Raw genomic sequence first — 116,428 nt, forward strand, 5'->3', positions numbered from 1 at the left:
TGAATCCTATGAGCCCACACACCTTATTCACCGCGGTGACTTACACTGCTAGATACACTACTTACAACGGGTCACTCATCCATACATCAATGGAACACACACACACACTATGGGGGAACCTGAACAGCATGTTTTTGGACTATGGGAGGAAACCAGAGCACCTGGAGGAAACCCACACAAACATGGGGAGAACATGCAAACTCCACATAGACTGAACAAGGATCGAACCCATAGCCTCTCGTACCACCCAGGCACTGTGAGACAACAAGACTACTCGCTGTGCCACCCGTTTCTTACCCTTCTGTTGTAATTAACATTTGGCAAATCACTTGGATGGCATATTTCAGTTGTAAATTTGGTGCTTATTAAGAAATATTCTGAAACAAAGTGGATTGCAACCATCCCTCCCAAGACCGTAGTTATTGACTCCTGGCTTGAACCTACTCCAAAACCAGCAAGTGTGCCTGTGTACTGCTAATGGGTGGTTTTCTGATTTGAGACTGTCAAGGGATGTCTTGAGTGATATGTCTCCATCGTCCTTAATTGCAGCAGAACTTTGCAGCATGTTGCCTATGCATGTCGTGGGAGAAACAGGTGCCTCTCACATGATATGAAGTTGGAAATAGCTGCATGTTCCAGATCACAGGTGACGCTCTTGCTTTCGGCATAACGTTTGTTTTCCGTTGTCTTCATGACTTTTTTTTCGGTAACAGATGTAGGTCACAACAATATAGAGACTACAGAGATAGCACACACACACACACACACACACACACACACACTTTCAGAACCGCTTGTCCCAGACAGGGTCACGGGGAACCGGAGCCTACCCGGTAACACAGGGCGTAAGGCCAGAAGGGGAGGGGACACACCCAGGACGGGACGCCAGTCCGTCACAAGGCACCCCAAGCAGGACTCGAACCCCAGACCCACCGGAGAGCAGGACTGTGGTCCAACCCACTGCGCCACCGCACCCCCTACAGAGATAACATTTTAGGAAAATGCAAATACATAGAAGATACAGCTCAAAGGAAAATGTCACAGTACTTACAGCAGAGGGACAAATGAAGCTTTACATTGAAGGTCTTTTTGGTGATTAAATGACAGTCACCCTTGTAAACTTGTATCCTGTCCCATTCAAAACCTGTCAAAGATACATATCACTAATGATTATTTGAAAGAATGGATTGAAAGGACATTTCAAATTAAAACTAAAATACTTTTCAATGTTAAAACAGATTCAAAACGTCAAACTAAATGTGATACACAATAAACTTGTGTACTCTTCCACTTTATCTTTAACCGCTTAGAAAATTTTTCACATTCATTTACCTACTTTTCTGGAAAGCAGCATAAAAAGTTTGATTTGTGCACTAAGCTTCTTACTGTTGTTTTCTCATATGCACAACTGAGCATTTTACTGTCCGGGAATTTTGCCCAATTCGGGGAAAGTATCTTGCTCAAGAATATGACAGCAGGAGCAGAGACTCAAACCCGGGTCCTCAATGAAACATAATGAGTCTAACAACTATGCCACCAGTTGTCTTTCAAGAGTTCAGTACTTTGAAATGAGCACAAATAACAGTATTATTGGTCACATATCAATTTTAGACTAATTTACTCCCAAGGTGAAAAACACACCTTACTGGTTATACAAAAATTTTATTTTGTGAAAAATGTTCTTATCTTTGTTTAAACACTTTCACAATAATCACAAATTCTTGACCAGTTTTGAAACTTGCTCACACAATAGTTCCATAGAAATTTTCAAATGTACCATGAGTCAAATACATTTATTTATATATGAATCAGTTTAATAATGAATAAAAGCAATTTGGGTATTTCAGACGAATTCAATGTTAGTATTAAAAAAAAACATAATTCTTATACACTTCTAAAAATTTCAGAAATTTTAAGAAAACAAACCATAGGAAACTATTCAGAGTATATTCTTCCTGACACACATTAGTCATTGCTCCCTGCTGTGTTTATTTGCCTTTCCTCTTTATCAGTGTCTGTATTGTTTTGTGTTGGTGTTATTATCCATTTTTTAAACTATTTTTTTCAGGTGTGAGTTGCAGTAACAATGAGAAGATTGCACTTCCCTCTCCTGCTCTTCATCGAGGATTAACTAGTGTGCCATTTATTTTATTTACGTTACATTTAATCAGTTAGCTGACACTTTTCACCCATCAACCCAGCAACTTACAGCTATTTACCTGTTTATAGAGCTGGGTAATTTTTACTGGATCTATTTAGGCTAAGTACCTTGCTCGGGGTACAACAGCTAGAGGTAGGATTTCAATGTGCAACATTTGGGTCCAAAGCAGCAGCCCTAACCATTACACCACCAGTTGCCCTACATCTCAGAGAACAATACAAAGAGCTCATTATGCCAGCAGAGAGAGAGATTTGGATACAGACAAATGATTCCTGAGTGCAGTCAATTTCTCACATACCACCCTATAAATGAGTATACATTACACCAGTAGGCTTTTCATTATGAAACAAATTGTTTTTAAAAATTATTAAACATTTACATGGACAAGCTAATTGAGTTCTTACGAGGTCATGGGAGATATGAGTCCGAAAGAGCTGTATTTTGAAACCCTTCTTGAATATATGGAGAGATTCAGCAGTTCTGAATGAGAGGGGGAGGTCATTCCACCACATTAGAAGGAGAACCAAAAACCTTTCCAAAAACCTTCGTACATTTGATTTTGGAGTTTTTAATATAGATAATTCGTTTTTAGATATACATTTTCAGTTTTATGCACTTTATTTTTGTACATGAATGTAATATTTCCATGAGTCCCCTCTAGGGTTGACATGTGGGTTTTACCGTGTAAATATCGCCACCTTTTGGTAGATCCTATGAATTACAACAGAGACGAAATGAACAGTACAGCGCTGGCCATCCTCTCCCCATATGGTGTTTAGATTAATTCCCAAAAATATGTACACATCTTTCCTTCTCATCTGGAGTCTGCTAATGTATTAACCCATCCTTTAAGATTGTAAATATAAGTGTTCACCTAGGACTATTTAATTTAGAAACTGATTCAAATAAAATTATATTTTCTGAACCGCCTGTCCCAAAATCATATTCGGAACAAAAATCTTGCTCATTTACAACTACAGATTAACTCATTGTTTTATAAATTATAGTAATTTTTTTTCTATTTCACACTTTCAAAAACGTTTTTATGATTTAGTTGGATTCTTTGTCTTTTGCAAAAATTGTGAAATTTCCTGACTACCGTCTTTGCTGGATGTCAAATTTTATAGTGCAAGAACAGGTTTTTTATTGGAGAAAGAACTTCTCTGTTTTGTGAAATGTGGTTTAGGCATCATGGAAAATTGCTGTATTTCACCTTGTGCTATTTGTTGGATCTTGGTAGGCTGTAGCTCATGAACTGATTGTTCATGTTCATCCACATGCGTGTAGTATTTTTTATTGTTTTGTTACTTGGCTGGAATTTTGACACAAAATTACGGAATTTCTAATCATTTTGTATAACTGGAAATGTTATAAATGCCTTTCTACAACAGGGAGCTTTCCTGGAAGTTGTAGGGAGTTTGTCTGAAAAATATTGCATAATGCACTTCCCTTTGATTCCTATGAAGTTCATGTGAAAGCTAAATATGAACAAGTATGCTTATTTTCAACCAACATTTGTAAATATTGACCTACATCTTGGGTCATAGGTACACACCTTCTGTACGCACTGTAATCATTTGTGAAAAGGTGTTCTCTTAACTACATTCTGCATTTATCTCCCTATAATTCAGATTTAAGTTGTGATTTTTAAAACAGTTCCTAAGCACTGTCACAATTGTAATGATCACAGGCGTCACTAAGATGAAAAATGCTTTAAACCCAAGAAACTGGATCCCTGCCAATAATACACCCTATTGTCAATTATAATAATAATCTATTACCCATAGCCTTAGAGAGAAATAAAAACAGCAAAACTTTCTAGGTTCTACATATTAAAACACATGCAAATATATTTTATACCTACATTATTCTTCATGAACAGCACGCAAAAATATTCTCTATTTTTTAAAACGTGTAACCAGAAAATAATACATTTTTTCTCACCTCTTGTGCAAGGCCTGTAGTGTCATTATTGAGTTTCCTCGGAGAATTGCTGTCTTCCACTATGGACATGAGCACTTGAAATGGACTGGGTTTCAGACTAACGTGTCAGCATAATACAGCTCGCTCGAGCAGTACAGGGTGGCAGCAGCGATTTGCGTCAGTTAAACAATGTGGAAAAACTTCATCAGCTCCAGTCCTCCACACCCAGGACACATGTTGCTTTACACTCTTCTTCGCAAGTACTCATGTGTACAGTGACAGTTCTCATAGTTACTCTCAGAGTAAATCAGGCACTTGTTTACAGTAGATGTACAATGACAGCTTAATAACAGGTCTGCCTGCCTGTGGTGGCTGAATTATATTTAAATTTCACACCACTTGAGCTCCTACGGTTGAGCTGGAACGAAAGGCGGTATATGCTGGGAAAAGTAAAATGACCTTCCCCTCTCACTCAGAACTGCTGAATCCCCCTCTACATTTAAGAAGGCTGTAACAGCGGTGCTTGAAAGTTTGCAAACCCTTTAGAATTTTCTCTATTTCTGCATAAATATGACCTAGAACATGATCAGTGCTATAGCTGGATGAAGAGAACCCAGTTAAACAAATGTGACTGAAACATTATAGTTGCTCATTTATTTATTGAGGAAAATGATCCGGTGTTACATATCTGCGTGCGGCGAATGTATGTGAACCTTTAGGATTCTCATTCATTTGAAGGGGAAATAAGAGTCAAGTGTAGGGCCTATCAATCAATGGGATGACAATCAGGTGTGAGTGGGGGAGATAATAATAATAATAATAATAATAATAATAATAATAATAATAATAATAATAATAATAATTGGGGGTACAGCGGGTTTGTCCAGGACCTGCTCTCCGGTGGGTCTGGGGTTCGAGTCTTGCTTGGGATGTGTCCCCTCCCCCTCCAGCCTTGCGCCCTGTGTTGCCGGGTTAGGCTCCGGCTGGCCGCGACGCTTGGGGCAAGCGGTTTGTGTGTGTGTGATAATAATAATAATAATAATAATAATAATAATAATAATAATAATAATAAAGTGATATATGATGGTATTTTATCTTTGTAATTTATTGTGATTCTGTTTTGTGGTGCATGTCGTTCTTCTTGCTGTTCTGGTCATCTGCGCTCCCGTGTCGCATCGCACGCAGCGTCACACTCAGCACGGCTCTGTCACTTTAGATCAGATGGCGTGAGATTCGCGATTTGCGCAATCGGGGAAACTGAGAGCGAGCGGGACGATTTCGTCTCCACGTGAACGCGCTGCGGGTTCCCGCAAAGAAGGCAGACTCGGACTCGGAGCTGCGGCGTCAGTCCTGCGCTGTACACCGCTGTCACCGTGTCCCCTCTATGCGCCGGTCCCCCACTGTGCCCTCACACTGTCACAGTCCTTCACGCGGAGCAGCGCGCGCGGCGAAGATGCACTGCACGCTCCTGTTGCTCGTGCTCACCTGCGGCAGCGGACGGCATCTCCGAGGTAAGGCATGATGTTCCCACCCGGTGGGCCACCGTTCCGCGGGGACACGTTTCCTCCGCATGCATGGACATACTGTACTACTACCCGTTCAGGTTATGAAGCGCGGTCAAAATGAATGTTTTAAGCCGGGTCCCGAGAGCAAACAGCGAAAAGTCAAGTGGGATTCGAACCAAACGCGTGCCACGCACGACGTGTAAAACGACGCTCCACGCTGTGTGTGTGTGTGTTGAACCCGATCCCTGGCTGGGACTCCACAGGTGCCTCCGGCTCCGAGCTCCCGCCTCGCATCGTCCAACTGGAGCCCGGACCTCAGCAGGAGCTGCTGGTGAAGTGGCACGCGGGCGGCCGCGGGTCGGCGAGCGCGAGCAGCAGCTCCTCCTCGAGCCCGCTCGCGTTCCGCGTCCAGGTCGCGCGCGGGACAAAGTCCAACGTTGTCAATGAGGTGTGTGTCCAGATCCAGATGTTCACGTCGGGGGAGGGGGGGTTCACAGATTTCGAGCTCTGAGACAGTCTCTGTCGGTCCTTACTGGGCCTTACGTGCGTTTTTAATTTTTTTTTTAATGGAATTTATTCAGAGCGATGTCACTGTGATACATGACGGCGGACCGTGGAGCTGGACGTGGCGCTCCGAGTGGCCCCTCCAGTGCACGGACCACTGGGTGAGGGTCGCGTGGGTCCCTCGCCATCCCGCCCAACCCATGATCTGGAGCGAATGGAAGGAGAACCAGGGTAATAGATTTCTGCAATCACTGTACTCCTTTTACATCCCTGCCACAGTATAGGGGCACCCGGAGCATCGGAACCCCTGGGGGCTCCAGGGCTGTAGGTTCAAATCTGGATTCAAATCGGGCTCAGTCTGTGCCAAGTTAGGATGTGGGTCTTGTATCCGCATGCATTTCCTCCCACAGCTGGTGACTCCTTTTTGAGGTGTGTGTGTGTGTGTGTGTGTGTGTGTGTGTGTGTGTGTGTGTGTGTGTGTGTGTGTGTGTGTGTGTGTGGAAACAGCTGATACTGTAGTGGTTTCAACTGCTGTCTTTGGACCCAAGGCTTTCAGGTTCAAATTTTACCTCTGGCTGAGTACCCTTAAGCAAGGTACTTACACTAAACTGCTCCAGTAAAAATTACCCAGCTGTACAAAAGGGTAAAAGTTGCTTTGGAGAAAAGTGTCAACGAAATGAGTAAGTGTGTGCGTAGAGTGGCTTACAATACCCTGGGTCTTATCCAGGTTGTACCACACCTGCTTGGCTTACATCTACCACAACCATGCACTGACAACTACATCTGTCCATCATCACTTGTTCAGTGTAGGAACGTGGGGGCCTGGACCCTATCCCAGAAGCATAGGGCACGAGGCAGCGTCCACCCTGAACTGGATATCGGTACTGGGTGAATATGATTTCTGCACATGGGTGACTAGATGGACCATGCAGTGATCTTTCCTCCAGAACATGTTCTCACCCATAGAGGAAGCCCAGATGCCTAGAAGAGTTGCTGGACCTTCATGGGAAACATTCCTCTGAAGGAGATGCCCAGCATCCATGTAAACTGCAGAATGCTAAACTAGACTGTCTGGTGTAGAACTTAGTGTAAATTCCTGCTGTTATGGGTGATTTTTCCAGAAGCTACATGACGAAGTTCAGACTTGATCTGTGGTCTGCTGTTAATCAAGCACCAACTTCACCACCCCCTGCACTTCTTTCCCACACGTAAAAATAAAACTCCAGTGTGAGAAGAAGATGATGCAGGCTTGTCAGTTCTCAGTGATGTTCTTCTTTTGCTCTTCTTGAGCTCCTTGCTAGCAACAGATATCAGGTTTCAAACGGGCAAATAAGGTCATACCATAATTTACAGTATGTATCCATAAAAGCATTTTGAGTTGAGCTTTCGGGTTCTTTCTGTACAAATGGGCTCTCAAACCGGTGACCTTCGGCCACTACGCCACCTGTTGACCCAGTAGCGGTCGACTGTTATTACTTCTCGGCTCTCCTTCTCCTTTTACCCCTTGTGAAATTGGTATAAATATAGATAACTTATTTGTTTTGGTGAAATTAATTAATGTTTTAAGATATTTCTAAAAAAGGGTTTGTTGATCACAGAAGAGTATGGAGCACCTCCAGATCATGATCTTCCACACGTCTGTTAAATTCACCCGGTTTTATCAGTTTATCTCACCCTCAGCTGTTACAACACTCGTCGGTGAGCAGTAATAACATGTTAAACTGTGACCACCCTTACCTCTGTGCACCTGCTCCAGCTTTTAGAAGTTATTTTGAAATTAAACATAAATTATACCCATGAGGACTGAGTGCAGACTGTTCCATCAGTCTCTAGTGTGTGTGTGTGGACACCTTGAGCCCTTATTCAGCTAAAGTGGCTCTGGCTGCTTGCTTGTTGTAGATGCAAAGTGTCTAAAATGTGAAGGTCACCATTCTCAGCAATGGTACGGATGTACTAAATCAAGCTCCCTCTGCCCCTCAAAGCTGCTGAATCTTTCACAGCATTTAAGAAGGGTCACAAAGCTCATCTCTTTGGGACCTGTTTCCTTCTCAAGGTCCTGTCAACTTCATAAATTAGTCCTTCACCATCTGCTTGTTTTCATCTACATAATTTCAGTTGGTCTGTCACTTCTGCAGATTGCTTCTTAAATGTGTTTACTTTGAAATCGAGTGTGTCAAAGAGACCAACTATACTATAAAACTCAGCGTTTGGATCTAAGCTCTCTGTTGCAGACTGAACTTTCATTTACTCTCAGCTGTATGTTCCTTTGGAGAAAAGCATCTGCCAAGGGCATAAAAGTAAATGTTAATGTTTAGATCAAGCAGGTTTTTCAGTCCAGCTGCCCATGATCTCTTCGGAGGTGATCGCTACGTTCTGGGTGGACGGAGGAAGATGGACTTCCTCCCAGTCTCCTACCAGTACTGAGTACAGAATGACTCAGTGTGAAAAAGGAAGCCAGATGGGAAAGGGTGTGAAACCGAGACACTTGACAGCTGCCTTCCACATACTCTGTCGTCTGTATCAGAGCATATTATTTTCGTGCAATATTTACATTCGGCTGATACTTTTCTCCAAAGCAACATGCAGCATTAAGATACTTATCATGATTTACCCATTTGTACTGCTGAGTAATTTTAAGCAATTTCGAGTAAGTACCTCACTCAAGGGTACTACAGAAGGTGATGGTATTCAGACAGGGGACCTTTGCATGGAAGGCAGCAGCTCTACATGATCTGATAGCGGTGAATTGTTATTTAGTCATTTATTGGTAATATATCTGACCTTGCAGTATAGGGTCAGGGATTAATCGAGGCAAACGGACATGCAGAGATGATACATCTGAGGACTGGTTTTCTTTTGGTCTATTTCCTGACTCAGCAGGACACCTGGTGCTCTGCAAGTGTCCTTAAACCTTCGAGAGATTTCTGAAGGTTCATGCTTGATTGTCTAAGTGTGACACAAATCACCGTCCATGTAGGTTCCAAGCAAGTCTTGTCTTCTCTCTTTTTCCCACTGTAGGAGAAAAGGAACCAGAAAAGGAGGGAAAGTCCTGGCAGGAAATCATGATGTTCCCAGCAAACACGGTATTATTAGTATTATTAGTAGTAGAAGCAGTAGCACCATTTGTTTGCTTTGTACATGTGTTTAATTCATTTTAGTGAATTTTTAGTTGTTTCCATCCAGGGTGTGAACGTATTCCTCTTCTGGGGACAATCTCAGTTCTTCGGTTGCTGATTTGCTCCCCTTGACCAGGTTATGAAGGAAGGCTCAAGCCAAGGCTTCTGCTGTATCCCCCCAAGAGGGAGGAACATCATCAACATTAGTTTCGACAACATCCATTATCCACTTATTGAGATTGGTGATGGTGTCCAAGGGACCATGGTGCAAAACCTCAATGCCACCTCAGAAGTCGGGGTTGTTTTTTGCTGTGAAGACTCCGCCAGCAAGAGGTTTCAAATCAACTATGTCTCCTGTGAGTTCTGCAGATGGTTGAAATCAACCATTCATGGTGCAAAACCAGACGTTTCCCAGTGCTTTACCGGTTTCTGTTTACATTTGTGGTTTCTATTAACAACTTTCGCAGAATGTTTATTTGCATTTCTTTTAAGGTGTGAAAGGAAAGAGCAATGTGTAATGAAAAAAAAATTGAGATCAACATCTGATATGCAGGGGGTGCGGTGGTGCGGCGGGTTTGGCCGGGTCCTGCTCTTTCGTGGGTCTGGGGTTTGAGTCCTGCTTGCGGTGCCTTGTGACGGACTGGCGTTCCGTCCGGGGTGTGTCCCCTCCCCCTCCAGTCTTACGCCCTGTGTTGCTGGGTTAGGCTCTGGCTCACCGTGACCCTGCTTGGGACAAGCGGTTTCAGTCAATGTGTGTGTGAGATTTGATATTCAGCTCTGAAGAAAAACAGGTATAAGAATAATAAGACTGAATGAAGCCTTCTGTGAATGTAGTTCCCCCACAGAAACCAAGGAACTTCTCATGTAAGACAGAAAACTTGAGGAAAGTGAACTGCACCTGGGATCCAGGGAGACGCCCCAACTTGGCCTCTCACTACAAGCGCAGCTACAGTCTACAAATACAGTGAGTACAGCATGGCCAGGCGAGCAAACACAGCTGAGTCGTATTGCTGGTCAACACACTCCATCAAAAATGTCCCAATCTAAAACAGGTCCTCAGTCAGGGTAAACAATGTAGTCTAGGTGGAATGCTGCTGTTAAAATTACATTTACATTTTTCCATTAGTGGACACTTTCCTCAGCTGCAACTCATAGTAAACAAAAGTGCATTTCACCAAGAGGCAAAGAATTTTACATACAAACATGATGATTGATTATTGATTACTGATACCACCATTCTTGCCAATATGCAAATGATGCTCATGGGGCAGCTGGTAGTGGAGTGGTTATACTGTAGCTGCTGCCTTTGGACCCAAAGGTTGCACGTTCAAATCCTAGGTGCAATACCCTTCAGCAAGGTACTCAACCTTAGATTGTGGCAGTAAAATTACCCAGCTGTATAAATGGGAAAACAATTGCAAGTTGCTTTGAGAAAAGTGTCAGCTACATGAAAGGTGTGGTGGAAACTTTTCAGATCTTAGGTAGGGGCTGTTTTCAGTTAACGTTGAAGAGATTTAAAATTAGTTTAAATATGTTGCTATCTGTAGAAAGTCAACTGATGACAGCTGTATTGTTAGACTGGTCTAGCTCTTTTACCTGATTCCTACCTGCATGGATCGGTTAGGAACTCATCGATGGAGAAGATCACCTGCCACTACACGTACTGCGAATTTGATACCATTCCGGGCTGGAAAGAGTACACAATCACAGTGACCGTGACGAACAGCCTAGGGAAGGAAAGTGAGAACTACATCTTCAACATCACAGATATTGGTGAGATCCAGTCCATTATGACCTTAGTCATGATAAAGGAGTTTACAGGATAGGGGTTAAAGGGTAGGGTTTTTGACTGAAAGCTTCAATTCATTGAATCATAAATGCGTTGTGTAGATGTTGGCATTGGGACCGGATTTGAGGAAATGGTGGCAGGTTCAAGTCTCTTGAGGTCACCATTTCCTCAAGTCTGGTCCCCTTACCGTCTTCTTTGTTCTGTATGAGATGTTCTGTCCATCTAACATCCTTATTTTTCCTCCAGTGTTCCCAACTCCCATGCACCTGTCTGTGGTCCCAGGGGTACGCTCTGCGAATGTGTCCTGGATGCTCGAGGGGGACTTCTCTGGGATGGACCTTGTTTGTCAAATCAAAACCAGTCTGGAGGACAGCACCCCAGTGGTAATCGATCCATTGAGAAGCATCTTCCATCATTAAGACATACAGTAGATGATAGACTATCTTATCAAATGACATGTGTGAAAATGTTTCCATTTTGTTTGTGTCCAAAAGCCAGTCAGTGTTTTCTGGTTCATGCACATCCCTACAAACATCCACAATAGTCCCGTCCCACAATCCCGTTGTGGTGCTGACCCCATAAGTCTGTTCCCTCATCCAAATTAATCTATTGCTGTAATTGCAAGGTTCCTAAAGGACACATACTGGGAAATCTCTTCAGAATATACAATGATTCCCACTTAGCATTTGTCTGTGCTTGGGATTCAAGTGTCCAATGGTCCAGCAGCCTGGCTGTGCTTCACCTTCCGTAAACTCCAGGTTGGGTGAGAGACATTACTGATGGATGGGGAAATGTACCCACAGGAGTACCCATTCCAAGGGTTGGTTGATGAAAGGTACAAGAGCAGGGTGGATGGACTGCAGCCCTACACGCAGTACAATGTCTCTGTGAGCTGTTCTCAGCGAGGGACCACCAGGGATTGGAGAACATGGGTGTCCTCAGGACCATTCATGACCGAGATGGAAGGTAAGGCACAGTGCTCCCTCTGTTTTCAGTATGTGTATTGTGATGTGCGTCATGTGATGAGTGTAAATATCTCTGCTTCTGCCCTCTTCCCCGAGTGTACGGTTTCATCGTACCTCATTGCAATGACGCTTCTAAATGCCTATTGTGTACTTGGGTGCTTTCTCTCTTTCCAAGTGTGCAGTTCTGCTCTCTTTTCCTCTTTAAGAGTACACTCATTTCCATGTGAGTGAGTAAACTTCCTCCGTCTTTCACTATGAGGGCATGGCACACTTCTTCACCGCATCCCTTTCTGAGTTCACTGAACTGGCTCAGTTAAGTGCACCCTTCAACACATCCTTCCTAGTGAGGGTGCACTTTTCTTCTTGAGTTCCACGTTGAGTTCGCTGCTCGGCTTGTCCTTCGCTCTTATGTGCGCTGTCCTTGTGTGTGTCACAGCTCCCTGGGTGACACTGGACTTGTGGATGACGATTGACCCATTCGACTACAATCGCAATGTGACCTTGCTGTGGAGGATGGTAGGCGCTCGCATACAACATTGTTTGTCCCATGGTAAAATGTGTATGGACATTAGAGTAACTTTTCAATGTTATTAAGTGCAACTCAAAACCTACTTGCATTTACAGAATAATTTTACAGACATTGTAGAGCATAACATAGGAGAAAAAATGTACTTGCTTCCGTTGGGTTTTCTTTTTGGGGATTACTGTCCAGGCTGTAATTCAAGCAAGGGAAGCTGGTAGTGTAGTGGTTTGAGGTGCTGTCTTTAGACCCAGAGATTGTAGGTTTGACTCACAACTTTAGCTGTTGTACCCTTGAGCACTTACCTTAAATTGCTCCCATAAAAATTACCTTGCTGTATAAATGAGTAAATAAATGTAGGCAGTTTAATGTTATAAATTGCTTAGGAGAAAAGCATCAGCTGAATGAATGCAAGATGACCTAAAGGATCTTGGCTCAAGTGTTTTTTTTTGAGTGAAAGGGACTGGTATGAGTTTACAAACCAGCATTTATGAGGAAGGTCACACTGCTGTGGGGTGAAGTGGAACGGATCAGGATCCAGTCTGATTTCCCTGCCTACCATCTTTTTAGAACCAAAACAGTTCAGAGGCCAACATCATAATCCAGAGCTATCAGGTCACGTGGGAGGACCTGAACCAGCAAAAGAACTTATCTGTCAGCGCAGACAAGAATCAAGCAAAGATCACTGTCGGTCTGGGAAAATGCAGTATTTCTGTCAAAGCTGTCAATAAGGCTGGCTCCTCCATGCCAGCTTACATCATTGTTCCATCCAAGGAGCTTCTGAACAGTGAGTGAAGCACAGTGTGATGTTCAAATGTACAGTGTTTACTGCTAGGACCTTTTCCTCAAAAGAGGACTCCATTATATGCAAAAGTCAACTTGTATAGCCAACTGTGGTCACTGTAGTTTGACAGATTAACATTTATACTTGACTGTTTTTCACATAATGAGATCTGTACCCTCCTTTAATTCCCCACGTGTGCAATACTGTCTATTTTAATATGAACAGGAACCCAAATCGAGACCAAAAGGGTGAAGAACAGTACTTTACAGGGATTCTTACTGTCATGGGCAGCAGATGCCAGTGCTACCTGTGGGTACACAGTTGAGTGGGACACAGTCAGGTCTTACAATGTGAGCAACAAGCCTGAAATCCAGTGGAAAAGAGTGCCAGTCGAGTGTACCTCCCTCATCCTTCCTGCAGGTAACTCTCTGCCAGACTGTGACCACAGTCCTAATTTACCTTGTGTTACCTGACCAGAGTGTTAGATTGCATGTGCAGTGTGTGTCATACCACACCTGTTTCCACAGACATCTTCACATTCCATGGAGGGTGCAGGTACACCTTCCGCATCTTCGGCTGCACACGCAATGGACACCTGCTGTTGGAGAAGCAGGAAGGCTATACAGAGGAGGACAGTGAGTGTGTCGCTGGGGGGGCATGGTGGGACTTCGCTTGTCTTTCACACCCAGGGTTGGTTAATTAAAAATAGAGTTCCAGATGTTGGGGGATGGACACATTGCTCAACTCGGTGGCTCATCACTTCCAGTCAGAAACAAAATGAGATGTTCTTTTTTAAAGCCAGTAATCTAGGTTCCAGAAGTTATTGAGCCACAGGAACACTTTATGGCTGAAGAGATGTACGTTGTATAACAGAATATTCTTTTGTACTCAAGTTCAGAGTTTAAATGCCTATGTAATCATTATGGTTAAGGTTAGGGTTTTAAAACTTAAAAACCACCAAAAGGAAAATTAAAAACATTTTTTTTTAATTAAATGAAATTAAAAATGTTAATTTTTTTGAGATGTCATTTGAAAAGTTTTAAACAGAGAACAACTGCAAACGTGTGTCTCGATATTTCAATAAAAGCCACATTATGTCAACAAACCATGAGAGTTAAGATAATCAGGATAAACTCCTTGTTGTAAAGCATGAAGAACATGTATTTTTATTTCCTGATGGTTTTTTTTTACTCCATACTCGGAACACAATCAAGTCACAGTGTTGCCCCTTTATAGCATCAAGTGTGCTTTGCTATTTATTATCATTTTTCTGACAATAATCTCCTGTAGATGCGGATGGTCCTGAACACCATTACTGCTGGGGTGTTGTCACCATTTCTGAAAACTAAGGAATTTCGAAAAATACAATACAAATTAAAAAAGGAGCATCACTGTGGTACCATGACATTTTTGTCATTTATTTATGCTGCACATACTACTTGATACCTGACACCACTTAGCACCAAAGTCTGGAGCAAGTGCCTGGGCTACGGCGTTCTTCCAAACAGCATTCAAATGAGCGTCATTGAGCTGAGAATCATATTTTGATTTATTCCCATTCATAACAGAAAACAGTTGTTCAAAGACCTTAGTTGCTTCCAAAATTGACATATTTCTTTTAGCAAAACAGGCATCAGCCTTTGCTGTTTTGAACCTGTGTTGCAATAAAATGTTCAACTGCAATGGATTTATTCTTAGGTATAGAATCACACTTCAGATTAGTTATCTCAAACTAGAGTTCCTCTGCTATTTCATGCGCCTTCGTAGAAAATGGATTTTGAAATATTGCAGTCTTTCTCAAAATCCTTAAAGTCAGCGAAGCTTCCACTAAACTGCTGCCGTAGTGTGGAGATTTTGTCACCTAACTGTTCTGCCTGAACATCCACAAGCGACTCCACGTTACCTAGGTGAGACTTCAGAGCTGGAGGATGGAACAGACTCTTTTCTCTCTTCTGTTTTCCTGTAGTTCAAGGTTAATCAGGAGAGCACGAAGGCTGTCGTATAGCGCTGTCACCACTTTATTTCGTCCCTGTGTCTTTGTCCGAAGTCCGTTCAGCCGCTCCGTTATATCAACCATAAAAGTGAGGTTCTTGAGCCATCCGTCGTCCTGTAGCTCTCGAAATAGGCTTTTCCTTCACATCCGTAAACACCTGTATCATTGACAAAAGCACGGTCCCTTGATTTAGCCAGTGAACGTCGGTGTGATATGGGAGTCCATGAGAACTTCAGGTGTCTTCCAGAAGGCGGCTGGATCACTTGCCGTTAAGAGGTTTTGCTGCTATAACTCTGTCTTTATTGCCACATCCATAACGTTATCCACCTTCAGCGTTGGGCAAGGACCTTTGGTGTAAAATGCAGTGCGAATGGTGAAATTCGTGCTGTGCCTCGAACTTTGGTGCTGCCCCATCTTCGCTCCCCGTCATTTGTGGTGCTCCTTCTGTAGCCAGACACAGAGCCTGTTGGCACTCTACGGTCAGTGCGTGTCCAGAGCTTCCATTAAACTCTAACACGTCTTCACCTCTGCTGGTGTCTTTTATCGGAACCAATTCAACACACTCTTCCACTTCATACGTATCTTTATGAGTAGAGTACCACGAATGCAAACTTCGAGCTGAGCTGTGTCGGTTATATTCGCGGCAACCAAAAAGCTGCTCGCTAACGCGGTGCCTTAAATCAGAAATTCTCTCTGCGGCCGTGTTTCTTCAATAAGGCTTGCACTAGCAAATCCTTGCAGTTTATCTGGGCACGTCGGTTCTGCACTCATTAACATGTGCTTCTTTATCAGTTCTCCGTCAGGAAATGATTTTGAAGCCAATGCTAGCCGCGGCGCTATCGCGTAGCTTGCCTTAGCTGTCGCCTCACCGGCACGGCAGACCCTTGTAAGCAGCAGCCGCTGCTTTTTCGACGCGTTCTCCGCCTCAAAAATGTTTTACTCGCGTGACTTCCCGGCCATCGCAGATCTCGCACTGATTAGTTTCGTTTCACGTCTGTGAACGTTGCGCTCTTTAGCAACACGCCGGCTTCCTGTCGCCTTAGCTAACCGTTTTTCCACTTTTCCTAAAGCGCAGGAGAGCATTTATCTGCTTTTCTTTCCTTCGCTAACATCTTCTTTCAGCCCTAATGTATGTAATGTTTTTTTCATACATTCTCAAATAACTAACTTTTGCTAACTAACAAACTCAGTGTTTTTCACCCTTAAGTGATGTCATTTGGCAATTTGGAAATTGAGAAAAATCTGTAAAGTACTGGCCCTGTGGGTTTGGTGTCCTCGGGCATTTGATGGTGTGGCTGTATAATAAATTGATTTACTTACTACATAACTTCACATGGGCAGATTAATTTATTGATTTAGTGATTTTAGCCGCTAGTGTATTACTGATGACAGTTCTTAAAGCGCATAAATGTACAATATTTAGTCAATATTTTATCATGTGGCTGGATAAATGGGGGGGGGGGGGGGGGGGAGTGGTTTGGACCGGGTCTTGCTCTCTGGTGGGTCTAGGGTTCGTGTCCCGCTTGGGGTGCCTTGTGATGGACTGGCGTCCCGTCCTGGGTGTGTCCCCTCCCGCTCCGGCCTTGCGCTCTGTGTTGCCGGGTTAGGCTCCGGCTCACCACGACTCTGTATGGGGCAAGCGGCTTCAGATGGTGTGTGTGTGGATAAATAGGTTCCAGAGGCCATATGTCTCACATCCCTGCCTTATTGTCTGTTCTCTTTCTCAGAGCCCACTAGTAAACCTTATGACCTGAATGTGGCCCACAAGTCCACAAGTCCACCCTCTGCCGTACTGAAGTGGACCTTCCCAGAGGATGACCCCACGCACCCTGGCTTTATTACGGGGTACCTTGTCACAGTGCAGCATGGGGACGGCTCACGGACGGGTGGGTGGAAGATCTCCTCTTAGGGTGGGTGGTCTGGGATTGTGCCCCGTGAGCACTGAGAGATGCAAGTCTACAGCTCTTGGCTATTGAAAACATGATAGACGTTCACGGTAAAGTACATATTACTTCATGCTGTAAAGTATTTTAAAGCAACAGATGTTGTGTTTTTTCCTAGGGTCCAATTAGTAGAGGAGTAAGTAGTGTATTGGTTGAAGAACTTCTGTAAAAAAAAAAAGGTCAAACTCCAAGAGAGGACTTGGATTATACCCTGGATCCATAACCTGTATGTTCACATACATATGTATAGACATACAAACAAATTTATATATATATATATATATATATATATATATATATATATATATGAAAGACAGAGGGTTTAAAGACGAATGGTTTAAGGCAGTGAAAAGAGAAGTTCCTGAACCTCATCTCGAGTGGAATTATCATGCAATGTGAATGTAAACCAGTGGATGATGGTGTTTACCAGTGACTTGTACCGCAATCTCTGACTGCTCGCTAAACTTTTCCATACAGTGGGCAGCTGTTGCTTCCATTGATTTAAAGCAGTGGTTTCATAGTGTATCTGCCTCAGGGTTCGGTCAATTCCGTTACTACTTTACTCCAACACCATAAAGGCAGGCAAATCCAGCACAGGTTAGGGTGGTTTTAGCACTGGAAGCAAAATCAATTAACAGTAAACTTGTGCTCTCAGGTCCACGCAACATCACAGTGGACGACCCACACAAAAAGAGCTGCGACATCCCTGACCTGCAGGAGGACATGGAGTACACCATTACGGTGCAGGCACGCACTTCCGCAGGCTTGGGGCCACACAGCGAACTGATGAAAAAACACCCAAATCGTAAGAATACAGTTTCTCTTGTGGGGAGGTGCATGGGTGCAAAGTCTCCAGGATCTATACTTCAACTTTGGACAAAGCAATCTGCTACATACATTTCCGTTTATTCATTTAACAGATTTTCTACACGACAAGCAACTCAGAGTAAACAAAAGTGTATTTAACAACAGACACGTAGTTATGTAGTATGTCTGATGCCTCTGTTTTTTGGGTACACATTACGGGGTAGCTGCCAAAAGACCTGAGAGGCATATAGGAACTGTGTGTGATGAATGCGTGATGTTGTGTTGTAAAATCATGCAGCTGTCACGAGAGCAGTGGCTCTGAAACAGATGACTTTTGAAACCTTTCTTAAATGCTGGAGGGGATTCAGCAGTTCTGAGGGAAAGAGGGAGCTCATTCCACCATATCAGAACCTAAACCACAAACCTATGGAGTTTTGGATGTCTTGTGCCAACAAAACTGTGAGATGGTTGCAAACAATGTCATCTATGCTCCTTCTCCATGTAGATTCTTCGCTCATTGTGAAGATTCTCACAGCATTCCTGGTGCTCCTGGGTATTGGACTGCTCATGTGCATCTTACATAGATTGTGAGTCCCTGTCGATCGGTGTCCTCTGTCCTTTAAGGGCAACACTATCCAACAATGACACTTCTTGTAGATCTGTTGCTTTCAATCCTCAATTCCGATAAACGGTCTCTGTCACAGGTTCCTGTCACTGGATTGTGACACTGAGCTACTTCCTTTTCCCTTTGAATACGCTTTAGGTTGCAGAAATATGATTGGTCCGTCATAGCGCAACACAGAAAGCCACACAGAGAATTAGATGCTTATTTTCGTAATCAATTGTGTCACTATGTTTTGGTATGCCTATTTATGTCCCTCATCCCGTCCAGGGCGTACCCGTCTCAGCCTTGCGCCAAATGCTTCCAGGATAAGCTCTGGATCACCGCTACCTAGATCCTAGATCAGGACAAGCGGTTATTGAAATTGGATGGGTGACTGGATTTATGTTCCTTTGTACCAGTTAATTTGGTGCAAATACAGCGTAACAAGTTGAATCTCGCTGACAGGATTTAACTTGATACCCATCAGTGCTCTTGCTCACGCTGATATTCAGTTTTGACCTTTGCCATAGTCGATTTCTCACTAAACCACAAGCGGATCGATGCCTGTAAGTTTCCCTTCAGCATTAGACATTGCCATTTTGAATGCTGACCCCTGTCTCTGGTTCTCCGCAGGACGAAGGGCTACATTTTGAGGGTCTTCTGTGAGCCGGTGAAGATCACAGTTAAGATACTGGAGCTGGACAAGTCTCTGTATGAGGTGAGATCTTCAGACCCCCCACCCCACCCTACCCTGTTTCCCCTCACTGTGTCCGTTTCAGACCTTTTCTCCTGATTTAATCGCTTTAGTTCCGATGGGCTTTAAACAGCTGAGGGACAAAGAAGCTTTTCAACTCAGGGGAACATTTTGTGTAGCTCCTTTTAAGGCAGAACCTGAATTGCTTGAGGGAAAGGTGGTACAGTGGTGCAGCGGGGGTGGGGGGGGGGGAGCGCTAGTGCCTCATGGGTCTCGGGCTTTGTGTTTGGATGTGGGTTGGAATCTGGTTCAGTCCATGTGGACTTTGAATGTTTCCCTTGTATTTGGATTGGTTTTCTCCCATAGTCCAGAGATTTGTGTTACAGCTGAACTGGTGACTGGTAAATTGTCCTTTGTGTGTGCGTGTGTGAGAGATAGCCCTGCGATGGACCTGGTCTTGTCCAGAATGTACAGTGCCTCACACGCTATGCTTCTGAGATATGGACTATGCACTGGGAAAACGGTTATTGAGAGTGGATGGATGGATGGATGAATGGATGGATGATTCAATAAGAGTATTCACACTGTTAGGAGTATGAATAAGAAATTGTATTAACAAAATGATATAAAGTATACTTATATGTGTTGTTCACGTATTATTATAAGTCTCCCACTGCCCCTTCTCAGGCCAGCGAGAAGATCGGGGCAGTGCAAGCCGAGGACTGTCCCTGCTGTGACATCAACGTGCTGGAAACCCCTGAGAAACCTGTAACCAAGGGCAACGGTACCCAGCTGCTGTACTGCCCTCAGGCCCCCATGAGCAGTCCCAGCGCTCAGACTCACTTGGTCTCCTTAAGCATCACCAACATGACGTACTTCTCCTGTTCTCCAGAGCAGGACCCCTACATTCCTATTCGATGCGATTCCATGACGCCCCTTGGAGAGTCCTGTAGCAGCACTGGAGGATACATCAGCACCTAACCCAGCAAGTTTATTACACAGAACATGTTCGTCGCCACTTTAACGAGATGCCACGAAACTTCCACACTTAACTCTGCAGCTACATTTGCATCTATTCATTTTCACTATCCATCTCCTGTGCTTTGCCATAATGGGATTCCTGAGAAAAAGAGTCGGCAATAGTCAACATCGAGACGCATTTCGCCACTCTGCCCACTTCCCGTCACGTTGCACAATATAAACTCTGCAGAGCAACAAACTGGTACCATTTTATAATAGTGGTGTTGTAAGAAGACGGCACGTCAGCACTGTCGCAGCACCATCGAGTCCAGGAAACAAGAGTTTGTAGCGTAGCTCATGGCAAATGCTGCTAGCTTGTCTGTCTTTGTGGCGCCACCTACTGGACAGAGACAGTGGGGACGACACGATTTACAGTTTACAGTTATTCACTTAGCAGACGCTTTTCTCCAAAGCAACTTACAATGCATACTATGTAGTGTTACTAGCCCACACACATATTTCCAGATCAGAGTGCTCAACAGGCTGGAAACATCAATAGTCTTGAGCAGTGTCCTTCAAGATTATGACAGCATTTATCCATCTATCTAGCTTTGGTGTCCGAGCTCCTGAGCTATGCATTAAAATCCAGATCGGTCTCTTTGGAGTTTGTATGTTCTCTTTGTGTTCACATGGGTTTCCTCCCATGGGCCAAAGCCATGTGTTTTAGGTAAATAACTTTAAAATTGCACCATGTCAGCATTTGCCCTGTGATAGAACAGCATCTCATCCAGGGGTGTACCCTGCATCCTGACCTGTGCTTCCGGGATAGGCTCCTGACTGCCGTGACCCTGCACTGGACAAGCAGTTATTCATGATAAATAAATGGTGAATTAAACAGCTATGTTCTGACTCACAATAAAAGTGAAATGTTTTCTTTCTCCAATGTAGAATGATTAGGTATAATCAGTACTCATTACATGTGTAACATTTTGAGACCAAACCAGTAAAACAAGATTAAGATGTTCACTTACATCAAAATCAGCATGAGTCTCAAGGTATGGAAACCACTTTAGTCACATTTAACAGACAAACTCATGGCTTGACTTTGTGAAGGAGCTGAACAAGCAAACAGGACAAGACAGACAAGAGGCCAACATTAGCCTTCATGTGCGCCAGAGACATGCAAAACAGGCTGCACAAAGGATTCTGGGAAGTTGATGTATATTTTATTAACATTGTAATCCCTTTGATAAGATTGTATGCTTCTTGAGGTTTGTAATGCCCCAAAATGTACTGTACACATTTTTACATGGGAAACCACAATCTGGGCAAAAGAAGAAGGAAAAAAAAAAAAAAAAAACAAACAAACAAAAATTATCTTAAATTATACACAGCTTCATGAAATATTTAAGGAAAAAATATAAATAGTTTATTCTTCTTTAATCTTTCTCTCTCACTCAGCTATGGTACAGATATATAATATAGATCAGGTCTGACGCCCCTTCAGAGATCTAGAAGTACTCACTACAAACTCACATGTGTAGCAGCATATTAAGAAAACAAAAAAAAAAAAAAAAAAACAAAAAAGAAATGAAACAAAGGGACCACCCCTCCCCAGTACTGAACTGATTAAACTGCCCTCCCCAGGCCTCAACTACAGAGACTCAAAATTAATTCTGAATATTACATTTCCATATCATGTTGCTCATTCCCCCGTTCAGAGGCCGTCTCTTCATTCCGTTCCCCACGATGATCTTTATCATTCAGGGGAGCAGACAATGAAATTATAGACTTCAGATGGAATAAATTAGCTGGGGCCAGTTTTTAAGAGTGAAGCAACTCTAAGGTGTGACACTGTTGTTGACACCGCTCATGCAAGTGACACATGCTGTTGTGTAGCTCGAGCTTGGATGGCAGGAGAAGGAAGAGGAGTGCAACGCGTCAGTAACAGCCGACCCAGAAGCACCTTTCTTCACAAGTCTCTCTGTAGTTACACCAGCGAGGTCCTCTGAAAGTCCTCCAGAAGTCCGTTTGGAGGTTCCTCACAAGCTCCTCAGGAGAAACGTTGCAGACTTGGGTATTCCTTGGGATTTACTCTGGAATTACTCACACGGTAAGCCTCTGCTCAACTATACAGTGCTTCACCCCGTGTTTCAGGTGGTTTTATTCTCCCAGTCCCAAACTGGGGTCTCATCGTTGGCTCATCACCAGCAGAGCGAGTTTGCCCCTTCATAAATGTAAAGCAAACCCCTGGCCGGACTCCACACTACAGCACAGTCCGACGATGCCATACTCTTAATCTGCTAAAGTAACATGATCTCCCAGGCTCCCCTTTACACCGGACGCATCGCTATGGCAACAACGCACCCGGTCTTGGAGACGCCTTCGGCCACAGGGCCCCGGACACACTGCGACATTAATGCTGCAAGCAAAGCAACAGCAAGTCTTTCTTTTTTGGAAAAGGGACATCCAACGGCAATCCCGCAGGACGCGGGACGAGCGCACTCCGCCGCAGCAAGATTCCCTGGGAAGTTCCGGGATCAAAGTCATGCATCGCATACGAGGCCAAACCACTTGACGGAAGTACCGGCGACTTGAATTCATTAGAAACTAAAATAAATTAAAATTTTTTAAACAGCTCCATGTTCCATCCACTGCATTATAACTAAAAAGTTACCTTAAAAAAAAAAAAAAAAAAAAGCTGAAAGACTAAAGCATGATGGTCCAGCCACTTTGTTGTAAACCCCTTGTCCTTCCATCTCCTCAAAACAACTCCCTCTGGTTTCTTTTATTTAGGAGATCATTGCATAGAAGATACGTCAATAATGTTGCCGTGTCACCTTAACCACGCAGAGGGGAAGGAATAACGCTGAACTTCTAATGAAACCCGGAGACCCAGGCACACCATCGCTGTGGCTCTCCAGCTGAAAGGTGATCATCGGTGTCCTCTCCAGAGGCTGGTGCTCATGGACGGTACCAGGATACGGAACTACGCACCACCCAAGGACACACGGCAGAAGCAAGGAGACATAGAAATTTAAACTAGCTCAAATTATTCTGTTCCCATGGCTTGAAAACTATCCGCTGCCTACAGGAATCAACATCTCTAAGGAAATTTGGCTTACAAATTTGGCTTTTTTGTCTCTCCTTCCTGCTATGGAAAATTCCAGAGAAATCAACAACAAGACAAGAGATGCAGTAGGAAGCAGGCACGTGGTCATCAGCACTGCGCCTCGCGTGGAGACGGGGGCCGGCGCCACAGCGGCCAAAGTCATGGGCCGTTGATTGTCGGATAGACGCGAGGACAGAACACAAACGGAAAGGAGAAGAAACATACAAGGGTTCTTTGATCTAAAGGCTGGAAGTGACATTAGCCTTCCCCCCCCCACCCGCTGGAGCTTCAGTGGGCTGTGGAACCTGCTGTAGTGTTTCAAACTCAAAGGGAAGAAAATCCCTCAGGAGGAAAGGGGGGGAAAAAAGAAAAAAAGAAAAGAAACTTTCCAGAGGGGTAACAGTACATCCATCTCTCCAAAATGGGATAACACCACAAGATGACACAACCAGAGGATGTCTGGTCCTTTTGCCTGGTCTGTGTGCCATCTGTCACGTTCTTCTGCTTCCATTCCACTTGAGTTTCTTAGCATGTACACCGATCATTCAGAGTTTCTACGCCGCTCGTTGGTCAGAAAGCAAGATTTGGTGAAAAGACTGTGGCCCCAACCCTAAAAGTCTTTGAGGACCATAACAAGTGTACATGTGTGGAGGGTCGTGGTTGGGTGTAGCTCACAAAAGTCCATAAATCCCCATCTCTCTAGGCTGCAGGAGTCCAACCATGATCCCTCCCACCTTACAACTCCTGTCCTCCATTAAGCCATCCATCTGAGCAGGGTCTTTGGATGGATGGTTCGTAGATGGTGGGTTCAATGTTGGTGACACAGAAAAGGTCACAGATCCTGTGCAGAGAGGGTGGTTCCACCCCGGCCCCCCTTCAAGAAGATCTGGGTTTTGAAAGAGGGGTTTGAGGATGTGGTGAGACCGAGAGGTTGGCAGGTGGTGGCAAAGTCAGCATTCAGAGCAGGAGGAATCCACAGCAGCCTGCTTTGGGGCAATGAGGATAGCCTCAGCTTCTTCGTACAGCTATGGAGAGAACATCACATACACACCTCATTAGCTAGTCCAGCTACTGTCAATATGCATTTCCGAGCTCCACCCCATCCCTCACTCCATCTCATTCTCACTGTAGTTGACGTGCATTGTGACTGGCATCAACTGACATGGACAAAGTGTCTCAATGTATACGGAGGCCTGTCAACGGCTTCTCAACGAGGGGACGTACCGGCGTGAACTGGACATCCTGGAAGAGTTCCTGGATGAAGCGGCGTGAGGGCAGGCGGAACATGCAGTGGGCAAGCAGGTGGGAAACCTCAGAGTACAAGCAGATGTCATCAAACGCATAGGGGAACTTCTCCTTGATCCTGCACCGATGTGAAGAAAAAGGCAGCGAGAAGGAGCACATTAGTTTCTATACGTGCTCACAGAGAGACAGAATACAAGAGCATGCAGGGTGTCTTACGTGAGCAGGCCTGTCTCGTGGCCCTTGGTTCCTACGGAGGAGCTGAGGTTCACCACGAGCCGTAGCACCTCCTTCCTCAGCAGAGCCCTGCAGGCTGGGGCATCCTCAGTGATGGGTCTTCCCCCTGCAGAGAGAGGGCATTAGAGGTCATCACAGAGGTAACTGACAATCATAACCACGTCCGTTTCTATAGACACTGAGAAGTATGAATGTGTGTCTCACATCTCCTTGCGTTCTGAGTTGTGCTGAGGCTGAGCTCTCAGTTCACCTGCCGTGATTTGGCAGCTGTCCGACTGACTCTCACAGTTCAAACCATGTTTAATCCAACTCATCTGCAGAGGATTCAACGTACTTTTCGATTCAACTTGTTTTGAATAAACTGACAGGGTACATTTGTGGGGGGTGCGGTGGCGCAGTGGGTTGGACTGCAGTCCTGCTCTCCGGTGGGTCTGGGGTTCAAGTCCCGCTTGGGGTGCCTTGTGACAGACTGGCGTCCCGTCCTGGGTGTGTCCCCTTCCCCCTCCGGCCTTACGCCCTGTGTTGCCGGGTAGGCTCTGGTTCCCCGTGACCCCGTAAGGGACAAGCGGTTCTGAAAATGTGTGTGTGTGTGTGTGTGTGTGGGTACATTTGTGCTCATAAAATGCGTTGAGCTGATCTGACTCTTTCTGAAACCAAGGCAACCATGAAGAAATGAACACTGAAACTCATTCATGTTGGTCAATCCGCTAATCACCTAACTGCTGAGAATGAGGCGAAGGGCGGCCGGTTCTTACCCAGGACGAGCTGTGCGTTAGGCGTGCCGCAGGCAGAGCCCTGGGACATATCGCTGCAGCCCGAGATTCCGGAGAACTTGGACTGGGGCGTGACCTCCAGGTGGCTGTGGACTGGCTGGCTGCACCAGTCTGAGTACGAAACATCACCAAAGTCTGGAGGGGTGTTCACACGGCATGGTCAGTCACTGAGCTTTGGATCCAGTTACACGACACACACCCACTTCCTGTGGGACCACCCTTTCCAGCCTGACTCCCCCAGTAAAGAATCAGCCTGAGGATCACCATCTAGTTAAAAGCATGTGCACCAGAACCTCCTTCTGGACTGTAAATAATGCTCCTTTAAAATGTTCTCAGAACCCTTAGAGAAATAATTATTAAGGGATGTTGTAGATTTTATTAATTACTTTTTTTAATAGATCTAGATTAGTTAATAGTTTAGATTAGTTCTACTTGCACATGCTGAAGAGGTATACTAAAAAGTTATTAGAATGCTCAAGAGGGCTGGACAGCCACTGGCACTTGGACCCCCCTGAGGGATCCAAGGGGTTGAGTTGGGAAGTTTTTTTTAAGTTTCCTCTCCTCCCTGGTCAGATGTCTTAGTCTACTGCTATCCATGTTTGTTTTAGTGTATTATCAAATTGTACTGCAATCCTGTACTACGCTGGAAGCTGTTACTTTTGGACCCAAAGGCTGCAGGTTTGATTCCCACCTCCAGCTGTAATACCCTTGAGCAAGGTATGTACCCTAAAAAATTGCTCCAGTAAAAAAAATTACCCAGCTATATAAATGGGTAAATAACTGAGTATCTTAACACTGTAAGTCGCTTTGGAGAAAAGTGTCAGCTAAATGAATACATGTAAATGCACAGCACTTGGAGTTACTCTGGTGAGAAGACTGTGCTATAAAAAATAAACTGAACTGCATTATTTATTTACAGGTGACACTGATGAAAGGTGACAGAGCACTGCCTCACCTGTGCGGCTGTGTGTGGGGTCTGCCTGGCTCTGGGAATTGCTGCCCAGCAACTGTAGACCCACGCAGTAGAGGCAGTTGTCATCACGGTGCTCCTGCAGCCCCGTCTCCTCCGTCGCCGGCAATGATGACTGTGGGTCGCCCCGCCCACCCGTCACCAGTTCCGTGATGCTGATTTGTTGCCGAAGCGGAGGAGGTGCAGAGCGCGGACCTGGGTGCAGAACGGACCTTCTGTAAACATATGTCCATCTAAAGAGAAACACTTACCATTTCTCTATATTGCCACCTGTCTTTTTCACTCTCTCACCCACACACACACCTGTGCAAATCCCAATACGTAGATGTGCAGTATAGGAATGTTGGGCAATAACATTCAACTTTTCATCTTAATTATTCACTGGTTTACATGTATATTCAAGAGTGTATCAAATGTATATCTTGATATAGCACGTGGGGCAGAAGTCGGCAAAGTTATTAGAGGACTCAGATGTCAGGTTGGAATCCCACTTCCTGCTGTAGTACCCTTGAGCAAGGTACTTTGAATTGCTCCAGTAAAAATTACCCAGCTGTAAATGTGTACAAAAATTGTAGATCAGCTGCGTTGGAAGAATCATGAGCTGAACAAATTAATGTAAATATAAGAGAATTGTGGCAAAACTGAATGTAAAGACACGATATACCAAATGAAGTGTAGTTTGCCAACTTCACTTCCATGAAAAAACAGACACAATGACACAGAAAAACACTGGAAGAGGACTGATGTGATAACACACAGTGACATGAGTACGGGACTGTGCGGTATACTGTTTACCGTCTGATTCGCCAATACAGAAACGGGACGATTTGTCCTCGGCAGCCGGGCTCGTGGTCTGCTGGAAGTATGGCGTTTCCTTCACCTGGGGAAACGAGTCAGAACACATGAACGCTGAAGCACGCTTACGCCTCACGCCTCCTTCCTGATCATCACTTGGGAGCTTGGAGACTGCTTCACTGCACCTGGAACATGTCACTGACGTCCATGGGCAGCGCCAGACCAATGTAGTCGTCGGAGCACCCGTAGGTGGCGCTGGAGACCATGGAGCGCACGGAGGAGGAGCGATGCAGCGTGGTCTGGCTGATGGGGCTCAGCAGCTCCTCCTTGTCCAGGGAAGCGAAGCTCAGCGCCTTCAGGAACCTGGGAGACGAGAGAAGGGCAGCGGGGTCGCTCGACGTAAACAGGAACAGGTGACTGTCAAATCTTGACGAGAAGGCGAGGGAGAGAGAGAGAGAGAGAGAGAGAGAGAGAAAGTGGACAGAAAGGAAGAGAGCGAGATGCAAATGGAAAGACAGCAGAGACAGAAACGCCAGACAGAAGGCAACACCAGGATTAGCTAATTCTAGGGTCCACGCTAATTCTAGCGACTGATTCCACAAGCCAGGTTGACTACAGACTGTACTGAAACACTACAGAGGGGGGAGTGAAGCCAGGAAGCGTGTTGCCACCAATGGCCAAAACTGGACAATGGTGCCACAGAGCCAGGCAGGTGGGGAAGAAAAGAGTACGGAGGGCCAGGTCTCCCTTCAAGTGCACAGGAGGCTTCTCTGGATGACAAAATGACGAGTGCTTCCATCAACAAACCCATTCAATTTGATCTCGTTTACCCTATCAGCCTCCTCCCTGTGAGAACGTTACCGTTCCTGGGCTCTACAATCAGATACCTGCTTTGGCACTGCAGTTCCTCCCCATGTTCTCCTGGTGTTGCTGACATGGGGCACCAAACAATTTCCACTCCTGTGGTTTAGCAACCTAGCAGCGAGTGGCCCTGCTCCACAGAAAGGAAAACAGTACTGTGTCATGATGTTTGGGATCACACTGGTACCATGGAAACGCTACATGTTTTGAGCTGCTTGAGGCCTGATGATTTCAGCCTTCATCCTGCAAATGAGCTGATGATGGGTTCAGTGTTCACCCTGATCTCATTTGGATGACAGATTCAGTATGTCAGCATTTACCTTCTTTTGCTGGATTCAGTTTTTCACCCTGCTTGGCACTCAGTGATGGGTTTACACTTGTAGGCTGAGGCTGGATGTTGCCTTTTTCCTCACTTGTTTCCAACTGAGCAGCAATTCAGCCCAAGTTAGTTCACCCAGGAGATGAGCTAAGGACCCTGCCTCCCCTACAGGTTAGAAAGGTCTCAGGATCCAGGATTGTGTGAAGAACCTCACATAGCTTCGGGAGGGGAGAGGCCTGTACAGATGCAGCCCAGAAGCACAGAAGATATCTGCAGGGTGCTAAGTGTGGGGACTGAAAGCATCTGGGGAGAGGGAGGGGAGCTTGGGTGGACACTGGAGTATGGCCCGCGGGGCAAGGTAGGGCAGCCCACCCCAAACTCCCTGGAGAAGAACACGCACCGTGGGAGCAGCAACCTGGACCTGACACGGGACCTCAGTGGGCTGTAGCCTGAGCAGCCGAATCTCTTTAGAAAGAACCTGGGGAGGGGTGGGGGTGGGGGACCACCAGAAACAGGAGCTGTAATGACATCCAGGGCATAGCTGTTGGCCAAAGGTGGGACCAGCAGCACAGGAAACATGGGAACAAAGGAGATTCTGTCCAGGGAGCTGGCTGCACACAAAGACAAATCTGCAGATGAAAAGTCCCTCCTTCCTGCTCCGCCCAGGAGAGCGGAACACCACTCGCCGTTTCAGAGACGAGTTATTTTTAGTGTTGCTCTCCTCACGCAGGGACGGTACCCAGGAAGGACTGGGAATGAGATATGCGTGGGGGGGGGGGTGTCTTAATCCTCCTAAGCCAACACGGGAAGCTGGCTGCCTGGACGGGGCCCTTCCGCTATTTTCCATGCTGCCCTATACAGGTCACACTCATTTAAGAGTTTAGGGATGTCATCTGCAACAGCACAGCCTTATTATTACGGACACGATCGGCATTTATGATGATGATGATTTGTAACCTGAGAATGGCACAGCAGCCTCTCCCTTTCCCATTCGCCCACTCTGTCCTGCTCTAACTTATGACTCAGACTCTAACGTGGCGTCGGGTTTGGCTGCCTACATTTCTAAAGGTCCCCTGTGCTGTGAGCATGGTCCAAGACACTTATACAACGCTCCTTCCCCAGAGGATGGTAAAAAGGCACACATTACACCTACAGCTACACCCTTCCTACGAAAGCTTGTCGCAAGAACCTGCTTGGTATTTCATCAAGCCACTGTGTCCAGTTTATTTGCTTGTTTACTGTTTGTCTTGAGATCTTTTTGCTGAGCGACATGTCATTAATGAAACTGACATTTACAGAAATAAGTGGTACTTATTGATTTAACTGACACCTACAACCCAAGATGACTTACAATGCCTTACAATTTTTACAGTTGGGTCATTTTTACTGTATCAGTTCAGGTTAAGTACCTTACCCAAGTGTAGAACACTAGGAGCTGGGATTTGAACCCGGCTCATCTAACTCCAAGGCAACGGCTGAAACCACTATACCACCTGCTGCCCCTAGAAATTCCAAGTTTAACTGACTTGCAGAAAAGTATATCTGCAGTCCACCTCTTGGGTTTTGAACTTGCAACAATTATACTGTCAACCAGGTCTCCTTATATAAATCAGGTTTGTGTCTATTACCCAAAATCGTACTGCTGCAAATAATACAAGATACGATCTGATGTAACTGTAGACAAGGACGTCTGCAAGAAGAGAGGAAGAGAGACTGAGACGTGACTCAGACAAAAAAAAAAAAAAGCGAATACTATATGAACACAACCCGGCAAACAGAGTGTAGGACGGGGAGCTGATGGCACCGTAGAGAGTGCGTTTGCTTCAATGGAGGTCAGAGACAAGTTCTCCTCAAAGGCTGCTCTGCAATTCCGCAGGTTAACTTGTCAACACAGAGTTTTATCTAGCAGATGTGACTTGAGCAGGACTAATTAAAATGCAGACAGATGGAGGCGGACGGTGCTCACCTGCGAGGTGTGAGTCTTGAGTCCAGGCTACCAGCCTTCATGGTGATTGTATCGGTGAAGAGCACATCCTTGGCGGGAGAGGCCAGTGCCTCGCTGTGCGACAGGGAAGGGTGGATGCGCTGCTGCTGCAGGCGTTTGAGCGTCGCATAGCCCAGCGCGTCACGAGGGCTCGTGTACACAAAGCTGCAGTCCGCCAGGCTCCGGATGGCCGCCACTGAGGGGGACTTGAGCGACTGGGCACGGCGCGGCAGAGTGTGTGAGGAACCGGGTGGCACCAGTGACGCCGAGCTCGACTTGGACAGCGGAAGGTGGCTGGACTGCGGTGTGAGCGAGTAGAGAGTGCGCACAGTGCGTGCGCTCACCACCGTGTCCAGGCTCACACAGTCTGTGTCGCCGGCGGATGAGTCCACTCCACTGACAGTCTCACGGGATGGGCTCGAGCTCATCGAGCTGATGCCGCTCGTCGTCGTGTCCGTGTTGAAGCTCTGGCTCCGGCTCTTGAACTGGGCCCCGCCCCCACCGGAAGACGAGGACGAAGACCCGTCGCCAGCCAATCGCTCACGGCTGCCACGCTCCCGGTGGCTCTCGCCCACGTGGCCTGGTCCACCCCTGGGCAGCCGGAGCTCCCCCTCCGCGATAACTGTGCTGCCTCCCCGTTCCTCAGTAACTCGGCAGCCAAGGAAAGAGGTCTCCACAACCGAGGGGCTCACGGGCAGACGGCCACCGTTGAAAACGGGGGTGTAGGTGTCACCCTGCCCCAGAGAGAGCTCAGCAGGCTCAGTGACCGTACGGGTGCGCCGTGAGCTCCCCGGCTTCACCTCCCCGGGCCCCTTGCTGCCTGCAGTGCTCTTCGGGTCACTGGCACTGCGCAGCTTCTTGGTGGGAAGTGTGAGCGAGCTAAGCAGACGCCGACGGACGAAGCCGCTGGAGGCCAGGAGGGTAAAGGGGCCACGATCCTTCTGGGGTTTCGGCCGCACATACAGGGGCAGCTCCTCTGCGAGCTCCAGCACCTCACACTTCTCGTCATCCAGGATGTACATGCCTGAAAACGCAGGGAAACGCACTGTCACTTGGTTCAGGGCCCCACTGTGACCTCCAACAATCACACTGCCTGGTGCTGAGGTTACTCACTGGGCTGTGTGGACTCACTCTCGCTGTTGTGCCGCGAGCTTGTGGACTCGGAGTTGAGGCTGAGGGTGCTCGGCACCGAAGACAGCTCGCTGGGTAGCTGCCGCTCCAGCTCGTCTGGCACGACGGGCCACAGTTGGCGCCGGCTGTGGCGGACCGCATCCCATCCGTGCTGCTTCAGCACTTCACAGCCCTGCTTGGTCTTGGAGATGAGGCCCAGCACATAAAGGCAGGTACTGTGGGGGAAGACAAGGGGATGTTAACTGCAATCCTGCTGTGAAGAACATGGTAAAATGGTGAAAAACACAATGCAGCTGAAAACAGACAACAGCTTAAGGCCTCTGGAATGTGGAAGCGAGATATGGGAGGGGTCAGTGGTGGGTGGGGAAGTAGAAGTTGCAGGAGAGGAATACTGAGGAGGAGAAGAGTCTTACCCACGGATGGAGAGAACCTCACAGTGCTGAGCCAGAGCCACAATATCTGGGACAACATTCTCCTCCTGGAGGAGGTTCAGACCCCAGTTGGAGGAGCCAATGTTACCCTGGAAACAGATTTTATAGAGGGCATCAAGGGTATTTCACTAAAAACCTAGTATTTCATACACAGTCATATCCTGTTTCAGGCAAATGTAACGGAATACATTACATCTCTCTCTCTCTCTCACACACACACACACACACACACACACACACACACACACACACACACACACAGAGAGAGAACACTCACCAAGGCCCACAATGCAGCTTTCAGCTGCTTGATGCCCTCCCAGTTGTGCAGCATTGGGGAGCGCACCGTGTAGCTCAGGTCAGGAACTACACTCTGGGAGGAGGAAGAGAAGAACCAGAGGACAGATCAGGTCTCAAAACACACATAACATCTGTCACCACACACTTTTTTGTTTTTCTTGGCAGACAGCTCAGCTTATCAGGAGATAAGGGATTTAAAAAAAAAAAAAAACCACCACCACCCTGTCCGCAAGTGTGTGTGGCTACCTGAGCCTCCAGCAGGTGACATCCAGTCTTGTCATGGACCAGCTGCCCATACAGGTGCACAGGAAGGTAAACATTTGGTCTTTGTAACCTGAAGTGCACACAAGAAAAGAGGAATACAGCAACATTTACACTTTTCGTCTGCGAAAACAAGCCCAAAGATGAAGGTCCTCTGATGCAGAGGCTGGGCCTTCTTGGGCAGGCCTCACCTTTGGTTGCTTCGCCGTACGTAGTTGTCTCCATCGACAGGCTTGCGGTACGTGGTGAGAGCCTCATTCAGCTGCTCCTCGATCAGGTCCACGTACTTCAGGTTGTATTCCTACAGGGAACGAGAAACTGGAGTGAAGCACAGCAACCTGGGCCTGAAAACAGGTATTAGTGAGGCAGCTCATGATTATAAAAAATATTACCATCATCTTCTTTATTTCTCTAACATTCCAAGTACAGTAATAATGATTGCAAAAAAAGCAGCACTGTCAAGCAGCACATAGATTTCTGCTCGCAGTTTCTGGGCTGTGGGATGGGGTCTGGGATTGAATCAAGATCAGTCTGTGGGGGAGATTGCGTATTTTCCGTATGTTCACAAGGTTATCCAGGTTCTTCTCGCAGTCCAAAGATGTATTTTAGCTCAATTTGTGACTACATGTCCAACGGGTGTATACGTCAGTTAATGAGTGTGTGATTGCCTTGCAATGGACTGGCGCCCTGTCCAGGGTGTACCAAGCAATGGTATAAATTCAGACAAGTGCTACCCTGCTCTGGATGAGCAGTGATTGAAAATGTGTTCATGAATTAAAATTAATTATTAGCAGCACCTCAATAAAGAAAAAAAAAAAAAATGCCGCAGAAAATGGGGGGGATAGTTCTGTCATCATCTCTTGTACTGAGAGTGCTGAAAGTCAATCCTTGCATGGAAAGATGAGGAAATATGAATTCCTTGCTCAAATTAACAAGCTGTTCCACCTAGTTCCTGTCCCACTCAATCTCAGCACAACTACATCATTAGCAGACGTTAACACTTGTTCACCCGTGATGCACACAATTTAAATTTTGCACTATTTTTTGCAGCTCTGTGCTGTGCTGTGCTTTATGACATGAAAGACGGGTGAGAGCTCCACCCAAGGCAACGGGACTAAAATCAACAGTCGGCAGGACTAAGATCCACAGCCCCAGGACTCCTTCAGTTCACCTTCTGCCACTTCTCCAGCTGCCTGTTGACATAGCCTCTCTCATTGAGGTAGGAGAAGCCCTTTGGAATGGACAGGAACCTGCGGGGGAGGGAGATGATGGCTGAGTTCTCGAGTGCACGCTGAACCGATGAGTCACACACTCAGACAAGAGCTCCACTGAGAACATCAAGTACCAGCGCCGAGACAGCCCTGCAGAGATGATGACGTCGCATACTAAACCAGGACAAAAAAACAACCTCAGATTTTATTTATACTACCAACAGTGTGACTTGAGATTATTAAACCAACAGTGCAGGCATCAACGGCTCAAAGCACGCAGGTTAGTTCCGACAGCCTGCGAAACACAGAATGCCGGCCAGGTTTTGTAGGAATGTAGCACGTACAGTATGTTAAAAAAAAAAAAAAAAAAAAAAAAAAAAAAAAAAGACGACGACTATTTAAAATAATTCAGCAAGCACCCGTCTTCCAACATAAAACTCCACATCCCAGAATGCATCTCACCGTAGGAGTAGCAGGACCCCTTTGTCACCGAGATGAGAGAGCGCAGGTTTCATCTGGATCAGTGCGTGAAGGTTGGCCTGGGGGGGACAACATGAAAAGACCACGTGTCAAACACTAGGACAAAAGCTTCGGTGAAGAAGGACCAGAGTCAAGGATAATGTAGAAGTGGCGGTGTAAACAATGAGCAGACCTGGAGATTCTCATGAACCTCCATCTTATTATTACAGTTATAATGAGTTGTAACAGGTCTGTAAACAATGTGTACAAGCGAAAGCATGAAAACAGTCCCAAACACCCATGTATAATGGAGACAGATTTCAGAGCAGTCGCTATGCGTTCAGCTTAAATAATTAGTGGCTGCAGAAAGCTTGTCATCCCTGCCCTGTGTGTGTGTCTCCCCCGGTGCGGAGCTCCACAGTTGTTTTACTGTTTTTGTTAGTTTGCCCTGTCTTTAGTTATACTCCGACAATCAGCTTTACCAGGGAAGAACTGCTGAACATTCGGCAGTACACACCACCCGACATTTTACCGGTTTTCGACTATTCTGACGTTTTGCTGGACATTGTAGTCGGAGGTGCAGCGGCGCTGCTCAAGCGCTCCAAGCGCTCCAAGACGCGCAAGCGCGGAAAGCGAGCCGGCGCGCTTGTCAAGCTCCGAAAGCGCGGCTTTAGAACAGCGCTGCCTAGTATCCATCTGGCGAACCTCCGCTCCTTACCCAACAAAATGGACGAACTTTTCCTCCTGTCCCAAAGAAACAAGGACTTCTTAAACTCTGCTGCTCTGTGTTTCACGGAAACCTGGCTGAATGAAGCCATCCCGGACAGCGCGCTACATCTGCCGGGCTTCCAGCTGTTCAGAGCGGATCGCGACGCGGAATCAGCGGGGAAATCACGTGGCGGTGGGACATGCTTCTACATCAACGAAAGGTGGTGTACAGTACAGATGTAACAGCGTTGAAGAAGATGTGCTGTCCCGACCTAGAAGCGCTCTTCATCAACTGTAAGCCTTTCTACTCGCCGCGGGAGTTTTCCTCGTTCATCCTCGTAAGTGTTTACATTCCACCGCAAGCGTGCGTGAACGCAGCGCTGCAACAGCTGGGCGACCAGATCACTGACACAGAGCAACAACACCCGGACTCTGTTATAATCATTCTCGGGGACTTTAATAAAGCAAATCTCTCCCGTGAACTGCCAAAATACAGACAGCATATTACATGTCCCACCAGAGACAGTAATATACTGGACCACTGCTACACCACAGTAAAAGATGCATATCACTCTGTTCCACGGGCAGCTTTGGGGCTCTCTGATCACTGCCTGGTTCATCTTATACCGACCTACAGGCAGAAACTGAAATCAGCTAAACCTGTAATAAGGACTCTTAAAAGATGGACTGGGAAAGCAGAGCAGGACTTACAAGCCTGCTTCGAGTGCACTGACTGGAGTGTTTTTGAGGCTGCTGCTAGCGATCTGGATGAGCTCACAGACTCTGTAACATCATATGTCAGTTTCTGCGAGGATATGTGCATCCCTACCAGGACTCGTTTAACATACAACAATGACAAACCGTGGTTCACTGCAAAACTCAGACAGCTTCGTCAGGCCAAAGAAGACGCCTACAAGAACGGGGACGGAGTCTTGTATAAACAAGCCAAAAACACACTGGCAAAGGAGATCAGAGTGGCTAAGAGAAACTACTCTGAAAAGCTGAAGAAACAGTTTTCAGCCAACGATCCTGCGTCGGTGTGGAAAGGCATCACAAATTACAAGACACCACCCCCCGGCACCGTGTCAACTCAACAACTAGCCGACGATTTGAATGAGTTTTATTGCAGGTTTGATAAACCCTGTCTCACACCCTACACCCATTCAGACCCTCTCTCCACCAATCACTTAACAACTCAAGTAACCCCCACCTCCCCCCCTCCTGTACCTTTGATCTGCGAAGAGGAGGTGCGTCGGGTCTTCATCAAACAGAAGACAAGGAAAGCACCAGGCCCAGACGGTGTCTCACCGGCCTGCCTAAAAACCTGTGCTGACCAGCTGGCCCCTATCTTCACAAAGATCTTCAACAGATCACTGGAGATGTGCGAAGTTCCTTCCTGCTTCAAACGCTCCACCATCATCCCCATCCCAAAGAAACCCAAAATCACAGGACTTAATGACTACAGACCTGTCGCCTTAACATCTGTGGTCATGAAGTCACTTGAAAAACTGGTGTTGGACTACCTGAAAGACATCACTGGACCCTTGCTGGACCCCCTGCAGTTTGCTTACCGAGCAAACAGGTCTGTGGATGATGCAGTCAACATGGGACTGCACTACATTCTGCAACATCTGGACAAACCAGGGACTTATGCGAGAATCCTGTTCGTGGACTTCAGCTCAGCCTTCAACACCATCATCCCACACCTCCTCCTGTCCAAATTAACCCAACTCTCCGTGCCCACCTCCATCTGTCAGTGGATCACCAACTTTCTGACAGACAGGCAGCAGATAGTGAGGCTGGGAAAATTCTCATCCGAAACTCGCACGATCAGTACTGGAGCCCCCCAGGGATGTGTGCTCTCCCCACTGCTCTTCTCCCTGTACACCAACGACTGCACCGCGAAGGACCCCTCTGTCAAACTCCTGAAGTTTGCAGACGACACCACGCTCATCGGCCTCATCCGGAATGGCGACGAGTCTGCCTATAGACAGGAGGTCCATGAGCTGGCTGTCTGGTGCAGTCATAACAACCTGGAGCTGAACACGCTCAAAACAGTGGAGATGATCGTAGACTTCAGGAGAAACACCTCAGCATTATCCCCACTCACCATCATGAACAGCACTGTGGCAACAGTGGAGTCATTCAGGTTCCTGGGCACCACCATCTCACAGGACCTGAAGTGGGAGCCCCACATAGACTCCATTGTGAAGAAGGCCCAGCAGAGGTTGTACTTCCTTCGTCAGCTGAGGAAGTTCAACCTGCCACAGGAGCTACTGCTGCAATTCTACTCTGCAGTCATTGAGTCCGTCCTCTGCACCTCTATAACTGTCTGGTTCGGCTCAGCTACGAAGTCAGACATCAGAAGACTGCAGCGGATAGTTCGGACTGCCGGAAGAATCATCGGCACATCCCCCCCAGCTCTCCAAGAACTGCACTCGTCCAGAGTCAGTAAAAGGGCGAGCAAAATCATTCTAGACCCCTCACATCCAGGCCACTTCCTCTTCGAACCCTTGCCATCTGGCCGGCGCTACAGAGCACTGTGCACCAGGACAGCCAGGCATAAGAAAAGTTTCTTTCCTCAGGCCATCTACCTCATGAACACCTAAATCTCTCCCCTAGAGAGTAAACCGTGCAATACATAATGCTATTTATATTTATAACTATTTATCACATTTCTCTTACACTCCCTTGCATTTGTATCTAGCGACTATTTTTGTACTATTTTTGTATATTGGGTACTTTATATTTTTTAAATATTTTTTATCCCTTGCTCACATACTCTATCTTCTCATCTGTGTCTTGTCACTGTCATTCTGTCTGTGCTGTGGTAGTTCCTGTCACCAAGACAAATTCCTTGTATGTGCGAACATACTTGGCAATAAAGCTCGTTCTGATTCTGAACCTAGGACCCCAGTGAACCACAAATGCGGTACATGCACAACCAGGTCAGGAGAGGGCGCTACAATACACCTACCGCACTGCTAAGTTTGGGACTGCAGTCCTTATGGATAGTTAGTCACCACTCTGATTTACAACTGACAGAGTAGGTGAAATGTTCACCCTTACAAATTATTGTACTGATCAAGCTATGAATACAGAAGGGCAGCAGGAGGGGTAGTGGTCAGGGAAGGGCCCGGGTTCAAACCCTGCAGCACTACCTATAATTAAAGTAATTACTCTGAATTGCTCCTGCAAAAATTACCAAACTGTATAAACGAGTAAATCATTGTAAGTACCTTAATCTAACGTTGTAAATCACTTTGTTGAAAAGGCTGAACTGAACAAGGAAAAAAGTGAAAAGAAAAGAACCCTGCCACTGGAGGACTGTAGTTCCTCGCTTCTTCCCTAAGGCACTAGTGAATTACTCTCTGATCCGCTCTAATGTTGAATGATAACCAACTTTCGTCTCCAACATGAGCTGCATGTGATCACAACCGGGGGGGACTCATTTATCAATCCCTCATCTCCAAACCCTGCTGTTTCGGCACAGGTTCTGCTGGCCCATCACCTTGTCCTCGCAGGCCTCATCCAGGATGTCCAGTGCCTCCATGGAGACAGCCTTGTTGCGGTCATGCAGCTGTGTGACCAGCAGCTCGATGCCCCAGTTGCTGAAGAACTCCACGTTGGCACGTAGCAGCACCCGCAGGTGCTTGGTGGCATACAGCCTGCAGTTCTGCAAACAGCCACGTGGGCAGAAGCACTTGTAAGAACGTAGGCAGTGCTCAAAAAATGTACAAGAAATAACACCATAACAAAGGATCTGCAGGCAGAGCACCGTAAAGATTTACTAGGATAAGACATGAAACAGCTGTGTCATCATCACTGGTCTCACATCAGTAGCTGCTGTGAGGATCTTGGAGAGGATGACCCGAGCCAGTCCGTCGCGGCTGTAGTCCAGTGCGGACACCGTCAGCTTGAGCGTGGCGTCCTGGTTCTTCAGCGAGCACAGGCTTAGCAGACTGGAGAGGATCCAGAAGAAAAAGGGACATTCATACAGGACGTCCGCTCTAAAATAACAGCTTTTTAGGTGTTAAGTAACGTGACTTCACCGCTTCCAATGAGTAAAGCTGTACATTTCAGGACAATCGGCACAGCTGGTGGCGCTGTCACTGAGAAGCCTAAATTCTAACTGAAAGGATCGAAATCACAGGAAAGAGAACCACTTGTGTTCCAGTGAACAAGGTGCTGAAATACTTGGGTTACAAACACTCAATTGTATGAATGAATAAACCATAAAAACTATATATGTAAAGAATAGTTTAAATTTTTAGTAGACAAGGACCATGAGCTCCTCAAATGTCAGTGGTGCCACAGGTCTGTGGGATCTGGGAAGGAGCGGGTGACTCACCACTGGAAGATGCTGCATTTCTCCAGAATTTTAACGCCATGGGGGTGGGCAGACAGCGTGCCCAGGAACAGGAAGTAGTGTTGGCTCAGAGTGGTGAGAAGCCCGTTGCTCTGGAGACTGCGGTCCGTCTTGAGCCCGGAGGAGGAGGACAGCCACTGTTCGATGTCCCTTACCAGGTCTTCCAGGTACACCTGGCCATCCTGTAGGGAGCACACACACATATTACAGTGAGTCTATGTGGACATTTAGGCTGGAATGTGAAAGGGGGCTGTGTGTGTCAAAGTTCTGGTATTCTTTTGCCAATTTTCCAGGGATTGGATTGATTTTCTTGCTATCCAGCACAGCCACTGCTATTTTGTTGGTGAATTGCCTTAGTCAACTAACAAAAAACAAAAAAAAAAAAAAAAAATTTCCACCACAGACCTAATTAAGGCAGCAAAACAAGTAAAGCACCACCACAAACTGTTCAGTCCCATTTAGCATCTGGATTCTGTCCCGTGGTTTATATTAAAACTGTATCACATTGCTAATCACTTTATTCGTGGTCTGACAGAAACTGGTACAGACCAGTGGGGTTCTGCGTCTGCGTGGCTCCCTCACCTCGTCGGACTCCAGCAGGAACTCGATGAACTGACAACCGGCCACAGTCAGCTGCCTTGCCTTGCTGTGGTCGAGCTCCAGGCTGGCGAAGAGCTTGCTGCTCGGCTTGTAAAAGTAGAGGAGCCTGCGCACGAACCTGCAGCGAAGAAGAGTACCCTTGTCAGTTAGGTGACCGTGGGTGCCCACGTCAGAGCTTGGCACGCGTTCCCGTAACCTGGCTGAGTGACGCTGAGCCAACGTACTGTCTGCTACTGCCCGTGTACAAGTCACCCTAGAACATGTCTCCTGGTTAGGGTTTGGTAGAAAACAGTAAAAAGGCTAAATTGAGTAAAAACAGTGGTAACATAACGGTAAAAAGAGGCACTTGTGAATATGGAGGTATCAAGGCACAAGATCACACCTTTACTTTTATTATTTTCTCCTCCATGTCACACTTTTCCTCATAAGTCTCTTACACACTGTTTTTACACTAAGCTACCTACAGGATTCATTTATACACTATAGGGGAGGGTAAATTTTCACTGCATCAAATCAAGGTTAACTACCTTGCTTAAAAATACTATATGAAGAGCGAGAGTCAAACCACAGTCCTTCACATGGACGGCGTCGGCCGTAACCACTACTGATCAGTTTATCAGAAACCTGTTTCTTTATAGTACATCAGGAACTGTTGCCATTCTTAGTTATCGTATTACCTGGATTGAGTGAAAAGGGGGCATTTACCAAAGCACTGGATGCTGGATCACTTTATTTATGACATACGCAAGCACAGGAAAAGGGTAAACGGTTTCAAGAAAAGCTTACTTGTGCATCTGTTCATCTTTATTGTTCCGGAGGTTCACATTTGGCCACTGTGGAGATGAAAAGATGAGAATCAGTTACAATGATGCACTCAAAAAACTGAGGAGCCATGCTTTTAAAAAATAAAAACATTTTTTTAAAAACTAATGAAATCCAACCAGAGAAACGGTATAATTAGATGTCCTGTTTTTCAAGGTTCACACAGTTAAAACAACCAAATTAAATATTAAAAATTACTAGTTAATTAATGACAATTATTTTTGAAAAGTTTTTTCCGAAGCTGCTCAACCGCTTCGCCGGGGGGAGGACGAAGCTGAGTGCGTACCTTCAGGATGGTGGCGATAAGAACCCAATTCCAGTCCAGGTTCTGTTTGTGGTTCAGAATCTGGCTGTCTCGCAGGTTCATCATGAGCGCGTCCTCCGTGTCCTACGAATGCACAAGACATCCCTCCAGTGAGACCCCCCCCGAAGAATGACACCCTCCTGGCACATCCACTCATGGGGTATCGCCAGTCAAGATCCTGCATTCTGTTATAGCACTGAAACTCCCGCAGGGATACCTCACCCTGTTCTCTGTTCTCCACCATGGCATCCAAATGAACCTGAAGCCTCCTGGAGCACACAGTGTACGTGCCCAGTCCCTCACACACAGTATGAATTTACAGTGCTGGAACCATGTTATGGAAATATGTGCCAGTTTCCTTATGAATATTATTCCTTCAAGAAGATGACTCTTCTCTCTGAAGAAATTTACAGTGTTAGATTTGCACATTAACCTACTTACAATTACTTATTTGTAAAGCTGGGTAATTTTATTGCCTCAATTCAGAGTAAGCATCTTGATCAAGGGTACTGGGGACAACTAGTAGTGCAGTGATTAGAGCTGCTGCTTTTGGACCCAAAGGCTGCAGGTTTGAACCCCAGCTCTGGCGGTAGAACCCTTGACCAAGGGACTTACCCTCAATTTCCCCGCTATATAAATGGGTAAATAGTTGTAAGAATCTTAACATTAAGTCGCTTTGGAGAAACAGCATTAGCTAAATGAATAAATGTAATGTAAATGTACTAATGTGGCATTCCAAGTTGAATCCTTCCATTTCTAAGTAACTCTTAATGATAACCACTGCCACATTTTTTTTTTTCCCCCACTGATTTTATGGAAAGAACAGGGCGAAAGCAACGTACAGGTAGAGACAGTTCACGGAGAAATGGAAAAGATAATCACACACACAGCGCGAGGGCTCAAGTCAAACGGTTACAATATAGCACAGCAATGATCATGTAAACAGCTTCTAATAACTTACAAAAGGGTGTCCAGACATTCCAGAATTCATTACAACTGTCACATATCGAATGTCAATTTTTCAGGCACAAGAAATTTAAACACCAGTCATTAATATTATTTAAAACTTTTGTGTAGAAGCCAGTACTCGGGAACTTCTAGTACAGACCGCAACATTAAAATAGATTTCCTTGCCACATTAGCCTAGGTACTACTGCCCCATTTTTATTACTGTTCATGTTACTCAACCATAAAATACCGATTACAGAAGAAACATACTGTACCGTGTGACACGGCCCAGAGTACAGCAGTACGGAGGGCTTTCGGTCCAACCACAGCATCCTGCCTGCGCTCTCAGCATGTGAGAGATTACTAACCCTAACAGATGGCATGTCTGGAGGAACAGTCCTACAGCGAGACCAAGAAGTGGCCCCACAGGGGTGTGCAGAGGTGGTTACCTTGATCACATAGATGTCCTTCTGCACGCGGAGATGTTGGTCCCTGCGTTGGTGCGCCGCCATCGCTTTGCGGACCACCTGGTCCAGGTAGAGGCTGTGCGGTTTTGGCCCGCGCTTCTTCCTCTCATGGAAACGCTTCAAGCAGTTGACAGCGGCGCTGGCCCGTCTGGATGCGCGGCAGAGAAAAGCACGGTCAAAAGCAGTGAGCAAAAGTGGAGCACGGAGCAACTACCTCTCCATTCTTACACCAACTTTTCATCCTTAACCTCCCTGAGATGATGTGCCAACAGGATGAGCACAGAGAAAGCTACTGAATAATGTGAGTTTCCAGTTATGCTTCATATTTTTACAACTTCAGCTTTCATCTGTCTCACGTGTCCCAAAATACAACTACAGCGTAAGGAGGCAAAGCAGAGTCTAGGGCCGGCAGACAGGCACTCACAGCCGCTTCTCCTGTGGGATGTCGAAGGAGGCAGCCATGTTCATGAGTGTGGGCAGACAGTGCAGGTGGTGGCTGTGCGAGTGGGGGAGGATAGTGTTGGCCTGCGGGAGAGAGAGAGAGGCAAGGACAGGTCACATGACAGTCTCTTGCAGGATGTCCCCATCAGAGACAGCAACAATCTCAGCAGCACAAGCAGCTGTACCATGTGCAGAAGGTCCCCAAGGAGAATGGTGGCGTGGACAGAGATGTGGTCGTCACTGCTGGTGATGACCTCTACCAAGCCCTGTAAGGAACAGTTCACAGTATTAACGCTGTGAGATTTGTCTCAACATCAATAAGCACCTTTTATTTTCCTAACAGAAAATATGAGAAAGGAAAGTACATCACTTTAATTTTCAGTTTTTCTTTAATTCCTAGCAGAACAAGTTAAATAATGCCTGCAGTTGCAGGTTCCAGGTGTTTGTAGTGTCCCCTACCTCCAGGAGGCCACTGTTGATGAAGGCAGACAGAACCAGAGCAAGGTAGTTGTCCATCAGGTCAGGCCTGTGGGACAGACAGGAGGGTAAGAGTGGATAACACCTGGTACACCCCTCACAGTCAAGTCCAGGACAAGAGAAGTGAGGATGAGCCTTGTTAAGAACAAAGATAGAGCTTCATGTATCTTTCTAAAGCAGCCAGGGACCTTACCCCACATCATCCACTTCTCCCCCCCCTCCAAGATTTCAGCTCTTGATGTCATTATTTGGAAAGGAACTAGGAGCACCTCTGTTGCTTGGTGTAAAGCACCTCAAAAGCAATGGACGAAGCAGACCTCAACGATGTTGAGGAAAGTCCTACCTGGATCTCGCTCGGTGCGGAAGGATGACTTTGGCCTCAGAAGCTACAAAGCCGTCAGACAACCTCCAGCTATCCTGAAACCTGCTGGGGTCTGGCGAGAACAGTCAAAATGATCCTGATCATAAACATCCACAAAAAGGACAACAATGAAAACGATACAGAAGGATTAAAATCAAAACACCCCGGTAGTGGTCACAACCACAGGGTCAAACCTGAAGCCACGTGAAACGCATTAGAATACAAGTAGAGGTGGTCATCGATTTACGATGGGGTTACATTCTGCAAAACCCATCATAAGTCGAAAATGCATTTAATACGCCTAATACACACCTCTGCATGACAGACTGGGAGATGCGGATCACTGCCGCTGTCCACCATTGCGAGAGAGTATTGTTCCGCATATCGCTTGCCCAGGAAAAAGAATCAGAATTCAAAATCTGAAGTACAATTTCTAACGAATGTCTATTCGTAAGTCAAACCATCGTAAATCGGGGACCACCTGTATAACTACACCTAGTACTAATGAGAAAGCTGATGCTCCTTACCGACGCTGAAAAGAGCTTCGATGAAGTCCTGCGTCACAACGGGAACGGGAAGTCGGAAGATTTCATACAGGACCTCTAATAACCCTCTCTGTGTTGGACAACGGGAATCGGAGTTAGAAGAGCTAGTGTACGTTTACATTAAACGCATCATTGATCTGATCTTTTGGGTCATCTTGCATTCATTCATTTAGCTGACGATTTTCTCCAAAGCAACTTACAGTGTTAATCTACCTACAATCGTTTACCCATTTATACAGCTGGGTAATTTTTGCTGGAGCAATTCAGGATAACTACCTTGCTCAAGGGTAGTACAACTGGAGGTTAGATTTGAACCTGCAACTTTTGGGTCCAAAGGCAGCAGCTCTAACCACTACACTATCAGCTGTCCCCAGCTGTGTATCATAGCTATCAGCTGTGTAGACAGGCCTTCAGTCTTTCAGTGGCAGTCATTGCAATCACACAGAATTTAACACAAGCACGGCAACAGATCTTTTCGCGAAGCTTGATGAAATGTAAAATGCTACACCTACCCGCACATCCATGTTTGGTATACAGAGCAGGCCAATCAGAGACTGGATTCCAGAGTTGCCTGGCTTACACAAGTTAATGATTCCTGGAGACAAAAAGAGACAAAGGGAGACACACTAAATTAGTAAGGACGGCAGCCCACAGCAGACTGACTGCAAAGACACCATGAAGTACCGCTGAGGGACACTCGAGTTGTGCGGCTCATAGCAAACCTGTGGAACCTTCTTAAGTGTGTCAATTCTCACCTTCTTCTAGAACTACTACATTCTGTAGATGTGCCTTCAGGGCTAAAGGTACTTCCTGAGCCTACCAGTCAAAAGTAACTAAAAATATTTAAGCAGGGCGTGGAAGGGGGAAAAAAAAGATTCGACTTGAAATAACTAGGAAAAATTTTTTAGAACCTTTGTGCAAGGTTTTTCACTTGTGCACTTTTTCTGTCCATTAAATTCCACAAGTCAAAAATCACCATTTAATTATTGTTGAAATATGACTGCCAAGAAATACAAGAGAAAATGTAATCATTATATTTGTTTACAGCACACAGAGCACAATAATACCACACACTCCTGATCATTAGAATGGCATTAGCTTTGGTTGTTTTGCACAGACAACATGACTGTGTGTCTAACTGAGGGGTATTTAATGCTACAGGGCATGTGGTAGGAAAACCAGTGTACAGATAACTGCTCAGGTTAAAACTGAGCTCCCTGAGGAAGTCTCATCAGAGGCCACCATTGATTGCGTCTCACCTGACCAGGAGCGGAAGGCCGCCACGATGGCCATCTTGCTGGCGAGGAACCGTGCCTCTCTGTCCTCTCTGCAGGGTGAGGGCCAAGGGCAGAGGTTCAGTGAGTGGAGACCTACTCAAAACTAATGCACAGCCAGCAAACAACATGCCCAAATACAAACACACACACACACACAGAACACTAATTATGATGAAAGCTATGGCAAAGCAGGCCCCTCACTTGAGCTGGCCTTCAGCAGTGTCCGGGTTGTGCCTGTAGTGAGAGTCGGTGTAAGGTGCCAGGATTTGCTGAAGAACGAACACAAAACACATTTGTTACTTTCTCATGCAGATCTTACAAGTGGTGACTTGTAGTTCATTAATTCATGAATTCATTACATAATTTAATTAGATTTAAGGGCTAGGAAAGCAGACTCCTACCCAAAGAGTTGCTCAAAATATAGATATCACATTCTCTGTTCTTCGGACTTGGTAAACTCCTTGTCCTTGCTACTGTCAACTACTGCTTCCACTTTCTCTAGGTTCTAAATGTGAGTCAGATGATGTCTCTTTCGCATGAGCAAAAAGGTCATGGAGTGCAATGCCAAGGGGTCATGAGGGGACACGTACCTCCAGCTCCACGTCAGAGCGCACGTATTGCCTAGTGTGTGGGTGGTTGAGCAAGTGCAGGATGGTAGTAATGAGGGCCTCGTTGATGCGGCTCAGCTGGCAGTCGATCACGTTCTTCAGGATGGTGCTGAGGCCCCCCCTCTGCGCCACCACCTCTGGGTTCTTCAAGGCTGAAGAAAGAAAGGATTCGGATGAACACCCTCATCCGTGCAAGAACAAAAACTTCCTACAACATTAACACCAAAAATGAAATTGGCGGGCTGCTCGTTTCTGGATGTCCATCTGTTTACCTACGCATGCCCATACAGGCATAGCCATTACAGTCTTGGGAGGAAAAAAAAGCCTCTTAAGCATGCCCGTGAAAACTGTAACACAATACATTTACCATCTGTGGTGTTTTGAGTGTGTGTTTGTGTGTACCCACCCAGTTCGCAGATGATGGCGATGCACGCCCGCACCATGCGGTCTCGCTCCTGCAACCCATCATTACCCACTGCGATCAGGGAGTTAACGATGGAGCTGGGGAACAGCAGCGCATTCACAGTGATCATCTGTAGGGGGCAGCAGAGAGGAGAAAGCGCAGTCAATGTATTATTTACCCCTTAGGCAACCTTCTTACACTACAATTTCACACTGTGATCCATTAATACTTTGGCATTCTTTATTCAGACATCCTCACACACATTTTTGGTCATTGCTGGGGTCGGCCTTCCCTAAAGACCTGTTCTAAAAACAGTGTGGCCCATTGAAAACGATGTTTACGTTGCGGAGGCAGGCTGGAAAAAGTGCTTCTTCTTTTTCAGCCTATGAAGGGGGTCACAAAAATAGACACTCACTCCGACTGTATCAAAAGAACTTCCTCTGTAAAAGGAAGTCCAGTTAAAGGGACCACCATGAGACACTGTGCGCCATGACACAAAGCATTCTAACGCGCTAACAACTGCAAACCACAAGCTCTTGCTCTACTTGAAAAGGAAAATGTAAAAAAAACATCTACGTGAAAACAAAACCATTGCAAAGCCTCATGTCAGATGTGTAATAGACAAAGTTGACTAGAGCAAAAGGACAAATAAAACAGATGCCAAGCTTACTGGCTTGAGTTCACAAATACACAGACATCGTAAATCAACGTACGAGTGAGGAGATAGCTTACATATTATTAACATATCTCCATTACCCACCTTACGCTGGTCTTTCCCCTTGCTCAAGCATCAAACGTAGCCTGCAACATACTTAACAACTATAGGCTTGTCTCAATCATCCCTTTACTATTGAAAAAGTGTTTGTCCTACAATTAAAAACATGAATAACAAAACTACAGTCTGGTTTTCACCCTGGTCTCAGCACAACAACTGTTACCCTCTGATGCATGTGGACCTTTGTGCTGAAGGTGACAATAAATTGTGATAAAATGGTGCACAGGTTACAGCTCTAAGGTAACCTGTTTGAATCCATGCTTAACTGGTTTATTTCTTCTGCCGGAATAAACTGAGGCACATTATCAATGCCTATAGTTAAACATGCAGTTCCCCAGAGTTCAGTCTCGGGACCAATACTGTTTTCTGTCCATATATGGTACTATTGGGGAGTGGAGTTTATTGTTACCATCTATTAATCCAAAGAGTTTAAAACATACCGACAGCTCAGAATTTAGATTTCTATTTTGTGCAGGACCTGTCCTTTAGTATTTGTCTGACCGTTTGAGATAGAATTAACTAGTACGCAGCTGACGTCTATGTCCAAGGCAACTTATAATCATAGATGCACTACACTGAGCTACTTACAGTTATTGTTCCATCCAAAAAGCATAGCAATTCCACTCCCACTCTCATTTAAAGAGGGATATGGTGAAGACATAATATTAAGAAATTATTTACAGAATGTGTGGGGTTTGTGTGTTTTGTTCATGTTGTATCTGGGAATAAGAGCAGAGAGGCAGCATGTGTATGTAGCATATACAGATGTATTATTAAGTTTTTGTACAGTCACATATTCAAATTGGCTGAGGACACAATGCATGAATATACTGATATATTCATTTTATAAAAATAAAAAAAAAAAAGAAAAGAAAAAAGGAAATTACATAAGTCTGCAGATAGCAGCAATACAAATTCAGTTTGTACCTAGTGCATAAAAGAGGGCCTAAAGGCATAAAATACTGAGACAGGCTGCCAGTGACCCCGTCAAAAATATTTTCCATTTTCCCGCTGTGAAAAGGAACAGGAAGGACTGCAGAGCTCTGTGGTGGCTCACCTTTCGCACCAGTCTAAGTGCCTGCGTCCGCTCAACCTCATTGCTCTGCTGGATGTCGATGCACCTGAAACAGGAGCGCGAGATCAAAAGGCATTCTTAACACCCTGCTCTTAAATGTCCACGCAATGAGTTCTGGATGTATCACTGCACTTTCACGATTTCATCTGAGACGCATCCTTAAGCAAAAAAATTCCACAGAGCTTTCAGTCTTTTTTTTACCCAAAGCAATCAGTGATGAGCACCTTGCTCTAGGGCACAACAGCAGTAACACTCATGGCATTTTATCTATCATCCTGCTACGGTCTGAATACAATTGTCCACAACTTAGCGTTAATATAAGAGCCATTTTTCTTCTTGTTTTCATGACAAATTTATCCAAGCAGGAAGTCTATCGCTCACAACATGGCTAAAGAAATTTGTGGCAGGAATGAATGCAAAGGCGCTTGGGCACACTTAACATTAATATGTCTCGCAGCAGTGAGGAAGGACAAGGCGTCTGCGATGAACACTCCCAAGGGCTAATCTTAATTGCTTCTCTGAATCTGGAGCTCCACAAATGAGTAAAATGTAAATGCACATTCCCTTTGGATAATAAGCTCCTACTAAGAAAAGAAGTAATAATTTTCTCCTGGGCCACGAGGGGAGACCTCACCTGGATATTAGGTAGTCCACCTGGAGTCGCAGAACCTTCTGGAGAATGGTGCTGTCTCGAATGAGATAGCGCAGAGCTCGCAGGCCTGCCGCCCGCACCTCCTTGGCTTCATTTAGGAGAGCCAACCGCAGGCTGGGGTAAAGAGACAGGGGCACAGACACCTTCATGTTGGCTTGGCACTTGTCACGTGTAGCCAAGTGGCGGGTAACCCAACAACACGTGGAATGGAAAACACAATTTTGAAAAAGTACTAAAGATATTAGGGCTGATTTATGCTAATTGCCAAATTCGGGTTAAACAGGTGTAAATACTCAGGAGAGATCAGACACTTCAGCTATTAGTACTGTAGTCAGTTAGCCTGATTTACATTTATTCATTTAGCTGATGCTTTTCTCCAAAGCAACTTATAATGTCAATCTACCTACAATTACTTACCCATTTGTACAGCTGGATAATTTTTACTGGAGAAATTTGGGGTAAGTACCTTGCTCAAGGGTACTACAGCCAGAGGTGAGATTAAAACCTGCAACCTTTGTGTCCAAAGACAGCAGCTCTAACCACTACACTATCAGCTGATTTCAGTCATGTTCTAGAAGGAACAATGGGGGGAAAAAAAAAAATCTCCAAAGGTACTTAAGACATCACTGGTCTATTGAGAACAAACCATGACATGGAGAAAAAAAGAATGTCAAGGCCAGATGGCAAAACAGAAGAGAAAGCTCCACAAAAGTTCCCCCCCCACTCTGACCACACACTGGCTGAGGCCGCTTGTCCTGAATGGGGTCGCTGCGAACCGGAGCCTAACCCGGCAACAGAGGGCGCAGGGCTGGAGGGCGAGGGGACATGCACAGGACGGAACACCAGTCTATCACAAGGCACCCCAAGCAGGACTTGAACCCCAGACCCACTGGAGAGCAGGCCCTGGCCAAACCCGCTGTACCACCGCAGCCCCCTCCCCACCCTCATCAATTAACCTAAAATATTTTAATTAGCTTCCATTTAAATTTCTCATCTTGTGACAGAAAAGAGCTACAATAAAAGTATATTCAGTTCTAAATGTTTAAGTTTATACAGGGAGGACGTATGCGAAGGACTATTAGCGTAACCATTCCATCCGTTAGGATTCGCACCGAGCCTGCGGACCCTGTTTACTCACCAGATGATGATTTCTTCGTATGTAAATCCAAATTTCTCCTCCGAGTGGCCAACACTGCAAAGGAGCTGAGAGACAAAGTTTGGCTCACAGGGATGAAGGCGTAGATGTGTTGCTTCCATCAGAAAGTTGCATTCGACACCCAGAAGACGAGTGGACAAAGGGGCTGCGATACCCGCGCACACACAGCACCAGTGAAAAGTGAGAGTCCACTTGCTGGAGACAAGTATCTGTTCAATACACAGGCAACATGTGTTCAAAGCTTTTCTGCGGCAGTTCCCTGAGGTGTAGGACACTTGCGTGTTGCGTTGCTTCCGCTCTCCTGTCCAGTTTGCCCAACACCGGTGCTGGACAGGTGGACTCGCGCGATTCACAAAGGATCCCAGCTCAACCACTGAAATCAGAAAACTGAACCCAGCAAAAGAACGACTTAAAGACAAAGACTAAGGACGGAGACGCTCCAGCTGCGCAGCAGTGAGCAGACATGTCGGCACAGAATTTTAATACCACTTCACACTCTTCGCCTTCTGTGACCAACCTCGGAAAGGAAGGGACTCCGTGAGCTGGTTGACACTAAGATGCCCAAAAGCTTCTCCATCCCTTCTTCTCTTATATAAAAAGACACACACACACACACACAAAAAGCAAACTGCACTCGCTAACAGACTTTCTTTCTCTTCCTCACTCACACTCCCTTTCATCTCCAGACTCAGACAAAACAGTGCCCACACACACAGCACGGATAAAGATAGCTCAGTACACTTCCAACTCGCATCGGTGCCATGAATGGATTACGCGCGCCCGCGCACACACACACACACACATACACATACAAACAAACAAACGCATGTAGGTCACTGAAGAGCTGTAGGTAGTGTATGTGTTTGCCGGATGTATTATTAACTTTGGTTGAGTATTCAGGCAGTATCAATATATTATTAAAACTTATTAATACAATTTCAGGGACTCCAAATATGTGCTGCTTCGTAAAACAAATTTGTTATAGCTCTTTCGCTCTCAACGGCGTTTTCAAAGAAGTACCTTGATGAAGTTGTTCAGGTGTCCCAGCTTCCGCATATTCGAGACGCCCCGCTGCTTGGCCACATTCTGGAGGATCTCGCGCAGGTTGTCGGACGCCTCTGTGAGGGAGAAGACCGAGAGGAATAGTAACAGAATCCGCCAGTCGCCCTGAGGGTTGGACCCCCGCAGACGGCACGCCGACAACTAAGCGCCGTAAAAATGGAAGATCACCCAATTGAAGCGAGACTGTAATGAGTGGTGCAAAGGAGTCTGTGGGAGACACGCCACTTTCAGTAGGTAGCAGTCACTCAAGGCATCTTCCAGTCTCCCGTGTTATTTTTATCTTAGACGGAATAAAGTACTATTTGTTCCGTATAGCTTGTACGCAGAAAAACGAGACTCCATTTCAGTCCGCTGGTGAGAACTCAAGGAACAGTGGATGTGTGGGCCGCACCAATTGGAACAGCCAGCAACCATCATGAAGGGAACGGGAAATGATTTTGCAGCTTGAGCAGATTTTACAGATGCAAACATATAACCTGAAGGTTGCTGGTTCATCCCACTGCGCTGCATTATTAACATTCGCTTGTCAGTAGAGGGTCGCGATGGTCTGGAGCCTATCCTAGAAGCATATCACACACAGACACTCTTGGCGACTTGGTCACCAGTTCACCTGAAATATGTCTGAACTGTGGGAAGAAACCAGAGCACATGGAGAGAAGAAACATGCTCCACAGAAAGAGCTGGATTCAAACCCACATCTGAACACACAGCCCAGGAACTTTGGGAACTGTGATACTCTTTAGAAAAAATACACACACACGTATATATATCTCCAGCTGTGTTACGGTTATCCATGGTCAGATGGTAAGGTACAAACCTTTAGTCTACACTGGTCCTAGATGCAAGTCCTTTCTGCTGAAGGGAGCTAGTCCAAACTCTCAACGACCATGTAAAGAAAGCAGTTCAGAGGTGTGCTAACTGTCCAGGATTAGCAGAAAAGCGACGGTAAAAGTGAGATTGATCAAACCTGAACCAGTCCACAACCATAAGGAAAGCAGCCTGCAACATACACCAACACTGGAACGCTCGTAGCATCGGTACTCCAGAAGGTGGCTCCTTCGGCAACAAGAATACCTGGCAATCAGTGCGCTAAAAGAACGGCAGGACCGAACCTGATGGTTTAAGGAGAATGCACTCCTCTTACTAGGGGGAGCAGACAGGGAGGTGTCAACGTGGCCACCAAAGCTGCACGGAAGCCGGACGGAGGGGGGCTTTGGGTAGCAGGGCTCCCTGATCACATCCCATGGAGCTTACCAGGGTGGTGGGTGGTAGAACCTCATCTGCAGGGCGATGTCGCAAAGTTGTTTTACACTGCCGATGCGCTGCGCTTTTATTTGTACGTTCGGCAAGATCAGCACAGCAGGAGGGGAGAAGTGACCGACATCCTCCATTCGCGAGCTCACAGCTGACCAGTCAAAACCCCTCCTTCCCACAATAAACCACACACTCACAACAAAAAAAATTATTCTTTCATAACCTTCACACCCTGGCTAGGATGGCAGTCCATCACAGGGCAATAATACATTCAGTCTCACACACACACACACACACACACACACACACACACACTCTATAGATCCTCCAATCCAACTAAAACACATATCTTTGGAGTATGGGAGGAAACCAGAACACCCGTAGAAAATCCATGCAAACAGGTAAACTCGAGCCTACGTCCAAAACACGCAGTCAAGAGGCCACAAGCGCCCACTGGCGCGTCGACCCACGACTGCAACAAGCAGCCATTTGTTTTCAAAGAATGATCCTACACATTACCACTACGTAACAATGGAGAAAAAAAAAAAACCATATTAAGGCAGACACATGTAGCAAAAGTAGCGGAGACGACAACTTATCAGCGGTGACGAAAACACACCGAAATACTCTGTGGATACACTGCTGGTTATATGAGGGGGTTTGCAGACACACACACAAACATACACAGATGGTCACCTGCAGTGATTGAAGCACAAATACAGCACTGGACAGAGATCAGTTTTGAAGGCCATCAAATCTGCAAGGTGAGACGATCTATTTGGACCATCACAAGACCAAGCAGCAAAGCCATACACCAAGGTGTGCTCCATGAAGAAACTGCAGGTGACATGGTAGTCACAGATTTGTAACCTGGAGGTTATTGGTTCAAGTCACAGAAGGGGCCCTGCTGCTGCACCTGAAAATTTGAATTCATAAAGGAAAATAACCTGCTGTATAAATCAGTACATTTGTTAAGTTTCTTAAGATCAGCTAAGGCATAGTTATAATCAACCACCTTCTATGTGATCAACCAGACAGATGTTTATCAGGAAATATATATGGAAATATTTATATTGAAACATCTACTGCTGTCCGTGCAGCACCTGGCCAAAAATAATGTATTAAACTAGAAAAATTCATAAGTTTCAGAACCTTTCTCCTTATAATAAGGACAGTGACCGACTTCTGCTTTAAATGGACCTTAATGTAAAATTAAAAAAAGGGGGGAAAAAAAAGTACAAGTCTTTATCAGGACACCAATGGGGTAGAACAGTTAATATAAAATCCCAATATTAAGACAGACACAGATTGAGGTGCTTCCCAGAAAGAAATTCCATTATCGTTATTATTAGATTTCCATTGAGTCAGTGCTATAGCACCTCATCAGGTATTATGGTCACCAAAAAAAAAAAAAAAAAACAGCAGCAACAGTGGGTTGATACACAGGTTATACACAGGCTGGCCTCAACACTGGGGACATGAAACATAAAATCATATGTTAAGAGCTAAATATGGAAATTTCCAATACAGGAAATTAAAATGCTGCTGTTGCGATTGCATGTTCTTAATCCTCTTCTTGATTCTCACACACACGCACTGTCTGAAATCGCTTGTTCCGAGCGGGGTTGCGGTGAGCCGGGGCCTAGCCCGGCAGCGCAGGGCTGGAGGGGGCACACCCGGGACGGGATGCCGGTCTGCTGCAGGGCACCCCCAGTAAGACTCGAACCCCAGACCCACCACAGAGCAGGCGCTAGTCAAACCCGCTGCGCCACCGCGCCCCCCAACCCAGATCACATTTACTGTCCAAAACCACACTGGAAGCCTTAAAACTGGCCCCTCCTCTAAGTCTGTTTTTAAACTTTATTTATCCTCCCAAGGCAACTTACAAAGTTCCATCAGCTTTACACTGATGTGCCATTGATTGATACAGCCGTGCCTTTTTAGTCAAAGTCAGTTACTATAGTAAATCATGGTAAGTACCTTGATCAAGTGAACTAATGTCAGAACCACGGGTGGGGGGTGTAAATATTAATATGAATATTGATGTGAACAGATATGAGTGCCGACACTGTGACGCTGTCCGGAGTGGAGACCACCCAGGGCGCTGCTCTCTCCTCTCGCGCCCGCTCCAGCCTGCAGCCCCGGGATGGAGCACAGAGCACCGGGGGACAGTGCACGGGGACCGGAGGAGGCGCTGGACGGTATTTTTAGCAGTCTTATGTCAGCATTTGAGGACATTTTTTTTTTATTATTATTATTATTTCATCACTAGGAGCTGGCGGCGGGGTGGGCCGCTAAGGCGTCGCCCCTGGTCAGCAGAGCACATACACATCATGCGAGGCGAACAGCTCGTCGCACCGGCCTCCCCGCCCCTGCCAAACGGAGCCTCCAGCGGCTCGAACCCTGACCAACCCGGGTCGACCCCACTCGGCCCGGCCCCGCGCTCCTCCAGCCTCAGCGCTGGGCGTGCGACGAATTTTCCACAGCGCGACTGCTCAGCTGTCCGCCCGGCCGCCCGCCCGTCGCCCCGGTAAACAACCCGGCCGGCTAGACTCCCCACCGACCTGCAGAGCTCCAGCCTTCCCCCCACCGAACCACAATCAACCGGATCCCCCCCAGACCCCGCAGAGCCCCGGGGCCGCCGAGCCGAAGCGTCTCCGCCCCGCTGAGCGGCCGATCGGAGAGCGGAGCCACAGTGACTGAGCTCATCAAAACAACACGGACGGAGCATCCGCTGGCCGCGTCCGAATGAAGAGCCCGGAGAGGCGCTGTGTGGAAGTGAAATGACCGGCCGCTCCGTGCGCGGCCCGTAGTTCCTCCCCGACACTTTCGCAACAACGTGTTAAAACACAGTAGTAATTGAACGGAGAGCAGAAAAGCGCCCGCTCCTCTCGGCTCGGCTCGGCTCGGCTCCGCTCCTCACCTCTGCTCAGATCGAGCGGTACGTTCTCCTCCCCGCTGTCATTCCGACCTGTCAAAACAGAGACATGGCGCTCTCAGTCACCACGAAAAACAGCACCATCCCGTCGCGGCGGGGTCAGCAGGCACGCACCCGCGGACCGACACTGCCTAACGGCCCGAACAAATGCTCCCGGCTCACCTCGCATCCGAAGACTCCGGATCGGACGGCCGCGGATGCTGCCCGCCATGTTTCCAGGGACGTTCACAACACCGGAAACAACGGGAAATATCGCGAGAGAAAAATCGTCGCCGGAGGTCAGAGACGGCGGCTCGAGACGCGCGCTCGTGGCTGCGGCTTGTTTTCTGCTCGTTGGGTGAGGTAGTGGCTCCATAGCCCTGTTCTCTGGAACCATATTAATACCCTCCTAGTTTTATTTTTTTTTTTTAATAAAAATGTATGTTACGTTTAAAGCATTTAATGTGCTCTTGCGAACTTATAATGAACCTCAATAAAAAAAAAGCAAACGACAGATTGAATCTGAGATTCGCATCGAATACGTCACAAGTACACGAGTTATGAATGAAACTGAATGAAATTTAATCGCAAGCAACAATAGGAGCGAGTGCCTACAAGACTCCACGCTGAACATACGTTTGCCAGCCACACAGGATTTACTTTCAGATTCCCTGCTGCATTCTCTGGCTTGTACACCTTTAAACTTCTGTGTCATCTTACTAATTCTATTTGTCCTTTCTTGTGTTCTTTATCTTAGGCTAAAGGGCATTATTCTTTAGTACACACATGTTGCGATGCACCTGCACACGCAACACACACACCACTGGTAAGGTAACTTGGGCCCTTGGGATATTTCGGGTCTTTTAGCATGTTTCCCTCCCCCTGGATACCTGACCAGGCCCCGGCCTGCTGCCAGGTAGTGGTACCTTGAACCCGCTACTCACCTCATCCCCAGCCATCTTGATGGCTTCCCTCCTCTGGAGCCTGTGATACCCAACACACTAGATACCCATACAGTGTCTTCCCTGCAATGTTCCCAGAGCTCCTTCGATGGTCACGCACCTCGACCTCCATCCTCCGAAGCAGCACCGCTCCACCAGCTCCTCATTGCCGCCCACCTTGACATCTTCTCATGGGACCGTAAGGTTCGAAAACACAGCTTGACTAGCAGCGTGTGACGGCAGGACAATCTCTGACCTTAGAGATACGTACACCAGTGATGCTTAGCGGGAGCTGGAATTTCCACCACGCAAAATCAGCCATCAACCACAAGTCTTCACACCATCACCAGGAGCCCTGAGTGGCACTGGGTGCTAATTCCACCGCCCCCTTATGCAAAGATAGACTGGCAGAATTAAACCGTGGTGAAATCTTCAGATTTATATGGTCAACTCAGCTCCACGATAAGCCCTTGTGACTGGTTGTAAAAATAAACAAAAATAAAATAATATAAAATCCCAGACACTACATGCGCTGTTACTTTTTCTTTCAGCTTTGCTTCGGTCATGACTTTCAACGGACACATGATTTAAATTATAGTGATCCCTCGCAAATTGCATTTACGACCAAGATGATGCAATTCATGCCTTAATTTTTCAGTGGGCATTACTGTCTATTAATTATTTTATGTGTTTTGAGTCGTTTGAAATGTATGGGTTTGTAACTAGGCAGTGCACTGAGACACATGGTCCAACCATCGCAGACACTGTCACATAGTGGACAACTGCAGTACTGCAACCATATGTGCCAATCCATCACACACACACACACACACACACACACACACACACACACACACACACACAGAGTCTGAAACTGCTGGTCCCGAGCAGGGTCGCGGCAAACCGGAGCCTAACCCGGCAACACATGGCACAGGGCTGGAGGGTGGGGGACGCACCCAGGACGGGACGCCAGTCCATCGCAAGGCACCCCAAGCAGGACTCGAACCCCAGACCCACCAGAGAGCAGGCCCCGGCCAAACCCGCTGCAGCACCGCACCCCCCAACGGACCATCAATTCAGAACTAAATTAAACCAAGAATGACAATTCTAAAGAACAAAATCATGCATATTTTCCCATTGATCCATGTGTACAATTTCTATCACCATGTATCGTGTCAGAGTGACGGAGATCCGCAGTCAGTCCTACGAAGCGCAGGGAAAAGGTAGAGCATACCCTGTATGTGAAACCTACTTATCACAGGACACAGACATATGCACACTTTCAAAAACAAACATAGACCAAATTAAGGAAAACACTTTGGACAAAGGCTGATGGTTTATTTCAGCGAAAAACATAATTTCAGACCCCTGGGTTAAAGTTATCTAGTTATATCTAAGCAAAAGTACAAATATACAATGTGATCCCAGTGACTTTCGATACTATTCAGTATATATATAACACAGTCTAATTAATTTTAGTAAATCTTGCACAACATTAATTCATTCCTTGCAAGGAATCAAGGATGCAGTTAAGACAAATTATTTTCTGGCCCGGACTCCTGAAATATGAAGTGTTAAAGAGCAATAGTAATTTCCTATTCACATTCTGTTTTTAACTGCAATTCTCTATCCTTGGTTTTGGCTAATGCTTGCCTTATTTGTCATACCATATAGCTCGGTTTGCTTATCCTCGCATGGCGTAAAACTGCCTTACGACACCAAGTATCAAAAAACAATAATGACAGTAATAACATTATTTTACTGCAAGATATATTAAAAGAAGAAGCTCCCACTCAGTCGTTGTCATAGATGCAACCTGCAAAACACAAAGAACGTAGATTATAATTAAGTATTCTATTCTTATAAATTGAGCAGCTCAGGTCATGTTTGAAACTGGACGATTAATGACACTAATTCCCTGCACCTCTGCATAGGGTGAACTTCATATTCACAACTTATATCAACAACTTGCAATAAGGACACTGCTTTTTGTCACACACCTTTCTGTTAGTGTGTGTAATTTCTGCTTATTTCCATATTGTGCTGTATGTCATTCCCCTTGATTCGGCCCCCAAAGTTGCAGAGAAAAACGTACCTTCGGTAACGTCATCATAAATCTCATTATTCCTGTTTGGTATGAAACAGACATTTTTCTGTTACGAAGGGAATCTCCCAACCCACTTAGGACATTTAAACAGGACTTTAAAGACATGTTTTCCTCATGACCACAGGGCAACATTACAAACATATCATGAAAAACACTGAGTAATACTAAATCATCTATCATAGCAAACAGACCAATTATAAATATCTGAAACTTATTAGTCATAGGAATCATAAAAGTATTTCAAAGACATTTCCTTCCAAAACTCAGATGTAACAGTAGGAAAGATATGTAGTAAAACTGTACATAGTTTATTTTGATTGTATTTAACTTTATTTTTCCAATTCAAGCTTGTTGTCCTTTACAAGCCTCAGATATGGAGAAATAAGAAAATTTATATATCTTCTGTCCTGAATTTCTTTTCTGCTTTGATTTAAAAAGTATAGTACAGAAAAGAAATGGTTTGCCATTTTAAAACGCTGGAACAACCAAAAATAAACATGGTAATTTACAAAATCAAAGAGATTCCACTCACATTGGTACAATGTTGCTCGTTGATATATAGCCAACTACAAAAACAGAAAGATGAAAAAATTACAACTTTGTGCTTGGCTTTCATGACACTAATAAATTGTTACCATGGTGATGTCAGTTTATTACTGTGACATTCTTGGCTATCTGCTGTATTATTTTTTCAAAAGATTGAGTGTTGGGGTCTTGGCAACTTACACTTCCCTTCCTGGTTGCGACCAATGAGCTTGTCGTCCACAGGTTTCACAATGACATCAATGGTCTCCCCCGGCTGAAGCGGGAGGTCCTTATTTCCCCATTTCTTACACGTCAACACAGGAATAACAGACACCTGGTAGAGCACTTGGATCATGCCTTCAAACTGTTAAGTGGAGAGCAGTGCGAAGGGTGTAAAAATACTGTGCAAGATATTTACTGTTGAACAGCAAGGTTCATTAGAGGGAACTGTTTTGTAATTAGGTAATATTAAACAGAATAATCATGAAAAAAAATGACCATCTCCAGACTTTACTACCTGTTCTAGCAGACCATGTCTGGTTCACTGTGTTCAGATAAGATGATTATGGGTACCTTGCAGACCAACGGGCTAACCCTAGTAATAACGTGGTCAAAAACAAATGGCCCACTTTAAATTTTTTCCTGAAGTCCTTCTCTTCCTTCTCCAGCTTCTTCTGCCTCTTCGGATCCCTTTCTTCTTGTTTGCCCTTGGACTTCCTCAGCTGGGGACTGAGAGCGATCAGACCTTGTGGGATTGCAGTTTAGAGACATGGACGAAGTGCAGTGCTTTTATCCTTAGAGCAAGATACTGTGCTAATGCGTGCAGGGAACAAGACAGAGAGTCCAGTGGAGTGTGAAAAGTGCAGCGTATGACCCCAACCTGGACCAGGTGACTTACCTGATGATGGGCAGAGGTGGAGGAAAATCTGGGGTGTCAACATTATCATATAATTCATTACTTTCAGCTGTTGGTGGGGGACCAGAGGCAGCGGACAGTTTGAAAAACAAAGCAGTATATGTTCTGTACACAGTCATCTACAGTAATAATAATAATAATAATAAGCAACAGTCATCTACAACAATAACAACAATAATAATAATAATAATATCAGTAGCTATCTGTAACTGGTTACCCTTTAGCTATTTATAAACACAAGATATATCAACACATTAAATTTAAAAAGTAATGAATATCTCTAATAAAGTGCAAGAACATTAATGAACGCAGAAATACCTTCATCGAAAAGAGGGGGCGGTCTGGGAAAAAAAAATCAGACATAATGGTTCTGTAACAAATGTGATTTGTCGTAACCGTCTAACTCATTTCTTTTTATGAAAGTACAAATAAATAAAATTTGTAAAATTTCGTTAGTTAAAAATGCAATGATCTCTGAGAACAAGCTTGTTCCCCCTTTCATCCCCTGTCTGAAGTAAAAAGGTAGGCTGACGGTTATGAGGGACAAATTAGACAAATTAGAAGAGTTTAACCTGAAGGATTACACACAACCTCTCCCCTTGGGAAGTGACAAAATTAGGATTAAATGATGAGCAAATGTATTGCTTGTGTAATTGATCAACAGAAATATGACCTGGATGATCTCAGCAGATCTATACAGAACAAGTACTAATGAAGTGTAGATATTGATGGTGAGATGTCTGGAAATGTCTTCTGACCCTTTATGAGAGAGGATGTGATTCATTCCACTTTCCAAGTTTTCTTTTTTTGTTTATTGCTCTCAAACCCATTTAAAACACTAAATAAGTAGTACCTGATATAGTCATTTAAAAACTCAGTTATGCTGTGACAATTATCAACATATTCCTTTTGGTGGAAAAGGAGGCAGATCTGGTGCTTCACAGCTCAGTGTGTGGAGTTGGCATGTTCTCCACATGTTCTCGTGGATTCCCTTCAGGGCCTCACAGAAATCAAGATGACAGCATCACTGCCTATGTCTTTCACTCCGCGAAGCAAGCAGACACTATGCCATTAGAGGCGCTGTGCAGTGCTGTTAACAACTGCTTGATCCCTGTTCCTGCTGCAGTACCCTTGAGTAAGTCCGTACCCACAACTGCTCCAGTAAAAATTACCCAGCCTTATAAATGGGTAAATCACAGTAAGTAGCTTCGCAAGCAAATCTGTAAACTGCATTGAAGAAAAGAATCAACTAAATGATTTAATAATTGCAGAGAATCTGATATTTCAGTTGTGACAGCAGATTTATCTGAAGACTGTGATTGGCTGAGATGGTCTGTGTGATATGGAGTGGGAGGTATATCGTACACAGCGGTTTTGTTACGCAAGAAGCGGCGTCTATGCCTTGCAGTGTGAAAGACGGGCAGAGAATGAAATGCTTGCAGAACTAAGGTGGAAAACAGACATAACTCGACATGTAATGATTCTGAAGAGTAAGTTAAGCGTATGAAAAGAGTGTGTGTAGTCATAATGCGCTCTAGGGGTTTTGATGTACGGCACCCTGTTATACGAGAGCAGAGTTTACTTTGCGAAAACTGACGAGTTCTGAGTCTTCTCACCTTATTGTTTCGATATCCTCATACACTTCATCAGTGTCTCCATTCTGCAAAAAAGAACCGGAGAAAAAGTAATCGCTACAAGATCTAATCTGAAAGATTTCCCTTCCGATATTAAATTTGAACGATGACAGTTTTCCCACTGTTCAAAAGCACATGGCAAATTGGAATTTAATCAGTGACACACAGGCAACAGTGGGTGGCAGTGTCCTTTAGGTTAATCTCTGTCCCTCTGTGTGTATTTCCAGTAAGAAGTTTGTATGGTGGGGGGCACGGTGGCGCAGTGGGTTGGACCGGGTCCTGCTTTCCAGTGGGTCTGGGGTTCGAGTCCCGCTTAGTGTGCCTTGCGGCGGACTGGCGTCCCGTCCTGGGTGCGTCCCCTCCCCCTCCGGCCTTACACCCTGAGTTGCCGGGTAGGCTCCGGTTCCCCGCGACCCCGTATGGGACAAGCGGTTCCAAAAAAAAAAAAAAAAAAAAAAAAAAAAACGTTTGTATGGTTGGAATATAATATATTTGCAGTATATGCATTTGAATATATGCAGTATAATATTCTTGATTAAAATCTAGGTACCTAGGAGCTGGTAGCTTAACAATTGAGTTGGAAACACTCTCAAAGGTTTAATTACCACCTCCTGCTATAGTACGCTTGAGCAAGGTACCATACTTACCCTAAACTGCTTTGGTAAAAATACTCAGCTGGGAACTTTTTACACACACACACACACACACACACACACACACAGGCTGAAGCCGCTTGTCCCAGACGGGGTCACAGCAAGCCAGAGTCTAACCCGGCAACGCAGGGCGCAAGGCTGGAGGGGGAGGGGACACACCCAGGATGGGACGCCAGTCCATCGCAAGGCACTCCAAGCGGGACTCGAACCCCAGACCTACCAGAGAGCAGGACCCGGTCAAACCTGCTACGCCACCGCACCCCCCAGTACTTAAACACTTCCCTCTGATGAAAAGTGCCAGCTAAATAAATAACTAAGTTTCAAACCAGGTTACAGCAGGTCCACTAGGCACTTTTATTCTGCCGCACAACACGCTTTATGAGTTTACCCTCTGAGCGAAAGTGCGCTCCAGCCGAACTATGAACCGACCGGTAGAAAATGAGGAAATGAGTTCTGTTCCTTTATCCTTACAAACTTTCAATGTCATCTTCCCTTTTTCGCATGTGGTTAAACTGTGTTATTACAGTGGCCTGATCTAGCAAACAGTCTCACCCAAACATACCTCATGTTCTGTTCTGGGACATCCTGTAAAAGAGCAAGACAACACATAAGGAACTGCTGTTAAAACTGCATTCCTTGTTTCTGAGAATTGAACATAGGTGGAATTAACATTCAGTTTTATTACCGCCACTTCTAACGCAACATCCAAAGTGAAATAGCGTTAAAGAGGCAAAAGTTAATTTAATAAAATGCTTGAAGGCACGCAAAATACAGCAGCCGCTATAGGAAAGAGAACACATTAAATTTATTCATTTAGCTGATGCTTTTCTCCAAAGCAACTTACAGTGTTAAGGTATTTACAATTGTTTACCCATTTCTACAGCTGGATAATATTACTGCAGAAATTTAAAGTAAGTACCTTGTTCAAGGGCACTATAGCCAGAGGTGGGAATCAAACCTGTGACCTTTGGGTCAGTGCTAACCACTACACTACCAGCTGTCCATGGTGGTCCTTTGCATATGCTATGGGAAGGGTGATTATCAGACAAAAAAATTCTCTTTTATATCCCGGAAGACAGTCTAGCTCATTAATCGGCTGGCTTCCGAAGACTTTATGGTTTTGTTTCTAAATAAGTCCCGACTGCAGCCATTGAAACGCAGTTACTTCACCCCATCTTGCTCACATCCCAGCTACAGTCCCCCACACCCCCACAAGACGGGGTTAGGAAGTCTCACCTGCAGAGGGTGGGTAGGGTGGGAGCTCCACGACCCCAACATCATCGTAGCTGCATTCTTCTTCGGGATTAGATCTGAGTGCAAAGGCACGGCAAAACGGGTTTCAGAGCAGTCTGTTCACATCCTTTCCACATGAGTTATTAGAAATTCATTTGCGATTGCAGTGTGAAAATATGACACTTTTTCATGTTTTATATCACTGTCTGTGTATCGGAGGGGTGCGGTGGCATGGCGGGTTTGGCCAGGGCCTGCTTTGTGGTGGGTTTGGGGTTTGAGTCCTGCTTGGGGTCCCTTACGATGGACTGGCGTCCCGTCCAGGGTGCGTCCCCTCCCCCTCCAGCCCTGCGCCCCGTGTTGCCATGCGTCGCTCAGGACAAGCGGCTGCAGGCATTGTGTGTGAGTGTCTGTGTATCAACCTGTGTTCTTGTGCACGTTCTCAATTCACCTTATGCCATATTTAGTTTGAATAACACATGATTTCAACCAAAGGGACACAGCTGGAAAGCGAAATTTTTACACACGGGGAGCAGGTTGTATAGTGGTTAGAGTCCCAGCCTTGCAGGGTTCAAATCTATGCTGCAGCTGTTGTACCTTTGAGCAAAGAACTTACCCTGTATTGCTGTATTAATGACGTCTTGCTGTTCTTGAATTTTACAATACTGTAATAATTGAACTTCAGACTACAGCTGTTCCCCTTCTGTGCTACAGGGCTACAAGTTTTCAGCCAAAAACATATGAAGTATGAGAGCAGCGCTTGTTATGGTCATTGAGTTCACTGGTAATGCGATGACCTAAGAAATTTTGCTTCCTGCAAGAAGCACCGAGCAACATGCTGTGGCCAGTCACAGTGGGTTTGGGTATCATTACTGACATTTACATGTTATTTATTTATTTATTTTGCGAACCCTTCTCTAAATCAACTTACAACATTAAGCCACCTACAATGTTTTACCCTTTTATACAGCTTGGCACTTTTTTACTGTAAAAATTTAGAGTAAACCCTTGGTTCAAGAGTAGTACAGCAGGAGGTGGCATTCGAACCCGAGTCCTTTGAGTGTAAGGTGGCAGCTCTAAACATGACAGCACCCAGTGCCCTGAACAACTGAGGTGCAGTAACCTCAGAATGGCCAGAATGGTTGTGTTTATGTGTGTACCGTGTTGGGGGTGTCGTTCACCTCATTGCAGGAGCCTGAGAAGGGAAGCCGGGTGTCAGCGAGGGCAAGGGGGGCATTTTAGGAAGGCTGGAGGGAAGGTTTGGAGGAACACGACCAGTCCATTTCAGCTGAGGGTCTATTAAAAAAGAAAAAAGACACACACAAATATAAACACAGAGCTCCAGAGATCTTCATATATTTACTACATCACCATTTACACATATTTTCATGACAGACCACTTCTGTTTTATATTCTTTCACAGAATCAGCTCTGGACAATTTTATTCTTTTAAGTTTGGTCGTCCCGCTCAAGGGCAAGCCCCGATGCATCCGTCTGAGAGTAGAAAGCAGAAAAGGAACTAGAGCGACGGCAGCGCTGCCATTTCTGGCTGCGCATTACGTTCACACATCATTATTTCCACCTACAGCTGGTCAAGTTTCAAAGATGTGCAGCTCAGCGCAGCTCAGCCCTTGGGTTTCAGCCTGTGGCCCTGAAGGACACCAGCATACAACTACAAGACAGGCTTGTCGTGTCATGTCAGACATGCTGCACATTACATGTGGCCATTTACACAAGCGCAGCCTGTTGTCACACACACACACACACGTCTGAAACCGCTTCCCCCAAGCCGGGCTGCGGTGAACCGGAGCCTAACCTGGCAACACAGGGTGCAAGGCTGGAGGGGGAGGCGACACACCCAGGACGGGATGTCAGTCCGTCACAAAGCATCCCAAGCGGGACTTGAACCCCAGACCTACCGGAGAGCAGGACCCGGTCAAACGTGCTGCACCACCGTGCCCCTATTATCATACATTCAACCCTTTTGTACAGTTTAAGGAGACGCAGCACAGGTGTGCAGGACAGCTGAGAAGATCATCGGGGTCTCTCTCTACCCCCCATCACAGACATTTACAACAAACGTTGCATCCGCAGAGCCATCTGCATTGCGGATGACCCCACGTACCCCTCACACAAACGCTTCACCCTCCTGCCGTCCATCAAGAGGTACCGAACCACTTGGGCCCTCGCGGCCAGACTGCGGAACAGTTTCTTCCCCGATGCCCTCAGACTTCTCAATACCAAGGGACCAGACTGACACCAACCCACACGCACTCCACTGAATAGCTGATGCTATTTTCCAAAGCAACTTACAATTACTTACACATTTAGACACCTGGGTAATTTTAGCAGAGCAACTGAGGGCAGGTAGCTTGCTCAAGGGTGCTACAGGCAGAAAGAGGGATTGAACCCATAACCTTTGGATCCAAAGGCAGTAGCGCTAACCGCTACGCCACCAGCCACCCCCTCTTTCTTTTTTTTTTTTTTTTTGCACTCTTCATTCTCCTGTACTGACCAACTGTATTTTTTGCTGCTAATTAGTATGGTTATATCTATAATATTTATTATTATATCCCTCCTACACACACATACACATCCACAACGCCGATAACATCAGAGACCAGAGACTAGCTCCGCATACCTTGCGCGCACAAACACACACCCCTTTCAACTGCGAATACACCCAATCTACCTCAGTAGGACTTTGCACATGTACCTCTTCCACGTTTACATAGCGCACTGCACACTTTATATACAGTACATATATAACTTACATTTACATTTATCCACTTAGCAGACGCTTTTGTCCAAAGCGACTTACAACGGATACTACGTAGTGTTACTAGCCCGCACACCTTACTCACCAAGATGACTACATTGCTAGATACGCTACTTACAGGGGGTTACTCATCCATGCATCAGTGAAACACACTCACACAGTAAGGGGGAACCTGAACAGCATGTCTTTGGACTGTGGGAGGAAACCAGAGCACCCGGAGGAAACCCACGCAGACACGGGAAGAACACGCAAACTCCACGCAACTTCTTTTCTTGGATTTTTGCACTAATAGTAATTTTTGCAAATTTGCGATTCACGCCTTGTGTTTTCTTTCCTTATGTCCTTACAATGTATGTCACAGGCTGCTGAGAGGATTCACAGAGGAAGAATTTCATTGTATGGTGTAACGAACTGTTTGCTGTCCACATGACAATAAACTCTGGAATCTTGAATCTAACATCTTCTGTTTTTTACTGTTTGCGTAGGCAGCTTTATGTTGTCTTTTTTTACGTAGCACCATGGTCCTGGAGGAACGTTGTTTCGTTTCACTGTATACTGTACCAGCTGTATATGATTGAAATGACATTAAAGCCACTTCGACTTGACTTTAGGTGCTCTGAATAATACTAGCGTACAAACTGTGCCCTCTGCCTAGGAACGAGACCCAGTTGTGTGCCTCTCAACGGCTGCCGAAGCGTTAACCACTTTATCAACTTTGCGTGAAGTGTATCTTAAAGTGAGGGAGACCGTTAAGAAACTGCGATGTCGGCTCCGGGGTCACTTTCCGGGTCACAATACTACTACACCACAGCAGCAGCCCGTAAGGTCTTAGAAAACACCCAGCTGCAAAAAAGGGTACATAAACATGAATGTTGCAGTCAGCGTAGCTTCGCAGTCTGTCATCTATGCAGCTGCAAGGGATTCTCAGAGCTGAAAAAGTGAAAGAAGCAGCTCCCTGTGGTGGGACACAGGAACAGGGCACACTTACCATCACTCTCCGACCCTTTGACCTTTGTGAACTTTTCCAGCTGCACCCTTGGGGGTCTGTTTGGTTTTGGGGGAGGCTTGCCCAAAGCATAGATGGCTGGTAGGAGTTTTTTGGGAGGGGGAGAGGGGTCATCCACAGGCCCCTGGACATCAGGCTCAAGGGCTTTTTCAGACAGGCTGGTCATCTGTGCTATTAAACTGGGTTTCTTGGTAAATGGGGGATTTGGGAGACCTGACACAAGGGGCACCGCGGTTGTCTGTTTGCTGTTCCTGCTACTTTCACTGTCGGTATCTTTTCTGTCCAGTTTGAAGGTGTTCTGAGCTCCCGCCTCTTGCATCTGGGCCTTGGTTACCGCAGCTAACGTCTTCATTTTGGAGCCGGGGGTGAGTTTAAGGGTGCTGGGGTGGTTATCGGCCGCATCCCTCTCACTTTTTGATTTTCCTGCAAACAACAGGGGCTTGGATGCTGCAAGTGGTGATTTAGGAAGCACAATGGCATTCAAAGAGGGCTTCTGCAGTAGAAGTTTAGGAAGCATGGGTCCTGCTCTAGGCTCCAGGGACTTCGTTTTTGAGACAGGTTTGGTTTTCTCTTGAGTGTTCTGAAAACCACCTTCCAAACAGCTCTCCAGATTTGCTTTCTTATCCTTGATGGAGGAAACTATTAATGCAGAATCAGTCCCTCCACTGGGGTATGACATGATGACTAAACCTCCACCTGTAAACAGCGAACGTAGACATGGCCGATAAAAGAGAATTAAACACTGAGCTGTTCAAATGTATTTAACATGAAAAGCTCAATTGCTATGTTGGAAATACATCCTGAGTATTTATTAATTTAGTATTACAAACTGCTTGTCAAAACAGGGCTTAGTTGGAACCAGTCTCAGGAACAAGGGGATGCAAAGTCATAATACATCATACACTTGTCTTGGGATGAAATTTGAGTACATTGAAGAGATTCATAAAGAAAAATGCACAGTATATTTACAAAAAATAAATGGTATATAATTACTATCTTGACATTGAAACATGGAGGTGCAGAAGATGATACCTTGATTATAACATCTTGGCAGGAAAATGTTGTAGGGCTAGAAATGATAAATTCATTGACTACTGATCATATTTATATACATATATATCTTTGAAATGAAAGATATTGTCAAGAATTGTTTTCTTCCCTACGGTTATTCAGAGCTAGAGCTCACATGCAACGTGTATAAAAGCAATCCGAGAAGAAAGATATTTAAAAAAAACTGAAGTCCATGCAAAAGGTAGATAAATATTCAGGAGAAATTTAAGAATCGCTGTAACATAATGAACAAATTTGGTAGACCCTGTAAACAAACTCACATTTCATTGCTATTGAAGAACATGTGTACAAATTGCCCTAGTGCATTTATACACTGGAAACAGGGTACACACATGTATCTTGTGTAAAGTGATCCCAATCCAGGGGTGTAAAAAACTGCAATGGGTTCCTTATCATGGTGTAAAAACCAGGCTATGGGTAACTCAAAGGTTAACGACAAAAGCTCCTTGGTACTGCTGCACTAACTATGAATTCTTACTATAAATTGGTGCAGTAAATACCCAGCTGTAGAAATGCATGAAAAACTAAAGCCCCTTAGAGAAAAGCATGAACAAAGTTAAATGTAAATGTATGAGTGGTGAACATAATTGATCCAAACAGGCTCAACAGAACTAAAATTTCAGAAAGACTAAGCCCTGCACCTCAGTATTTAATGTGGCACTGTTTAGCCTACTGTATTAATGATCAAATTACACCAAGATAAATTTCACCAAATTTTAGCTACAGAATACAACACTATGCTATGCTTACAGTTTAAGGTCATTCGGGAGCTTCCTGTGCATATTTAGCAAAATTGCAAATTTAGAAAGTTTAAGCAATATACAATGTTTATATTTCACACAATCTACTTGTTTAAAAGATATGCAAACCAAGATATTCCAATTTAATGAAAATTTGCATAAATATAACATATAATGTTCCTGAAGCTAAATGAGATGATTTCAATGGTACAAACAAGTGTTTCATTCATACAAAGTAATAAAAGACAGCAGAAAAAGCCTCACACTGACAAAAAGCACCATTTCAATCAACGCCATTCAGCAAATAATTAAAATGACTTACTTATGCCAGGAGATTTTATTTAAAAACAACAGATATCCTGTTTTTGATACACTATCAGAAGCGGGTGCACAATGAGGCTACTGACAACTCGTTGTCAGACAGGAAATTATTCCCAATAGAAGCGCTACATACATATGTGCGATGAAGTTATTAAAAGCTACAGAGTGCAGGAAGTGAAACCCAACGTAATTGACAGCTAGCAGACACAACCCAATTTAGTTCTTTATATGTTTGCTTATGTACATAATTGAGGAGTTTTTCAAGTTACTTTATTTTACACATAAACCAATTAACACAGCTGAATATATACAGTGTGCGGTGGCGCAGTGGGTTGGACCGCAGTCCTGCTCTCCGGTGGGTCTGGGGTTCAAGTCCCGCTTGGGGTGCCTTGCGGCGGACTGGCGTCCCGTCCTGGGCGTATCCCCTTCCTCCTCCGGCCTTACGCCCCGTGTTGCCGGGTTAGGCTCCGGTTCCCCGTGACCCCGTAAGGGACAAGCGGTTCTGAAAATGTGTGTGTGTGTGTGTGTGAGTGAATATTACAGTACCACTGAAATCTACTTTCCTGTTATCTCAAATACCATAGTAATACAAATATTCCAGTTACACTCAATATACTTCTGTACAAACACACAAGTCACTACAAATTTCACATAGTGCCAATACTGCAACTCAGCATAGCTGGTGGCTGCAGGGTTCCCCTCAACCCAGTAAAAGTCTAGTTATTCTAACTGAATCATTGAAGAATGAAACTGTAAACTAGAATCATTTCTTTAGAGTGGACAGTAAACTGTGTAATGTTGTATAATGTTGAAGACAAGCCTATGAAACGCAAGGGCTGTAACCCTTAAACCATTAACCTTTAGCTAAGTGCTTCTGTGCCTTGTTTAGCACCCAGCTCCTTCGTCATACTCCTCTGTGGCTAAAGGCCCTATTTGACAGGAGGGACTCGATGCTCTTGATGATATTTGAAGTCCTCTGTAGCGTTTCCACCAAGCTTCTCTCACTGAAGTCCACAAAGGTTACGGGAGCATTGTGATCAGGGACCGGTCTCTCTTCCTCATTGTCTCTCCCACTGCGGGACTTTAGAAGACCACTGTGCTCCAGGATACCTGAGGCTGTGTGTCATAGAAAACTTTTTCTCCTCTGTTCATGAGCTCACCTACTTCTTACACTCTCAACTATAACCCACCCCCACAAAAAATCTTAGAAGAAAGGATACAATTAAATCTTCGGATCTTCTCAAGTTCTTCATCAACAGACCTGTAGCACCAAAATACAATTTTTTTTTTTTTTTTTAAAAAAAAAAAAAAAAAGGGGGGGGGGGTAGTTATAATTTGCATGTTACGAAAATGAGGTTCACATTTTCAAATATTTATTCAGTTTTAATTGCAGTTTCTTTTCTTTTTAAACTACTGAGATGGACAAAAACTACTCAGCGGCTACAGGAAGGTATCTACTATTACACTTTTTGAATGTGAGCCACAAACGACCAAATGGCTATAAACATGTTTCTGTAATGAATCAATTGCTTCATTATGACCAATTTTGCAGCAAAAATGAGAAACAAAGTATTTAAAATGAAATAGTTTGAATTATGACCAGAATTCCAGTCACATTTGTGTTTTTAAATTGAGGTACAGGTGTATTGTAATCGAGAGGGGCGCGGTGGCGCAGTGGGTTGAACCGGGTCCTTCTCTCGGGTGGGTCTGGGGTTCGAGTCCTGCTTGGGGTGCTTTGCGGCGGACTGGCGTCTCGTCCTGGGTGTGTCCCCTCCTCCTCCAGCCTTCCGCCCTGTGTTACCGGGTAGGCTCCGGTTCCCCGCGACCCCGTATGGGACAAGCGGTTCAGAAAGTGTGTGTGTGTATTGTAATCTTCCAAGTGTTTGATATCTTTTCATTACTAATAACCACAGGGTCACAGAGATTTGGACCCTATTTCGAAAAAGACAGGGTACATGGCAGAGTGTACCCTGGAAGCGACACAGTTCCTGGTAAAACAATTACACACACTTATTCAGTCACATATGCACCTTTTGACAATCCAGAGTCATCACTTGACCTTCAAACACATAACTTTTAGACTGTGGGAGGAAACCAAAGCACCCAGAGTAGACTTATTAAACACAGCCATACTAAGAGAAACAATAACATGAATATATAAGAGCTTTGACCCGGGAAACTGCAGAGGATAGGGAAGGCCAAGGAATCAACAGCCAATATGAACTGCAGTTGAAAAGAAATGAGTCCACAACCTCAGCAAACGCCATTAAAAAAAAAAAAACCTGAAACATGTAGAACACTAAGAGCACTCAAACTCCCCTTGCACACATGAAGTCCCTGCTCCTCTTACCAGCTCTGTTCCGGTGAAGTGGACTGACTCACATCATTCTGCATTGTCTGCTCCATCCATCGGCACCACAGCTGGGCAGCCTGCACGTGCCTGAGGGGAGAAGACAAAGCAGTTCCTAAGAGGCTCAGCTCCTTGTCCTGTATGACGAGACTCAACAAACTGGAACCTGCTAAAGCATGTCCTGTGTGCTGAAGGTGTAATGGAAGAACAGTGTGTCCTCTCTACCTTTGGTAAGGCCCAGCTGCCCGCAGATGGAATAACTGACGTCGTCCTTCAGAGCCGGTAATCCAGCACCAACCATGTGGAGAGTGCATCTTCTGAGGGTCCCGAACAGTTCTGTCTGTCCCCTGACACAGTATCAGTTCACACTGTGAGAAGGACTACACTTCTACCCATTCTGATATTAATCAACATAGGCAAAAGAATGGCTGAAGACGTAGTTCTGGCAAGTTTGGCTAATTTGAATTGCGTCATCAGGGCATAAGTCCTTGTATTGGTGGCATTACTGGACCTCTGCACCTGTGTCCCTGTGCTGGTATAGAAGTTCCACTTCATCTGCAGTGTGACCCTGTCCAGAAAAGAAAGTGTGACATTTCCGTTGTAGTAAGCCTTCAGATGTCCTACATCAGGGATCTGAGTCTCCTTGATCAGAACGAAAGATTCTTCATTTACGCTCTCCTAAAGAAGGAACACAGGAACATGTCTTGCTTGATTTCATATTTAAATACATGTACATACATGCAGTAAATAATTTGCACACTTATGATATTTGCATGATTAGAAAATGTTGAGTGCTTTAACCACAACCCTTTCAGTCAGATGTTCAGTTCTGTATAACAGTGGATATTGAACTCCTTTGAATAAAAAGCTACAGGTTTTGAAAAATAAAATTAAAAAAAAAAAAACCTCACAAATAGTCCTATAGGTGTACAGCTGAACAAGACACTTAACCCGAACCCCGGCATAAAAATAAATAAAAAAAAGATCATGTCCACAATCTTACCTCTGTCTGCCAGCAGCAGGAACTATGGAGTACCAGTGAGAGTGCGCTCTGGTGATAGCACTTTAGGATCCTGTTAAAACCCATGTATCAGATTCAGAATATGTAATTATTTACTCATTTATTCAAATAAAAACTTTAGTTGATACTTTTCTCCAAAGTGACTTACATTGTTAAACCATTTAGAATAATTTATAATATATACAGCAGGGTAATTTTTACTGGAGCAATTCAGGGTGAGTACCTTGCTCAAGGGTACTACAGGAGGAAGAAGGATCTAAAGTCAGGTTCTTTAAGTGCCAACCGTAACAACTCTACTATGTAGTAATTCAATTAAACTAACCTTTTTCTAATTGATAATTCCATATTTGGCAAATGTCACTGCCCAGGTGTTCATGCAAAGGTAAAGTCAGCAGCTTTGCATCTGTAAAAATAATTTCCAAAAGCCTACAGCTCACAGAAGTGCTTCAGCTACATACAGCTATAGCTGGATTCGGCAGCAGCAAAACAGTGCATGACACATGAACTCTGTCAACAACAGCTGACTTCTATTCGAATTTAGAGTACAACTCAAACACTACTAACGTAGTTCTGTATAAAGATCAACAACTCGAGAACAAACACTGAAAACCAGCTGAGAGCAGCCCACCTTGCAGCTCGAGCCACCACTGAGCTGACGGAGTACAGCTGGCCAGGCACATCTGGAGGGAGGCAGCTCAGTAGGTATGTTTTCTCCTTGCGCTGCAGGGAGAAACACCTGATCGCTTCCAGCAACAGGACAATAGAATGCACACTATTTCAATGTTTTCAAGTAGTTCTAATAAACATTACATGAGCATACTTCACAGCTACGTACTGCCACTTGTGAGCCGCTCAGCTCAACTCACTTACTGAAAGAATGAGTAAACATATAAATTATGCAAATCCCCTTTTCATAAAAACTATGGCTTTAATACAAGGGTTAAATTAACAGATGTGCTGTGAATTTAGAGGATTTTCAAACAGTATTACTGGTGAGAATGACAACAGTCAGTTGAATTCTTCCTTCAACACCTGAAACACCAACATGAAATACATTTCATACAATGCTTTGTCCAAGCCAGGAAGGTTATTCATTGTCTGAAATTCCAGACTAGAAAACACAATAAGCAACATGAGAAAACCGTTTCTTAGACTGCCTAATAAGAAAAACATCTGGCAGAACAATTTATACACAATGATGGAAGAGTACACTTCTACATTGTGGCACCCCCTGCTGGCAGACCTGGCCATCAGGTCCAGTGATGTGATGGGTAAAGTAATCCGGTACAGTGCTACTACAGCGGATAACGGAGCCGTCCCCAGGGAAGACTTCTATTGTGGTTACCAAGGAACTGCTGACTCTGCAGATGAGGAAGGAAAACAAGTCAGGCTGAAGCAATTTTAAAAAAAGTCACATGCAATTTATGGACTTTTGGCAGCTTTATCCATGACAGACAAACAGAACTATATATTTATGAAAACCATTGCAGGAGCACAAAATTATCTGCAGTGGTATCTGTGACAAAGACTTATGTAGCCAGATAAAGGAATATCAGAAGACATTGGCACACCGGTACAGCACGCCCTGGCTCCACACAACCCTGGGCAGCTTGCTGTGCCATTCATATTCTAGTTCCTCCTGGTGGGTTGAGTCTCTGAACCTCCACCTACAGAGATAAAGCAGACTTTACATTTAAATAGCATATGTACAACATTTCAGCAGAGCACTTCAATTTAAATGTGAATGCAGGATCTTCATACATATGCTAACAGAATATGTCACAACTTATATATGAATATGAGGGACCCTGTTTAGAGGTGACATGCAAAATCCCCTACGTGCTGCAATTTTGTGAATCATTGGTTCCGTGATCTTTCTGACCTGTGCAGATGTGGTGAGGAGCACCGGAGCTGGAGAGCTCGAGGGAGGTGACATCTCTGGGCTTGTGATGTGGTCTCTGCCCAAGGAAGGGCTTCCTGATTCTGAGCCTCCTCCAAGAACTCCCCTTGCATTGAGCGCTTACGGCTCATGGCAAGGGACAAGGGATAACACCACAGGGGTGGGGGAGAAAATGAGGAATGACTCTGCACAACCCAGGTATAGACAGGCCCTTCTCTGAGTAGAGTGACCGGGGACTGCACAGAGGCACTAGTGCCACGATTCATGCTTGCACTAGTATTAGTGATGCTGGCCAAAGCAGCTGTAGCTGTCTGGAGCTTTGGGAGTTCTGTCCTCTCTTTAACTTTGCGGCTCACACCCTGAGCAGCCAGAGTGCACTCCATGACATCGGGGACATTCTGGCTTGCTCTGCAGAGGAACTCCACAGAAAACTCATCTCCAGATGATGACAAGAGCAGCCGGGCATTTCCGTCCAATGAGCAGATGGACAGCTCCCCGTTAGAATCAAAATCTGTACAATAGGAACCTGAAGCTGAAAGCAGAGGCCACTCCACTTCTGAGATGTCAATAAAGGAGTACTTTGAAAGCAAAAAAAAAAAAAGAAAAAAAAATTCATGATCAGAAGCACAATTAATATCTTATCAATTATTTCCAGACAACCTAAATGCAAAACAGCTAAGTAGAAGTATCATATTTTCTACAGAAATGAGCAGGTATCCAAGTATGTGAAAAACTATTTCAGAGGCACAAGATTTTTTTTGTGGTTAAAGTAATTGATATAAAGGTGTCAGACATAAAATTCTTAACCGATTACAAGTTAATTTGTACAAAAGCGGTTCAGAAAGTGTGTGTGTGTTTTCTATGTAAATAACTTGGGCTTTAAAAAATTTTAAAAATGCAATGAAAAAAAAGAGAACCATAGATACCTTTCTGCAGTCCACAGGGATGAGCTCCTCTGGTAGGTAGGGACACATAGCAAATCTGTTCCTGAATTTCAGAGCTTGAACTACCAATTCCTAAAAGTAAACAAAATACCCCACCCAACAGTGTCATAATTTGACTTATTTTACAACTTTGTATGCACTTTTTCCCCCTCGTATAACACTTTCCCTGTAACTCACTTTGGACAAAACCAATTAACATAAATAAAGAATAGTGATGAAAGTGTATAGCAGCCACAGGAATCACATCTTTAAAGCGGTGAATCCATTCATGAATAAGTGAAAACAATAAAGCAGGGCAGTTATAAAGACCTTGAGTGTGTTATATAACATTTCAGTCAGTACTCTACAATATTATATATATATTATAAAAAATTGTTTCAATTGTGGTATGCCATCACCCTTGTAATGATATTTAGATTTATATATCACATACTATCTGTATTTTCTTAACTTTACTGCAGCACTGTTTGTTGATTTTCCCAATTAAAAAAAAAATAAAGTATTGAGTATCTCACTGTCATTAATTTCTGATTACAAGTCCAAACAGCAAAAGTAGTACACACACCACAGATCCCCAACACTGGTAAAAAAATCTTCATTACCTTAGCTAGCAAGGGGAAATCTGAATTTTCCTCATTCAAATCCCCAGTCCTGCTGCGGTACCCTTGACCACTCATCTCAAACTGATACACTAAAAATACCATGCTCTTTAAATGTTTATATCCATGTAAAATTAATCATCTAACATTGTAGATCATTTTGACAAAGATGGCAAATTTGTTATTCTAAATTGCATGAAGTGCGTGTAACACATGGGAATTAGAGTGTGTGTGATTGCTCGGCCAGTGATGGACTGGAGTCCTAGGGAGAACCTTGCCTCACACCACTTGCCTTGGGAGGGACTCTGGACCACATAACACTGAACTGAATAAGTGTTTAATAAAAACAGGAAAACTACAATTAATAAATAATTCTCTAGTTTAAAAACTAACAGGAGGATAGCAGTAGATGAATCCTAGTCATAATTTGGAATCCATAGGATTTTTAAAGACTTTTTACAGACTCCTAGGAGGGATTGTCAGTCAGTCAGTGTCGTTTCACTTTCACTTTTGACAAACAAAGTGCCGTGGTTGGGGTTGGTTTTCTTTATTCTTACGGAATTGTTGTTTCTGGAGTGTCATTTAGTCGTGAGAAATCGGAGAATTTTTTTTACTCGATTATAGTTTGAAAGTAACGTTCAGACTTTGGTTGTTGGAGAGCTGTTGTGGACTCACTCTGTGGGCGCTGGTAGCGAAGCGGCTCCGCTGTCGGACTCTGGGTCCCGGTTCCAGCGGGTGGGCCGAGGGCGGCGCTCTCCTTTCCAGGACGAACTCACAACCACACGGGGAGAGCTGTAGGAAGGCGCCGTCGGCGAAGCTCACCTCCACAGACTGGTCCTCGAACAGAACCATGTGGGACACGGAAGCCATCGGCACGCTGCTGTTTTTACCTGTTTTGACTTGTGTTGTGAGCGGCTGGCTGAGCTCTGTGTGTCTGAATTTGCAAGCCTTAGCGGCCTAGCGGTACTATTGCCGGCTAAAACGACAACCTGAAGTTATTAATGACTTTACAAAACTTGCGCATAGTGTCAACTACTTATCCCTTACGAGTTATATGAATAAATAAGTAAAAGAGTCTATACTGTTTCTAAATTCTCTGGAAACTGCATTTCAAACTCTGACAACTGGAACTGCTCAACGCGGCTTGCCAGCGACGGTCTTCTATAGAAAGAGCGACATTCGGACTTCCCGCTTCCGTGACGTCATAACAACGCGAGATTTTTTTTTTTTTTTTTGTTTGTCTTTTTTTTTTTTAAAGGTAACGCTCGACCCTTTGCTTCAATAGGATGGTTTAGTGAAAACTGTTGATGGGACAAGCGGTCCTGAAAATGTGTGTGTGTGTGTGTGTGTGTGTGTGTGTGTTGACGGTTATTTTTTTTTTGTCGGATTCAGTGTACAGTGTTAATTACTTACTTAATCAAATGGTACACCTGTGTGACCTGATACAGTGGCTGGCTACCCAGAATAAAAACTCCTCAGCAGTATTGCTGAGTAACTTCTCGTTGTGTATTCGCAAGCACGTCGTCGGTAAAGCAAGGAGCACACAGGCATTCAATAGCCATGTTTTATTAACAAAAACATGGGCACAGATCATCCACATTATCAAATCCTTAGACCTGTTGCCAAGGCCAGAGAGTGATGGCCAGCAACACCTCGCACTCATTTCAATGTCGGCTAACATCATGCTACTAGCAGTTTCAACTGCAACATATAGATCAATATAGACAAAACACAGAGGGACAAAAGTCTTTTTTGAAGTCATGTAAGATGAGGGCCTTCAGAACTTCCTGCACTTTTTCATTAATTTGAATTTCTGTTTAGTTGTTGACCAAGGTTACTTCAGGTACTGAAACGGTACCTGAAGAAGTAACTTCACTATTCAAACAAATGTTAGTAAGATGATGGTGACTTAAGATCAACTATCAGAGCACACTGTCCCTGAGGACCAGCCCTAGTATAGAATATGAAGCTAGAGAAATGAAAGATGTGTTCATCTGGTGGATTCCAAATGTTGCTTAGGTTTTACTCGTAGAATCGAGCAACAGCAAATGTTTTTTCTGGATCACCATCCATCTTGGTCGATGTGTAAAGTGTCACAAACACACTGTAAATAATGAAATCCTTACACATCCAACACCCTTACTAAGAGTCTTCCATTTTTAAGGCTTTGCATACCCCCCTTTGACTGAAATAACTTGGTTCCAGATCTGGTTTCAAATGAAAGAACATTTTACACACTTAATGAGCTGTCACTAGAGGCAAAGTGGTTAAGGCATGTGATTTGTCACTTGAAGGTGCCTACCTTGAGTTTCTGAGTTCTATAAATGGTTAAAATAGTTTCAAATAAGAGCATCAGATAAGCAAAATAGTAAAACAGACAAACACCATGAACACTTTCAAACCGAGATAGAAGGTAGCTCAAAACACTCCTTAATTTCCTTGTAAATCTTGGATAAAATATGATTTGCATACACTGTTTTTGGATTCATGCATATTCAGCCTACATTTTAAATTAGTAAATTATATTCACTAGAAAAGGTGTGTCAATTTCAATTTAACTATCCTCTTATAACTAAACCACATTGTGATATTCCAAAATATGAAGTCCTTAACTTTTTTTGGTTTAAAATCCTGTCTGGAAGCACAAGTACATGCACATAGTAATTCAAGAAACTAGAGCCGAATAATCATATATTTCACCAGATATGTATAAACGTAGTTCAATAATAGAGCAGTGGGTGTTAAGATTGTACCTATTTCCAACACAGCGCTGAGACTTTTCATTGTAAACATAGAACATTATTAAAATAGCACCAAACTGTCTTCAGTGATCGACCCACCATGCTACTGTTACTGTCTTTAGGAAATTATACTGTTTGCTCACTAACTGGTGCAATGTTTGATGGAAGGGTACATGTAGACTGCTGTGTGGCAGCCAATTGATGCTACTGAATAGAACAGTGTATGACTGGAAAAAACGCTAGCACCATCACGATGTTCAGAATTGCCAGAATGGGTATCTGTGTTGTTCCCAGTGGAGTAAGTCATCTCAGAGGTCCATTTCCTAAAGAACTGAGGTGTTACTACAAATCACATATCAGAGACTGGTTAAGACAGATTTGGTTTGTGCTTAGTCAGTACACAAGGTCAGGTCTGTAAGAGTGAGGAAGACATCTGCATCCTGGGCAATGTAATGTACTGCTCTGTATGCCGTCAGGTTTTGACTGAACATGTTCTCTGAAGAGTCAGCAGTTCACACGTTGGTGGATGGACAGAAGTAGCTTAACATGTAAGGAACTGTGTTTGTGTTGTCCTTTGTGTGTTTCTGTGCCTGTGTGTGGGAGTAGTGCAGTATCCTCTAGGCCTTTTTAGATTGTGAAGTCCAAGGAGGTGGGGCTTCTGTGAGGTGATCTGAAAGCCTGGTGACCAGGAACAATGAGCGAAGGATCTTAGTTATACCCCACACGTGACACAGCATTGTTTCTGGATGGACCTGAGTGAGCAGCGGCCCAGGAGCATCAGCTTCTCACAAAAACGAGAGGACATGCGATCCTTGTTGCAGCGAGATGCTGTGGAGGAAAGCCATAACAGTTGGTTAAGAAGGTCAAAATACAAGGTCTTGCTTTCAGTATCAGTGAGAAGTTAGCCACAACCTGGATTTACATAACATGGCAGCAAGCCATTCATCTAATATACAATGGGCTATTCTTGCATTAGTGTAGTCCTGGCATTCCAGTTACACAAAAACATAAGTTATTTAGCTCTGTAGTTTAATTAGCATGCTTTTAAATAAATCATCCCATCCCTAAGTAGTGTAGGTGTCATTGGCTGAGATATTAAAACAGCAAGTAGGTTGCAGGGTCAACTCAAAGAATGGAAAGCTCAATATGGACCCTTGAAGAATTTACCTAAAAAATTTACATGGGTCATGTCCTGCAATATAAATAGATACCTCCAGCAGGTGAAATAATGATCCAAAAGTAGATCACTTACCCACATTTTTCCTGCAGTCCTGCAAGCTGCACCTCTGGATGCTGTGAGGCCGAGTGCCCTTCTTGCACTCACCATTCTCCACAATACCCAGCTCATGATCCACACATTTCACCACACGGTACTGCACCCCTTTTCCACAGGTCACAGAGCACTGGTGCAGAGAGAGACAGCATCAGCACAAACAGCCTGTTCATCAAATCCAGTTTGCTGCAGCAACACGAGCAGTGAAGCAGTGATGACAAATGATGAAATACACAGCAAGAACACAGAATGCACCGTTAACCAATCAAAAACACATTCAGAAGATGGACAGGGCTGCCAATTAAACACATTGTAATTGCATTGATTCTGACATCAACCAATGAAATAAACAGCAACAGTGCTTACAACCAGTCAAAAGCACGGAAACAGAGATAGTACCTTTAGTCAATTAAAAAATATTGAAATGGACTGTCCATTAATGTCAATCAAAAAGAAATCAACAGCATAGAAACGACTAGTATGACACATAAATAATCATAAAGGAGCTGTCAATATTTTAGAATCAAAGTCAACTTTATTGCCTTTCTGCCTATATGTGAGTTATACATACAGGAGAATGAAATTCTGTTTCTCTTTGGACCTCCGTGCCATCAGATTTAATGGTCTGGATCTACTGTTTCTTTAAAAGTTTTTTTTCTGAGTCAATACTTGCGCTGCTATGGCAATTATATCACTATTCAGTTGCTTACACACTTGTCCACAGTCACGCACAAAGCTAGAAAATTTTACACCTTAAAATATTTACACCAAAAATATTCAAGTGCATCCTCCAGTACACAGGTAAGGTGTGTAACCTTTCGGAATTTAAACCCCGTACCATCCCGTCTCATGTGAGCCCAAGCAGAGATGCTCCTTCCAGGGCCTGTCCCTCACCTCTTCCCAAGCCTCAGCTTGCCACTTGCTGCATGGGTGCCGATTACATGGCTCAGAGCTGTTGGGCCTCCAGGTTGGGTCACAGTGGTTAGGTTCTAGGCAGTACACCAGACGCTCTCTCACACCCTCACCACACTTCCTGGAGCACTGCAAGGTCAAGCATAATCACCTAACACAACAGCGTAACACCAAACTAATGCTTACCATAGATAGAGACTTCATGATTGTTACTGACTGACTTTTTTTGCTAATGCGTATGTGATTTTTTTTTCTGTTAAGTAATTCTGTAAAAATTATCAGTATAGCTCTCTGTGATCTTTTTTGTAAAAAAAAATAATTTGATTGCTTGTAGCAGGAATCACCTTATTATCCCTATATCTATAGAGCAATACGAATAGCAACTACATCCTTAGGTGCTTTACAATGAGACATTAAAAGGGGACAGCATAACCTTTACCATGAATTAAAGTTAGCAGCATTAGCTGTGATACCTTGCCCCAAGGAGAGACTTGCCATTCCTGGCAGGGCTGCAGAGAGCAGAGCTCAGAGCTGGGGGGTCTGTAGGCCAGAGCCTGGCAGTGGTAGGGCCGCAGCTGCCGTTTGCTCTGGGTGTCAATGCAATGCACATCACGCTGCCTTGTGCCTCCTAGGCATCCCTCTGGACACTGTCAAAAGGGTCACAGACAACAGTGCACAGCTATGGCATTATTTCAGCATTTTTATCCAATTCTATCAATTATCTATTCAGTCTTAATAAAATCTCTACAAGAAAATATTTTCCTGCCACAATACAGTTCGAATAGCTTTTTCATGACTAATACAGCAACATCTGTTCATGGATACGAATAGGCAATGTATAGACTAAATCTGTGTCCTTAGCTACTATGCTACCAGCCACATCATTGGCTTAGTGTGGACAATAATGAAAAAGATTGTTTGCAACTATTTGGTCCTGAAACTACTCCTCGAAAAACATGCGGTCTGGCATGCTTATTTCCTCTTTCCACTTGACATGTGAAGCCTGTGGTTGAACTTTCTTCTTTCCCTGTGGACCTGTTCTATCAATTCCCCCCAGCGCTGAGGTCATTTCTCAGACACAGCTGGAAAGTCTGTTAGACCACATCACCACAGAACCACAACTAGTGTAACCTGTTTTATATGCTCATCTTCTTCCTTCACAGTCGCCTGTCTTTTTTTCTGTAGACACTTATTTACTTCTTCCTGCAGATTTCCTTCAGTACATTCCCTCTTTATTGTTAATACTGTTTATTGGCATAATGAAGTGACATTCATTGCTCAGAACTGCACCCTCTTAAACAACCTAACAGTAACTTGTGCAGTTCAGCTCATGTATCTGTTTCAACAGGTGTTCCATACTGAGATAGGTTGAGACATGAACTCAGAACCACCAGTGGACCCTCACTTTGCTCCAGCTCCCACTGTGCCAGGTTGCACATGGGCGCAGATGGCACCTGCGAGCGGGCTCAGGCCTATGGATGCCAGCACAGTGGGCCTCTCGAAGGGAGCTGCAGGTCACTGTCCGCCACATGGCTCCAACGCCACAGGTGGCAGAGCACTGTGCCAGTGTCCAGGATCAGTGGAGGGAGGGTCAAAGGACACTTGTCAGTACTATGTATCGATATATAATTTATAAACAGAATTTCAGTTTCTGTGTAACTACAGAGTTCAGGACCTGCAACCTACCTCACTCCAGTTGCCCACCACCCACGAGATGTTCGTTCTGACAGGGGCTACAGCATCCAAGTTGGCGTCACTGCTATCAGTGGAGCTAGATGGGCCACTTGGAGTGATGGTACTGGTCCCAGGTGGGAATTCTGAGGGGGATAGGCTTCTGGCAGACCCCCTGGATTCCTCTGAGGTTGTATGAGTAGTTCCTGGGCTTCCTGTTGTGTCGGACAAAATGAAATGTTCATTCATGGTGCTCCAGATAGTTGGCCTGGTAGTGGTTTCCATCCAGTTTCCTGTGGAAGTGGATGCGGGAGAAGGGGAAGTTTTGTCCTCTGGAATCACTGTGTGCTGAGGCACTGTAGATAACCTGGGGGGGACTTCAGTGGTACCTCTGAGTCCCCACAGACCTCGCTCACCAGATGTATTGGAGGCCTCTGTGACAAAATCGTGACTGAAGCTGTGACGTGTCCTTTTGGATGGAAACAGAAAGTTGGGTGTCCTTCTTTCATTCTCTGCTGTGACTAAATATATGCCGGGGGTGCCGTCATCATCCTTACTGGTGTTTTGCACCACAAAAAAGCTGAAGTTGCCCTCTGTGTTGGAGATGGATGGGTCAACATTGGCTGACATGCTCACAGTTGTAGTGGCAATAGATTCAGCTGCCCGGGTGGGTGTGCGGTAGGATGGCTCTGTGCTGCCCTTCGGGTCCTTGTGGACCCTATTGCGATTGGAGGGGCTGGGCAGGATCTTTTTCTTGCCAGATGAGCAGCCTTGGAGGGCACACAGGGACCTAGAGCGGGGCTTGCTGGAAGTCTCGCACTCGTGTGTGGGAGCTGTCCGACACGTGACTGTACGAGATTTCACCCCTCCTCCGCAGGAGACAGAGCACTGACAAAATGCAAAGTGCAAAACTTCAAAATGCATGCAGAATAAATTTGTTCACATTCATCCAAATGTGCAGTACAACAACAAGGTCCCTGTTGTGCTCGCCTCTCCCATTCCTCTTTTCAGCTGCCCACTTAAGGCTTACAGGAGGCATACTGACAATCCAGGAATCTGCAAGTAACCAGTTGTGAACATCAAGCATGTATCTCCCACCTTTTGGTATGTGCATCTCCTACGTGATGCCTAATGATTAGTGTTGGTAAAGTTATGAAAGAGCTTATACTCCAGCACTTAAGGAATTTAAGATAACTCAAAACTGATTTTTCATACACAGTTGCAATCAGCAAGACAAACTTACCACTGGATGCATTGCACTCACTTGCAGCATTAAATTTAGATTTATACTAGTATTCAAAAGTTGGAATTACCCACAACTTTTCATTTTTGGAAAAAATTGATTCTTCTTAACAAGATACCATTAAATTGATTTGAAAATACAGAATTTAAAATTACAGTTGGTATTTAGCATGTACTATTTAAAGAAGCAGTCAACTCAGGATTTTTAAGGCATCTGTTTGTCAAACTACAGACTCTTATGTATTTATCCTCTTGTGCAGTTTGTCCTTTTCTCTCAAGACAGTAGTGGACACCTTTGTATGAAATCTTTAGTTTCTTGGCAGTTTGATACAGGAAATAACCTTCATTTTGGTAAACAACAATAGACTGACGTGTTTCATCAGAAAGCTGTTTAGTTTGGGCCACTTTCGACCCAAGAAATTAAGGTTAGGAATGTCAGTACCTTGCGACCCAAGGAAAGACAACTGACTTGCTTTCTTGAAGAGAATAACGGGTTTCAGTTTCGTTAAGTCAATTACAAAGGTTTCTTTACCATTAGGACTGTTACCACTACAGTTTACCATTAGGGCACTGGAGTAATAGCTGATGAAAATGGGGCTTTGCAGTCAAATATGAATAATAAATTGTTAGTAAGTAATTTCAAGCACTGATAGCCATTTGCAATATTAATAAAGATGCCTTGGCTGTATTTCTAAATCATTTTAATGGTACCTTGATAAAAAAAAAGTCTTCCAAAAAAATAACAATGTCAGCATGATTCTAAATTTGGCATATGGAATAAACATGTCTTACTGCCTAAAATGAGGCTTTACAAAACAATGTGTTATTCACTAATACACACCTGTCATTGTGCTGGAAAGGAGCCTGAACTGATGCTAGATCAGTGTTTAGTGGCACCAATACAGTATCATCATTAAAAATACAAGTAAAAACAATCATGTCTCTAACACCATAGCACCTGACTCCAGGGCCCCACTGCCCACTCGGACCCACAGGGGACATCCCGGTTGCAGGGCACGGCAGGCTTGGGCTTGAGGAGGTGCCTGCAGTCGCTGGGGTGCAACACACGTTCCTCGACTCCCACCGTGCGGACACACAGGACCGTCCGTTTTTTCATCCCAGATGGGCCACAGGGTGCGGAGCATGGCTGCCAACCACCAACCCACCACCTGTGGAACAACAGGAGTCATGCTAGAATGCTGAAATTTCCCACATGATCTGGAGTGTTGTATCTTCGAAAACCTGAATTGCTGTAGTAGAAATATCTGGGTGAGTAAATGGGTAAATGTGGAAAATTCGAAGCAATGTTAAATTTATACTGTAACTGAAATGTAAGAATTTGCTGTACCTTGCAGGGCAATCCATCTTCTTACACCTACGCTGGCGGTCTTCAGGGCGGGTTTTGGGGTCACAAAGTGACTCCTCCACCACCCCGACATCCACCTCAAAGCAACGAGCTGGCTGGCTCTGGACCCCTGGGATGCAAAAGACAAAATGTCCACAAAATCTTGATGACCTTTTGTATTCATCCAAAAATAGGTTTGTCTGCAGATTCTTCTCCGGATTTGTATTTCATTCTTATTTCTTACTCATGCTTTACTTTTAAGCTAACTGAATATTACATTTTGAGACTCATATCAATGGGCAGGTAAAGCTAAGCACTAGAACAACTTAAACAACTTAAACTGCTCTGCTAGGTATCACACACACACACACACACACACACACACACACACACACATTTTCTGCTAGGTATCCTGATGCATAAATGAATAAAGGTTAAAACTGGATAGGTTGCAAGTTGCATCAAACAATATTCTTTAAGTAAAACAAATTAAGAATAATCTTGTTCTAACCTGCCCCACAGGTGGTGCTACAATCCGTCCAGGCTCCATGTTTCCACCTGTATTCGGGCTCCAGAATCTCGTTCCCTCGCTTCCGGCTCTTCCGAATGGTGTACTCGTACTTGATCCCTGGGTTCTTCCCTTGGACCAAAAGCTGAACAATGGAGCCACACCACCATCTGTATCTACATGCCACATTGTTGAATGACGCATCCAGACCTTTCACATTGCGCAGTTTCAGGGTTTTCTGGGCAGGTAACTGAAAGATGTAGACTATGACTGGGATGGCTTTTACAAAGATGGCCTGTCTGAAGTTGTGGAGGAACCCTGGGATATTACATAGAAATTACTTACCTGGGGACATTTACTGGAAGCTCATTGTGCCTCTTGTTTCTGTATTTTTTGAATGGTGTATATGCATGTGGATGTGGAGGGAGATACCTGTTGAAAACCTGTATCTTTGCAATAATACACACACACACACACACACACATTTTCAGAACCGCTTGTCCCATACGGGGTCACGGGGAACCGGAGCCTACCCGGTAACACAGGGCGTAAGGCCGGAGGGGGAGGGGACACACCCAGGACGGGACGCCAGTCCGTCGCAAGGCACCCCAAGGGGGACTTGAACCCCAGACCCACTGGAGAGCAGAACTGTGGTCCAACCCACTGCGCCACCGCACCCCCTTCTTTGCAATAATATACTTATATTAAATCCGTATGTATTTAGGTGAACCTCAGGCATGGTAACCTCCTGATACACATGTACATCTTAGGGAATATACCTGTATCATGACAGGTTCTCTTGTGGGTCCTGGGGATGTCAGGTTCTCCAGGTCTCCGTTCCTCTCATAGTAGAACGTGGCGCCACCTGCTTCATATTCCCCCTTCCACTGGATGATGAAGCGTCCATTCAGGTAGTACTTCTCTGGGTCCTGCCCCCGCAGTGCTAGGAAGTTCCCTGCCTCCTCTACTTCCTGTACCACAATATCCCGAGCCCCTTCTGGGATCAGAGCTACATCCACGTAGCCTGGAAGATGAGAGAAATGAATGAGATAGTTTTTCACATTGGCTTGACATAGATGAGGGACTGAATATGATACATCACAAAGACAGGTGCATACTGGTTAAGGGTAGTGTTTAGATTTGAAGGCTGCCAATTCAAGTAACAGGAAGGATCCTTCTGCCAGTGAAATATCCAGCCTGACAAATAGGTAAAACTGTAAGTCAATTTGTATAAAACTGCTAGATTAATAATGACATGTATAATATACTCATGTGACAACAGGACATGCCTTGGTGGATTTCTGAATGACAGACATGAAGGGTGTTCACAGATGACCAGATGTCTCTGACACAGGTGGTGATGACATGACCAGGACACACTCAACAGCCTGTTTAGAGAGTGGAGAGTGAAGAGTGCAGAAGGCAGAAGCTCTCACCAAAACCCTCTCCCTCCTCAAAATGCTTTCGTACTGTCTGGCAGGCAGATCCATCCCCCAGGCACACCCCACAGCGGTCCTCCACAGCGTTGGAGTCAATCCCATAGTCACACCCCACCTCCTGGGCTCACATACGCAGCCATGAGAAAGTACAAAAAATGAAGTTTATACTAAAACTGAGAAAGAAGGTCTGTTACACAAGCAGGTTCCATTTTGGGTATGGTACTACTGTGAAACGGTACCTTACAGACACCGTTGATGCACAGGCTGCGACTGCTGCTGTTGGTGAAGCAGGGCGTCCCATCTGTCACGGCATCCAGCATCTTCTCTGAGAAGTCCTCATCCACCGGGCGGCAGTGCAGCTCACAGGGGTTACCTGTGGAATTGGGGGTTCGGTGTTGGAACAGGTTTAAGGACATGGATGTGAGAGGGACTGGGTGTCAGTTCTGTTTATCTTCCTGGTCCCCAGTTTAACTGTCTACACTCAGCCAAAAGCTACTAAAATATTTAAATGAATTCCTATTGATAATTTTTTAAGGTTTATAGAAAGTGTTGGCATGCTGTGGCATATTTCACAGCTAGTTTCACTGCAAAACAGTGGCACAACATTGTAACAGCAAAGTATTTAACTGCTTTTGCATCTGTTTATGCGGTCGCCAACAGCCAGCATGGACTCGATTGCGCTTAATAAATGCAACACGTAGGATGTAACATGACAGGTGAGGAGTGCGGCGTGCCAGGTGATTGACGGGGACATGGACTCGTACCTGTACTAGTGACAGGGATCCACTGGTAGAGCTTGTTGTGGTACAGCACCGTGTCAAACTCGCTGCACTGCATTTCACGGAAGGTGGGCCGCTCCTGGATGCACCGCTTGGTGTTGCACACCCGGTACCGCTTCCTCTCACCCATGCAATACTTTCCGCCAAACTCCGGCCTGCAGGAAGCACATGCGTGACCCACTAGCATGGCCTTGGTGAAATACAGCAGGTGTAAACAAATAAGTGAGACTTCTTCTGAATTGAGGACAAAATGCCGCGTAACAACCTACATCTTTCTTTTTATTCATGTTGCTCTCAAGCTTGTAGGTTTAGGTGTGGTGAAATGTGTATGCTGCGGACTGTGTAGACTCTACAGCAGATATATTTTGTTACCAAAGGTATTTCATAAATACCGTACTGGCACATTTTCTGTGAAGGACTCTGTAAATTGTATCCCCCTGTCTCTCACCTATGCAATTATGTCTCATTAAATATGGCATGTGAGTGCCCAACACCTTTGATGTGGAAGCTTCTCTTTAAAGGCATGTTTTGGAAATAAGCAGCGTGATGAGACAGGAGCGCTGCAGATGCATTGGTGGGAGACTGCATGGAGACTGGCCTGCGACCACAACGGGAGGCCACATCATTCACGGCCTCTAGGCTTAGACATGTCCCATCCAATTGGCAGAAGACCCACAACTCAAAGCACTGAAATGACCCTGTTCCACGGCACCACCTGCAGGTTTCCCCACCCCCCCTCGCTTTGTTAGGTCTCATAAATCTGGAGCCTTGAATAACCCATTTGGTCCTGGGCCAAAATAAAGCTGGTGTAACTCAGAGTGGTATCGCAGACCTCTGCGAACTGGAGCAAACAGCCTCAGATGTAGTCGCTAATGAGGCCATACTAGATTCTTTCAAAAGATTCAAGCTGGGGTGGTCCTTGTTCTTGATAATTATACAGCACTATACTTTATATGTGTCTGCATGGATGAGTGCCAATACTAAAAACGAGCTGTGAGGGAAAACCAGAAGAGAAGGATGAAGTTCATCAGAGTCAAGAAATTTAATTGTGTGTCGCAGAGGATATAAGGGAGGTAACTGGGCACACTTACTTTGGCCGGTTGCATTCCCTCTGGGCGGAGTGCACCCCTGCTCCACAAGTACGGGAGCAGTGTGACCAGGCACTCCACTCTCCCCAACCCCCATTCACTGTCTCTGGAAGTTTCCCCACAATGACACATTCCCCTGAGATGCACCACTGCAAGAGGATGAACAGGTTATGCATCCCTTAGAACAGGTCAATCATTTCCTCCTGGGCACCATACACAAGTAAACTATCACTGTTGTTGATGTATGATGTAAACATAGAAGGCCATGGGCATATTATGATCATGGACATCTAGGGAGAACCCACAACCTTTAATGTTCTCGATGGACATCACTGATTTCCGATATCATGCAGAGAGATTGACTGGGCATTGGTGTCCCCGTGGGAAATAACTGGATTTTTATGTTATGGATAGATATGACTGGTCTTTGTTGCTGTCATGAGAAATAACAGGCCATTTGTGCTATGAAAGAGATGACTGGTCATTGGTTTTGTGTTGGCAAATGATTGGTCATTCATGTTCTGAAAAAAGATGATGAATCATTAACACTGAGCATGGGATTATGAACAATAATTTTTTAGCTTTTCAGTTCAAACATTGACATTATTCTCTTATTCAATAGCAGAATCGACTTCTGCACTACCATAAATAAAAAACATTAAAAACAAAAAGGGAATTTACCTTATCAGGTCCACATCTGGTCCCATCTGCTGGAGAATCCAGTTTGGAACGACAGGAGTCATTCACAGAGCACCACAGAACCTGGCAAATGTTCTGCAAACAGCAACATAAAGTTTTGTTCTGCAAGTCACAAGTCACTACTTGTGTTCTTAATTCTTCAGACAGCTGCACATTTGTGTTGCATACTGAGCGGACAGCAACTGAACATTTCTGAACTCAACATTCATTTTTCCAGACAGCTGAGAATTGTGTTCTGCAGCCTGCAGGCAGCAACTGGATTTCCTACATTCAACAAAAGTCTGACCACTTGTTTTCGGTGCAAGGAAGCATCTGCATTCCAAACTGCAAGCGGTTTGAGGGAGAAAAATATTTTATAGCCATCTGAGAAATCCGGAAGCAATAGTTTTGAGCCAAACATGCTCTGGAACAAAGTCCACACTCTGAAAGACAAAAACAACTCTGAAACAAATCACAAAGATATGTACTTTGAGATAATAAAATAAGACTGGTAAGGGAGTCCTTGTAAATCCAAGCTGAGCCCAGAGCAGAGTCCTGCCAGAAGCACTCAGTACCAGATAAGAGTAATCATGTCCTTGTTCTGCATTTGGGAAAGTCTATAAGGGTTAGCACATATCCACTGCCACCCTAAATAGTCATATATCAATTTATCATCATCTATACTTGTTTAACATTTAATACCTAATCTATCATCCTTGACTACAAGATAATATTCCATGCTTTCATATACAGTTCTTTTCCCAAGTTGGAAAAAAAATCTAAAAAAGGTACAGACAGTGTGCAGGCTAATGTGTTGCTAAACTGGCTGTAGTTGCTCTGGTTTGCTGAGCATTGGCTCTGTTGCTGCATTGTTTGGAATGAGTCATCTAGCTTTACACAATAATCTGGGAAAGCTGTCAGAAATCTGGGGTTATGTGACCTCTTTGGGATTTATGGTTTTCTGGGGCCATGTTCTACTTTCGTATGCTTCAGCTTGCATGACAGAAAGCCTTCGAAACCAGTCCAGTTTTGTCCTGGTTTAAAACTGGTTAAATGAATTAAACATGAAACACAAAAAATGATGATCTGGTTAAATGTGGTAAACTGAAAACAACAAAAATGAGTTGTCAAACATATCTCTTTTTACATACACTTTAGGATAAAGTTCTAGAAACAGAAATGGTGTCTAGACTAATAAATTAACTCAGCATGTGGACATAGCTTTTAACTGAACTGATGGGAATTCATATTGGACTGGGGCGAGACAGGTCCCCATGAAGTCTCACCTCCACTTCGGGACAGAAGGTGGCATTGGGGCCGTACTGCAGCTGACACTGATGGTTGATGGTGTACCTCACCCCAGGGGCCTCCAGGGGCATGGTCAGATCTTTCTTGGAGGGCCGGTCATCCAGACAAGAACCCCAACCACGACTACAAGAGGACAGGGAGATGAGAGAAGATGAACAACGGAGGAGAAAGGGGATATAGGAAAGACAGGTCAAAGGTGTGAATAGTACAATGAGATAAATATTTTGCTGTTCAACAAAATGTAAAATCATGCACTTCCTATATGTGAAGAATATTAAAAATGAATCTATGATACCCCAACTTCTTACCTAGTTCTCACAAGGGAGATTAGTCGAATGACCTCCATAAACTTTATCCTCAGCCATTGATCTGTTTATACTTGGACTTTTTTTACACTATGCTAACATCTTTGGAGTTAATAGTCTAATATCAAGAGTATAATGGCCACAGTCAAACCAGATAAAGGAAAGACACAGGTAGAAAAAAGACCACAAACAAACCATAAGAATGTCACAGGCAACTCGAAAGCAGACCATTACAACGCCAAAAGAAGACCAAAGACAAATCAAAAGCAGGCCACAATAAGGCCAGGGACAGATCACATTGAGGCTATATGTACAGCCAGAAGCATGGTGTCTATTGCAGTATGTCCCGGAGAGTGAAAAAAGACTGACATATACAACAAACTCCTCAAGGTGCAACTCACTCTAGAAAGCGGGTGATGGCTTCCCTACTGCAGGGTGACCAGGTGAGAGGCGAGGCATCGTACTGGAGCTGGCGTGACATGATGAAAGGACGGCGGCTCTGTGGTTCACAGTCATTCCCCTGGCCATCATGAGGGATACCAAAGCTGCAATGAGATGATGGCATGTTACCCTTCTCCATTACCTTAACACTCAGACATGTATAAAGATATAGATCAATTGACTGTACATACAAGGGGATAAAGAGAGCACCCGCGCTCATGTGTACAGTAAACACATATGCTCCAGTCTGTGGGAGGAAATATACACATGAACTGATTCTTACGCTTTCTGAGTGAGGTATGTAATTCATACCTACAAATATCTTATTTCATGAGCATCGGTTAACATGCACATCTGTCACCATATTGGCACACCTGTGCTATAGTTCACAAGAAAGGGTTAACATTTACACCTATGCGTACATATGCACTACACACCTGTGCCCCAGCTCGTGTGCCACAGTGAAGGCAACAGGCAAGCCCGAGTCCTCATTGATGTTGCAGCTGCGATGCGGTTGGCACATGCCAGACAGGTGGGACAGGCCCAGGGTCTCACACGGCTGGTTCATTCCTGCGCAGATGTCTTTCCTGCCACAGAGCAAGGACTTTACTCACGGAACAGTATGCTCAAATGAACAGTGCTTTCCTCTACATGCTCAACACCTTCCACCCCTCCTGAGGCATAGGCCGCCAACAAGGGCTTTCCAGGTGTCTCGAGCTGAGATGTCTTGAAGTTTTCTTGTTGGCGTTTCTGTAGCTGGCAAGGTTTTTACGGTGTGGGGTAGCTAACCCCACGCCCAACCCTCCTCCTTTCTCAGCCGGGCTTGGGACCGTCCATGGCGGAGTTTATCCTCTACATACTACACATTTATTATTACACATTTATTACAGAACTGTATGGTACTGCTGTGTCACAAATAGATAAATATGTAAGTGTGCTGTGATTTCCTCCTGATTTGTTTTAATGGCTTAAGCTACTGTACAGTCTTCCCCAACTTGATGAAGGTGCACTCCTGACAAAGCCTTTGTAAGGTGAACATTTCAAAGCTCAAAGATCAAGCAGGTAATTACCATTAGTATTAAGGGTAAAATGTTTTAAATGTTTTCCTGAGCACCAAAAGTGACAACCATTTATGTTAAAATATCACCAAATCCCATCAATTTGGCGGTAAAGTGTTCTTTGCCTTTGGGAGCCATTTTTTTAACCTTTGTTTTGAGTGAAATCAGGCTGTATCAGCAAACAGCCGGCTCAAGGCAACTGAGGCTTTAGCCTAGAGGTTTAGATTTTAGACTTTTAGGTTTACATCTTAAGGATTTTGTCAATGACGAGTGCTTACCTGGTGATGAGCACAGCAACGTCATGGTGGGCAGGGTGCGTGTCACTCTGTGGATTTACGCTCTTCTGCCATGTGCAGAAATTGTTGAGCGTGGTGTCAGCATGATGGACAATCTTCAGACCTTTCTGGGTGAACACAAAAGAAAGCATGTCTTCACATGGACATAACTGAGAGCAACAACCCACAATCCTCCCTTGAAGCTTGAGCAGCAGTAATCTTTAACCAATTTCATGATGGTCCACCAGACACAGAGACTGATAGGCCTTTGGGTAGGCAAGTCCAAGCCAGTAGTGTCATACATTTGGCCTAGATCAGCAACAATTTATGCATTCCTTATTAAGTTTGAGGTGTTTTTGGCTAGAGAGACATACACTACATCCTGGCTTGGAGCACACAGATGTTTTGACTGGAACATGAATCTACAGGCAGCACAAAATATGAAACTGCTTCATTTTAAACAGGAAGCCAGCAAACACTTTCCATCCCAATGTGAATGGAAGCTGTGGACTCCTCACACCACAAATATGCTAAAAAAGCCCCAAGAAGGCAGGGATTTCACCTCATCCTCCTGCAGAAGGACAAGCCGCACCAGGACAATGTGGATGGCATTCCCGATACTGGCGTCATGGAAGACCCCAGCCACCTGAAACGGCAACAGCACGACACTTACCAAGAGGTAAAATGTGAGCATATCGCAAGTCTAAATAACATGTAAATCAAACATCCTGCCAAACTACCAGTTTATTTTTGACATTAGCTTTAACACTGAATTTGCAAAATATGTGTGTAATTTCTGTAATTTAATATCATTTATATGTGCATTTTATATACTCATATGAAATACATGAAATATTTTTCAATGGATTTTTTTTACATCACCTGTGAACTGTGATTCATTCTTTTAACCAGAAACAGCCCAAAAGGATAGGGTTATGATGTCTATGGTCCAGTTGGACACATTCCCAAAATTTTAAAAATCCTTCATGAAGCCACGCATTTTATGTTTACATTGTTGGTTTTAACCGTGCCTGATCTGGCACCTGAAGTCTCTGTGCTGTCCTTTAAATGGTCCCCAGTTGTCCCTGCCCACCATGTTCATGATGGTGAAGATGTAGGACTCCACGTTGGTGATCCCATGGTAATCAATGAGCTTGGAGTCCGCCACCACCATGGTCTCCACCCAGCGCTCACGGCTCACAGAGCGCGGCATGACCCTGTGCAGCCCCTCTGGATGCTGGTGCTCCCGCTCCCACACCTCTCGCTCGCGCTCCGTTTTGAGGAGGTCATCTGTGGTGGGGAGGCAAATGACATCATACCCATGTTATGGAGCTGGACAAACACCCATGTTTACAGCACAATTGTATCACATGATTTGTAAAACTTTTTGCAAATGATTCTTTTAACTTTGTAAGTATTTATTTATAGATAGATCCACTGATTATCTTGGTCATTTCTACATCATTTACATTACATTTACATTTATTCACTTAGCAGACACTTCTCCAAAGCAACGTACATTTCACAGAAAAATACAATGACTGCATTATATCAACAGAGAGACTTAGATGCAGATGTGTGACTCTAAAGCACAGTTAATTCGTTACATTCCACCATGTGAACCAATGCACATCACACGAATAGCTGCATAGTTTATCCGTTATTCAGCAGATATGATTGCAAAGTTATTAAGCATAAACATTTATACATTAACATGCACTTAAGAGGTCATGGGAGAAGTGAGTCCAGAAGAGGTGAATTTTAAGACACACACACACACACACACACACACACTTTCAGAACCGCTTGTCCCATACGGGGTCAAGGGGAACCGGAGCCAACCCGGGGCATAAGGCCGGAGGGGGAGGGGACACACCCAGGACGGGACGCCACTCCGTCACAAGGCACCCCAAGCGGGACTCGAACCCCAGACCCACTGGAGAGCAGGACTATGGGCCAACCCACTGCGCCACCGCACCCTGTGAATTTTAAGACCTTTCTTAAAAGTAGAGAGACTTTCAGCAGTTCTGAGTGAGAGGGGGAGGTCATTTCACCACATTGGAGCCAGAACCGAAAAAACCTTCATCTTTGGATTTTGGACCTTTTGTGAGTTACACCAAGCAGTATCACACAACTTCTGGTAAGTACTGGCCAAAAAAAATCTAAACTAAAAATATGAATAAGAGAAAATTTTGCTCTTGCATATACATATATATGTAATTGCCAAAGTGCAGCTTTATTAACAATATTTTGTAATAAGAAGCAATAATTAATTAATTAATAATTAATTAATATTAAATTATTAAAGAAGAACTTTTTTAGTTTAACCAACTCAAATCAGAGCCAAGTAATGGTAAGATAAGTATGAACAACAGGTAATTCCCATTTTACACAACTGCATATTCCAGTTGTATAAACTAATAAAAATGAGGTGGGTAGAATTTCTACTTCCATGGCAGCAGTTTTGTGTTCCTGTTTTCTTTGGCAGGTCTGTATGAGGTACATGTGTTTAGCATAAATCATGAGAGAGAAACCCCTCTCAGGTAGTACAATGGAATCAGTCAGAGGTTAAAATTGAAAAAAATCATATCCCCCTTAGAGATTTAAGCTTACTTTTCATTCCAAACCCACAGTTTAGCTCCTAGAGGGGGAATAGCATAGCCCAGAGCAAGATAAAGCATTTAACTTCAGCTGCATATACAAATAAAAGTGTAATATAGTAATCAAAGTGTCTGTATTGACAGAAAAAAAAACTAAGCAAAAAATCATGAAAACTATTTAAACAGACAAAAATTCAGGAATATAGTAATTCTCAACTGTATCATGGTCTTAAATGGGTGAGGAAATTAGGGATTCTTAATCTCCCAATGCATGGAAATACAAAGCGCTGTCAATGAACATGATTTACATAGTTTAATAGTCTCTAATGTTTTCACCAAAGAACTGTCATTAATAGAAATGTTTTCCTAGCACGGTGGCAAAACATGAGTACCAAACTTGTTTAGCACACAGTTTATAAAGAAGTGCTAAATAAAAATAGTTGAGCACTACTCCATACATGGTGTTGCTGCCAAGTTCAGACAAACTAGAGCAAATTAGGAGACACAGATTAGTGACCCTGAATTAGGAGACACAGATTAGTGATGGTCATGCATTCAGTCTTTGACACTTAAATTCTGTAATCTTTACTATTAAGACCATACATAGTAAGGATGATGAAGCTAGTCAAAGATGCCACACACCTCTCACTCCACATGGTCTCGGCCCTTCCTCTTGCTGGAGGCTCCGCCGGATCCTGTGCTTCGGGTAAGGTTCAGCATTCCGGTAGACCACATGGGGTTGGATCCCTTCCTGGCTCTCAGATTCATACCCCTGCACAGGTTCAATGAAATAATGTCCTTCTGGCAGGCTAAAGAACCCTTTCTGTTGGGAACAATCAAACACACAGAACATAAAAGCATCAAAACCACCTCTTGAGTATCACACAGGAGGTTACAGAACTGCAGGTAGTCCAGTTTCTAAGACACTAGATCGGCAATCAAGAATCTGCCAGAATGAGTCATGTTGCACCTTTGAGCCAGAGCAGTTTCAGTTCACATCCAGTTGTATAAACGAGTAAAAAAAAATCCCAGATGTAACCATCTAAGTGGGTTCTCATAGAAGAATCTAGTAAGCAGGGGTGTGCGGTGGCACAGCGGATTTGGCCAGGGCCTGTTCTCTGGTGGGTCTGGGGTTCGAGTCCTCCTTGGGGTGCTTTGTGATGGACTGGTGTCACGTCCTGAGTCTGTATCCTCCAGCCTTGCGCCCTGTGTTGCTGGTTTAGGCTCCAGTTTGCCCCGGCCCTCGCTTGGGACAAGTGGTTTCAGACAATGTGTGTGTGAGTCTAGTAAGTAATTTAATAAATAGTGTATGATTTAATTTCTGTAGTCTTTTAATAAGCTGACCTGAGGAACAGAAAGAATTCTGTGTCACCACTGTTTCATTACAACTGTTCCATGGGTAACACTTTAAATGTTAAAGTCACTGGCTATAAGGGTTACATAATTGGATATATTTTAGTCTATGTCAATAAAAAACAGCTCTCCCTGCTGCCACCGTGACCCTACTAGGACAAGCGGGATAGAAAATGGATGGATGGATGAATAAAAAACAAGTTAAAACACACTTTTGAGATACCCGACACACACATATATTCTAAAGCTTCAGCCAAGAGAAACTAAATTATCGCTAAATAAACCAAAATTCAAAGGGACATTTAACTGACTTTCCGTGGAAGAGCCGCCCTTGCCTGAGGTATATTCCCTCCCCCCGATGGGAGTTCAGCACAAGCCCCTACGCGCGTGCTTATGCATCCCCACCCAGCTGCTCAGCTCATCATTCAGGCACCTGCCTTCTGGAAAACACTCAGTCACTTCCATGGCATTTACATCCGGCACATTACTGACTGAAGTGAATTAGTATTTTATTCGTTTATGTGACTGTTTTTCTGGAGGATCTTGGCTCTCTTTGATTTGGCAACAGGTCTTCCTTTCTCTGATTTTTACATTTCTTATTTTTTTTGTTTTTAAAAGATAACATAGTACACATGCATGTGTTATGTTAATACTTATGTTAAATAGTTCCTTTATGAGTTTGTGTGCATTTTTCTGATGTATGGTTACTGGGTCCTGATTTGTCAAGCACCCCCAGGCTTTTAAGCCATCAATCATGAGCATCATGTCAGAGAACAGGCTACATGCCAGCGGAACCTATTGGAAAGAATGTCTCCATAATCACACCGTGGAGACTGGTGCTGCTGCTTCAGGTGTTCCGTTGGAGATCCCCGCCATAAACCATAGGGCTTACGAGAACTTGTGGCTAGAGCCGAAGGTGCATAATGACTTAAAAGAGATGGTTGCTTATTACTGGGCTCACTTTATTTATCATTCATTCATCTGTTATCAATAACCGCTTGATCGCTGGTAGACTAACAGTAAATATGGTTTTCATTTCAAAAGGCTGTAATCAGAACAGTGCAAGCAGTTTCATAAGCATCCTTTGTTATGGTTTGGTTTCTTATGACAATGTTAGTGTAAAAACTACAGACATACACACTGAAACCGATTGCCCCATGTGGGGTCATGGCAAGCCAGAGCCTAACCCGGCAGCATAGGGCACAAGGCTGGAGGGGGAGGGGACACACGCAGGACGGGACACCAGTCCGTCACAAGGCACCCCAAGCAGGACTTGAACCCCAGACCTGGCAGAGAGCAGGACCCGGTCAAACCTGCTGTGCCACCGTGCCCCCCATTAGTGTAAAAGTTAAAAATATGAAAACACATAGGCTTTTATTTACAAATTGTGAACCAGTGCTGGTTCTCACATTCTTTAGGAAATGGTATTACTGCTGTTAGTACTGCACACTGGTGTTCAATATGTAGTTTTTCGACGGTAATCAGGATCTCTCTGCAAACTGTCATCTGACTTGTCCTGGTGAGACAATCTCAACATTCTTACCGAGAGCCCCGTCCTTCTTATCTGCTCTCTAAATAATCGACGAGGAGACACTTAAAAGGAATTTCACCCTAATGCCTGTGTCAGGGGAGACTAAACTAACAGAGGATCTGCTAAATACAGAAGTCATGTGGAAGTGGTTTCATTTTTTCTGTCCCCTCACCCCCCCAGAAAGCCTCTGCGATTGCAAAGTCAGCAAATCAGGGCTCAGAGCTTTCAAGAGGAGAGAAAAATGTGTGTTGAGTTTGAAGGATGGTTGGGGGCTTACACGTGGGGAGTGTTATCAATGCACTTATTCAGCCCTAAAGCTGATGCAGGATTTAAGGATACGGGTTTGGAAAGAGCCCAAGTGGCAGTTTAAAACAGGGTCAGTAGACTGATCCAGTGAAAACACAGCACACTCTTCCAGATACCAAATGCTTTTCTCATAGTTTTCAAGAAGGAAAATTGATCGGCTGATTAAAAAGGTCAGTGATAAAACTTGCTTGCTAAGCAACGTAAGAATAATTCCTTTCATTCATTTCTACAGGTGAGTTCACTCGGACCATCATGAGTTGAAAAAACCTACTTTTACGTTCAAATATAAATTTTCGTTTTTTCCTGTTTTCCATAATAATTTCACAAATATAAAGGGTTAACATGAGTTCGGGGGGGTGTGGTGGCGCAGTGGGTTGGACCAGGTCCTGCTCTCCAGTGGGTCTGGGGTTCAAGTCCTGCTTGGGGTGCCTTGCAATGGACTGGCATCCTGTCCTGGGTGTGTCCCCTCCCCCTCCAGCCTTACGCCCTGTGTTGCCGGGTAGGCTCCGGCTCCCCGCGACCCCGTATGGAACAAGCGGTTCAGACAGTGTGTGTGTATGTGTGTGTAACATGAGTTCAACAATACAGGTACTATACTGTATATGCATGTTACTTAGTTATCTTCGAAGATATTTCTAAGCACTATTTAGCAAAACACAAGGAGATGGAGCAGATATTTCTACACATTGTTATTTTTGTATTTCCAAATACTTCAAGGGTGGGACAACCCATAAATATTAAAGCCCAAAAAAGATGCTATGTTTGATTATAATGGTAAGCAACCTCAGAAGAATGTAAGATCTGAACTCTTTATCCATCTAAACTTTGTGTTTGAGCAGCTAGTTTGAAAAAAAAAAAAAAAAAAAACTCCCCATGATATGCATTTCAGAAATAGCATTCAAGGTTAATAGCCAGAGGTTCAGAGACTCTGTGCCCAGTTAGGAAGTACAGGAGAAAAAGAAGCAGCAGCCTTTTCGTTGAAGTTAACATTTCTTCTGTCCCAAGACATTAAATAATTATTTAGAATTTCTAGAGAACAAAACTCAAGACTGTGATCCAAAAAATCACATATGTGGAGACCAAAACCAAACAGAGTTTTAAAAAAAAAAAGTATGAAAGGCAAGTACTTGTTCATACCCCAGGGGTAGAACACTTTAATTCAGACAAAGTTATCTAACTACCACAACTTGAAGAAATGCTGAAAGAGAACAAAATTTCCAATTTTCAAAAAAACATTCAAGTCACTCACACCTAAAATGAGTCTCCACAAGATAATCACATTACTACAGAAATGTCAGTCACCAAACCTCTTGACTCTTTTCACTATTTCTGATTGATATTTTCAGAGAAAAAGCGTAACTGATGGAAGGGTGTCGATGTGATGACCACTTGTGTCCTGGCACATCCCACATTCCAAGGCCATGTGCTTTCTGTGTCCTCTATCTTGTGTTTACTGCCCTCCTCAAGCTGAGCTCCACGTCTCACGCTCCATTTATAGCTCGCAACTCACAGAGGCACATCCACTGATGGGGTGGCCCCTCTACGCCTTCAGCGTCAGACACACTGAAACGGTGCTCAGTTAGCGAATATAATCCCTTCTAATGACCAGGTTCTGCTGTGCATTGGACCTTCAATGAAATGCGCTACACAGTATAGCAGAACATCCACAGATTTTACACCGCTTTCTTACCATGAAAATCCCCATAAATTATATTGCAAAAGCAGAAAATCTGTGTTCTGCATTTTAACATTTGTGCATTAATAGATAACATTTAGTTATTCGGGGACAGCTGGTAGAGTAGCACTTAGAGTTAACCCAAAGATTACAGGTTCAAATCTCATTTCTGGCTATAGTACCCTTGAGCAAGGTACTTACCTTAAAATTTCCCCAGTTTAAAAAAAAAAAAAGAATACCAAGTTGTCCTAGCTAAATGAATAAATACAAAAAAAATGTAAAATTACATATTTATTTAGCTGACACTTTTATCCAAAGCAACTTACAATCATTTACCCAATTATATAGCTGTTCAGTTTTACTATAGCAATTTAGGGAAAGTACCTTACTCAGGTGTAGTACAGCTGGAAGTGGGATTTAAACCTGGAACCCTGGGATCCAAAGGCAGCAGCTTTAACCACTATGACACCAGCCATCCCGTAATTATCACTTTGTGTAATGTACCATATACCAACTATCAAACTGCATTCTTCACAAAGATTTCATCTGAGGCTTAATCTTAGAGAATTCTTTTCTGTGCCACTTAACCAGCCACTGGTTAGCGTCCAGGACATCCACAGATCAGGATGCATTTCCAGTATACTTGATACCGAGCTCAGGTTACTGGGGACATATTAGACTTCATGAATAGCAAGAATAAGGAAATAACGCTTTCTTATAAGAGGTGGATACAATGTGAAAAATCATAGTACAGTGACATTGAGGGTTTGTGGAATTATGGGAACAGAACAGCGGAGTGTTAACACATACACACACACACACGCACAGTCTGAAGCCGCTTGTCCTAACCGCACCGGAGCCTAGCCTGGCAACACAGGGCATAAAGCCAGAGGGGACACACCCAGGACGGGACACCAGTCCGCCGCAAGGCACCCCAAACAGACTTGAACCCCAGACCCGCCACCCAGCGGGACTCAGCCAAACCCGATGCGCCACTGCACCCTCCTCAGTGTGTTAACAGTGGAATGAAATTAAATGAGTTTGTGTCAATTTGACTCTACCATGTTTACAGTATTTCTTAACTGCTACACCACTTTCCACATCTCATTTCTTAATATAAAGGTAATAGATCTTTCACGTCCAAAAGTGTACTGTGAATCCCACTGTGCTGAACTCCGTTATCTCCTCATTCGAATTTTACGATGCCCAAATTACCTCAACATCCCCCAATGAATATGGTTACTGAGTCCTGTTTATATCAGTTATGACAGCTCTGCAAAGACCCTGAGTGTTCACTGCTCTTTTACATCATTTCTCTCTTTCCTTCTATATTATTCACCATTACCCTTGTGTTTGCTCAGAGTGTCCACATCTCTGACTGCCCTCCACTTCTCAACACATGCCCTCATTCCTCACACACCTTCCAGGAAAAGGTTCTAACTTCTTTACTTCATCCTCAGTGTTTTTGTCATCCTCCACATCTGTTAGCCCATATTGGTAGGTTTCTAATCCTAAACCGACTCAAAAATTTCAATTTCCCAAAAAAAAGAAGAAAAAACACTACTGGTTTAAACATGACTTGAACAGTGAGATTCATTCAGTCAAGAGGAGAGTCAAGGTTTTTCACTTAAGAATTCAGATGAAACATAAACTGACAATCACAATGGGTTACCTGGGACAAAACAAGCGCTGTGATATTTCATTTCATTTATTTATCAAAAAAAACAAATGTTCACAAGGCGACAAGGTGGCGTAGTAGGTGATGTGCGTGTCTCAGTGCCTGGACTGTGCGATCGGACGTAGGCTTGATGACATCACGGTGTCAATAACAGACCCAAAATCATTTTGACAAGAAATCCCTCCCTGCGCTATATTGCCCATCCCCCCTTTTCTCCTCAACACTAAGCAGTACAAACATTTGCGGAGGAGAGCAAACGCCGTCAGTGGAGAGGGGCCAAGTCAGGAGGCTACAGGAGAATGACAGTCTACATGAGCATGCAGGAGAGAGATTCCTGAGCTCCCTGTGCACATATGCACAATACTCTGCACCGGTCTGTGGAAAACAGGCCAGAGTTTTCATGTGAAGCCCCTTAACCCACTCAGGGTGAAATTAATACTGGCAGTTGGAAAAATAATTGCCAGCTGATGCTCATTTGCAACGTCTGCCTGGAAACGGTATCTGACCACTTTAGTAACTTTCCCTAATAGGCTGGTTTTTTGTGGAAGATCCTTTCTAGAAGACATGGGAATGCTTTGCAAAGAGTCCAGACCTGAAAAGTAGCCAATTCAGTAATCTGACAAATGACAAAAGTGTTTGATTGCTGGAATAACACAGGCACTTAGTTGCCAGTTTAATCCCATTCACAGTCATCGGTTCACACGGGTACTCTGGTTTCTTTGCAGATCTGCATTCCGTTCGCGCGAGATGTGTGTAAGGGTCCAGCAGATGACTGATGATCTTTATTAGATGTAGCACACCTACCTGCCTGTGCTTCCCAGAATGCTTCCGGGGATCACCTGAGACCTTGTTTTCATAAGCAGTTCTTGAACAGGGGTATATGTGGGCAGTCATACAGTACAGATGGCATTATAGTGAGCCTCAGTTCATTGTGAGCAGGATCTTATAAAGCCTGCAATCACAGGCCTTGAACAGCCCACCATCAAATATCACCAGAAAACAGGCCAAAAAAGTTCTACGGGGGAATGGCACGGTAGCACAGCAAATAGCGCTAGAGTCTCATGGCTGCTGGGTGATGGGTTCAGATGTGGATCAAAATCTGACTCAGTTCATGTGGAGATTATATGTTCTCTCTTGTTTGTGTGGCTTTTGCTCTTGGTTCTCTGGTTTTCTCTCAATCCAAAGATGTATGTTTTAGGTGGACTGCTGTCTCTTACCTGCCCTTAGTGTGTATACAAGTGGGGGGGATGTAGTAGGTTTGGCCGGGGCCCACCGTGTGGTGGGTCTGGGGTTCAAGTCCTGCTTGGGGTGCCCTGTGGCAGACTGGCATCCCGTTCGGGGTGCATCTGAACCCCCTCCTACCTTGCGCTGCCAAGCCAGGCTCCTGGTCACCGTGACCCTGATTGGGACAAGCGGTTGCAGACAGTGTGTGTGTGTGTGTGTGTGTATAATTGCTGTGCAGTGGACTGGTGCCCTGTCTAGTGTGTAACCTGTCTCATGCCCTACAATTTTTGGATAGGCTCCAGACCACTGTGACTCTACAGTGGATAGGTAATTATTAATCATTTCTCTCAAGATCTCTCCAGCTCATGTACGGTATAAGTGTTCATGCACCATAACTTCATGAGCATCCCCAGATTAGCCTTTATTCAGCCACTACGCCAGCATTGTATGTAATTGTTTGTGTATCTTTGTCGGTCCTGTGTTTTATGCACCTACTTGAATGATGAAAATCGGTGTAGCAAGTGGAAGGTAACAAACTAGATTTACTTGAAAGTCACATGTCTGCAGCCATGTCTCTTTCTCTTATGTAATGCATAAATTGTACTTTTGCTGAGATGTACATCACTTTGGACAAAACACATCGTCTGAACCGCTTGTTCCATACGGGGTCGCAGGGAGCCAGAGCCTAACCCAGCAACACAGGGCATAAGGCTGGAGCGGGAGGGGACACACCCAGGATGGGACGCCAATCGATCGCAAGGCACCCCAGACCCACCGGAGAGCAAGACCTGGTCCAACCCACTGCACCACCGCACCACCCCTTTGGGCAAAAGCGTCTGCTATATGAATAAATGTAAATGTACTCATGATCACGAGCTCTTCATGGGGAGTAATATCTTCCAAGTGGTCCACGAGGTAATATTATCAAAGTATAGACCAAACCTGAAAGCGCAGAGAAGGGTTGACACGTTCACTAAGTCAACTACCCATTGCAATCGAGACAGTTTAAATAAAAATACCAGAATATCCAGATTACATTAGTACAGATTACCAACAAAAAGATCACTGTACACATCAAGAAAAAAGGAGAAAATATAAATGAATACAGTAGACAAGAGGGAAGAAAATGCTGATACGTGAAAGATTTGACACTTTTTCGACGGGGGTACAGCACGTTCAGAATTTAACAGAGTAAACTCTGACAGTCTCTCAGCTTTTCCCAGTAAAGAACAGGCAAACTTTCCAACAGCAATATCCTCCTGTTAAATGTACTTGCTTGTTCATTATATTTGCTAATACACGAAGAACTGGTACCTTTCCCCGTTGTTTTGCCAAAGAGAGCAGCTGAAAAGGGGTATGAGGCCCTGAATGAATCGAAATATCCTTACCAGTCCCTTACAGATGCTGACAGCAGCAGTTCCCTGGAAGCTGGAGTTTGTCACCCTCCCAATGAGGTGGCAGGAATTTTCCCCATAGGAATTCTGCTTCAGTGTCATGTTCTGGCACCCAGATCTCCCCTCCAGCACATAGTTGCTCGCCAGCAAGTAGTTGTTGACGGTGAGGTTAAAAGTCAAATCTTGACCTCCAAAGGCAACCGAGTAGTGAACAAACTTTTCGGATGAGTCCAAGGCCCGCTTGTCCCGTCCAACTCTCTTTGGATATACTATGGAGTATTCCAGTTGAGACCTGATGAAATGACCTGTGAGAAACAATGCGAGTTCTTGTGTTACCCATCATGGTAAAGTTAATTCAGTGCTCAGCTGGCAAAGCCTGCATGTTAATTGCAATTACAACCACCTTGTGTGTGTCTGTACATTCGTATGTTCCTAAGACTTAAACTTCATGTTGTGCCCAAGAGTTTGATGAATGGGAAGAAAAACAAAGAACTAGCCATTCAGAACCAGTTATATCTAGAGAGTGTTTTAAAACAACTACAAAAATTTCTTGACTAGATGCTTAAATTAAAGAACATAATGGTTTTTAACCACTATTATAGTGACTATATCTACATATTACATTTTGTTTCTAACAAAGATAACAAATTGAGGAATTATGCATGGAAAATGTTTATTTCTGTTCAGAAATTCCAGGAAAAAAATTCATAGCCAATGCACACAGAGATCTCTATCAATTTATTCCTAAAGTATAAAAAGATGTGGTTCAAAAGACCCAAAACTAGCAAAGCATATTTTCTGTGTATAACTGCAATCCGGTGTTAATGTTGTAGTTAAGAACTGATACGATAATAAATTATATGCTGTTTATGCAATGAAAAACTTGCACTTTTATCAGCAACTGCCAAAATCACAATAAATGAATATATGCCTGGGGTTCAGATTAAATTAAAGTAAACAAATTTACACTTTTATTGGATATTTTTCTCCAAAGCAACTTACACAGTTACGCTACGTACAATAATGTCCCCATTGAGGCAGCTGGAGTAATTTCGATATTAAGACCAGAGCCCTTTCAGCCTAAATGAAGCACGGCTTAAACCACGTTGCCATCAACTGCTCTTGGACATTAAGATATTGATAAATTTACACACTGATAAATTGCTACTATTACAAAAACTATTATGATTCTTTCTTTAGCTGAAGCCTTTGTTTGCGCAAGTTCATGTATAACGTCAGCAGTTACAACATATTAGACCTTAGCTAGATAAAATTTGGCAAGGTTACCATGTTCCACAGTTAACTTGTTTGTTATTCTGCCTAGAGAACCACGGTTAGCATAACTTGGCTAGCTACATCGCTAAAGACGCCGTCATTTGTCGTCATCAAGAAAGCGTCACGTCACATACTGAGCCTCTCTGACGTCAGGAAACGCGCTACCTTGTGTCATAGGAAGCGTCCAATGACCGTGGGACGATATTAAGGGGGCGTGGCTTGAGGCGGTCCACAATCCCGGGCTTTTGTTCATTGTAACTTGCATTTTTGGGTCTAGCGCAGGTTCCAGTGTCTCGCGTCGAGCAGGGCTGATCCGCAGTTTTCTGTTTGTACTTAGCGATAATCTAGAATTACCAGATCACCCACTCTTTTACCAACGTCCGGTTTATGTTCGAAAACCTAGAATTACACGACCTATTTATGTCTCGTTTCAAAAAAAAAAAAAAAAAAGTCGGTTTAACTAATTCAGTACATGGAACGTTGAATTTCTGACAAAAAAAGTCTAAAGATATGCACAAAGATGCACTGGCAAAGACCACCGAGGCTGTTCATCGAGGAGGCACAAAAAGAAATGTGATTAGTGCGCTTAAATGGACTTTTTATTAAGTGTGGAGTAGAGTCACTCATCGTTTTAACCACAAATTCAAAGCATACATCACCAGCAGGCGGACCGCTAGTAACTGAGGCGTGCTAGTCAGTCACATCAGAAGCAGTTTCACTTTTCACAGTTTTTCAGTGTAATTTTCACGTAAACGTCTCCCCCCCACCTTGCTGTGCGTCCGGGAAGTGGAAGCGCTCCGCCTGAGAGAGGTCGTCGTGGGCGCCGGAGAGGCGCACGCAGAGCTGGAGGAGCAGCGCGAAGTTTGCGAGACACCGCATGTTTCAGCTGCCAAGGTCGCGCGGGGGGATGAAAAAAAAAAAAAAAGCCCGTGAGTGAGCCCGAAAAAGTGAAGGCTTCATTCAGCGGCGCGCGCAGTCAGCCGTGGCATCACCACCACCATCATCTTCATCATCATCATCACTTGGGCAGAATCATGCACGGAGGGGAACGGGCCGCTGTCCCCCCGAGGAGGCAAAGAAGGAAAAGAGAGAAGCCGCCGAGCTGCAGGGAAAGGACGCTCGAGTTCTGGAGGGGTGGAGAGTTTGAGCGACTTGTCTCTGGTTTCCATAGCGGGAGAAGGAGGGAGTCCCGGGTTCGCGCTGCACACACTACACACCATACGCACTCTACACCACACACGATCTGCAAAGAAGCTGCTGCGTTTCTTTTTTAACAGCGAGACATCATGATGCAGCCGGTGACTGTGTGCGCGATATACAATAAAAGTCCAAATATCCTCCCAATCAGTGATGTACGCGGTCAGCAGGCAAGTCACATGCAAATGATCAGCTTTTAACAGCTTAAGGTAAAGCTGTTTAAATATATATATTACAGTGTGTTATACAGTTTGGCATTTTTCCTTTTGCTCATTTTTAACCGTTGCGCCACCTGCTGGTCTCGTCAAGACAGTGCGGGGCTGCCACTCTTGCGGGAAGTCGAAGGAGAAAACTGAACTCTCACTACTGTAAAGCTGTGGTCCATGTACAGAAACGATAAAATGATGGATTCTGCCAATGCAGTTGTCTCCAAAAATGAACATTGATGGCTGCTGTAGTTTTTTTTCGTGATTAATTTTTATACAATTTTTTTTTAGTGCAGATCACTGGTACTTACGCAAACTCCTTTTTTTGCCTAATTACTAGTACATTAATAAATACATTTTATTAATGTTTCAGCCAATTAACTATTTGTTTCTGGTTTGCACAATAGGTTACAAAAGGCAGTCATGAATAAAAGCCAAATAACAAGAGCCACAGTCCCAGAATGCAGTAAATAGGGAAAAATGTGGAGTGAACCATCAGAAATCAGCAAACTGAACACTATTTTGCCTTACTCTCATTCCTCATTTGGTTTCTTATTCATGACTTCCTTTTGTGACTTACTGTGCAAACAAGAAACGTTTCATCAGAAAGCTGTAGAGCCAGATCTCATCTGGTAAACACCTGTTATACCCTGTAGCTAAGTACTTTACTTGCTTAAGTAAACATCTATCAATTGGCAATTATTTTCTTGTTTACAGCACTTAACTTCACACTGCAAGCATGGGATAGAGAGAGAGAGAGAGAGAGAGAGAGAGACACACCATACTTACTGAGGGAAACAAGAGAGTGTGTGTAAGTGAAGTGGTGCCACGATGGCACAGTAAGTAGCGCTGCTGTCTCACAGCACCTGGGTGGTGCGAGGGAACGTGGGTTTGTTCCCCACTCACTGTGTGGAGTTTGCATGTTCCTCCCATGTCTGCGTGGGTTTACTCTGGGTGCTCTGGTTTCCTCCCACAGTCCAAAGACATGCTGTTCAGGTTCACCCATAGTGTGTGAGTGACAGAGAGTGTGTGTGTCCCCCACTGATGTATGGATGAGTGACCCAGTGTAAGTAGTGTATCTAGCAGTGTAAGTCACTGCGGTGAATAAGGTGTGTGGGCTGATAACACTGCATAGAGTTCATTGGAAGCTGCTTTGGAGAAAAGCATCTGCTAAATACACACACACACATTTTCTGAACCGCTTGTCCCATACGGGGTCCATTATCTGCTAAATAAATAAATGTAAATGGCAGCACAACATGTACACACCTATTACAAACGGAGGAAAGAGTAGTCACTGCACTCACCTACATACAATGATTATAGTATTATCTATTATTGAGGACACCAGTTCAGGCATTCATTTGATCAATTCAGATTTTTTTTTCGTGATCTAATAATTTTCTGTTTAATTATTTAATTCTTATTACATAATGGTATATTGACACATTACATTTTTTTCCTAATATTTTCCATAAACTTGTTCTACCAGTGCTTTGGCAGTACGCATGCGTAAAAGTTGTCATGCCCATAGAGGAAAAAAGAAAGTAAGTAAGCTGGGTTCCAGTTAGTTCTTTGATAAGTTAAGTAACTGGTGTGCTACCTACCCTTGATCAAGGTACTCGGCCTGAATTGCTCCAGTAAAACACTCAGATTTAGATATTGGGCAAGTAAACAGACTGCTATGCAAAGAATTGGTTATAACCTGATTTTTTCCCACCACTTCCCAGAGACTTGCAAAACTCAACTCTATTTACTGGGCAGAAAAGCAGATTTGTTCTCACCTTCAGTTTACAGAGTGTACAGTGCAGTCACCACTTTTTACAGGGTACGGAACAAGCCACAAAGATGTCCTTCTGGGCAGTTAGCAGCCATGGTTGGAGACACATGGAACTGCAGTCGAGTCCTAACTTCAGTGGGCAGTGTCATTAGAACTATTGATTTTTTTCATGCAAGTGATTATTCAGTACTTTTCTGCAATACTGTGATCACACAGCTTGTTATAGTTAAACTCTCATTTCCACCATGTCCATGGCACACTCAGTGCAGGAAGGTTTGTGAGTGTTTTGGAAGGTGTTCATGTAGCTAAGGGAGTGTACCCCCAATGGAGGGGAGCAGACCAGCCCTAGGTGGGAAGATATCTCTCACACACACACACACACACACACACACCCCATCTGAAACTGCTTGTCCTATGGGGAGCCAGAGCCTAACCCAGCAACACAGGGTGTAAGGCTGGAGGGGGAGAGGACACACCTAGGACAGGATACCAGTCCGTCACAAGGCACCCCAAGCGGGACTCAAACCCCAGTCCAACCCACTGCACCACTGCACCCTGGGTGATGGGAAGATATGATTGGGATAAACAAAAAAGTCCTCTAGTCTGGTTCAGACAATTCCAGCAGCCTGCAGTGGCCTAAGTTCTGTTTTCCCAGTAGGTCGTTTACACTGTTTATGGGAGATGTAACCATGGCAACTTTGCATGTTCAGCAATTGCCTAGAGAAGGAGGACCATGAAGCTACAGCGCACTGATTTATAGCTGAGCAGTGGTGTGTGGTGTCTCTGCAAGCCCTGCTGTGGGAAGGCAGCTGCAGTTCCCTGGCATTGAGACAGTGCCCCCAGCATGAGTATGCATCCCCCACAGGGGGTTGAAACATCCCCCTCATACTCATCTGCATGGTGCTCTGCATCCTGTGATAGGTCAGTCTGCAGAGTTGTTATGAGTCATGTGTTTATGGCTTCTGCACCAAACGCATTGCTGTGATGTGTCATCATCAGTGTAGACGTGGACGGGACGGTGTCCACAGGTTTTCAACTGCTTTTTTGTGGTACGACTCAGGGGAAAAATAGTAGCACAGTAGGAAAAAGTTCAGTTTAAAGTTCGGTTTTCCCTGAAATCAGCCCTTTTTCACCAGCGCCCATAAGGTTCAAGTTGAAATAATGCAGTACGTTTGGAAAAAATGCAGTAGCAACTTTTGCGTATATCTGTAAATGCCCTGAACCATGGTTTTTCTTAAAAAAATCATTGCGCTTTTAAACGGTCAATTAAAAGAGAAGCATGTCACTCTTGTTTCAAGCAAAATTATGTGAATATGCCTGAATGATAATAATAGTACTGAGTTATAATGATGATGATGATAATTTCTGGTGTGTACAACTTTTGTGGGATGAGTGAATGATAGACGTGAGCAATGTAATAAACTTGAACAGCTTGTCTCATTTTATACAGTCTCATTTACATGTTTCAGAGTTAGTGCTTGAAAATGACAGGTTTTATATGTCCAATAGATTCCAAAAAATTGTACTGAAACATTTCTTTGGTTTGAAAAAAATGTTGGCTTTATTCTTTCAGCGTGGTTCAGAAAACTGACAAAATAATGCTTGGTATCCAGTCTGACTCAAAGTCAATGGAAATGTGCAGTAGAACAAGTCAAATAGAAAAGAACAAATAAAGGCAGTGATAGTTAAAGTTAAGTGAAATTGTAGGACATCACATTTTTCAGTTTGACTTTTTTTTAGCCCTGGTGCTGAGCAGCAGGTCTGCAGACATGAAACTTAAAAGTAATATTTTCTAAATGGGCTGTTTGTAGACTTTGCAAAAAAATTAATTTGCAGAAATTCAATTACTATAAAGCAAGAGGCAAAACACAAGGCAGAAAAATAAAGGTCCCCCAATAATAATAAGTGAAAAGGACAAGTAGCGGAGCCATAAGATTTTGGGAATTGTGTTGCTTAAAATTACATCAGTGGGTGTACAAAAAAAAATTCTAGCTGGAAAATGTTGGTAACTGTCTGACGTAGAAGGATGTTAACTCCTGATTGTATGGTTCCTAAAATGTGGGCTGCTGAAGGTAGCATAGAGGATGAAACCAGTACATGAAACTCTACACACTTATTGCGCGAAAAATAAACATACTGTATTAAGGTCTGCTGTATTCTAAGGGTGGATTCTAGGGATGAGAGGGTCTACTTTTTCATATTCGCAGCATCATTGTTGTTCACAGCCAGGATTGGAATTTAAACTAGATTGCCTACAACATACCTGCTGTTTTTGATGGATGGATGCAAGCGTTTAATATAACTGAACAGTTACATGCAGGCAGCAACATTAATTATGAGCATTTAACACAGGCTTTGTAGTTTTACAACTTCAAGCAAACATCTTAGTCGAGAAAATTCAATTTGACAGTTATCTGCAGCTTTCATTTTCACTTTTGACTGTGACACAAAGGAAACACAATACAAACTACAAGTAGGAAAGACTTCTAGTTTATGTGTCAGTAAGGGTCATTCTGTGTGTGTGTGTGTGTGTGTGTGTGTGTGTGTCTTGGTGACGTTTCATCAGCTGTATTTAGTCAAAGAAAAAAACAACAGCATGATTTGAGTAATACATCACACATCGTCTGAACCGCTTGTCCCATACGGGGTCGCAGGGAGCCGGAACCCAACCCGGCAACACAGGGCGCAAGGGTGGAGGGGGAGGGGACACACCCAGGACGGGACGCCGGTCCGTCACAAGGCACCCCAAGCGGGACCTGAACCCCGGACCCACCGGAGAGCAGGACGAGGTCCAACCCGCTGCACCACCGCACCCCCCCCTTGAGTAATACACTGCATTATAAATTTCCATACACAAGTTAGAAAAATAACTGCTCTCCCTACTGCCACCGCAAGCCTACTAGGATAAGCGGGATAGAAAATAGATGGATGGAAGTTAGAAGCATCCAAAAAGCTGTGAAACATTTTGACCACTGTATACTGTGGTATGAAATACATTTACATTTATTCATTTAGCAGACGCTTCTGTCCAAAGTGACGTACATCTCAGCAAAAATACAATTTATGCATTACATTAAGAGAAAGAGACATAGCTGCAGACATGAAAGTCTCAAGCAAACCTAGTTTGTTACCTACCACTTGCTGCACCGATGTTCATCGTTCAGGTAGGTGCATAAAACACAGGATAGACAAATCCTGATACCCTCCAACCAAATTCTTATTTTTTTTTTAAAATAATGTTATAAGAGCGGGGGCGCGGGGGCGCGGTGGCGCAGTGGGTTGGGCCGCAGTCCTGCTCTCTGGTGGGTCTGGGGTTCAAGTCCCGCTTGGGGTGCCTTGCGGCGGACTGGCGTCCCGTCCTGGGTGTGTCCCCCTCCCCTTCCGGCCTTACGCCCTGTGTTGCCGGGTAGGCTCCGGTTCCCCGTGACCCCGTATGGGACAAGCGGTTCTGAAAATGTGTGTGTGTGTGTGTAATGTTATAAGATACACAAGCAAACAAAAACAATGCCGGAGTAGCGGCTGAATAAAGGCTTTATCTGGTGATGCTCATGAAGTTACGGTGCATGAACATTTACACCGTACATGAGCTGGAGAGATCTTGGGCGAAATGGGTCTGGAAAAGGTGAGTTTTCAGACCTTTCTTGAATGTAGACACAGTTTCCGCAGTTCTGAGTGGGAGGGGGAGGTCGTTCCACCACAACGGAGCCAGAACCGAGAACATCCGTGCTTTACCTTTCGTGGGTGGGACCACCAAGCGAGCAGAAGTATACGAGCGAAATTGTGTGGCCCAATGCTAGATGCGCTTCTGTACTGGCTTGAAGCCTCTCCTGTCTGCCCTACAGAAGTGCATCTAACAGTTTTACAATAGCAGGCTGGAAGGGTTGAAACCTGAGAAATATTTATGACAAATGTCTTAACCTGTGGGTTAACTACTTGTAAGGATTTTTGTACTGATGTTGTTTGTTGTATATGTAATACTGAATAATAATTTGTTCATGGGGCATCTATGTAATAATACAAATGTAGATCATGACACATTAGATCAGTTTAAATGAGCAAATACAGGATTTGTTGGATGAAAGGCATAGAAACTTATAGAATAGCACAAACTGATGATTTCCTGGATAGACCAGGTGCGGCCACAGAGTCCCCATCACTCGTCCCGCTTTGTATCTGGGAGGCAGTTGTGTCCAGCGCTGACAATGAGAGGCCCAAACCACACTGGTTAATGCCATTTACATTGTATTACTGCATCATTTATTTTACAAGTCAATGATTTTATGTAAAATAAGTTTACTTTGCTTATTTCAACCACTTATACAACAGGTACTGGACTAAAGCATGTTGGGCTTTGTATTACACACAAAAGTAAAACAGAAATGTCCCTTTTGAGGAACTTTCAGTCTTTTCTTACAAATTCAGTTCCTTAACCGGTCCCTCCCCTGATGTTCTAAGATGGACCTTGCTTCCATATACTGCTAAACAATAAAGCCCCAATGTCTGACTTGTACATTTATTTGAAACAGATCTAAAATGCACAACAGTCTGCACCACACACACACACACACACACACACACACACACACACACACACACACACACACACACACACACACACTCACACTCACTATCTGAACCGCTTGTCCCAGACGGGGTCGCAGGAGCCTAACCCGGCAACTCAGGGCGTAAGGCTAGAGGGGGAGGGGACACACCCAGGACGGGACACCAGTCCATCGCAAGGCACCCCAAGCGGGACTTGAACCCCCGACCCACCAGAGAGCAGGACCCGGTCCAACCCACTGCGCCACCGCGCCCCCTCAGTCTGCACCACATAAAGCACAAATTAAAGCTTTATTTTCTCCTCCCATGTACCTTGTGATGTATGGCAGGTTTTTTTTCCAGAATCCAATGAGTACATGTTCACGTTGTCACCATCAGGTCCAGGATTGTATAAATGATCATTCGCCTTCTGTTGAGGTAGTGAAACAAATAAATCAGTGACAAATGACAATAGTGCTATGCAATGCAGCACTGCTGTTAATATGAATCAGTTTTGAAACTTTGCCATTAAAAGTCCCTCAGCACTGACTGCTTTCTTCTAAATTAATTTTGACAGTTAGTGATCAAGCAAGCAGGTCCGTTTTGCTAGGTGTACAGGTGCACTGTGACTCAGAGAACAGGTCTGATTTCACTTACCCATGAGCCAGTGGCCATACATCTGTGTCTGACCTCAGGATGGGTTTCTAAGTATCTGCAAGACACAATATTTGCTTAGTTCTGCTAACCAGCATATTTGTTGCACATTATGTTCCCCTTGAACTGGATTTGTGGCCAAAAGCCTGCAATTATAATGGGGGGATGCTGTGACACTTTTGAGCAAAGTAAATTGTAGAATACTGTACTCCCCCTCCCTACTTGTGCCACTCACCTGGAATCACCATATCCAGGACCGCACTCACATTACGGCATCTGACCATAGTCAGGTTACCACATCTCTGACGAAATCACCATGCTCTAGCTTTAATGACACAAAAAAGGCTGACCATACTGTTGAAGTACACAGAGCAGGACCCCTGTCTCTCATAATGGGTGTGATTTTGATCTGATGTGGAGCTTTGCACCTAGCATGAAATCACTGATGAAACATTGGAAGCGTATTAGAAATCAGGTTTGGCATAGGTTTATAGGTTTGACAAAGCTTTGCCCTAATTGCTGACAAGGCAAGAAAACTCACCAGATGGGAAGTGTTTTTTTAATAACTTACATTATTTATAACTTACATTACAGAATAATACAATATTATGCAACATGCTATGATAAAAAAATACCATAATTTCTAAAACAAATGATAAAATTTAAGCAAGAGATTTTTAGGTGTTTCATAACCAAAACTGCTGAATTATGCAAAATATCACTTAAAAAAAATTAATTTATCTTCAAATCCAAATTTTTTTGTCACGAAGGAGAAAATGTAGTATAGGGTCTTCTGCTCACCTCTTCAGATAAGAATCAGAATGTGTGTAGGAGGGCCTCGAACCCTGCTTGACCCCACTGGGCACCCAAGCAATCGACGTGTCCACTCCGATCCCAACTCGGCCTGTTGCTCCAGAGGAGATTGGCATCCCTGATCTCTGCCTCTACATGTCAGGATGGAAGAAGGCCGGAGCAACAGATGCAGCAGTGGATCCTCCTGAAAGAATTGCCATGAGAGGACAGAATAACGGCAGGTTTTCTGGTTTCATATAAAAAATTCTTTTATAGTTGGAGAATGAATGTCTCTCTGGTCAAATTACAAGTCAAACTTTAGAAGGTTTGTTGTTGTTACTGTGACAACATGTCACATGACCACAATGGGCCTGTTGATTGGACAATACTGTACCGATACCTCTGTCTATGAAAAGGTGAATCTTAGAGAGTGCTTTCTTCTTCCTACTCTCTACCTTGAAAGATTTCCCATGTTTTTACCTATCATCAGCAATAAAATTTACATTAATTCTTTTAGTTCATGCTTTTCTCTAAAGAAACTTGCAATGTTAAGCTTTCCACAATGATTTACCCATTTATACAGCTAGGATTTAATGGATTAATTTTGGGTAAGTACCTTGCTCCATGGTACTGCAGCCATAGGTGAGATTTTAATATGCAACCTTTAGATCCCAAGGCAACACCTTTAACCACTTTACTACCAATTTCCCAAAGTTAATTAGCAATCAGTTATTGTATTAATTCACATTGACTCAAGTTTATTTATCCCTGTTTTATATACTTTAAAATGCTAAATTAAAAAAAAGATTTAAAATAATCTTTCAGTGAAAGCAGCTGCTTTTTGTGTCACAA

At 44.4% G+C, this 116,428-nt stretch overlaps 5 protein-coding genes across 6 annotated transcripts; 1 reads left to right on the top strand and 4 right to left on the bottom strand.

Moving 5' to 3' along the window:
- The first annotated feature begins 5,404 nt into the window (after positions 1-5,404).
- Positions 5,405-21,172, top strand: osmr (oncostatin M receptor). Its single transcript, XM_018758272.2, has 18 exons — positions 5,405-5,595; positions 5,853-6,037; positions 6,171-6,324; positions 9,112-9,176; positions 9,346-9,565; positions 10,044-10,173; positions 10,834-10,982; positions 11,245-11,381; positions 11,802-11,964; positions 12,400-12,479; positions 13,054-13,270; positions 13,493-13,687; positions 13,795-13,902; positions 16,988-17,146; positions 17,859-18,008; positions 18,516-18,597; positions 19,248-19,332; positions 19,996-21,172. The coding sequence occupies exons 1-18, from the start codon at positions 5,469-5,471 to the stop codon at positions 20,287-20,289; spliced, it is 2,700 nt and encodes an 899-aa protein (XP_018613788.2). The 5' UTR covers positions 5,405-5,468; the 3' UTR covers positions 20,290-21,172.
- Positions 21,173-21,455: 283 nt separating this feature from the next.
- Positions 21,456-55,846, bottom strand: LOC108938113 (rapamycin-insensitive companion of mTOR-like). Of its 2 annotated transcripts, none has more exons than XM_029259457.1 (38): positions 55,756-55,846; positions 55,579-55,626; positions 51,360-51,457; positions 50,322-50,386; positions 49,166-49,297; positions 48,514-48,577; positions 46,685-46,811; positions 46,261-46,430; positions 45,872-45,939; positions 45,653-45,720; positions 44,906-44,988; positions 44,376-44,463; positions 43,831-43,921; positions 43,470-43,536; positions 43,196-43,276; positions 42,994-43,094; positions 42,552-42,717; positions 41,137-41,238; positions 40,815-40,861; positions 40,011-40,146; positions 39,411-39,610; positions 38,895-39,021; positions 38,571-38,735; positions 34,355-34,431; positions 33,853-33,931; positions 32,873-32,982; positions 32,667-32,754; positions 32,401-32,493; positions 32,106-32,212; positions 31,675-31,907; positions 30,544-31,585; positions 27,583-27,760; positions 27,398-27,482; positions 26,588-26,797; positions 25,615-25,767; positions 24,842-24,965; positions 24,605-24,743; positions 21,456-24,405 (listed from the first exon to the last, which is right to left on the bottom strand). In XM_029259457.1, the coding sequence occupies exons 1-38, from the start codon at positions 55,802-55,804 to the stop codon at positions 24,331-24,333; spliced, it is 5,136 nt and encodes a 1,711-aa protein (XP_029115290.1). In that variant the 5' UTR covers positions 55,805-55,846; the 3' UTR covers positions 21,456-24,330. The 2 variants fall into 2 exon arrangements, with proteins under 2 accessions (XP_029115290.1, XP_029115289.1); XM_029259456.1 differs by having other exon boundaries at positions 31,693-31,907; positions 55,756-55,821.
- Positions 55,847-58,306: 2,460 nt separating this feature from the next.
- LOC108938009 (FYN-binding protein 1) lies at positions 58,307-69,794 on the bottom strand. The gene is made up of 13 exons (XM_018758271.1): positions 69,497-69,794; positions 67,346-68,059; positions 64,760-64,874; positions 63,585-63,658; positions 62,911-62,933; positions 61,678-61,721; positions 60,380-60,402; positions 60,044-60,110; positions 59,775-59,874; positions 59,347-59,509; positions 59,153-59,186; positions 58,609-58,640; positions 58,307-58,329 (listed from the first exon to the last, which is right to left on the bottom strand). Exons 2-13 carry the CDS (start codon positions 68,040-68,042, stop codon positions 58,307-58,309), a joined length of 1,395 nt encoding a protein of 464 aa, XP_018613787.1. The 5' UTR covers positions 68,043-68,059; positions 69,497-69,794.
- A 252-nt stretch (positions 69,795-70,046) lies between these two features.
- On the bottom strand, positions 70,047-77,472 carry c17h5orf34 (chromosome 17 C5orf34 homolog). The gene is made up of 12 exons (XM_018758270.1): positions 76,985-77,472; positions 75,693-75,782; positions 74,749-75,344; positions 74,438-74,533; positions 74,110-74,227; positions 73,495-73,586; positions 72,849-72,918; positions 72,365-72,523; positions 72,071-72,192; positions 71,846-71,935; positions 70,716-70,756; positions 70,047-70,605 (listed from the first exon to the last, which is right to left on the bottom strand). Exons 1-12 carry the CDS (start codon positions 77,177-77,179, stop codon positions 70,400-70,402), a joined length of 1,875 nt encoding a protein of 624 aa, XP_018613786.1. The 5' UTR covers positions 77,180-77,472; the 3' UTR covers positions 70,047-70,399.
- A 1,382-nt stretch (positions 77,473-78,854) lies between these two features.
- adamts12 (ADAM metallopeptidase with thrombospondin type 1 motif, 12) lies at positions 78,855-107,424 on the bottom strand. Its single transcript, XM_029259722.1, has 25 exons — positions 107,401-107,424; positions 106,421-106,481; positions 105,128-105,438; positions 96,615-96,795; positions 94,466-94,662; positions 93,935-94,018; positions 93,376-93,500; positions 92,477-92,626; positions 92,000-92,143; positions 91,272-91,416; positions 89,989-90,081; positions 89,311-89,456; positions 88,205-88,374; positions 87,680-87,813; positions 87,438-87,558; positions 86,781-87,025; positions 86,005-86,146; positions 85,497-85,623; positions 85,107-85,317; positions 82,922-83,794; positions 82,641-82,793; positions 81,709-81,882; positions 81,218-81,364; positions 80,303-80,453; positions 78,855-79,878 (listed from the first exon to the last, which is right to left on the bottom strand). Exons 1-25 carry the CDS (start codon positions 107,422-107,424, stop codon positions 79,763-79,765), a joined length of 4,425 nt encoding a protein of 1,474 aa, XP_029115555.1. The 3' UTR covers positions 78,855-79,762.
- Positions 107,425-116,428: the final 9,004 nt, after the last annotated feature.

This window comes from Scleropages formosus, chromosome 17, assembly GCF_900964775.1.
Source record: "Scleropages formosus chromosome 17, fSclFor1.1, whole genome shotgun sequence".
Taxonomy (NCBI): domain Eukaryota; kingdom Metazoa; phylum Chordata; class Actinopteri; order Osteoglossiformes; family Osteoglossidae; genus Scleropages; species Scleropages formosus.

Bases quoted from the DNA above. Each gene is read 5' to 3' on its own strand.
- osmr (XM_018758272.2), top strand. From the start codon at position 5,469: ATGCGCCGGTCCCCCACTGTGCCCTCACACTGTCACAGTCCTTCACGC. The intron at 6,038-6,170 runs GTGTGTGTCCAG...GAATTTATTCAG, and splicing joins AGTCCAACGTTGTCAATGAG to AGCGATGTCACTGTGATACA. The intron at 10,174-10,833 runs GTGAGTACAGCA...TGGATCGGTTAG, and splicing joins AGCTACAGTCTACAAATACA to GAACTCATCGATGGAGAAGA.
- LOC108938113 (XM_029259457.1), bottom strand. From the start codon at position 55,804: ATGGCGGGCAGCATCCGCGGCCGTCCGATCCGGAGTCTTCGGATGCGA. The intron at 44,989-45,652 runs GTGAGACGCAAT...TTTTGTCTCCAG, and splicing joins GGCCTTCCGCTCCTGGTCAG to GAATCATTAACTTGTGTAAG. The intron at 34,432-38,570 runs GTGATGGGCCAG...TGTCCCCCCCAG, and splicing joins ATGAGGCCTGCGAGGACAAG to GCCAACCTTCACGCACTGAT.
- LOC108938009 (XM_018758271.1), bottom strand. From the start codon at position 68,042: ATGTCATACCCCAGTGGAGGGACTGATTCTGCATTAATAGTTTCCTCC. The intron at 63,659-64,759 runs GTGAACGACACC...CTTTGCACTCAG, and splicing joins TCTCAGGCTCCTGCAATGAG to ATCTAATCCCGAAGAAGAAT. The intron at 58,330-58,608 runs GTACGTTTTTCT...TGTGTTTTGCAG, and splicing joins TTATGATGACGTTACCGAAG to GTTGCATCTATGACAACGAC.
- c17h5orf34 (XM_018758270.1), bottom strand. From the start codon at position 77,179: ATGGCTTCCGTGTCCCACATGGTTCTGTTCGAGGACCAGTCTGTGGAG. The intron at 74,228-74,437 runs GTGTGCCAATGT...CCTCATCTGCAG, and splicing joins AGCCAGGGCGTGCTGTACCG to AGTCAGCAGTTCCTTGGTAA. The intron at 70,606-70,715 runs GTATCCTTTCTT...ACACAGCCTCAG, and splicing joins GAAGATCCGAAGATTTAATT to GTATCCTGGAGCACAGTGGT.
- adamts12 (XM_029259722.1), bottom strand. From the start codon at position 107,424: ATGATGATGAAGATGATGGTGGTG. The intron at 92,144-92,476 runs GTGTGTAGTGCA...ATCTCATTGCAG, and splicing joins GCACACGAGCTGGGGCACAG to CTTTGGTATCCCTCATGATG. The intron at 85,318-85,496 runs GTACAGCAAATT...GTTGTTCCACAG, and splicing joins AAGATGGATTGCCCTGCAAG to GTGGTGGGTTGGTGGTTGGC.